Genomic DNA, 144,179 nt, shown 5'->3' on the forward strand with positions numbered 1-144,179 from the left:
GGGCGCAGTTTACGCTAACTAGAAGGCTTATTTATCTCAACATTTCACTTTCCACATTGCAATGAAGCGTTTTGTAATATGCGAACTCATGAATTCACATATTACCCGAGAAATATAGTCTTTTATTTTTAAAGCAGCTAAAATGCAGACATTGCTTTTACGGTGGCATTCGCGATTAAATCGCAACATGAAAACTACCGAGAGCTGAGCACGTTTCCAGCCACACGACGAGAATATGTTTTCTAAAGCTCACATATAAGTAAAAAATAATTTAAAAAAGAAACATAAAAAAGAACCAACAAAAAAATAAAACCAATTCCAAGTTTGTATGACTTTATATCGTTTGAATGCATTTTTACCATTAAAAAAAAACGCTGTTATGAACGTACTTTGTCCTTCCTGCATGTTACGCTCCTTCGAGGCGACAGCTTCGAAATTTGCAGAAATCGTAGCATTGTTTTTAACGGCACGACGCGTGGGGACGACCCCTGCGTTATTGGTGAAACTCAAGACCCTGGGAATTTTCCATAGTTCCTCAGGATTCGGGAAAGCCTAAATAGATCCGGGAATTGTTTCGCCACTTTTGCATGAACAAATCATGAACCTCACGTTGAGCTCTTTGCGCATTTTCTCTTTATCGCCATTCTGCCAGGTTAAACCCAACAGTAGCAACATCGTCGCCACTGCCACAACTACCACTCTTCAGAGTATTAGCGTTCGCCCAGCGCCGACCGTTTGAATTCAACCTAAGGCTTTTCTAGAGGCCCAGCCTTTTCATCGAGCTTGATCACCGTATTCTACAATGTAGTTGCCTTTGGAGACACCAGGAGTCGTTGCATCTTTTACCGCGGCAGCGCTGGTGCGGAGACAGAGTATTTATCGCTGATGACAGAAAAAAAAAATGAGCACAGAGGATGTCCACAAAGCAACAAGACTCGCTACGTGGCCCTGCCTGCAGAACAAGGCTTGATGGTCGTTTATTAGCAACTATTTTAGCGGCCTCTGTACGATATAATCGCATCCTAGATATAATATATATGGCGTGCTACAAGGGTGGAGAAATGACCTTTCGGACGACCGGTGAACACTGAATGCTAGTTCGACTCCGCAATTCAAAACACACACTTTGAAAAAGGCGATCCGACTGAGCGGTGTACGTGATACTGGCTTACCGATTAGCAGGAATCGCTGAGCGGTGTGAATAAAGTTTTGGTAATGCAATTTTGACGACTGTGTGGTAAGAAGCTGCAATAACAGAAAAATTCGTTTTCCAGCTGGTAACCTTGTTATTTGCATCGAGTCATCACGAAAAGGTGGCTTTTTCTGCAGAAGCCGGTCTCAAAGGCAAAGCACGCTTACGGGTACATGGCGGAATATAAGCTGCCATTCATTAGATTATTTCTGACCTCTTTATGAAAACCAGGTTTATCAGGCGAATTTAATTTTGCAAGAGCCTTATACATTGGACTCGTAAGGTCAAACTGCCAGCCTGATAACAAAGGCCCGCTGCTATATGCACAAGTACTCGGAAAATATGCAGTCAGGGGCCGTTCAATATCTATTTTCTTAGTACGAGTATATGCAGGTTACGTTGGATCCCATTTGTGCAGCAAGAAAATGTTGGCTTGCTTCAAAAGGTAAATATAAATGTAAGTGAACGGAAGCTATATTGTAAACATACGTTACATGCTTAGTCAAGGTAGTTTAGGAGAGAGCGTACTTGTTTTGCTTAAGCTCAACTTAACGGCATTTGTATTCACCTTACAGTCTAGTTTCTTTGACTAATGACATGCCCAGTCCTAATCGAATGAAATAGTATAACGACAGAAAGCAATCGTGCATGTCTATCTTTCTTTTTCTTTTTTTTTTGCAAGGGATTCTTTCTAATATGGTCGGAAGCCTTTAAGAAGTGTTTTATAAGCTACCGTCAGACTTGGATAACAAGAAGGAACCTGATGCCATGGAGGATCATGTGTTCATGACTTTAGAACACGCTCTGAAGGAGTTTACTTCCATATTAAGTTGTTATTGTGTGAGGCAGTAAGAACATTGCAGGGCCCTCTCCTTTTCTTCTGGTTTACGCTCGCACGCTTAGAACATTTTAACTCCGGAAGAGTTCCAAAAATTTGTGAAATTAGTGAAATTCATATGGGCCTGTTTAAGTAGGTAGGGCTGTTTATTTTCCCTCGATACGGAATGGCTTCGAAACATTTTACCACCAATTGGTGCCATGCGCGTGCTACATAATTCGATTTCGTTGATTCACCTATGGTGAATGCCCACCCTGCCTCACTCACCAGCATAATTATTTTTCTGCGGAGTGTTATTGTGTCTTGTTTCGTGCTAGCCGCTTTCTTTTTGGACACAATATGAAGGAGATGTTGGCACGCTAATACGGCGCCGGCTGTTTTTGCCTTATTCTTGATTTGCATTTACGCATAAGGTCTTATACGCTTACGAACAGAGTTCTTGTAGAAAAAGGTTTCCGTCGCTATGATTTAATACGCTACAATGAAACGCAAGAGGCAAACAAAACGTGCGAGCGACAACATTTATAAAGCCCGCAGTGACACTAAACATGGCTGTTTTTAATGTAGACATGCGTCATGACTAGCTATATCTCTAAGCGGTTTCCATCGAACTCAGTATGGTGTCCTACACGATCCCTGCCACACATGTAAATTGCTCCGTTCTTTGAGTTTAGTGCGCTAAAGACCTGTCGATGCGTCTTGAACATTCTCAGTTTGGTGCCCCGCGTCCGTCGTTCGCCCTGTTTACTTCTGAAATTAAATACTAATGCAGACTAGTTTGTGAAAGGCTTCGAAAATCCTCCTCGTATGACCAGACCTGTCAGCCTGGCCGCGTCTAGAGGCGTCACTCAAAGAATTCCATGACTCCTAATTATTAAATACATGGACAGGGGTGGACTCCTTTACAATCCTGAACTTCTGAGTATGCTATATTGCTACTACAGAAGTGGCTTATAATCTTTACATCAAGACTCTTTATTTGGTTTATTGAAGGCACGCACATATATATATATATATATATATATATATATATATATAAATGCAAAGTGAATGCAAAGTGAATGCATAGTGAATGCAAAGTGAACAGCAATGCATAAAAGCATTGCTATTCACTTTGCGCTAATGCATGCTTTTGATGAGGACAGTCCAGCGAGAATTGCGCTTGCGAACCGAGATTTAATTTTTAAAAGTTCTGTAGGCACTCTCGCGTCCGTCCGTAGTAGCGGAATTGTACGGCCAAATATAAACTTCTGGTCTTACAAATAGAAAGTCAAATGAGAGAGATAAAGAAGGGAGGGGGGGGGGGGGTGAACATGGTCGAATTCGATTGTCTATCAGTGTAAGCAATGGTGAAGGGAGATAAGGAAAAAAGGAGATTCAATGTGGTGCACACCCTCGGATGGATTAATGTTTGCTGTCGTATTGTTACAAGCTTTCGTGTGATCCACATATCTTCAAGAAGCACATTAGAGCATTGATGGCCCTACGCATACTGGAGTTATTCGGTCAAGGTCTCGCGATCTTCACTTCCGAGTAAGGTCCGTCGTCTAAGCGACTGAGACTTCGCAGAACATGTTGTTGAGAGTGGAAGGATGGTCAGTCACACATAATATGCTTCATAGTCTTCATAGTTATGTTACATCCGCACTCAAAGAGCAACAGGTTTCTCGATGTAGTAAAACAGCGCATCATGCGTCGATTTAACTCTTTGTATTTTTCTCGTGCATTGCTCGGATCTCCAGCCGGAATGCACCTACGCGAGGCTTCTGTTCTGTGTCAGCTGTGGTTGGGAGTTGCTTTCACGGGAGCTCATTCAGCACTAATTGGAATTGCTGATCACCCTGCATGCGATGTATGCGTCTTGCGAGGAGAACATTGACCAACGACTGGGCTACTATCCTCAATATGACGTAAAGAAAAGACATCAATGTCCAATGAATTGCAGCGTGCGGCGCCACTCAAATACTGTCCCCACCGGACTTCGGCCCAGAAGGCAGTGAAAGCACTTTTGTGCTTTCTGAAAATGACTGGCTTGGTTCCTGGTGCTGTCCACGCGCATGCGCACATTCACACATTTCCCGCCCTCTCGCTTCTTTCCATTCCCATGTTCTACTGCCTCGGCGTAGGATAGCCAACTGAACGCTTTCCTGGTTAACATTCCCACCTTTTTTCTTTCTTTCGCCTTTCTTTTTTTATTGTATGCTCGATCTAGACCAGAGTTTTGTTGCTCTGAGATGGTCATTACTTGTTGCTGCTGTCTCTTTTGTGGAGCGTCACCAGTTTTCGCCGGTGCGTTTCAAACAAGTGACCTCGGATGCTCGAGAAAAGATGCAGTCTTGCATTTAGCGTGCCAAATGGAGGTGCCTTCCTACACACCCAGGCTCCACAGGGGGCTCCACAGAACCCCGCAGAATCCGCCGTACGGAAGTCGAACGCTTCTCGTGCTGCAAATACCCGACTGGCAGCAGCCCGAACTCGCGCGGGCACTTCACTCGGAGGGCGACAGGTTTGTTATGTTTTCCTTATCTGCGGGGGCGGGACAGCGGCGAATCCTTCACTGTCAGACGGAAGGGTGAGCGTGCACTTAAAATGCGCTCCGTTCAAGCTCGCACATTCCTCGCATAGCTCGAGAAACCCGTGGTTCAACGCGTTTCAGCGGGTAGCCCGCCTTACAAAAAAAAACGCAGAATCCAAAGTGCAAGGAAAGAAGAAACTCGTTTCAACGCTTGCTTATCCTCACAAAGAAAGCATAGAAACTGAAAGCGTTAGATAAAAAGAACCCACTTAAAGCAAACTTTGATCGGAGCCAGCGTGGTAGGCGAGTGCGAGATAAGAGTGCATGCGCTGTCTATCCCTTGTCAGCAGGCGAGAGCCTGCCGCTGGTATTCGAGCCAAAATATTACGACGATATCCTGGCAGTTTATTTTTTTCACGTATATGGAATGGAACACGTGTGTTCAGCGATGCATGATCGCGACCCAAGAAGTGCTTTCGGTGTGTGCGACGTGTCTGGTAGAAGACGGCGAGCAAGCCGTTCTCGGCTCTTCTCCCAGGTTGAATTTCTTCCCGAGTCTGGTGTGCAGGCTTGGATGGCAGCTGACGCCTTTTCCGGTTCAGAGCTCCCCTCCACGGGGAAGAAAAAAAATATATCTTGGCTCTCGAGAATCCGTTAAATCTAGCGTTCCGCCAATATCCTAGGCGACAAGCACGGAGGCCTGTCCTACACGGGGACAGGCAAAAACATCGCTGTTCTAAACGCGAAGCTTCCAACTGAAGATGCTTTCCTCAAACGTTTCTTCTCTTTCTCGCTTTCTTCGTATCCGTTAGCGTTGTAGTGGTGGCTATGGCGCAGCGTTCGGGATTTGTCTTAACATGCTACGACAAAAAGAGAGGTAAGTGGTGAGGGAGTTGCAGGGCGGTTAACCAGGTTAAAGCCCAGTCTACCCTGAACTGAAGGAGGGGAAAATGGGGGCAAAAGAAGCGCAGAAGGAGAGAAAAAAAGTTCGCGGTATTCACGGGCAGCCACATGCACAAGCATTCATTGTTTAGTTCGTCACAAGTCATCACAATCTTTGTTTACATGTAGTCGAGGCAAGCGGGTCGAGTCGGAAGTCAAGCTAACCCAGCTCGACCCAACCACATTTACGTGCATTCTGCAAAGTGGGTTGGGCGAGGCACCGGATCACCCTTCTCAACAGTTTGACACTATTCGCCTCGACACTCGCTCTGTCGGACACGCTAACGTTTACGTAAACCCGATCACCTTACCTCATAATGACCTGACCCCACAAACCCGACGACAAGTCGACTCGACCCGACTTTATCAGGCCGTATACGCTGCTGCATCTCAAGAATCGCAGCAGCGTCTTTACGGCTTTGTACATCGCATACACACGATGCTACTGTCTGATGACTCGTTAGGACTCATGCACATACGAGCTTCATAAAAGAATTATCGTGTGAGGTATATGTGAGACGGACCACAAACAGCTGCTGATGAGCTATCTACACGTTATACGGGCGCACAAGTTGTGCTAACGCAGACACTATTGCCGCTAAGGATAAAAAAAGCCGTACAGATGTGCGAGCTAAATATGAGGATTATATAAAAAATAAAGGGCTATCTACAGGGGGTCACAATAGGCGATCCATAGTTTTAGTAATAAAGAAGCGCAAAGCATGTTTTTAGTTGCGAGTGGTTTGATAAGGTGGCCTCAAGACGAGTCAACAAAAACTATCGGAAACCAACGTACATCATCACTTGCTAAAATGAATGTAGGGAAGAAGTGCCAGCTGTCAATTTTTTTTTACTCGTAATCACGTCTTCACAATAAGACCCTGTCTTCGCCTTGCGGTATAACGATACTGACACTACCTTCTTTAAAGAAGGCTCGGAATTGACTTTATTGTTGTTTCTTTATTTTGCACAATATACAGACAGTGACGCTTCGACCCTTAGCCAGTAACTCGTAAAGGATCCTGTCCATTGAACGGTACTGCTTTAACATCTGACCATCCTTTCACATAATCTGCCATCTGCCCCATCCTCCGACACTTTCATCAGTACGGTACTAGTTCTATGTTCGAGTCTTGCTGCTCTTCTTGAATATAATTTTGTCAGCGAAATTTTTGGAGACAAAGTTGTATTTGGAGACTTGTGATTAATTTGGGTTTCCTGGGGTCTTGGTATCTGGGCACTTTCGTCTCTTTAAAGTAGACAATTTCAGGCCTTCTAGTGCACGTAGGACAATGGAAAAGGCGTTAAAATGAAGGTTGGCCCCAAAAAGATGAACCAAATTAGCGTAGAGCTACGTACGGATCAGTAAGAATGTGTAATTCGCGCAAGAAGGCCGAAATGAAACCCAAATGCGCTCGTTCACACTACACGCGCTTATGTTTTGAATCGGTAGTGTGGCCTAATTTAGTAAACGAAACAAATGGGCCAATCTCGAAGATAGCACTGTCTAAAAATGTGGGCCGATACCAAAGGTAGTGCAATCACATGGTACACCTAATGCGTCCAATAAGACCTCGTATTTCTCCGTCGTCAGTCGCTGTTGAATCGACTTTTTTGATTTTCTGGATCTACAGAAAATAATATTCTGCATTTGAGATGTAGAAAAAATGAAGACCCTACAAGTGTGAGACTAGGACACCTCTGCACTGCTGTGCCCGAAATTTCAGCGCAGTATAAAGAGTATCAGGACCACCAGCCTGCCTTCACAAAACAGTCCTTAGCCTAAATCTCTTCGTAGGAGCAGGTATCAGCTACTTGTGATGTTCGATGTATTATTAGCGAAGGCAGAGGGTTAATGGCAACCAGCACTTAAGAATGAAAAGCTTTGCGAATTTGCCTCCCCGTTTAAATTTTACTACCTTTATCTATTAAACAGGATATCATTCAGACAAGAGGGCAGTGGATTTAGCTCACTATGGTGTGGTAAATAGGAGAACCACTTGCAAAAAAAAAAGTGATACGTTACGTGGGAATTTGAAGACAGCTCTCAAAAAACCCCTTGGAGCATGAAACCTTCGCGCAGGTCCTTTGCTTACTCTCAGGTTAATTTAAAACCTCGATCAAGAAAAACAAACACAGCCAAGACATACGCGCCTTTTGCCTCAAACAACTCGGCACACGAGCAACGCAGTGTTGCGTGCTCATAGAGGCAGTGGACCGGCAGAATCCTGGTCTGTAAAGTTCATTTGCATACAGCTGTGCTCGCAACAAGGCACTGCTCAACGACTCGAAGTGAGCGTCTCGGGCTTACGTAAATGCCCGGGGATCCCCGGGCTGCAGCCCTAATTAAAGCCTTAAAGGAAAGCTGAAGAGTTTTTTTCAGAAACCTCCGAGTCTCCTTGCGACAACCGCAAGGGAAAAATTTGGCCAGCACGCACTAGTGGTGGAGTAAACAGCGGAGCTGGTGATTGGCCTAGCTTCTTCCAGGTTTTGCTAGGCTTGGCTAAGTTTTGCTAGGAAATGATAGGTGCTGCTAGGCACGGTATTCCGAATCGGCTCGCCGCCGACGGGCTGATTCTCGCTTGGCGGCGCGACGCGCTTCAAGATGAGCGGCTTCTTCTTCGGGAGTCCGGATCTTCTTTGGTCGTCCCATGTCAAGGCTACATGTACTCGCCACAGAGTCAACGAGAGTTCTGCCGCCGTCGCGGCCGCTCCGAGCTTTTATTCCCGGTGACGTCACGACTAAGCCCCCACCTCCACACTTGCCGGGCACAGCTAGACAAAGCCCACACAGCGCGCGAACTGTGTTGTCGCGCAGTGACGTCACGGTTCTTGGCTCCGCCTACCCGGCGGAGCCAGGAGGTTTTGGCGGGAGCCGGAGTTCTGGTGAGGTCATGTGATCCCTCGGTGGGCGCGCGGTGTCGGTGTGGCTAGGCGAAGCATGTGCGCGGTAGCTGGGAAGGGTGGCGTGAAGTGCTTGGCGAAGCGATGACATGCCTAGGCGAAGAGGAGCAGCAGCTATGCCAGGTGGTTGCTAGGTGACGCGAAGTGACGTCATGGCTAGACGGAGCAGGTGCGCGGTTGTAGCAGCTGGCGCGGCGGCGAAGGAGCATTGCCGAAGCTAGGCGAAGTGAGGCTCAGCTGTGCCAAGTGGTTGCTAGGCAACGTGCGGTGACGTCATCACTAGGCGCAGTTTGTGGTCTATGCTACGCGGCGCAACAAAGAGCCTAAACAGCGTCGCTGTTAAAATCTCGAATTAAACTTTCTTCAAGGTTTTAGTTTCATCAGAAGGGCTGTGACAAAGCGGATGAAAAAGAGATGGCTGGCCCACGCTTCAATACCCATAGATGGTCGTCAACTGCGCCGATGCAGTGAATGGTGTTGAAGATTGCGGGAGGAGCTGATAATTAGCGGCAAAGATTTTAACATTTTATTATGAAGCTTGCCAGCCTTGGCTAGTCTTTCTAGGTGCAGACAAACTGACGTATATTTCTCTGGGAGAGATAAATAGAGAGCTTATGATGTTTAGAATGAGGGACGTTAGCTAGAAGTAGTTTTAGTTGGTAACTTTGAACCGGGGGAACGCGTCAGGGTATAGAAAGAGAATGAGAGAGTAAAGTAGAGAGATAGAGACAGATAGAGAGAAAGAGGGAACCACAAACGAAGTGAATCGCGTGCACATTCAAGCGTTAGCAGGCAACACTCTTGAAGCATATTATGTAGGCGTATAAAGCTTATGGAACTTGAGGAGCGAAGATGTAGCTTTTTGCGCGGAGTTACATTGGGAGCAATGTCCTAGAACAGTCCGTTATGACGGTGGGCGACTGCAAGTTCCATCAAGCAGTGCGTTAGCGACACAAGACTGTCATTCTGTGACAGCATATTGAAGTGGTGCCCATGGTTTCAGCTCCAGCGTGGAGATGGATCGTTTTTTTGTCTTCTTTTCAATGGTGATGGATGGTGCTTGTTGATCTCCTGTAAGTCATTACCTCAAATCTCTTCGACATTGACTAGCATTCGAAACGTAAAGCAAGAACAAGAGAGCTTTTGTGATCGCAGGTCGTCCCGTCCTAGGTGTAAAGAGACATAAAAAATACTAATAATAAAGCACGGATGAGTAGCAGCAGTAAGTCAAACATTTACAACAGTTGAGAACAACATTCCCAATGAGTCCGCCCTGAAACCGCAAGTCTGCAGCTGTGATGGAGTCCTTAAAGCAATTGTCTGTCTTCAGAAATCACTCTATATACATCTACACAATGAACGTTCTATGCGGTATGACGGAGCGGAGAACGGCATTGAGCGAGGCTACACGTTTTCTTCTATATATAAAGGATGACGGGGCGCCCTACTTGCGGGTGAGGAACAGTCAGGAGACAACCTAAATAAAGCCAGTAAAGATGCTGGATGCGATGTCATTCAACAAAGGGATCTGCCGCCGAGGAACGAAGTGACTGCAACAAAGAACATTTTAGCTACTTTACTGGGGAATGTGAGATGAGGTGTTTTCAGTTCGTTCTTGGTTAAGGTGTCTAGCCATAGTTTAAGAAGCCCCGCACAAAACTCGCTAGAATAATAAACAATTGCGTTGCTAGCGATAACGAAAGCAACGATAGTGCCATAAAAAAGATTGCATTCAATTAGCCATATTCCCCTAACAAACAAAAAAAGACATGAGAAAAATTCGACGCTGAGAAAGAATGTTTCCGCTATAAATGCTATAAACATTCACATCATGCGAGCAATGTTTTGATTAAGTATGTGCGGTGGTCCTGTTATATCTGCAAGTAATCAGCAATCTAAAGCTTGTACAATGTGTAATGTACTTCTGTGGAATCTAAGATGCAGTGTCTCCCGTTTTTTCGGCGCTCTCATACTATGCCCCGCGCGACGCTCACGCTGTAACCTTAGTCGAGCTTCCTTTCAAGTGACTATTGGTCAGAGTGAATACAGAGTGGTTAACATTCCAGCTCTTGTGCAAGCTTCTTGGAACACCCTAAATCTCTCGAGTTCTCATCTCCCCATACTTGACCACTTTCACATGTTCGACCTCTTTGGCTAGCGGTCACTTTTTACGAAAGCTTAATCACTCCCCAATAGAATGGCCCGAGTGGTGCGGCTATGAAGGGATAATCGACCACGTCTCGCGTTTTTGCCCTCGTTATGATATCGAGTGCAAACTTCCCACTGTGCTTAACGGTCTGGGTTGTATACACGGGTAGCGATGCAGGCTTATTGGTGATTCGTGATGATGATGATGATGATTTATTGGCATCCCCTTTGAAACGGGGCGGCGACAAATAGTCACCTAGCCTGCTTGATTTAATCAGGTATACTATACATGTTCTTTATCTTGCATTTTTGTATACCTATCATTATTTTTCTTTTTCAAAAATTTACCTTGTACCGCTGCCTATGATTTTAAGAGATCAGGTCGCATCCATCTTTTCCCTACTTTTTTTCCACCAGTACTCTAATCGTCTCTTGCTGATCTCTACGGCTGATCTGTTTATGTTTCCTTCCACTTTAAACCCAAGCGCTTCTGGGAGTTGCACGTTACCTACGGTTCTCGCTGGGTGGATCCCGTCGCATTCCATTAGGATGTGCTGAGTGGTCTCTGGATCTTTACTGCAGCATACACATGTCTCATCTAATTCCGAATATTTGTTCCGATATGTTTTCGTCCTTAGGCAACCGGCTCGAGCCTCAAATAGCAAGGCACTGCCCTTTGTGTTATCGTACAGAGTTTCCCTTCTAATTTCTTTCTTCTCATTCTTGTAAATCTCCATTGTCCTTTTCGTTTCCATTCTTTGCATCCAATTCACGGTCTCTATTTCTCTCACTTTCTTTCTGATGACCCCTGGTTGTCTATTTACAGTTTCGATTATCCTGTACTTGGTTGCCAACTTCCTTGACCTCTTCCTCCATTCTGTGTCCACGCTTTTCATGTAGAGATACTTGTGCACTTTAGCTGCCCATTTATTTTCATCCATGTTCCTGAGCCTTTCTTCAAAACTAATTTTGCTTTGTGCTTCTCTGACTTCAAAAGAGGCCCAACCCATGTCTCCATGCACTGCCTCATTTGTCGTATTACCGTGTGCTCCCAAAGCCAACCGGCCTACTGATCTTTGGTTAACTTCCAAACCCGCCAATATATCCGATTTTAAGCATATAATGGCATTTGCGAATGTTAGCGCTGGCACCATAACTCCTTTCCAGATTCCACGCACCACCTCATACTTATTGTGGCCCCACAGTGCTCTGTGTTTCATTATTGCTGCATTCCGCTTCCCCTTTATTTTCAGATTATCTTGGTGGTTGATTGAGTAATTCTTTCCTTCGTTTATGTGTACGCCGAGGTACTTATATTGCTTCACTATGGGTATTACTTGCTGTTGAATTGACACCACGAAGTTACTCGTGTGCTCATTAAAGATCATAATCCCTGATTTCTCTGTGCTAAACTTAAGGCCTAGATTTGTCGCTGCGTTCCCACAGATATTCGCAAGTATCTGTAAATCTTTTTTATTGTCCGCTAGTAGCACAATGTCGTCTGCGTACATCAGTCCAGGGATCTTCTGTTGCACCATTTGTCCATTACGCATGTAGGATAAATCAAAACCTAATTCGCTGTTTTCCAGTCGTCTTTCTATGCCCTTGACGTAAAGCGTGAACAACAATGGTGACAGAGGGCATCCTTGCTTCAATCCTTGGTGAATTCCCACCATTTCATTTCCTTTTCGGCCTTCCCATGCCACTTGTACTTGGTTGTCTCGATATATCTCCCTCAGCAGCTCCACGAAATCGTCATCTATGCCTTCGTATTGAAGAATATCCCACAACAATTCCCTGTCTACGTTGTCATAAGCTCCTTTAATATCTAGAAATGCTATCCATAAAGGTCTTTTCTGAGCTACTGAAATCTCTATGCACTGAGTTAGTACAAACATATTGTCTTCTAAGCGTCTGCCTGGCCTGAACCCATTCTGTAGTTCCCCCAATACACCGTTTTCCTCCACCCACTTCGACAGTTCTAATTTTATGGCTTGCATTGCCATTCTATATATCACCGACGTTACTGTAACTGGCCTGTACGAGCTCGTCTTATCCTTATCTCCTTTGCCTTTGTAGATAAGATTCATCTTGCTTTCACGCCATCCAACGGGAATATTCTTTGTTCTAATCACTTGCTCTATGGCATTAGTCAGCAGTGCCTTGCTTTTTGGACCGAGGTTTTTGATTAGCTGTATTGGGATTTCATCGGGTCCTGCTGCCGTGTTGTTAGGGACATTTTCTGCTGCCTTTTTCCAATAAAAGCTTTCTATGCTGAATTTTGATCTCTCAGGCCTCTCTGTTGTTGCTGGATCTGTTGTCTGAACTACGCTTTTTCTCGTACCGAAGTTATGCCTGATAACGTCTGTGATGTACCGCAGCGCATCATCGCCTTCATAGATGTTACCGTCTTCATCCCTTATAGCCGTTTGCGAGTTTCTAGTTGGAGCTCCGAGTGCCTTTTCATGGTTCCAGAATCTTTTTGGGGCGCCTTTGTCTCTTTTGTGAATGTTATGCACCCAACGTTCACTTGCGCATTTAATTTTCTCTTGCACGAGCTCACTCGCAACCCTTTTCTTTTCTCGGTACGTATTCCATCTAAGGAGCACCTCTTCTTCTTGTAATCCCAACTTTTTGGCTTCTCGATGAACCCTAGATGCCTCTTTACGCTCTTCTATAGCTTGTTTAATTTCCTTGTTCCACCACTTACGTGGTTTCCTCTTTCCAATCCAACAATTGTATTGCCGTGTCCGCCTTATTTCATGCTGCATAACCTCCACCAGTTCCTTATATTCCCAGACTGCTGTAGGAAAAGCCTCAATTTTCTTCTCTATGTTGTTTGCGATCTCTGTTATTTGCTCGTCATTCATTTTTAAAAACTCTGAGGCTATTGGTTCATGTTCTGCGCTGGTATCTCTCCCAAACTTTAATGCTAAACGTCTATGATCGCTTCCCAGGCTATTTTTTCCATTTTCGTCTATTATCATTTGGTCCAGTTGTTCGTAGACCATTTCTGAGACTAAGGCGTAGTCGATACATGACTGCCTGTTTCCGCATTGCCACGTTACCTGTCCATGACACTTATTCTCCCTGTTAACTACTATAAGGTTCTGTTCATCACACAAATCCAGCACTAGAGAGCCGTTGTAATCAGTATATCCGTCTAAATCGTCCATGTGCGCGTTCATATCTCCCACTAATATCACCTGGCCCGAGTTACTGAACTCATTAATATCGCTTCTAATGCAATCGACCAATTCCTTATTTTTTTCCCTGCTATCACTACCTGTCCACAGGTAAGCTACTCCCAGCCACGTCTTTTTACCTTGCCATGTACCACTAATCCATAAATGCTCTTTACATGTCTCGTTTACCCTTCGCCACTTCAGACCTCGCCTAATTAGTACGCCTACGCCTCCGCCTTTCCTTGACCCGGTCATTCTGTTGCACCCTTCCCATACAAAGTTGTCAATAACAGGCGGCTGCTCCAAATCTCGTAGATGCGTTTCGGTCAAGGCGTACACACTAATCGCTTCATCATTCAGTTGCGTTTGAATTTCCAGCCATTTTTCCTGCTTACGACCACCCTGCATGTTAATGTAGCAAATTTTACCTTCTCTATTCTTATCCTTTCTGCGTCTTTTCCTGACTCCTGGTCGCCTAATTCTGCCATTTACTGGTGTTTCGCTATGTTCAATACTTAATCCTGCTTCCTGATTGCCTGGGGCCCGCCTAAAAAAGCTACAGCTCGTGCCGCGAATCGATTTCCGACCGGTGTTGCTACACTTTCACTAAAATGTATCCCGTCACGCACAAAAGCGCCTTCGCGGCCTGCTCGGTGCACTTCACGGTTGATGTCAATGACCGTAAAATTCATTGCTTTAGCTAGAGTCCAAATTTCCCTGTTTACTGCAAGAACTGCCCTTTCAATTTTATAACCCTGCCTTTCAACCTCTGGCACCGTGCACACCGCGATTTGTACTTCTTTTGAAACATTCCGCAGGTCGGTGACCCCTTTGGCTATTTGCTTTGTGATTCCTGCTCCTCGTCCGTTCAGTACGTCAATCACTCCGCCCATTATCACCACTAGGTGTCTCTCCTCCATTGTGTCCCACATGCGTTCCTTGGCCTTCGCGATCACCTCTCTAATCGGCTTTCCCGGAAGCGCGCTAACCTGGACTCGTTCGTCTGCCCCTACCCTCTCTGCTATCGCCGGTTCTACTTTACGCATGTTGCAATCCCCAACAAAGACAACTCGACGCTTTCCTTCCCCCTCACCGCCGAAAGCTGCCCCCGAAGTCACAATGCCCTCCCCTCCTTTCTTATTCTTGCCCTTGGCTTTGTTTTCTTCCCCGGCCGCGTCAGTGGTATCCCCTTCGTGATTATCACTGACGTTTCCGCCACTGCTTCCCGGCGTGGCGGGTTCGGCTGTCTCTGCACTCGCATCGGAGCCAGCTCCGTTCGCGGTGCTCGCCTCGATGCGTTCATCATTGCTTTGCAGAATGGTGGCGCTCAGCTGGATTTCTGCGTTAGCTAGCTTTTCTTCTGCCTCCTTCCTCTGCTTCTGCTCGATTTGAAGTTCCTTTTCTAGCTTTCCAACCCGCTTAGCTAACTTATCCTTGTCTTGCTCTAGGCGGTCTAGCCGCGACCCTAGCACACACATCCTACAGATAAAATCTGCACCATTCGCTTCGCGTGCTGATTTAAACCGCGTTTCTTCCAGCGCGTAGGAACGCTCGCACTCAGAACAACGCACGCGTGGGTTCCCCCTAGTACCAACCATCATCTCGTACTAACAAGGCGTAGATGTGGAAAAGAAAAAAAAATTTCTTTACCTACTTTTATCTAAGCGAGAAAACCAAGAAAGTGAGAAAGCATTAAAATAATTTATAAAGATTGTTTGGCTAAGCTAACCCTCCTAAAAAAACCAAAAAGTGAAATATAGAATAACAAAACTTATCTTCTTGGCACGCTGCTCCTGCTGCGCTGAAATGGCACCTCGACTCGACACGTCCGCTCCCGTCGGCTTCACTCGTCGGCTTCACTCGTGAGAGTTGTTGCTAATAGCGCCGTGTGCTGTCTTTTCACTTGTGCCTTCTTGTGCCCGTGTTACGTTTCGCGCTGCATCAGAAGTGTTCCTCATGGGTTCTAGACCATTGTCAGAGGCGAAATATCTAGACCCGTGGCGTAGTACGACGCAGACTCCGAAACGAACGTTCAACATTGTGTGTGTTACCCATGTCTGACCATGTTGCAGGTGACGCCCTCCAGGTACGTATTGTGTCACAAGTGTAGCGCATAGCTACGGCAATTGAACGTCGCGCTTGGGAGATCGCCAAATGCGAAATAATACGTAAACTGAGGAAAAGACACGGCCACTATCCTGAGCGCCTCCTAGTGCGCCGAATGTGAAACACATAGACCAAGAAAGGTTTAGGCACGACACGATAGCCGCGACATGAATGCTGCCTGCATCTGTCCTCCACCCACGCGCTTCTTCCCTCTCAAACTGATCAAACTCTTCATGCATAAAATAGAAGTAAATATGATTATGTTAAAGCGAAAAAAGAAAACTTCAGGCCGAAGAATCTGCTGCTTTTGCTGTGAGTGCATTGAAAAAAGCGGTTTTTAGTTTTTACAGTTTTCAGTTCGCTACCCACTTCTATAATTTTTTTTTGAAGAGCCACAGAAAAGAACGTTTGATCTCCCTAAGTATGAGAGCCTGCAATATCGCTGCGGTAGTAGTAATTAAGATTATACACACTCTTTGAAGTCACCCGCCTTGATGTGATCCTACTTTTGAGTTAGAACAACATAATTTTTCAACTCTTCATTTTGTGGCACCAGACGGCCTACAAAGTAAGTGCTTGACAAACCGAATTGTAGATGTATTTGTTTGCAGTGCTTCGCTACTGAGTTTGCGCTGAAGTGCAGCCGTTGTTTCCTAGATCTTTGTGGCCCAGGAAGTGCTGTCCAGTTTAATTGCAACACTAGTACTAACTGCCACTGGAATGAAGATGGTGTCTTCCGCCTGTACCAATTTATTAGACGCTGTCTCGCTCGAAGAAACAACAACAACAACAACAACAACAACAACAACAACAACAACAACAACAACAACAACAACAACAACAACAACAACAACACAACAACAACAACAACAACAACAACAACAACAACAACAACAACAACAACAACAACAACAACAACAACACAACAACAACAACAACAACAACAACAACAACAACAACAACAACAACAACAACAACAACAACAACAACAACAACAACAACAACAACAACAACAACAACAACAACAACAACAACAACAACAACAACAACAACAGCGATGGCGACGACGACAAGAACTACAACAGGCTGTAACTTTTAGGGATCGATGTGGGCACTGCGTTTTTAAGAATGCCAGAATAAGAGTCTTTTTCAACCTGCGCCCCTATTCTCATTTATCGAGGGGAAATGCTATTTCGCGTCTGAAAAAAGAAAAGACAAAAAAAAAAAAGACCGGCTAACGGCTACTGTTGTTTCATATAAGGCACAAAGCAGAAGGTTCTCTTCCTCCTCAATATTTCTTTTTATGGATTCAGTGAAGCGGTTACCGGAGAAAGCGGTCTGAGAATGTCACGGTGTATGCGAAATAAAATACTGTGCCCTTGTTCCATGACCAGAGATAGCAGCAAGAAATCACGTGCCTACAATTGCACGAGGCGAGCGCTCTCTCCTGCTTTACCGCTTGTCGCTTTTCTCCCAAAAGAATGATAGGAACTGAACAAAAGTGAACGCCAGAATGAAGCACGAAGCAAGTACTCCTCCTACCCTTATTTTATTCCTTACTGGCTATGACTTCGATCTGGAATTTGATTTCATCTCCTACTTGACAAAGCGTCCGCTTCCACCGTAACTGGCCTTCTCTATAAGAACAAGAAAAGTACACATGTCCTTGATGGAACCAACGGGGAAAAAAGTATGATACTATCGCAGACCTCGATGCTCCGACATTTGTCACGGACTAACGTATAATATCAGAGAGAGGGCCTCAGAATCTTCGAAGTACCTTGTGGAGGTGAGTAAAGAGAGAGAGAGAAAAAAAAGCAATAAAAATAAAAAAATAACGAAGACGGCACTGGGGAAGATGAAGCAGTCAAAAATCGATAGATGACGGCAGAACAAGCAACAGACAGTGGAACCCACGCCGGGAACCCTATAAAGAATCTCTTCGTGCCATCGGGAAGAACCCTTCTTTGAATTCCACGCGAGGAGACAATGTGCTTTGTTGTGTCTTTCGTAGCTCGGGCAGTGAAAAGACATATGCCTCGTATAGCAAGAACGGTGATGCTCGTGGGCTGGCTCGTTCGCGCTTGCGCACCGAGTTTTGTGCGGTGCTATGCCACTACGAATGTATAGGAAAGGGGTACGAGATCTGTCCGCGATTGCCGATCCTACATAGGCTGCACTTGTAAGGCACCAGAACACGATGTGCGGTATTTGATTACGTTGCTCTGGAGTGCATGCAGACGCGTTCACACGTTCTTGCTGCTGTGAAAGCAGGACTACTGCGATCGACACACGACAGCGACAGTAAGCGGTAGCTGAAATGACGGTGCTCGCGTCTGGCGCCGTGGGAACTTGATAAAAGAACAGTCGGATATTTGGGAGATCAAGGTGCTTTCCACTTTAAAGAAAAAAAAAAGATCTTGGTGTTCGGTAACCAAGAATCTGATGTGAGCTAACAGATCGCTCCGACTGACAGCTGCGCTATATATAGAGTTAGACAAAACATGTCTGCTGCATATACTGTAGAGCATATTCAGCAGATGTTTCTGGGTTTGAGTAAAGTATGACGCAGCTAATATTACCACATCGCGGAGTACATTGGTGGAGTTCATTCATAAGTGCGCAACTGCTATATATTGTCAATTATATATATATATATATATATATATATATATATATAAAGTGAGAGAAAGAGAGAGAGACACAGGGGCACAGAAACAAAATCGATCGAAGCCGTGGTCACAATTAGGAACAAAAATAAAGGAGATAGTAATGTAGCCATATCTTCCGCTGCTTGCAAAATCAATGTTCTCTGGGTACATATTGACCAATGATGTGGTACGTGTATCACATTAAAACGTACACGTATTTAGGAATTCCCAGTGATAGATTTTTTTTCAGTGTTGGTGTAGCCACCAACAAAGAGGTCAAATTGCAGCTGCACCCTTGTACATCTTCCTATGATTGATTCATGTGCCAAATGAGCTAAGACTATAGTTTCACGCTGCGTGTTCCCTTTCCTCATTAGTGGTGTCAAACTTAACAAAAGCAATAAACTAGCTGATTACTGTAACTGTCACGTTAAACCATGTCATCACCATTACTAAGTTCATTCACTTTTTTTCACCACCGAACATTACTGCTTTCCAGGGGGCACCTCCCGTTTCATTTCCACCTCATCAGACATTCCCCACTTCGCCAAACCTCGCGAGTGTCGTTAAAACTTCGCGCCGTGCGGTGAACCAAAACAAGCGCAGTTTGTTTGGGGCTGGCGGGTTCGTAACGTGCCCCCGTTGCTAAAAAGCGTTGTCAGGACGAGCGCCGCTGACGAAGTGCCGAGAGACGCCGCCCTCTTTACGACAACGCTCCCCGGGCGCGATCAATGTCACCAAACAGCGCGCGGACGGGTGGGCGTTGCGGTTGTCGTGACGGCGGACACCTTTTAATCAGGGCCAAGTGCCCGCGACGCGCCGGGTGGTCTAAAGCAACGCTTTCGCCACCGTCCAACACAGGAACCCAAAGCACTGCAGGAACGACTGACAGAGAGCAGCAGGATGCTGTCGCAAGCGAGCTGCCTGCCAGCGAGGAAGGGCCGTGCTGCTTGCAAACGCGCATCGTGAAAGCTTCGCTCTTCCCTTTTGTCCACAGCGGTTTCCCCATTTGGCTCCCTTCTGTCCCATCCTTCCCCCCTTCGCTATTTCGTTTTTTTTCTGTTTTAATCTCCGCAGGATGCCAGCACCGATACGTTCCGGCGTCGTTATTGCAGGCCGCCTGCAGCGAACGACCGTGCTGTCACTCTCGCCATATTGCAATCAGTCTCCCGCATATCCCCTCTCTTCCTTCGCCCGTGCGCCCTCTTTCTCCCACACGCTGCGACATAGTAACCGAGCGCCTGTGCGTTTGTGCCCTGACCTGGCGTGCTATTCGGTAAAGTGAGATGCGCCGCGTTGTCAGATATACTATTGCTTGTTTTTCACGTTCTTCGTTAGACCTTCGTAAGATGAGCTTTATGTAATAATTTTGCAGGAAATAAAGAGTGAAAGAAGCTAGCGAATCGGAAACAGGCTTTGCGGGACCATGCGCTAGTGACACAAGGTGGTGTTAAATTACCAGACGCCGCCGCACTTAAGGTATGCTTTAGGTAAGAAAAGTTTATATGCATAGAATGCAGGCGAAATGACCTGCTCGTATTGATGCGCAAGTTCCTGAAAAATCTAGTTTCAAAGGCACTGAAGTCACACGCAGCCTTTTCTGCTGAGTTAATGATTCGAGCATATATTAGACAATTCCATTTCATGCCGGAGCCTGGAAAGTATGCTTTAAGATTTTCAGCGCTTTCAAACATGTAGCTTTATGGTGTTTCTTGCTGCTACATAATCTTCAACTCCTTACTGTACAGTTGTACTGACGTTTTGATAGGGAGTAGGTTGTCGTCTGGTGACTGAAGTGGTATGATGCTGCAGCTGCTTGGTGGTTCTTACGTACTAACGCCACATTTTATCCAATGTGGGTGGTTTTGCCTAACGTGAGGTGAGCTACCTAGAATCCATAGAATATGAATGTCAAACCGGCACAATTCTACAGAACCTGAACAACACCAAAGTTAACCACTGGCTGCGATCGTCACCCCCCCCCCCCCCCAAAAAAAAAAAAAAAAAAAAGAAACGAAAAAAAAAGAAAGACCCCTAGCCCATCACAGGCAGCAAGTATCAAGGCCGCTATAGTCAATGTGCTTCAGCTGGCCTCCTTACGCGGTAAATACTTTGCTATCACTTAGTTGTATAGCCAGCGACATTTAATGCACTTTCCGCTGCTCCTTTGTGGCTATGGCCGTCTTTTGTTGGGCTTGATGTCGCGGGTTCAGTTTCTGGCCATGACGGCCCTATTCCAACTGAGGCGGAATGCGAAAACCTTTTTGTACTGCGTTTTGGATCTACCTTAAGCAGAACCTAGGTTGTCAAAATTAGTCCGCAGCTACAGCCTCCCTCCTAGCGCACCATGAAGTGGAGGGAAAGCAAACCCCATAAACCATGCAGCGTTCGCATGGCAACCTCGACCTAATTAATAGCAAAAACCAAAGAGTTCGGAGTCGCATGTAGTATCCACCGCATGTAGTATATGGTGAAGTGTAGTCAGAAACGATGAGCACAAGAAAAAAAGAAATCGTAAGGAAGGGTCCCTATTTCTCTTCCTCATCAAAAGTCGTCTACGATGAAGTTTATGTCGGCGTGCACGAGTCAACAATAAGAATGGCCGCCAATGTCTCCCGTGGCCCTTAAACGTAAGACATAATTTAAATATTTCGCATTTCTTGTGTTGCGCAACGAGAAAATGCTCCGGCATTTATAAACACGACATATGTTCACAGGAAGATGAAGACTTGAAGTGATCAACAGCTGTGGAACAAAGGACGCCTCAGGATGAAGCCAACCTTTCGATAAGGAACCTTCCTGACGTAGACGAGTCCTCTTGTCGAAAGGCCGGCTTCAGAGACATCCCTGGTTCGACCTTGTCCATCACTTGTAGGCATCTCTTGTTGATCATATCTAGTATATTTAGCCATCCATACAATCAGACCAAGCTTGAATAAACGGCCGCAGGCATGCTTCACTAACACAAGTCTCAACTTCAGCAGAATTTCGCCAAGTGTTTAGGGCACGTAAAAATTCAAGTTATCTAAAATGACCCTTAAATAAACATATTAAGGGGGACATGATATTTGTGAGACATGTGATGTCTCAGACTAAGACATGCCTCATACACGTCGGGCGGCGTTACATAGTTACCAAAGTAGCGCAGATGGGTCGCAAAAATTATATGGTGCTACATTGCAGACGACGCTGTGTCATTGTTTGTATGGCTGTCATTTGAGCTGGTAGAAAAGATAGGGACATTTAGAGGATGGCCACCATCATTTGCTGTTTGAACGAAGGCAGAAGGTGCATAAAGGAAAAGAAACCCATCTGTACTTTCATCCCTCTTAAACATAAGTGCACGGCTCCTTAGATCGCACCCGTTTTACTCAAAACAAAGCAACAACAACGGCTGTAGACTGAGCGTGTATGTCCTATGCGTGATCGCGCATGTCTCTTGCCAAGGGAACACCATCGAGTAAAGAACCAGCGCTTTACATTGCTGTATGCTTTCTTTAACTGCTTCGATGCTCGTGACCATCTTTTGTTGCCTTCTGCACTCGGTGGGCAAACCACGTTGAGCACACCGCCAGGTGCCGTACGCAGTAGGACTCACAGCGGGACTAGAAAAGCTCACTGAAGCCGTTCCACTTCAGAAACTGCAGTAGAGCACTAATAGATCACTTTATCTCTTTTTTCGCCCTTATATTTCCCGTTTCCTTTACAGCCAGTGTAAGGCAGCTAACTGGAGGCTCGTCTGGCTGACATGCTTATCTTTCTCTCCTTGCTTTCTCTCTGCCAGACTGCAGAGAGAATTCGGATAGTTATTACTCGCGACACGGTGTCTGAAATCGCGGATGTGCTCCCAATCGCGAAAGCCGAGCTGCGCGTGACTTCTGTTTCATTGCCTGAAGCGTATAGCGGCGAACACGACGAAATTGACCAACGGGTGCCGACCTAGTGGGATATGCTGCTGCTGACCTCTTTTCGTTTTCAGCCGTGTTGGCAGCACGCTCCAGTGAGTTGGCCTCGCGGGCGTGACACGCAAAGAAAAGGGGTCATGTTCTTGCGGGGGATCATTAGCGAAAATTTGAAAACAGGCAGCAATTTAGCGCCGTGGCTACAAAACAGAAGCGCGTTTCATTCAGGGCAAGTGTCGATTACTTGCTGTATATATTAGCTCCGCGAAGCTACATTACTTGCCAAGCACGAAGTTCCAAAAAAATTAGGACCAGCAATATCAACGTTGCCTCTAGTTGGGTATCTTGACGCTAAACAACGTAATATGAACTACACTAATATCTGTCTTTTTCTTGCGTCCATAAAATTTTGTGGTGTTTGCCCATCCTGTGGAGAGTATAGTAGAACCTGGCCAAATTATCCCTTCTTTGGTGGGAACGCAGAGCAGCTGGGACGAAGGCAAGGAAACTCAGCTGTAAGCCAGCGTTTTACAGGTGCTTTGTGCTCCGCTGTCTCCGCACCAGTCGCGCTGTAGGTAGGGGGTCATCTGTGTCGTAAATCGTGACAATGCGTGAAGCGTAACAAACGTGACACTTTGCGTAAAAAGTCAAGTTGGCGCCCTTATTTTCACATCGTCATGACCGAGGGCCCAAAAATGAAAGTTCTGGTGCAGACGCATTCATGAAAAGAGTCACGCAGCGAAGACCAAGGACGGCAGAAAAAAGGGAAGCTCAGACTAGCGGCGAGCGTTCTTGCCAGTTTGTGCGTTCCCCTGATGGCACGCAGCTGCCGTTCTCAGTATGCAGAACGGCCACGGAATGTCATGTGGATGGCGACTTCTTTCACATGGGAATGACCCCCACCCTCATCATTCCTCTCTCATTTGAGAGAAATGAGCCGATCGCTCATGCGGCCCTTCGTTGAACCAGGCCGCTCTGTCAGCCACGTTCTCTTTCTTGCCCATAAAAAATTTCCCACACTGGATGTATTTGGGACCTGCACAACATATTGCTTGTAATTTCAAGCTTGGCGAAATATAATCGCTTCCCAGCGCTTGTAATTCCTGCTGACAGGCACGCCCCCCCCCCCCCCCCCCCCCGCAACTCCTCTAATTAAAGTTTCGGGTGTCATATCTAGCCTAACGTTAAAACATGGTTATGTCGATGTTTTGAAGCAAAATAGGCAAGCCTGGTACACTTTAGCTTCAACGGACAGAAAACACGCTGGTATGTTGTTTTTATGCAAATTATGTGCTACGGTGACACATACATTCGCGAAATGGCGCCATCACCGCAGGTGCCGGGAGGAGGACCACATTAAGCTTCATTTTTGAGAAAGCTCCGGCACGTATCACGCAGCCGTCGTATCTGTATCACCGTGACGGGCATTACGCCGACTTACCTTGTCATGACCGCGCCCTACAGTGGACCGGCAACGCGACTATCCCGCTGATGACGCTCTCACCCTTAGTTTTTATGCCGTTCGTTGGCACCCTGCACGTTGCTCTGTCGCAAGTTTCCTGTTCTTTCTTTATTTTTTCTCCGGGCTTATGGGCCACAGGGCCCAGGAAGGAAGGGGCAAGACGCGCGGCTCTCGCAGTCCCATTTACCGCTCATGCGCCCCCTTCAAACATCGCGAAATGTCAGGGGTTCGCAGAGAGCACTGCGTCAACTAGCCTAGCGGGACGGCTCGTTCTAGTCCGAGATGCGCGCAGTTTTTGCGCGTCCAGTCGAAAAACATACAACGAGACCTTGAACGAAGTAAGCGCAGGCATACTTCGCCCCTCGTTGGAACAGGCTAGTCGAGCGGCCGTTAGGGAGCAGCGGGAGTGTTAGAGGAGCGTGCCGTCGTTACCTCGAGTCCCAGTGCCTCTGCAGTCCGGCACGGCCCATTTGCAGTCGCCCGCGCGTCCCCATCTGCAGCGTTTCGTGCGGCAGACTTCGCGCTCGGCCACGCATCGCTGCCTCCAAGCGAGCGCCGGGAACGTGTGGCCTGACGACGTGCCCGAAACTGCGTGTGGGCCTTCCGGTGGCGATTTTTTTCAACCTCGCGGCGTTGTTCTCCGTAACGGCTTCCAGCAAACTGGAAGCGATTGTGTCGCTGACTACGCGTTTCTTGGTTGCCCCCGCTTTAGTGATATCGCGGTGCATTATGCGCGCACGCATCACATATATAGGACTTCTGCCCACCGGCAGAAGTGTAAACATGATGTGGTGTTTACTGCAATAACCACGAACGCAGTATACCGCACTCAGGTTTGAAAGAAACATGAAGGCAGCCTCAGTGACGTATAAAGCCAGTGATAAGATATTAAAGAAAATCTTCAGTACACCTGCCGACATCCTCTCGGCAATAATGTTCCCCGTTTCTTAAGTTCGTACTCTTTTTTTTCTGTCTCTCATAACTAGTTGTCATTTGTTCCTGCGTACGGATACGGAGACTGTCTGTTAGGTTGTGCATATTATTGCCTGGGATGATGAGGATTCCTCTCTCCCCCTACACATCCTAGTGAAATGGGCACCCCCAGGCGCCGGCGCCAAGAAGAAAACATGGCGACAGTTTACGGCACTCATCGACCACACGGTGGAATTCTTGTGGTAATAGGCATTTTTAAGCTTCGGTGTTACGCGTCAACAATCAAAGCGCCAAATCGGAGTGATCTAAACACCTACGACAGTGTGCCTTCCTTCCAGACTTCGTCGAAATAACTCTTGCTTTGGGAGCAACGTCCACTTGCCTTCATCCCTTCTTCTGCAAGACACGTCATTTAGCTGTGGTGTGATTGGGCCGCTCAATAATGCTGTACAGTAAAGAATAGCCACAGAAGATGCGAAACAATATAAATAGTACATGCAGCGCGGGCGAAGGAGTAATAAAATAATCCATGTTACTCTTACGGACTCGAGATAGCTCGGAATATTGAGTGCACCATTAGGCCAGAAATAATAACCTGTGCGGTACACCATGCACGTATGCAGTAACTTGTCAGGTTTATGTGGGACTGTTTATGACTCACTACGCACTACCAGCGAGCCAGGACAGCTCGGCCGTGTTGGGTTGCATTTCCCCATATACGATGCCGAACTTCTGAAGCTATTATATAGTGCGAAATGACAGTACCAGCGATGTAAATGACAACAAAATCTGTTCGCTAGTTCTTCCCTAACGTAAGTCGGAGCTAACGTAGTTTAATAGCAATACCAACGTGGGAGCGTACAGTGATTAGCTGGGCAGAAGTCATTACAGGAAAAAAAAAACATAGTGGTATTCTCGTTGAGTTTCTCGTTTGGATAGTCATAAAGAGAAGGTATCTTGAAATGGCGCGTGTCATCTGGTGAGTTCGGCGAAAGAAAATTTCCGGTCGCTCTCATGTTTACGCATCTGAGATTACAGGCTGAGCTCCTGTACGAAGCAAAAAAAAAAAAAAAAAAGAGCGAGATATTACGCTTTCAAAGTAAAGTGATGTCTGTGTGTATATGTGAGAGCGGAGCGGGTGCCGTGGAATTTCCCCCACATTTTCTGCCTGCTGTGTCTCTGAATGACTGCCGACGACTGCGGAAATTATGCCGCGGGTAGTTTGTCCTATCTTGGAAATGGGCTACTTCCGCACGAAGAAGTTCAGGAAGTAGCGGTAGGTATTAGTACTTTCCACGCGTGCCTATGTTTTACAAATGCCTACTTGGTTGTCATTACCCCGAATGTCTTTCAGCTAATACACGAGCATATGTTCGGTCTTTCACAACTTTCACGACTTTTGGGTTGGTGCGCAGTCAGAGTGGTTGTGCAATGACCCGATTTTTATGGCAGACCATTTTGTATAGATCAACAAAGCCTAATTTGGGTGATGACGCGAACACCGAAAAAAATAATCGGCATTCTGCAACTATATATAGTTGTCTGGCCTCTCTGATAAACGCAGGGAGTTGCCGAAAGTCTAAAATCTAAAACCGTTTAGTTATAAACTCTTAAATGCTGCCGATATATGTGTGCTGATTTTTATTAATCCTCTTTATTAAAAAAAAAAAACGATAGAGTGTTCACTCGGACAACATACCAGAAATAGACTTAGAGATTGTTTTTGCCGAAATTTCAGCAACAGGTCAGATTGTACCCAAACGAATAAAATGTTTCCTACTTCCGAGTAAATATACTTAGTAAAATGTTTCAATGTATATCTTTGCTACACATAAGGGGTGGCAGGGATGGACCATAGTTACCGTGACGGCAATAGAGCATTTCTAGCTTAGCTTGTTATTAATTTTTCTTTAGACGTTGCCGCAATGGAATGCGGTCGACGTGTTCTTGTCGGCATCGAAGGCAGTGCGATGAAAATAGGCGTGTCACAGCAACGAACAATGTGCTACAGCAACAAATCGGCGCGCCCATATATCTATTGTCACGTGGTAGTGACGGTCGAGAACACAGGAGCAATACTGTTAATGGCTAAACTAACTCTTTATTGGGCGAACCTGTGTCCAGAAACAACAGGCTACACTCAAAGCAGTGAACACAGTCGGCGATCGTCGAAAATCTGATCCGCCGGTCAAGCGCGCCTGCTTTTATAGATGAGTCAGCGAAGGATACAGAGTAATCGCTGGGGCCCGCGTGTCTTCCAGAAAGTACTGCAGGTACATAATTCGAGTCGCGCATATGATCGGATTACAGAAGCTTCGGTGACAATAGACAACGGATAGAACCAATGATAACATTCCAGTAAGTTCCAATCATGCAGGCGAGTCTAGCACTTAGCGATAACTTTAAGTACTTAGTGGGTGAAATGTAGTCCCCGAGAGAAAGATAGGTACACGTGTCAATGTATACCCTATACGTGTGACACTGTCATGGACTACAATGTGTCACGAATACAGTAGCCAAATAAAACAATGTGTGGAAATAACGATCGGCACCTTTGCAAGCCACGCTGCCAGCACCTGGCTCGGAGCCATTTGGCCTATATTTAGGAGTCCTTGCTCTCACTTGGCAAGCCGAATAGGTACTGCACTCCTGCCGGAACAACCGATACTTTATGACAATAACAGTTTATATATCTGTCTCTCGCAATTGGCCCTTCATCCCGTCTTCTTAATTGATGCTCGAAGAAGACACTGCCCATCACGTTGTCCCGCTGCCTATATCGTTGTACGCTACACGACGGCGGTATTTGCAATGGTAGTACCAAGGCTCAGCAAGATGAGCGAACTGGGTCCGAGCCAGGCCGCGATGGTGACATGACATACTAAGGTATCAATGTTCCATGCAAATGTCTTGATAACAACATATGTCCTGTGCTTTCAAACTAATACCCTGCATCAGGGCTCATTAGTGACAGCATGCTGCAGTAATGACTTTTTACTGCGGTATTTTCTACTGTTGTAGACGTGGTATTGTGCGAGTATTTAAATTGCAAAGTGACGGCTCTGGTAGAGCTGTTGGAAATGGTGGAACCGTCCATGTAAATGTGTATGCGGCCAAAATAATATTCGTTGATGACAACTTGAAATCATTTAGTTTCACAAGTTATGGACAGCAGCTCAATTACCAGTTGACTTCATAGCGACATTTGTCGCAACGCAATGTCATAAGTCTACAAATATGGTGAAGCCCGCAACCGGGGCAAGCTTTTTCGCATCAAAATTAGTTCGAAAGCATCTAAGCCGTTTTTCATTCTTTCATTGCTTCTCTTAACTTACTCGGAACCCCAGCAACAGCGGATGGGTTTGGTTCATATCCGGACCAAAAATACGAGGCGCCATATCTCTCGCCTAACAATTTTTTTTCAATCGCGAGAGCAAAAGAAGAACACCGCTTTGGTATCACGTGTTTGCGACACCTAGTGCTGGAACAATTCGAGTCGTCCGAGTAACAACAGCAAAAAAGAAAAAAAAAAAAAAAGAAAAAACCATAATGGAATGAGTCGTGTGCGTGCTCCGTCTGCGGCGAAATATGAGCGACTGCCATTGGCCACGAGGCACGTCAGAGTCTGCTTCCGGTGCCGGAAAGCAATTGCCATTTCGCATGGCGGATAGCCCTCATCTCGGCACGGAAGTGCAGCACGCTACCCTCTACTTTAGCAAAAGGCTGCAGCGCTGCACAAGCTCTAAAGGCCGGGGCGATCAGCTTGTGGAAGGTTGAGTTCACGAAACTGTACGAGTTCGCGACTGGCGACAACCCTTTCACGGCTCGTCATGACAACTGACGCTGATAGAGCAATGTTTCACCCACTGATAACCCCATACGGAACGCGATGGTAGTTAGGGAATCCCGGTTCCTGACTAGTGCAGTGCGGAGTCTATCTGCCACTGCATTGCGCCTATTTTCAGTTGGAGTTGCATGCCGGTGTTTTGTCGGCTGCCGCTTGCGCTGCAGCTGTAGAATTACCGTCTGGTCAATTCGTAAGGGAGTTTTTATACACGTGCCCATGAGTGCATGTATGTATGTATGTATGTATGTATATATGTATATATGTATATGTATATATGTATATATGTATGTATGTATGTATGTATGTATGTATGTATGTATGTATGTATGTATGTATGTATGTATGTATGTATGTATGTATGTATGTATGTATGTATGTATGTATGTATGTATGTATGTATGTATGTATGTATGTATGTATGTATGTATGTATGTATGTATGTATGTATGTATGTATGTATGTATGTATGTATGTATGTATGTATGTATGTATGTATGTATGTATGTATGTATGTATGTATGTATGTATGTATGTATGTATGTATGTATGTATGTATGTATGTATGTATGTATGTATGTATGTATGTATGTATGTATGTATGTATGTATGTATGTATGTATGTATGTATGTATGTATGTATGTATGTATGTATGTATGTATGTATGTATGTATGTATGTATGTATGTATGTATGTATGTATGTATGTATGTATGTATGTATGTATGTATGTATGTATGTATGTATGTATGTTATGTATGTATGTATGTATGTATGTATGTATGTATGTATGTATGTATGTATGTATGTATGTATGTATGTATGTATGTATGTATGTATGTATGTATGTATGTTGTTATTCCCTCCTCCTGAAAGAGTAGGCAGGCGTTGTGCCCCTCTCGGTGGCAGTTGTCAGCTTGCTCCCTCCCTATTTCCTTCGTGTCCTTGTGTTACATGTGTAGAAACCAAATAATAATAATAATAATAATAATAATAATAATAATAATAATAATAATAATAATAATAATATAATAATAATAATAATAATAATAATGTATGTATATTTGCATGCATGCATGTAAGTTGGTGCGTGATTTTGCATACACGTGTGTGTGAGAGAGAGAGAAATGAAGAGGGAAAGGTAGGGAGGTTAACCAAGGACGTGCCCTGTTGGCTACCCTACACTTGGGGAGGGGGAAAGGGGAAGAATAGATAAGGAGAGAAAAAAGAATGGAGGCAGTCATTCGCAGAGACAGTCAAAGAAGAATCTCCGCTGTCACAAGCGTTCGTACAATTCAGTACTCTTCACGAACTGCAGAAGGGCTTTTGTGGTCTTTTGCATGCAAGAATGCATAGGCCATGGCCCAAGAATCTTTTCTTCCGAGAGCGTTCTGTTATCTAACAGGTTGAGTTTAGCTTGGAGAATACGTCGTTGAGTGTGAAAAAATGGACAGTGACACAGAAGGTGCTCGAGAGTCTCGTCGCACCCGCACAAATTGCACACCGCACTATTGGTCATCCCTATTAGGAACGAATAGGCGTTGGTAAATGCGACACCCAACCACATGCGACACAGTAAAGTTGTTTCACGACGGGCGAGTCCAGGTGGTAGGCGAAGTCGCAAGTTAGGGTCAAGAGAGTGCAAACGTGAATTGCTAAAACCCGGTGAATTCCATCGCAGAAGTGTGATGTGGCGAGCAACGATTGAAGTTGCCGCGCAGCATCCGTTCTTGAGAGTGGCATAGAAACCAGCTGATGTTTGTGATGAGCTGAGCGTGCTGCTTCATTTGGGCTGTCGTTACCGACAATTCCGCAATGCCTCGGTAACCATTGAAATACAATATCGTGTCCTTCTTCGAGCGCGTGATGATGAGCGTGCCTAATTTCGTGCACTAGCTGCTCGTGTAACGCTTGTCGTAGGGAAAACTGCAGAGTTTGTAGAGCTGCTTTCGAATAATTGAAAATGGCCTAACGAATTGGCTGCTGCTGGAGAACGTAATTGAGTGCACCTTGAAGAGCCGCAAGTTCTGCTGTTTTAGACGTGGTATTGTGCGAGTATTTAAATTGCAAAGTGACGGCGTCCGATGGAACAAGTACTGCTCCGATAGAGCTGTTGGAAATGGTGGAACCGTCCGTGTAAACGTGTATGCGGTCAAAATAATACTCGTTGATGACAAGCAGAGACAATTGATTCAGGGCTAGTGTTGAGAAGTCTGCCTTTTTGCTAATCCCAGGAACTGAGATGCACACGTGAATTTGCCGGAGACACCAGAATGTCGATGTTGGGCGTTTCGCAGGCTTGAAGCCAGATTATTGAGGCATGATGTCTTGTCACAATACTACAGAATGTAGCCTGTGGTCTTCGCACGGGCAAATCACTAAATGATGGGATGGTAGCCGTGAAATGTGTCGAATATGCGCTCTTAGCGTCTCACCGACGATATGAGTGGTGATCGGGTGCTCCTGTGCAATGACAATTGTTGCAGCTTTCGATGAACATCTCGGGAGGCCAAGACATGTCCGAAGTGCTTGGGCTTGTATGCTCTATAGTGCAAGGATATTAGTCTTGCATGTGTTAGGACAAGACAGGAAGACTGTATCGCAGGAATCCGAGAAATAGTTCCGTGTATAGCTGTAACATGTAGCGCACGGATGGTCCCCACAATTTTCCAGCTACGAATTTAAACATACACGTGAGTGTGCAGTGCATGAATGCCGAAGCGTGCATATTGAGCCTCTTACTGACGTCATGCGGTTTATCAGGAGTTCTTTGGGGTTGGATGCACGGCAAATAGAGGCATGCAAAACATGAGGGATCTGAGAAACTTTAGCAAAAAAGAAGAGGTCTACCTGAAAGAGGCGGCGGGAACGGCGACCGGCAATGCAGAAGTTACGTTCACTTTCCTGGGCAACTCAACTGCACTGCAACAAGTAAAAAAAAAGAAAGAGATGTGGGCGTATACGGCCGTCAGTAGTCATCCAGCACGTACGTGGTCGTGAAGGTTCATGGGTGACGCGACCACGTTGCAGCTTACATTTGGTTTGCTGAACAGTGGAGAGGAACTTAAGACAGTGGAAAATCGCCGAAAAAAGGCAAGAATACACAAGGAACGTGAAATCAAGGAATTTGCCGTAAGAACTAAAGATTGGCGCAAAGGCGAAGTCGAGCCGTGAGAGTTCTACCACAAATAGATCGGTTGTGAGAGAAAGAAAAAAGAACAAAAAAGTTTCGGAAGATGAAGTCCACTTTGAATGTTGAATTTCATCTCCATACTTACGTACCCTCGCAGGCGCATTTGATCGATGCCAAATACTTGCGTGAGTCGTAGAAGTGAGGGTTCATGAAAAATAGAAAGAAGTTTGAAAGTCCAGGAGAAGCAAGAAACAACGAATGATATTAAAATGCAAAGCGGCTGTCAATGGCAAACGGTGGATCAATGTAAAATAAGGTACTTTACAAAGGCATTTCGCGCTGGCGTGATGTTCAGAGAGCGTGGTTGGATGGCTATGGGCTGCCCTCGGAATAACTAAGTCTGTAGCAAAAAGTCAGCGGGGTAATGTGGCTAGTTTAGCCTTAGCTAGCTTTTAATGACACCGAAGAAGTCCAGCGCGAAGGTTTATAAACATCATTAGTGATGGGTGCCAGCCGACGTTTGCAAAGTTGTGTGCTATATTTAGAACATCGTCGCGATCAGTAATTTTGCATGGAGGAGCAACATCTTTGGTTTGGTCTTTGTAGCCGGGAATATATAACCGCGTCTCCATGAAGTTTATGTTCCGCCTGGACGGGAAACTCTTAGACTGTAAGTTGCGTTAATTTCACTTCATGTCTTGTGACTCATAATCATATGGTGGTTTTGGCATGTGAAACTCCAGAATATAATTTATTGAATTTTCATTAAGGATTCAACAATTTATCGTCGGCGAGAAGCACATCGCAAAGTGTTTGACAGCGATTATACATCAATCAATCAATCAATCAATCAATCAATCAATCAATCAATCAATCAATCAATCATGCTGAGAGGGATGGTATGAACGATTCAATGATTGCTCTGGTAAAATGACATGTTCGATCATGATCGAGAAACACGGTAGCTAAAACCGAAGCTTGAGTAGTTACATCAGGTTTGATTCTCAAAGTGGTGGTCATCTCGTGCTATTTGCTGCGCCACAGGCGAGTGGAAATAACTGCATGGACGGGGGTCTCGTTATTCAGTGCGCCAGATAAATAGCAGAGCAATGTAATGTTCTTAGCGTCGAAGCGTAGCAGTAAACGTGATGGAAATTATACATTCCTTATGACGCGCGGGCGTCAACATTATTAGGCGCCTCCCGGTGCACCTCTGCGTTCCAGTTTTGTCGTACTACCGCGACAATGTTTTCACAAGTCTGCCAAACTTTGTGTCCACGAAGTGCGCACATTACAAAAAAAAAAAAATACGTGTGCGCGCTCGTTGTCTTACACCGGATAAACATGCACAGTTCGAGGAAGTTGTCCCGTGAGACGACAAGGAAATACTCCCACAAGGGTAGGACAGACGCATAAAAAACGTAACAGCTACGCCTAGGCGGGTGCGCTGTTTCTGCATGGGCGACTGAGTGAAGGTATTTGCCACAGAAACTTGTGGAAGCGTGTTTACGTTTCTTATCCGCCGCGGTGAAAGCAGATGGCACCATGTTCGGCTTCCACAGTCGAATGCTCTGCGAAAAACTTGTCGTTTGAAAAAAAAAAAAAAAAGAAACGGTGCGGGAATGACGTACTAAGCCTAAGAAAAGTTTCTCATTCCGAAAGCCCATTTGAGGGGAGTCTGTTCTATTGAAAATTGGGAGCGTTGAGACGAAAGGACCAAGCACAAAAAAGAAAAGACAAACAAACACGGAGCTTACTTGCCAACGTTGCTGCTGCAGCCACCAACTGAAATGTATCAAACCTCTTCACTGAAATAAAGGCGCAGTGACGTCGGAAGAATGCGATGAAATATCGCAGGAATAAATACGGGTGAATTCGCCTTGCGTTAAGTCAACCCCTTTAATCATGGTGCACACATATGGGTACGCGACTTGTTTTTGACAATTCTGGCCACTAGTGATAAGAAGAAAAAAAAAACACAAACATTAAGTTGCGGGTCAATGGATCCACTGTGACTTCAGTTCTCTCCAAACTGCAGAGTATTGCTGCACATGACTTCTTTACTGAATGCACTACTCTGCTTAAAAGGGTGTTCAACATGCGCGTTGCATCAGAATGGTGAAGGAATAGGTTTTCATTCCGTGGAATGCCTGCAGTGAATAATTATCTTGTGCGTGTGGCTTGGGCCACGCAATCAAATACTTCTATGAAAAGAAAAAGGTGGCGCAAATGATTGAACACTAAGTTGAAAGTTCGTTACTATGTAATAAAGACTAAATGGAAAATCAACGCAAGATTGTCACACAACCTTTAGTTTTTTCGAATGGTGTGCGCAATAACTTGAGATAAAATTATGTAGCTTTGACATAATTATTGACAGCTCATTATCATTTGTCACTGAAAGGATTATTTGCGTCGTTCAAGAAGCAGAGTGGAGGGACGACAACGATCACGCCACATGCAGGTGCCATGCCAATCTCGGCACCGACCGCAGTTTAGCGTCTTTCCATGGAACGCGCAATTCCCAAGGGCGGTCAGCCCAAGAGTCCTTCTCTTGATCGACGTTTCAGCATCGACAGCATGCGTGCTCACGTCGGCATCTGCAGCGCGCGTTAATGCATTGCTTTGCCGAGCTCCTTGCATGCTTCGTTGTGCAATACAATGCACGCTGTCTTTCGCAACTCAAGGGTGTCTTATCCAAGCCCTTCTGTGGCTTTCGACGGAAGAATGTCTGATCTTGCACAACTGAGAGTTGTCTTGCTGACGCCCCATAGAGGGTTGTCAAGGAATGTTCCTTCAGGAATTGCGAGAAGGGCAGAGTATTCATTAGAATGAAAGGAGTTCGCGATGTGATGACATACAACCAGCATTTAGGGTTGCATTCGTAATCGAACTTAGTGTTTCTAAATTAAAATTGTGGTGGTCGCGAAGCATGCCATGCTATGCGGATGGTATGGCTGGCCTCACCGGGCATGGATTCTCATCTTTAGACCAATATGCTTCGGCATTAAATGTGTATAGGCAAATGAAGCAATAAGATAAGAAGATTCGCTTCGTGGTTCCTTTAAAAAAACTGAGAGAAATGCAACAAGGATTATTACTACCAAAATGGGGTTACAAAAGCCACAATGAGAACAACGAATGGTTACAGCGCACGAAAAGAAGACGCGCAGACTGATCAGTAAGAGGACCTCGAACGCTACTGCCCGGGAGCAAGCATGATATTAGCTGTCGCTAAGCGGCGTGACAACGAAATGCTGGTCTCGACATCGCAAGAACTTGCGGCGATCGACCCCTGCTGAAGTACGATGCGATCAATAAGAGCAAGAAGCCAGTGGAGGACCCTTAGCGCTTTTCTTGTGCTGTCTGCAGCGCTTGCGGTGAGAAGCCGCGGTTCCTTTGCTTACCAAGAAAGAAGAGAGAGACGAACGGAAAACACGTGTGAGCTGGTCGATGCTTGGAACACCGACAGCGGAAAATGCCAATGACGCAGTAAGAAGAAAAAAAAAACAACGAGGGAATGACTTGTTGAAAAAATCCAAGCCAGCACGCGGCATACATAAATCCCGTAAGTAAAGGTTATTCGGAATAGTATTGATCTGTCCGAAACACGCATCCTCGCAGGTGACAGCACCGCCTGTATTTCGAATATGTAAAAACAACAAAACAACAAAAATTATTTTAGCTAACAATTTCAAGGCAAGAAAGCAAGCAGAAATGGGAAACAGGTGCTAAGATTGTAATCTTGCATCACTTTACTGTAAGAGCCGATTTATACAGGAAGGACAGCTTTCTGGAAAATAAAGATACGCAGGATGAAAATTTTGAACACCATGTCTGAAACTTTTAGATATTTTTGAAGTATTGCTAAACTTGGCTTCCTTTTATTACCGTTGTGAAACATCATGCAACTTCACAAACAAAGCTCACTCGAAATCAGCAAACCGGTGTAGTATGTAAAGGGGGCTGATTGGCAAAAGAACCCTTTGTGCGGTAGTGCACGCTTTACAGGGGAAAGACTAGTGTGCTCGCGCGCGTTGTATTCAGTAATCCAATAAAATCAAAACAGTGCTGAATTTCAGGAGTGAGGCTGGTTTTTGTAGCCTTAAGGATAACAAGACCGAAAAATTTAGGAATAGTAGTAAACTGGGCAAGCCATTAATCATTCATTTTAGAAAAGGCTCTTGAAGTTGACGATGAGTGAGAGAACGAAGACGTGTACGTCACAGGTTCGTGGTCGGTATTCTTTACCCGATCGCTCGTTTCACTCACCTTTTCAAGAGTAATTATGAAAGGAAGATATAAATAAGTGAACAAAACAAATGCAAACACATATTAGAGTTATGAGGCTGTTAGCATTAGTACACTACTTTTCTGATGAAATTGTCCTAGCACGATACACTAGCCTGTTCGCAGTGCTAGTGAATTGGCTTTCACTGGCGGTAAGCAAAATGCTAACATTTTCAATCCAACATGCCGAGAGTACTTTTAAACAGCTTTTAAACTATAGACACAGCAACTACCCGTTTTAACTCAGATAAAATTGGCTCGTCTTATCTTGAGGTTGTATAACCCGGACTACAACTGCTATAACATGAGTGATGGATCGAAAACAAGGGCGATGAGTTTTTATTTGTGAACGAGCTCAACAGAACTCTTTTGTCATGCCATTGTCACCCGAGAGCAAACTCAGGGGCTGCTTTCCGACAGTGAAGCTCGCTGAAAAACCGCAATGCTTCTTGTTCACTCTTCGAAGTCATACTTACCCACCCTCATCTTGACGTTGGGGTACTAGTGTCGGACAAAATAAAATGGAAACTCAGTGACTGTGACACCAGCCAAGCAAAAGAATAAGGAGGCGCCCACTGTGCCTCACAGATAACGCCCTTAGACGACGGAGAGGAAGTGTGCGCGCAAACCACGGGTAAAGCGTTCCGTCCACCAAACGTGCCAGTTTCCCGGACAAAGTGCAAGAGCACGAGGCAAAGTCTTAACGAGGAAACAGTGATTTCTTATATCCGTCGCCACGTTTTTCTGACGGCTAGCCGGCATCCACATGCCGACGCAGCATATGTGTGCGTGCGTGAGTGCGTACGTGGGTTCGGAGGAAGGGGCGAGGGGGGGGGAGGGTTACAGGAAGGTGGAAGAGGTGTCTGCGAAGCCGGCGCAGGCAAGGTGAAAGAATGGGCATTTATTTATCGCAGCAGAGCAAGCGATGCTGCTCAATAACACACTACCACCTCACCCACCTCCTTCTGCTCTTCCTCCTTCTTTTTGTTATTCACTTCCTCATCCTCAGCTCTCGCGCTATCGCGCGCCCTTTCCTGGCCGCCATTTGTCTTACTCTGCGCCGCCGGCAGAAAGGGAGGCCTGTTGCCCCCGCTGGGGCCCGAAAATGATCGGGGCCAAATGCCAGCGAAAACGCGTGCCGTTCTCGATTCAGCTGTAATCGTCACCCACAGCAAGCATTGATCGAATGAACTTCCACTCTTCTACTCGCCTCACAGAGCTTCCCTTCTCGTTCCTACCGATAACGACTGCGAAAGCTCATGGAGATATGAACGAGTGCGAACTGAATGAACGTGAAAGGTCAGCCTAATAAACTTTGGCTGAGCGCTGAGCTGTGACGCGTACTCTGATGACGGTTGCATATGAGAGGTTTTTCTCAAAGCCTGTTCTGGTCGACGTAATTGGATACGGTAATAAATTCTACAGCTACGTGACAGTCTGAGAGGGCATGCGGCGTAGCCAAAGCAATGAGTGATGTCGTGGGTTGTGAAATGTAAAGCCAGAAATTACAGGTTCTGGGTTGGTAGAAAAAGCTGTGAAAAGATTTAGGAGTTTTTGATTTCAAGGATCACTGGCATGGTTCTGAAGAAAATTAACATTTAGGAAAGTAATCTAGGACTGCTCAGATATCACAACTAAGTTGACTTCTAAGTACGTGTAATTAAATGACATGATCATCATAATTTTAGTCGCCGATTAAAACGCTCTTGATATTTAACCACATTAGAATGCGCTCACGCGCTGTTGTCATAATCGCTTGTAAGAAGAAATATTGCCTGCGCATAAAGTGGTTGCTTGTGTAATGCAAATAACAAAACTATTTTTTTTTCGTTGATAAGCGTAAATTACACTAGACAGGGAAGTTTTCTCTTCTTGTTTTAGTTCACTTTAGTTCACTTTCCTTCCGGCCATAGTGGAGTCTGTGATGGCTCATTGGCTTGCCTCGGGAGATGCGGATCGCCCACAGCTTTTTTTTTGCAATATTTATAAATTTTCTGCTATGCCTCCAATTCTTCAAACCATGAAACACACGGGTAGACATGAAGCATCGCTAGCTGCAGACATGAAGCACGATGGTCTAACATGTTAATTGGAACATTCATTGTCAAGTACGCGTCACCATATACGTGCACACACGACGTAACATACAGTGTCATTGTACTCTCTCTTATTTTCAACAACGACAATTGTGTTTTTCAAGAGTTTTCATGAAGTATGAATGCTTCATAATCCTATTTTTTGTTTGTTATATTCATTTGTTGAATGTCTATTCTAACATGGTGATTTCGGCCGTTGGAGAATCGTCTAATTTTCAAGTGACTTCTTTCCCGCTCAAAGCAATTTAATGGGATTGGCTGAATTACGTTAGTCTGAAGCTGTTCCCGGTTTGAACGGTTCATACTTACAATTTAGCATGTTTGAAAATACCAGTTTTAATTTGCTGTGTGGTATGACCGCAACTTTTCAATTTTGTGCAAATATGATTCCTTGAATTTTGTGACATTTATTGTTGCTCCGCTTGCGTCCCAATCAGCCTTTACACTATACCGCGAATTCAGTCCTTTCGTCAGAAATATGTATTTTATAAAGACACACACTTTTATGTTGTTTTTTTGTACGCCTTACACCCTCTATCGCCCTCTCCCCCCCCCCCCCCCCCCCACACAAGCACACACACACGCACATATTATTATTGTTAGTGCGTGGCAACTATGCAAATACACGCACGTAAATAAACAGAATCCTAGTTTTAATCTTTCGTACAAGCCATACTATTCTGTCGGTATTGTCACTCTGATCTGTGCGTTTAAGCCTGTGATCAGTTGAAAAACAAATGTGATTTCCGCCAATTGGGGTGTATTCAAAGAACCAATTGCCATGCGTCATATCGTACTTGTTGCTGCTTATTTTGTTTTCCGCGCTGTTATTCTTTGCTACCATCTATTTTTTCCCCTTATTTTCTACCACGTATACGACAAACAATTGGCGCAGAAACGTGACATATCTTCTAGGAATAAAGAAACACATGCTCGTTTCAAACATATCGAACGCCAGGAAACGTAAGCGTAAGCATGCATAAAAGATTACTCGGGACCGTATGCGAGCTGGAAAAAGCTCGTAAGCATAAAATCCACTCCAAGGATTTGTACTCTATTCGCAAATGAACCGGACAACTTTTCGGAGGTTTGGTGACCATATTGCAAGGGACGCATTCTTAGACTGTGTGCGCGCCGTAATATATTAGTGATAATGTTTGTGACACAATCATCTGTGGTAGTAAAGATGTTCGGTTACATATTCGGATGAGCTCAGTTCATTCGCGGCTACCTAAAACACTCCAAGCCTTTGAGATAGAGCCTTGCTAATTATTTTTTTTTCTGTTTACGAAACGGCTCCTACCCGCATTGCGCAAAAGTGATCGTTGCCCTGCCGGTCGAATTACGCAGCGCTTTGGCCAATCGCCCTTCCTGCTCGCTTCCTTCAGGAAATACAAGACCTAAAAAAAAAAGGATAAGTTGAGTGAGCAAAGCACTAAGTGAGTACATCATTTGGCCAGCGGCTTCTTTGAGTAAACGAGGCCAAAGTTGCGATGCGGGGGTCATTAGCGCCATGAAACAAGCAGCATTTATAAACATATAGCAAATGAAATTACCTTCTGAGATGGTACCAGCGAGGTAGAGTCGCAGCACCGTCTTTCTAAACGACGCATATCGCAGGAGTAGATAGCTCTTGTACTTATTCGACTATGGGCGCTACTTTCTTTACGGAAAATTTGCTGTGGAGTAGACTATAATAGCGTCTAAAAAATCGTTCACCTATACGAACTGATGAGCGAGGTCATCTCTACTTACCACAGCACGTTCCGGTTGCTGCTGCCTACGTAGGGTATTTAGGCTAATTTTCGTCTTCAAATGAAACGGTGGCCGGCGACCTCTTACTCTACCCATGACCCGCTTGACCCATGAAATGTAAGCCCAGAGAAGATTGGAGATAAACAAAATGATAAGCTGAGAAGTTAATGCTGAATGATGTGGCTTAAATGTAAGATAAAATGTAAAAGAATAGGGAACACAACGTCGCCAAGGCACGCACGGTCCGCAAGCACGGCCCGCGCTTGTAATTGAAGAGACGTTGAAGTTTTGCAGACATTTCATACAGGCCAGCTGCTTGAAGGAAGCGCACCGTTCTCCGTGGTTGCCTGTGAAGCTTCGATTATGATGCACGTCTTCATTTCACTAAATTCCGGTTTGCAGTGGAACGCTCCGCTTCTACAGAGTTGCAAACACTGCACTGCGTGTTTTGGAAATGCTTACGGAAATAAAGATATGGGGCCTCCAAATCTACTCCCTCTTACCTCTTATGTAAGAAAAAAAAACATGAAAGAGGTAGCAGCCATTTGAAAATCTTTTTGGTGCTCCTCCTGGAGACAGTTGCAGACTGGCTCATTTGCCAACCCTTACAAGTATTCACTAATATATCCGGGCTGCTTCTCACCTAAATGCAAGAACTGCGACGCCTATAAAGCGGACTTGACACATATAATGAGCGACTGCCCCGGGCTGAAACCTAGGGCGGAACTCGAGCTTAATAACACTTCAGACTGGGAGGTAGCGGTGTCCAGCTCGGATCCCGCGGTCCAGCTGCGGACCGTCAACTGGGCTTTGGAGGTCGCCGAAAGTCAAGGGCTTACGGCCACCTCACGCCGCCTAGCAGAAGAAACCCAGTAATTTAAATAACTCTGCATCTGACGAAAATAAAGTTTTCCCTCCTCCTCCTCCTGGTGCTCCTCTCTCTCTCTCTCTCTCTCTCTCTATATATATATATATATATATATATATATATATATATATATTTGCGAATGTATGCCACCAATGTTAGCTTGTGCATTTAACTTTTTGCTTAAGCTAGTTCACTCAGCAACCTGTTCTTTCCCCGGTACTTGTTCCACCTCTAAGATCTCTCGTTATATTAAGAGATTAAACTTTACCCAGATCAGCACGCGAGCGTTGGTAGCCCGCTCTATATTGGGTGGTCCTCTCAGTCAATGAGTCCAGCCTCTTTAACTGCCCTTCCCTCTACGTCGACAAGTTCGAGCTGGTCCATCCAGCCGGAGCTGGGCAGTGCTGCTTCCCATCGCCATGTGGTCAGACGTGTTATGGTTTTGAGCTGTTGTGTGCTCGAACATGCCATACCACGTGGTAGAGTCTTGCGCATTCATCGACGTGTTGATATTTATAAGAATAGAGCGCACAGTACATGGAATGGTGCAAGCTCAAAGGTTGATATGTTTGTTTATAGTTTCCGCCATACTACGGCTTCCTCTCGCGTGAGAGCGTTGAGATCTCAAGAGGCCTGCTTGCGTTCTTGTATAGCTAGCTTTATTTCCATGTTCCACCACTAATCTGATTTTATCTTTTCACTTCAACTACTTTTAGCCGTGTTTGTCTTATCGCCTGCTGCTTGACGTCTACCAGTTCCTTGTAATCCCAGACTGCTGTAGGAAAGGCCTCCCTTTTAGGCTCTGCCTTTTGCGATCTCTGCTATTTACTTTTAATTCATTTTTAAGTATTCTGCTGCTGTTGCTTTCTGTATGGCGTCGGAATTTCTCGTAAAGTTAAGATTTTACCTTTATTATCACTACCCAGGCTATCTAAAGTTTCTTTAACTATCGAAATTTGGTCTAGTCGTTCGTACACCGTTTCTGAGAGTAAGGCATTGTCGATACATGGCTGCGTATTTCCGTATTGCCACGTTACCTGTCCATGACATGTATTATTTCTGTTAACTAAGTATTACAAGGTGCTGTTTCTTGCACAGATACATCACTAAAGAACCGTTGTAATTAGTATATCCGTCTAGATACTTCATACACGCATTCATATTATCTACTACAACCAGTTGTCTACTAGCTTGAGCCAGTAAGAATGTACTCGTGGTCGTGATGCCATCGTCGTCGTTGCATTGTCGTCATTCCAAACTTCGTCGTCTGACTGTTGTCACGCAATCGTTGTCACGCTCTCGTGGGACCATCAGCATCATTTCGGAAACGTCATCCCAACGTAATTATCTGTCGTCCCTCAATCATAACTGCGACGCCGTTATCATGCAAACTTCGTCATTGCGTCATCGTCATACATTTGTCGTCATGCATTCGTTGTCATACCGTCGCCGTGATGCCGTCATGGTAGTTCCATCGTCGTTATAGCTTACGCACCCGGTTCTCACTATGCCGTCGTCGTCATCGTGACATCTCACGCAATCATCGTCATATAGTCGTCGTTATACAGTCGTCCTTTTAACAGCGGAGCTGTTTAAGCCGACCATCAGTCCGTGGTGCGTGTACAAAAACCTTGCTGAACGATCAAGTCACCGCGCGTTGCCTAGCAACCACCTCACGGAGTGGCGTGTGCTTTGTGTCTTCTCCGTGCCGTGCACATGTTGCCTTGACATGGGACATTAAGGAGGGGGAAGGAGAGCATGTGCGTGGCGCGCGCTATATGGTCGGGGGAGAGAAAGAGAAAATGAGAGCGAGAGAGAGAGAGAGAGACAGAGAGAGAGAGAAATTGTAGCAGCACCAACGAGGCAACGCGCAGAGCTGCTGCTGACGCCGTCCGCATTTTCGCGTTTCTCCGCGTTCGCGCCGAACGCGCGTTGTGTTCGTGACTGCAGCAGGCGCATCTGGCGGTGGCTCGGCAGGTTTCGACCAGCCACGCCCCGACAAGTGTGGTGGCGCAGCTTTGCCTGGACGTTCCCGGCGAGATAAAGCTCGAAGTCGCCGTGATGGCGGCAGAACTCTCGTTGACTCTGTGGCGACTACATGTAGCCTTGACATGGGACGACCGAAGAAGATCCGGACACCCGAAGAAGAAGCCGCTCATCTCGAAGCGCGTCGCGCGGCCAAGCGAGAGTCTGCGCGTAGACGACGAGCCGATTCGAAATACCGTGCCTATAGCAGCACTTAGCATTTTCTAGCAAAACATAGCCAAGCCTAGTAAAACCTCAAAGAAGCTAGGTCGATCACCAGCTCCGCTGATTACTCCAGCCATACACCACTAGTGCAAGCTGCCCGGCTTTTTTCCCCAAATAAACATTAGTTGCGAGTGCAGAGTTTGTGTCATCTTCTTCTTCTTTATGTTGTGTCCTTGTGCGCCGCACACCTCATTATTCAGCATGATTATCGTTATACCATCGTCATCATTTGAGAATCGTCATTGAGCCGTCATCGTACACTCGTCACCATGCATTCGTTGTCATAACGTCGTCGTGATGCCGTTGCGGTCGTTTTATCGTCGACATTTCAGCTGCGTCATCTGATTCTGGTAATACCGTGATTATCTGTTCGTCATTTTATCATCGTTCCATAGTCGTCGAGCGTCGGTATAATTGTTATCACACTAAAAGTAAATTGAGCAGTGCTATTTCAAAAACGATTTTATTAAGTGCTTTCTGGTACTGCGCCTGCCGTACTTCTTCCGCTTGAATGTAATTTGTCTTACGCTGAGGCACCATGCACCGAAAACCCCACCGCAGTCTAATTACCTTATTTAACAATAAGTCGCAAGCCGAAGCGAACGCGTTGCCTTTACGCGTTCGCATCAGAAAGAAACTCGGTGAAAAATAAGGCGCCGCGAACGCGCCCTTACTCCGGGAAAAGATTCGGGCATGCCGCTCATCTAAGTCCGATCAAAATGTGCCTGTAGCGCGGTATAACATCCGTATCTGCGCCGGCCGCGCCGGAAGACCACTCAGGCTGTCATCCATCTTCATCCATCAGAGGCGCTATCGCCGGGCAGCACCGACTGAAGACGAGCCGAGACGAGACGAGACGAGATGAAACCCCGCTTGTACGCGGCGCACTACTGCGCCGGCAAAGAACAGCCGCTTCTTATACAAAAACGCTTCGCCGCACCCATATGCCACACACATACGGCAAATGCTACTACTACTCCGAGATTGCCCTCGAAAAAACGACTGGCAGCGCGTTTCCTAGCGAACGGTGTCGTTAGTTCTTACGTCCCTAGCGGTTGTTGCTATTTAGTTTTGAGTCACAGTGCCACAAGATCATCTGTGAGTGCCGCTGGGGTGCTTCCGTGCGCTCGGATCTGGAATCTTATGGAAGCGCCGAACGCCTTCCGACAGTTGACGTCCTTTCTCTAGCTCTCTCTCTCTCTTCTTTCTCTCCATTTTTTAGGAGGCGGCGGAGAAATAAGTGTTGTGATTCAGGCGGCCCCTGTCTCCTGCTGTAATGCTGGATGGGAAAGGAGGACCAGCCATCAAACGGCGAAGGATATTGCTTTCACTTCTGTGATATGCATCCACTACTTGTACCGCCGATGGCCCTACTATTTATTTATTCATTTAAACACCCTAAAAAGCCCAAGTGGGACATATAGTAAGGAGGGGGATGTATGAAATGGATAGATAGCAATCATGAGGTAAAGTACGCAATGTAAATAACGTAAATAACGTAAGCGTAGTGTCATCCTTTCACGTAAGCAGCCAAAGGGGTCGCCTGCCAGTGGTAGTACGATATGAAACGACTGTCGCATTTCTTTCAAGTTGTTTTCGTTGTGATCGCTGTGCTTGCATCTAAAGAAAGGAAGAAAGAAAAGAAAGAAAAGAAAGGAAAGAAAGAAGGGAAGAAAGAAAGAAAGGAACAAACAAACAAACAAACAAACAAACAAACAAACAAACAAACAGAAATGCTTGTTAACTTCACTGACGTCGCCACTGAACTAAATTTTACGGTGTAATGGTTGGATCGAATGGATTGCCCTGAAATTTTTAAGATATCAAAAGCATGTTTTGTTTTTTGTTGCTAGCACGAAGCTGCGGCGATGATGAACGATGACTGAAGCAGCTTCTGGAGAATGGCAAGAATAGAAAGGCTGTTCATGTAGTTCAGGGATTCTACCACAAACCGCAATTATATTTACTTTCTCTTACTTCCCGTCTTCCCAGAAACGAAGCCGCTTGTATTTTTTTGAGACGATATGGATTGTGCGAGAGCCTTCATCGGCGTGGCGCTAGCCGCAAGTGTTTGCTGTCTGCAATGGGGGTTTCGTTTACCTATAATGAAGGGCTGCATGTTGTCCAGGATATTAATAGAATGCTTTAGCTCGGGCGCTCCCATTTAAATACATGGGAAAGGAGAAATCGTTTTTATCGGCAACCACTGCACCAAATTTGATGAGGTTTATTGCATATAAAAGAAAAACATACCAGTGACTGTCTGCGAATTTTCAATTTAGGTGGTGCATTGTATAATAAAAATTGCCAAAATTTGCACATTTTCAGAAAACGAATACTATCAAGTTGACAACACTGTAACTCACCAATATCACAATTCTTATATTGACATCTAAATCTGACAGTACATCTAAATCGGAAAAAAAATTGATATATCATACGTGGCTCTGAAATAAACGACTAATGTGTGAGTAGAACGTTTGAAAAGCAATGCAACAAATTCACGTAAAATATAAATTGAGATATAACATTTGTCCTCTTTGGATGCAGTAACGGATGCAGTTTACATAGCTGTGATATCTGTTCTTGGTGGAGAGCAACGAATTTGCAAGCTTCATGCTTCTATATATATAGTATCTTCTGAATAACGTGTTTAAAAGAATTCAGGCTTTAAATCAACATGCAGGTTCCAACAGTCACTAGGATTTAACTGTCTCTCTCAAATACAACATCCGAAAAGCATTTCTGCGCTTTGTATGTATATGAATTGGCGGCAGTAGCTAAGCGGTCGTGTTTGTTAGCCACTGACTGAAAGGTCTTGGATTTGATTGCCGGATTTGAAGACCACAATGCCATCATTGCACTCAGGCTGAGAGACGGACAGACACATTGACGAAAGAAACAAACCAAGCAAAAAAAATAATAATAAACGCTAAATGCTATATTTTGATGGCAGTACGGCTGGACAGAGAGAGAGAAAAAAATGAATAGGCACAGTGGTTAATCAGGTTGCACCTGGTTTACTACCCTACACTGGGAATGGGAAAGCGGAACGAAAAGGGAAAAAGGAAAGTGGGACGCAAATGAATAGCGAGTGATGCGAGAACACACACAACAGCGTTGACCGCATACTAAGAGGCAGTCGTACCATTGCGACGTCTTCAGAAAGGGAAGCCGTACTCTTGCGACCCTCGGCGTGCATGACGGTTGAGTCCATGACCCCACTTTAACGTTAAGGGCCCCGTGTCGCAGAAAATCCGGCATCGGCGTCAATCTCGGCGTCGGCGTCCACGGCCAAGACAATCATCCAGACCCACCCCAATGACGCAGGACCTCTGCGTGGCGCAGAGGCGCTGGTGAACTAATTGAATTTCTCAAACTAAAATGCGTCAGAAAATCGTAAAGTACGACTTAACCACAATCTGCAGGTATGATAACGTCGGAGTGTAAATTGAATATACGAGAAAACATAATTCTGTTACGCGTAAACTCAAACACAAACCCCTTTACCAGCATTTCTACCATTCATACAGCGGCGCGTCCCGGTCGGGGTTCCTTGCAAAAATACCATCCAGATGGCACTCGCCTCCCCTGAAGCCGCGCGCCGAGGCGAAGGTGAAGAAAAAAGAAAGCTGCAGTTGCCGGGAAGCCTGAGAAACAGTCAGGGATATTTGAATGCTATCGCGTTCCACTCTTAAAGGCACCTCCGTCAAATTTTTTCTCTCTTTGAACGCAACTTTACTGTGTCACTTGTGGTTGACCGTCGCTATAATGAAAGCCTACTGTTTCCGTATCGGCATGATGCACAGTCCCTCGTGCCGGGTTTGCGATTCCCACGAGACCATACAAAACATCCTTATATGCTGCGCCTCTTTTAACAATGAAATACAGAGATTGCGTGTCGCTTTGCGGCTGGACAGCTAGGCAGCTTTGTTATAGTTTTTGAAAGTACTGACAGCTACTTTCTTCCCTCTCTCTCTCCTTTCTTTTCATCCCTTTAAACCCCTTCCCCCGTGTAGGGTAGCAAACCGGACGTGCGTCTGGTTAACCTCCCTGCCTTTCCTTTCTTCTTTTTCCTCCTCCTCCTCCTTGATGTGACGCTGTAAGCACTATTATTCAGTTCATTATAGGCAATCGTGTCTTCAGCAGATGGCTCACCAAACCGCCACACATGCGAAGCAGTATGCGGGCAAGCGGGCTCGCGGAGATTGCGAAAACATTCGTGCACCTTGATTTCTGTGCTCGTAGATGTAAATCAAAATTTGTGGGAGCCCCTTTCGTCGCATCGCGACCGGTGGGCGGTATTGCAGATACGATGTTCGCCTTATTGGTCACTCTTACTGTATAGATATATACACTACCACATTGTCATGCATAAGTTAAACATGACAATGTGGTGCCATTGTTACGAATATATAAATGCGAAAGCATTATATGCCCTATTACGCGAAAATGTTCTACATCGAAGCTGTTAGCCTCTAGTTGGTCGGGATTTCTCGTCGGCTCGTGGTGATCCAAAAACAGTACTGCCACCTTGCGGCCGCGGCCATTCAGACAGACCTCAAACGGCAGCTGGAAAGGGGCTTTGTCTTTGAGTTTCTGCGTAACAGAATTATGTTTTCTCGTACATTCGAATTACAGCCCGAAGCTATCATGTCTGTAGATTGTGTGTAAGTCGTACTTCACAAATTTTCGAAAAATTCAATTATTTAGATAAGGCACTTGCACTTTGCTGGGGGCCTAGAAGAATGAGGATGCATGCTGCACGTTCGCACACGTGCGTGCGCGCCTGAGGTACGTGCACACAACTTATCCGTCCTTGATGCGTGAGCGCTCTGCCCGTTGCACCTGCCTCATAGTTATCATCTGATCAGCAGTTTATGATTGTCTAACGTCGCTTGAGGCGGTGGTGGTGCTTGTATAACGTCGTCTAACATCAGTTGGGGTGGTAGTACTTGCCTAACGTCGGTTGTGCTTGTCCAACGTCGGCAACAGCTTCGCTGTACATCTACTTTCACAAGGTGGAATGGAGGCGGATTTTTTTTCTGCTGGTCATCTTGAAGCACTTATCAAATAGCTCCATTACTTGTGACTTGTTCATCCTCTCCCGACTTTTCTTCGTAGTAACCAAGGACCTCTCGCGTGAGAATAACCTTTGTTCCCTCTTGGAAGGCAAAAAATAACATTTCTCAATTTTCTTGTTTCGAAGATTCTTCATTGATGGGTATTTGAGCGGCCCATTGGAAGTTGTGAAAAAAACTAACTCACTTTGCGTGTTTTAGTCTTCGTGGAAACCCGCGACAATGGAATCAATTAAAAGGAACATGTGCTTGTGTGTTTCTGCAGTACGGGTTCATCCACTGCGCCTTGGAGGATCTCGTGACCAAAAAGTTTGGAGCGGACACATGGAAATTGATTCTGTGAGTTTCTTTTTCAACAACCCTGTACGTGTCCACCACTGAAGTCTTATTAGGAGTTGTTAGCAAGTCTACTGGTTTTGCTAACCATTTGGTATTGCGGGTATCTTGCTGTGTGTGACTGATACAAGATCGGTCTACCTTTTAGGTTAAGCTCATTCCTTTCATTTGAAGGACGAAGAAAGGAAAAGAGATGTCATTTGTTTTAAGCCAGTATTCTGAGACCTCTTAATTACCTTCAGCAAAAAGAAAGAAAGAAACAGAAAGCGATAAAAGTATCTGAATGTGCTGGTTTTTAAAATGATTGGCAACTAGGCTCGTGCTGCGTATTTACAGCCTGACACACTTACTTTTGCACGCACCCTCCCACGGAAGCTCTCAAAAATTTACGAAGTGGCTAGGTAAAACGTTCTATAAGTTACACAGATTTAAACCTATTCATATGTCCAAGCAAAATTATGGAGCAGTGGTGCTTTTCGAGGAAATAGAATGATCCTTTGTTCCGAGAAACGGAGAACTTTGTAGCAGTAGCCATGCAGAACCTGTTTGTGGCTTATTTTCGGTCCTGAGTTACTCTCGTCTTGTGCGTATTGCACCATGCTCACGTTGTTATCGCAGCTGGACTTTGTGCCACGCTGTCTATACACCTAAAGTGCTTATTATGTACATTTCATGTGTCTTCGTGTCCTTGTATTATTCGAGTCATTGCATTAACATTACACCCGTAGAAACGTGGAATGCTGGTTTTCGTCCATGATTACAGTGTGTGTGTGTGGATTTGGCGGCCTAAAACTACAGCGTTCAACGCCGCCGTGAGACACACCGGAAACGCGTTTCATGCTGTTGCAAATTTTGTAGCATGCGCCGCTGCGGTCCTCATTCTTTGGCTCGAGTTCTAGGCGGACTGACTACTGTGACCTCCAAAGCAGTATTTATGGTTTATTACCTTCGACGGTTGACTATTATGCAGGCAATTCTGCGTGCACTGTTGGGGAAGGCATGGTGGCCCACTTAGAGGCTGCATTTGGAGGCTATTCAAATTAGGAATAACGGCCCGAATATCGGCACTGAATATTCATCACAGACTTTCATGCTTTGAGCAACGACACGTACTTGGCCCATGGACTTACACTGCATGTGCGTGTAGTGCAACGAAGGCAATCTTAAACTTATTTAAAGAGACTGGTCTAAATGAGGCACTTTAGGTTGTTCAGTGAGGGTATATCTGTGACGGGCACTGTGCGCATCATTCCATTTTTTTATCATACTCATCAGGGGTAGCGTGCTTACTGTTCCAACATGAAAACTTCTCCAGGATTCATTTACTAGCACTCTCTCTCTGTCCATGCAGGGAGAAGTCAGGAATCACGATGCACGGCGCCTCATTTCTGATGCACAAGGTGTACACAGACGAAATGACTCTGAAACTCGTGGCAGCAGCCTGCGAGGTGCTCGGTGAGTATTGATTGCTTCCCTTAGTGGTGATAATAATCCAGAAAACATTTGTACTTTCAATTGCGTGACCCGTATATTGGTGGAAGATCTTTTCGGGCGCGTACATACGATAGTGTACACCAGCAGCAGGCGCGCACGTGTTCAACAATTGACGTAGGAGTCCTTGGGGGAGATGGACATGTGCTGCGAATAGAAGACGACCGTGAGGGGGCCAAGTTCAAGGTGGTACTGTACATTACGGAGCTCAGTAACGAATAAACCCGTTTGCGAAGAAAAATGCTAGTTGTTCGTTCGCTAAATCAGCCCAAGAGGCCGTCGCGAGGAAAAGGGCGACATGCTTGGTGACGTCAAGTAGCCTGGAGACATGGCAAGTTGGTATCCCATTATGACAACCAGAAATAAACACTTCGTCTTGAAGTGATATCTCTTTAGGCAAAGCGGCATTAACTGGATGTGTAGCCGTGGCTTTAATTCACTAGATTATTTTCGAGAAACTAGACTGCATGCAATCGCTTCCCTTTAGATAACCTGTTTATCGAACGTAGGGTCGACGCTTTCTAAGGTCTTCCTATTTATTATTTTCTTATTGTTGCATTGATAATGTCCCGCTATGACGGGGTTGAGTGCTCTAATTACGCATTAGATAATTTAGAAAGAGGCGGCCTTGGACGCAAACAAGGATATCCTTTGTAACCTGCAGGTCTGGATCTAGACACGTGCCTGGAAGCATTCGGAGAGCACTTCTTGTACTTTTGTCAGCAGCACGGCTACGACCACATCCTGCGGGTCCTAGGCTCCAACATGGCCGACTTCCTGACCAACCTGGACAACCTGCACGATCACCTGGCATCCACCTATCCGGGCATGCGGGCACCCTCTTTTCGCGTGACGCCCGGTCCCAGTGGTCAAATACTGCTACACTACTACAGTGACCGAAAAGGTAGGCGTCAACTTCCTTCATTGCTTGAGTGTCAACCTCCGCATGGAATGTGTCATGATTATCTCTGCAATTCGCACACTAATCTTTTCCCGAGACTCGCAATTAGGCTCTCTCTCCGTTCTGGCTATGTCCTTGTTTCACTAACGAGGATGGTCTTTTATTCAATTAATGGATGCAGCGACTGAAACACAATGCGAAGAAAGCCCATAAGGACAAGATGGATCTGATGTAAAAACTGGAGCGTTTATAGCAGCCCAGGAGAACGTTTGGAAAAGACATGAAGCTCTAGCACTTCAGCCGACTTATACCACGAAAGTTCGGGTTATGTGCGTCACTAGAATATTGGAAAGTGTAGTAGCAGAAAATATCGGTATAATAAGCTTTAGATATTGAACCCCTTACCTAAAGCAGTGAAAAAACAGCCTTTCAGCATGCCGCATCTGGAGTAGCATATCTTGTTGTTGTTGTTGCCTCAAAACATGGCTCGTATATTGCTAGGCTAGCATCTCCAGCTCTCATTAAAGTTTTTTTCTTCTGTCAGGATGCCACATGTCGGCTAGGATCTGTAGTGCGCTGTATAAGTAAAGCGAACCTTCCTAGGCAAACTCTCCCGGACTTTCCTATTCGTGATTGTTTCTGGCTGTGGTCTTGCCGAACAGCTCACGCATAGGAGAGCACTCATACAACAAATCGGCTTATAGGTAGCCCCACCTGTACGGATCCTAAAGATGTGCAGGTGCCCAGATCTGTTCTATACCGAATTATGCAATGATACAACAAAAGGTACCTAAAACATCAATGTAATTAATAGAGGCCTTCAAGCGCTAAATTCATTTATTAAGGCAAAGCTTCTTATATATGCCCTTTTCCCGGGGTTTGGTGCATCGGCTTGGTCGTCTTCTTACCGACTAACGTGACCTGATCCTGGAGAAGGTGCAATAGTAAGCTGGACCGATCCCATAAATGACATGAGGAGAGGTGGGCTGATCCCGGAGACGATGTAATCTGTGCTCGCGCAGGCCACGTGGGTTGCATGGTGAGGGTTCTCGCGTCTTGCTCATTGGTCAAGCAGGTACTTAATTCCTGCGCTGTGCAAAACCTGCTTGACGAAAGCTTCGCTTCACATAGATCCCAAAATATACGTTGTATCTGTACAATTATTTTCGTCGCGAGCATTCACTGTGAAAAGCAGCCAGTAAATTAGTGACAAAAGAGGAGTGGTCAATAGAGTTCGTCGTACTTAAGATAGCCAAGCTCTACATCTGTAAGAAAATCGATTGCGCGCTGTTATTTATGTCCACTCTACATGCAGGCCTGCACCCAATTGTGCTCGGCATCGTGAAAGTGGTGGGAAGGGAGTTCTTCAATACTGAGGTCCGCGCCAACATCTCCGTCGTGTCCGAGTTCGGAGACAGGGCCCACGTGACTATGGAGGTGACAGAGCAGAACAAAGAAGGAAAGAGCTGCCTGCTGCCAAGGTATGGGGGTGCTTTGCCAGTACTCATCACACATGAGGGCGCACTTTTACTCATAGGCGTACCTATCGGCCCGGCTCAAAGCCATGGACGCTGCGCTGCTGAGCACGGGGTGGCGGGATTTATTTTTGGCCGTGGCGGCCGAATCGCCACAGGGGTGGATGAGCGAAAACACTCCTGTAGGCCTTCGGTATGACCGTGCACTGATATTACAGTAACACAGAAACTAACAGAGGCTTCAGCACTATTTATGCATTTAAACAAAGCTTCGTGCAAGTAAGTTCCAACAAGGTGTGTTGTATCTGGCGATATATTTTTTTTAACTATACGCGTATCGGTTGCCTTATTATTTACGTGGCCGACCTTAATGGGTCACTAGTATTGGTGTAACCTCGAGAATAACCAGAGTTTTGCCATTGTTTATTGGACATTTAATCTCGATGGTTCCCTGCATATCGAGACTTCTACACGTTACAGGAAAAAAGTGGCTGATTCCAATTATATTTACTTCATTAAAAATTGTAATTGATTACAGTTACCTGTTACTGCTCCACGAAAGTAATTCAGGAATTATTCAGTAGTAACCAACTGCTTATACGTTACTTGCCTCTGTACATTTATTAACATTGCATAGATACAGTAAACACAACGAGATGGCCTTGAGCTTTAGCGCATATTCTGATGCCTGTAGTAAATTGTTTATCGGCACTAATATCGGCTTTTTGATAAAATTCGTTAGAGATCGTCTCACGTTTTTGTTCTGGAGACATTCAGCAGTGACACTGAAAACATTTCTCACACTTTTGTTCCAAGTATTTAATTACATGTAATTCGTTACGTACAAGTCTGGACATACCGCAGACGACGGTGGAGTGGGTGTTGGTATTCGCGGCATACTTGTTCTTGACAAGTTCACATTTCTAGCGTGAATGGTGGCGTGCAAATGTTTCGCAGGCATTCGACAGGAGCGTAAAGAACGAGCAGCGTCGACCGGGCGCAATGAGCTCCTGATATTGCGCAAATATAGGCGACGGCTCGGTGACTGAGTCTCGACTCACACCTGTCATTACGCCCGTCCACAGCTGGACAGCCCGTGCTCCTAGCAAATCGTCATTTTAAATTCAAGCTGCCACATCGATTGCCTGACGGTCTGAGTCTGGCGCCTGCAAAATAATGCGACCCGAACATCGCGTGCCTAGGCGTGGACGTCGCGATGTGTTTTGTTTCATTAATCGGGAGAACGTTGCTATGGTGTCAACCTCAACCATTTCGATCTAGAGTAGGAAACTGCTTGGTACTGGGGCTGTCTCTGAGCGCAGAACGAAAATATGAAAATGCTCGTGGTACCAGGAAGCACATCCCGTGCGGACACGCAGGCTAGAACAGGTCAAGCGATAGAAGGTATGTTTACACCAGTTTAGCGGCTTGTCGAATGCATAAATAGGATGGACAAGATTTACTGGGGTTAATTAGCCCTCAACGACGCTGGTCCGAAAAGGATGACTCTTCATAAATGATTTATTATCCGGTTCCTATTACCTTGTTTGTAAGGGCATCGCAGCGGGTATCCCCGTTTTGTTGCTGCGTCCTCAAAACAATCCTTAGCTTTTATATACAAATGGTGTTCAGCAGAGTTTCTTACGAGCCTTTCTTTTGTCTTGCTTGTTCCTCATTTCATGGCACTTACCTCCTTGGAGGTGCGTGCGTGCGTGCGTGTGCGTGTGCGTGTGCGTGTGTGTGTGTGTGTGTGTGTGTGTGTGTGTGTGTGTGTGTGGCGAGGAGGTGGGGTGTGTGAGGGAGGGATGTATCTATTGCCTGCTCATGTGATTCTGTGGTCACAAAAACGTTCTTACTCTAGAATTATTTCGTAAGTGCCCATGCTATCCTAATCGGAATGATGGACATACTGTTAGCGAAAGCAGCCAGCCAATGGCAAACAATACTTATGAACCAAAAGCTGGGTGGATTCAGCCCGTGAAGCGCTTGCAAGTTTACAATGTGTTTTGCTTGCGTAACTTGGTCTGACTTATGTTCTATACAATTAGAGGTCATGCTGAGAGGTCAGCCCGCTCCTAGGGTTTTCTTCGTAGCAAACGTGAGGAAGTGTGATCAGATTGGTCTTTCTTTCGCGCATTCGGATTTCCAAAGATTCCTTGAATAGAATTAAGTGTGTAACTTCGGCGCGCAGACAATTCTTACTTAAAGCTGCTACAGAGCGCTTAAGACGGGACAGTACCAAAATGGGCCGGTACAACAAGCAGAGCTTTTCATTTAGTACACTTCTCCCTTTCGCTACAGTCCCGTCTTCAGCCCGCTACGGCAGGTTTCCCCTTATGAGTTAAAGTGCGCACCTTCATTTTTGGCCGAAGTGGTCCCGGTGCGCACCTCGCACATTCTGCTTATTACCCTCCTTGCCCCTAAGCTTTAATCCAGCACCTTACTTGACCCCTTTCCTTGTCATTTTTCGCGGCAGCAACGCATCTGAGACGCTCAGCAACTGTCCCGAAGACCTGCCTATGGGCGTCCGGACGATGTGCGCGGCATTCCCGTTCCACGTGCTGTTCGGCCGCGACTTCGGCATCATGCAAGCTGGCAACGGCTTGCTGCGGCTAGCCGGTCACCGTTGGAAGGAGAGTCGGGCTCAGGGAGGACACCGTCTCAAGTTCGACGACATCTTCGAAATCACGCGGCCCGTCATTGATTGCACCTTCGAGTCCATACGCAGCTATTGTAATCAGGTCAGTCTTATATTGCTCTTGTTAGGAAGCTGTTGCAAAATGCTATGTTGATTGATTGATTGAGTCATCGATTGATTGACTGATTGATTGATTGTCTGAATGAGTGACTGTTCATTGGCTGTGCTTGTCGTCCCAGACCTATAGCTGGCATGTGAGCAGTGAAATCGTTGATGGCAGGGTAAAAAGTTGCACTGAATGAAAGTGTGTATTGGCGTGCAAAAGAGTCGCTGGAGTCGTACAAGCCTGGTACGTAGGTGTGGCGAAAAAGAACTCGCCTAAGTCACGCGCTAGCACTATCACGTGGCTTCCTTTTCGCAACGTTTTTTTTTCTTCTTTTTTGCCACCGAATGCAGCTAGCTAGGGCCATTTTGCCTACGTGTGCACCAGCACTGGTGATAAATCACCAGCGGAACGGACTTTCTCGCTACCTGATTCCTGCCTTAGACACCTCTACTTCTTCGGGGTAATGGATTTAGTATGCAAATATGAGCACGATATTGCTGTGTTCGTTTCACTTTTATGACCGCAGGTGTTTGGGAATCGCGTGAGAAGGCAAATCGAGCGTGAAATGAGCCACGGCGAATGTTTTGGCGTGCGGAATTATAGAACAGGTAAACACTGTTTCGACGGCAACAGACTGTGAATGTTCTGCAACAACAAACGTTTGGTAGCCGAAGTTATATATATGGTCGCCACGCGACGGCAAGCCTGAATAGGCGATTATATGCTGAAGGGTGGCGCGGTGCAGTCAAAATCCTGAGAGCGTTTGCCGCCCACGTCATAGGCGTAGATGGAAATGGCGAATGAAGTTCTTTGTGCCATGTAGATTTCTACGAATCGAAAAGCTCGTGGTGTCCTCTGACGCGTGCTTCGATATAAATTCTTAAGTAGAATACGCTTCTACGCGTCGACTAGCAGAAAGAGCACAAGCAGAAAGAAAGATGCGTACGGCGTGTTTAGAAAACAGCCTCGACAAAAAGCCCCATTTCTGCACGAAATTGGAGCTCAATGCAGTCTTCGTATTTGCAGTTTCTTTTTTCTTTTTCATTCAACTTGCTATCGCACAGAAACAGACTACTTTCAGGTGCCTTCAGCTACACACCACTCTGTGACCTTTGCGTTAAGAAATATACAATAAATGTATGACGCCTTTTCTAATGCACGCTTACATTGGAGAGAGAAGTTACGTAGTTTAAAGAGAAATATGATTTGGAATCGACCGCGCAAAACATTTCTGGGGGTTTTATTTGAACTGAACAAGAGACAGTTGTTGGAGGGGAGTGGCAAGGATGGAAAGGCAGGGTGGGTAACTCAAGTTGGCGACCCTACAAACGGAGAAGATGATCGGGGAGCGACAAAAAGAGAAAGAAGAGACAAACATGTTCTCAAGAAATTTGTTCTCAGCCATATAATAGACTAAGTGATACTTATATGAAACAGCTAGAAAACCAGAAATCTTCACATAACCTACTTCAGAAACAAAACAAAATTCTTCTTTGTACAAAGCCGATGTTACGAAAGGTTGGGGCCTAACAAAATGAAAACGTTATGATTATCACAACGTCCGCATTGATATTTCGCAGCTTGGATTTATGTAGCAATTTACCTTATAGAACCAGTAAATACTACCTCGTACGAGCCTGGTACGTAGGCGTGGCGAAAAAGAACTCGCCTAAGTCACTTGCTAGCGCTATCACGTTCGTCAATTCTTAGTAAATCCTTTCGCAACGTGAAGCTTTAATGTCGAGCTTGTTTTTTTTTGTATTTTTTTTTGCTAAGGCGAAGTGTTCGTCTGAGATATACATACGGTATCTGACATATTCAGTGGTCTGGTGAATATAACATGTTCAGAACAACGTCGCTCAAAAAAGCACACGCGCCCAACTTAAAAAACGCTAAAAGAAAATTAAGTTTTTTTTTTCGTAACTGAATGGAAGGCTCGTACTTAAAAAAATGAGATGGACATTACTAAGCTGCTGGTGCCTTAACATATTTTTAACGAAGATTTTATGTCTATTCGAGGGGAAGAAAAGAACGCTGGGCGCCGTATAATCCCAGCGTGTAGTCCTCCTGTTGCTACGAGATTCGCTTTTCAAGCACAATTTAATAAAACCAAAATTAGCGCCAAAATACACGTTAAATGTTGCACAGATGCTGCCGAAGCAGGGTCCGTGTTCTTTTTTTTTAATTTGAGCATATATACATTAAAAAACGTGTGGTTTTATGAATACGAACAAAAAGACACATTCCCCCCCCCCCCTCCTGCAACCTTGGGTGCAAAAAAGTTGCCGCAAGAAGTTTACCGGCGTTGCAATCGCACTGCCGCAAAGGTTGTTTCCCAGCTTTCGTTCCTTCCACCGCCTCAACATCGCACGCTTCCGTCACGGCGTGTTAGCGCTCGGGTGTTATGCCCTTCGGTTCCGCCCCGCCAGCGCCGTGTCTCATTCCTCGGACCGTTCTTGTCCGCCCCTATCACTACCACTGTACCGCTCCTCCGCCTCGTGCTTATACGGTGCGGTCGCCTTTCCCGTCGCCTTGTCTGCGCTCCTTGTTATTTTAGCCCCAACAGCGGTCGTCCTCGAACCATCGGCCGACGCCAATGGGCTATCTCTTCGCTCTCGTTTCCGTGTCACCGCCCTTGTTCCTCGCGCTAGATAGCGTTGCCGGGCGTCTTTCTTCTTTCTTTTTTTCCTTCTGTATGGCCAGTTTTCCGTTCTTCTCTTGCCTGTCTCCATACCGAGTGGCATTTCGAAAGGTAAAGAAAAGCGAGACACGAAACAAAAACGCAAGCGTGTCCGAAGATCGTTGCGCCTTCCCCATTTCCCCCTCTCCCTCCGTCCTCAACCCAAGCCTTTCTCTGTCACTGTCTTGCGTTGCCTTTCCCAGGTTACTGCTTCTTACTTCCACCGCTGTTTGCTTTTCCCGCTCTTTGCTTGCTGGTTTCTCGCTCGTTCTCTCGCCGCTATGCCTTCCAAACACTCAATGGTCACGGAGGCACAGACGTTGGCCCCAAGCCTTTGTCGTCGTCGAGCGGTTACCGTCGCGACGGCAGATACACGTCTGCACGGAAGCGGTCTCGTGCCGTGCGTTGCGAACGAATCGGCTTGGATGCGCACATATTAATGTTTTTATTTTTTTTCGCCCGGTGTTTCGAGCTTCTTTACAGCGATCGATTTCTGACCCTCGGGTTCATGACTATATGGTGGAGTCGAGCGAAAAGTAAAGTAGACGCAGACCGGCGAACTTTCCTTCGGAGTAAAATGGCCTCGGGCGTCGAACGGCGCCGGTAGATCTTGTGGCCATTTTCACCGCGCCAAGAGAAGGCGTTTGTGTGAAGCACTTGGGGACGAAATTATGGCGCGAGAGAGTGCGCTCGTGCTACTGGACAGCATGACTGCGCTTGGAGGGTAAACGTAGTTGAAGATCTAGAACATACACAGATGCCTCAAAGTTATTCTTTATTTCTTGAGCGAGAACTGCCTCATGTGAGAATGTTTTGTGTTCCGAAGGGAAGCTAACCTCCTCATTCGACTGTACTGTACCATGCTAGCCCGTCATTATGTTGGCCATTATCAGCCTATTTATGTTGACTGATGGAGCGAGGAAATTTCAGCGTAACTTATTTTTGTCTAACAAACGTGCATATTTAAATGGCACCACACGCGTTACTTGCTTTCTGGCGCTATGCGGTTGCTTTAGCAGGAGACCGGCGATGCTTTTTTTTTTTTTGCAAATTGAGACAAAAAGCATTTTCACCCGTTTCGGTGCTTCCGTCTCTCTTTCGTAGACTGACATCTAGAGGGGCCAACGAAGGCACCAGACACGACCAAAGTGCATCAGCCCAATTCACTTTCAAACTACTGCACTTCCTTTTGTATATGCACATCTTGCAATCCTTACCTCATCATTGACATGAATAAACTAATTCTAAACTGAGCGTATGAAAAGAAGAAATACACAGGTAACCAACGCAGCGCCCTTATTGCCTTTTGGAAAGCTACCCTCTAGATCAGCTAGTCCTCCCGGGATGCTCAGGCGATTCCAGCGTCCCGATTTTTCGACAACTGCTTCAAAAAATGTTCGAACCAAAGGTCGGTGCTCGACAGTGCGGAGTACCACACTTTATTCATTTATTATTATTATTATTATTAAATTTTTTTTTTCACTGATGCACTCTTACTCAGGTTGTACGATGCATACGCCAAGGAAAGATTGCATGGCTACCGCATCTTGAGAAAGACAGTGTCAGACACACATGCAGGACGAATAGAAAAGGCGCACGGATAACGAGCTGTATAGTAGCTGATTTATTGCATACCCGCAAGAAAAGATTAAAAAAGAAAAGAAAAAGAGTCACCGTATGAAAATTAATGCACTGCGTACTCTTCTCCAGTGTCGCAACCATTTTATTGCTAGCTGTTGTTAACTGTTGATGGTGTAAACAGAGGTGGCGGCGGATTCTGGGAGAAGGTTACGACAAGGTAAGCAGCAAGGCGAGGAGACTAACAGATAAGGCGCGCATAGTGTTACCCATACGTGAGAAGACAAGAGCTTTGGAATGCGATGTTTATATCTCGTCATTCCTTTCAATATTTCTTTCATTGGCGAAATAAAGTAATTTCAGCCCTACTTTTTTTTTTCTCCATCTCACATTTTTAATCCGCCCTATCTCAGGTGTTTGTTGTGCAGACCAAAGAAGGCGTGCTTAGGCCTCGTGGGTCCAACAAATCGGAGGTCGATGGCGGGGACAGCTCGAGCCCTCCGGTTCTCCGACTCAAGGGTCAGATGGTGTCGGTCGAAGAGACGCAGAGCATCTTGTTTCTGTGTTCGCCGCGCGTCAAGGACATCGACGACATGCGGCGCATCGGGCTGTTCTTCAGCGACCTGGCCATACACGACCCGGCCAGGGAGCTGTTCCTGCGCTCGCACCACCACCGCGGAGAGCGGGAGCTCATCGAGAAGCTGGACGAGGCCACCAACAGGCTGAAAATGCTCCAGTCCAAGCTGGACGAAGACAAGAAACGAACGGAGGAACTGCTCCACTCCATACTGCCTTCTAAGGTGAGCTGTTTATGTTTGCTTGGCGCTGCTGCGCACTTAGTGGATGAAGATTACATGACAGGGGTAACAGAAGCGGGTTTGCTGAATCTCCACGAAAAATGATCCTGTTGGAATTTGCTTGCTCACTACCATAAAACGCTGACAGACAATGCGCTCTGAGGGCTAAGGCTTCTGCCTAATTTCTTGATATTCATACGTAGCAACGATGAACACCTCGCAAAGCGCAATAACCTAGTTTATGCTCGTACATATTTTCTCACTTTCACCCAATTTTGTCGCATTGTTTTCGTGGACTTCATTGTTTTATTCTTGCGAAGGGATTTCGATATTTACACGCATTTTTACAGCATACTTATTATTTTCGCATCTTGTTTCCTGACCTGCTTTTCACATAACTGTCGCATTTTTCTCACGAGTTAATGTTACTTCGCATAAGCTCGTTTGCTAGGCCAGTGTAGAAGGTGCCCATTCTCTTAAGCCCGTACTTATCTCTATGTTGGCGTTATAAATACATCCTAATTTAGCTATTTTTATCTGCGAAGTGAAGGTTGAATGTTTCAGGCGTCAGATGTTCAAGAATGCGATTTTAAATGTAGGCGTACCCCGACTACGCCTGTACTCCATTTTTTATTCCCTCGAGACCGCTTTGCTGAATCACAATGACATTCCACGAAGTGAGATACCTTCCTTATAGTTTTGGTTAATCGGAACGCTTGTCTTTACAGCAGAAAGAAAAATTGAGAACTGAAAAGTAGAGCAACGTAATGCGCTTCGTTCAATTCTTTGCGTCCTCAATCTCGGCATTTCCAGAATTCAGTTCTGCATTCCGACGACCCTCCGTGGCAATCCCGCCTCGTCTATTTTTGCCGAATAGAAAGCAAGCAGAAACGAGACCTACGCGCACAAGCAGGGGAAATAAAAATGAGAAAAAAAAACGAAAGAAAGAAAAGGTCATCCAAGAGAAGCTCCAAGTAACTTGATTCCTGATTGTGATACGCTCACAAGGTGCCTCACCATTCTGTTTCCAAGTAAGAAAAAAAAAAAGTTGCGAGTGCCGCGTTTGAAGCCAATTGAGCATGCACGCTGGCGCGTCCGTGTCTTTTTCCGCTTCACTTTTTTTCCCCCTAGTTTCGCTTCAGTTTTTTTCTGCCACGACAGTCTAAGAAGAAGATATCAAATGAAGAGGGAGATGGGTGTCTCAATTTTTAATGACGGCTGCGGATTCGGTGCGAAATTTCGTATGCGTTAGGGAAAGGTGGGGGGTTACTTCGAATGTTCTTTCGACCCAGTAGCGGATGGATGAAGCGGGGAAACGCAAAGCGGCTTTCTGCACTTCCGCCTTTGGCTGCTGCCGCCATTTCTCAGGCGTCGCAATATATATAGACGGAGCCGCTCCGAATAACGTTGCGAGAACCTTCTTTTGTGAATAGTATGCTTTCGCTACACTCGCTCTCCATTTCCTTTCCTTTTCGTGAGGACATTAGGTCACGTGCTTCTTTTACGCAGATGCCGATTTTGCGCTGAACTGTGCCGCCGACACTCTGTGCACGTGACAAATATTTTTCATAAGTTAACCTCCGATATGTTTGCTGAATACAGAGGCGAGAACGAGGGCCCAGATCTGTGATAGCCGACACTGCAGGGAAAAGTTTTGAATGCTTCCGCAGTAGGGCTTCAGTTCTAGCTTATGCTGATTCAGGCGGAATGCACAAGCGCTCGCGTACCGTGGTTTGGGAGCACGTTCAAGCACCCCAGGTTGCAAACTTAATCCGGAGCTCTCCAGTATGCCGCGCCTTATAATAATATCGTGGTTTTGACGCGTAAAACCCACAAAATCATGTTTATTTTCCGACAGCTTATCAGAACTACGTGGAAATCTACACAGACAAGTCTGGCGTGCGTAGATGCTGACAGCTGTGTGGCTGCATTATGCAGGCGTTCTCTTGGTTTGCATGATCTGGACTTATGAGTCACTTAGTTTCGTCTGCAACTGTTGAAAGAGCTGCAATCACCGCTGCTCTGCTAAAACTTAGGTCCTATTTTTCGCGGTATGTCGTGGTACTGACAAACCCCAAGTCGGCGCTACAATGACTATGTTATAGCCTATCTCGTAACATACTTACAAAGCACTCTCAGGTGCTGCGTAAAACCCTCAAGAAGGAGGGTATCAATGTGACAGTGGGTTCCATCTCACGTTGGAACTGAAGGTAATGGGAAAGCTGGTGGTGTCGCGCCAAGTGCTGAATTATGTCCGGAATGTGAGAGCACGGAAGAACCTTCAGCGCGCAATCCGCAAAAATTTTCGGACATTCCACAATTTTTCACACCAAACTCGTGTTGGGAAAGGACTTACTCGCTAAAGAGCTACGCTGCTGTATCGAGTTATAATCGGCTCCACCTACACACATACAAGGTCATTTTATACTGAAAGATCTACTTCCCCACTATACCTGGCGACAACTTTCTGTGGCAGCACAGCCAAGGCCACGTGCTTCGGCTCCGTAGCATTGGCCATGCTGCCACAGAAAGTTGTCGCCAGGTATACGTGACCTAATGTGGGGAAATTGATGAAGTGGAACACTTCGTCTGGTTGTGCTCATCATTTTAAGAGGAGATAAAGCCTTTACTTCATGGTCTGCAAAAGCGGGGGTTTTCCACACGTGCGATTTCAACACGTAGTGTATCCCTGAAGTAACCGCAGTACTACGGAAGTGAGTTTTCCGCATGTTCATCGCCTTCCTCCGAGACATAAATTTGAGCCTACGTTTGGTGAAACACCCATGAGGCTAATAGTGTAAGAAATTCTCGGGCAGAACAAATGCCAGCCACGAACGCCAGGCTGACCCCGCCCTGTTGCTACGCCACCACCCAAATACACGAGCCTTCCTGCGTTTCGTCCCGTAGAAATGCGGCTGCCGCGACCGAGCGTCGAACCCGTAACCTCGTGATTTAAGAGCAGCACGCCGTAGCCACGTGTCTATCGTGGCGGGTTCCTTCCCTAATTAATGTAAATCTCCCAGAAATGCGTTTTTCTGATACTTTTCCTCTAACGCGCACAGGAACGGGAGGCGAGATAGCGACAGGACCGTAGGCGGATGGTTGCCCGCATTCGTGAGTTGGCGTCAAATGCATAATGCATTAACAAAAGTGAGCGGCGAAGCCATCGCCATCAGCTCGAACCGCCTAGCGTCGATATAGCCGACCGCGCAAGAAATATCGCGCTCGACATGGCGACGTGTCCGGCCCGTGGGGGAACCTAATTGGAAAAATTCCGGGCCGATGTCCGCGCGACATTCCAATTATTCGCAGCCTCTATGAATTGTGCAGTGGCGGGCTCCCAGTCTACTCAGAATTTTCAATGATTTAAAGAGCTCCGAGTCGGATTTGCGTAGTTCTTTCAGGCTCATTGTCTTTCCCTCATTTCTTTGGTACTTTTATGTGCGGACGCTCTTGAGGAGCATGATGACAGAGTGAGAACACTTACATTCGCTCTTTCGATAGCGATCGCGAAGAAAAAGAAACAAGAGAGAATTACAGAAAAAGAAAGCGTGCTTGTAGCACTTTTTTGCGGAAAGAATGAAATAACGTTTTAAAATAATTATGTTTGTGCCCAGGCGATTCATATTACTCACTGTTACTCTAGTCCCGAGAAGCCGATAAACGTCGTTTAGACAATAAATAGCAGTTTTCTTTTAATTAGATTTAGAAAATAATCTATTTTTATGTTTTTCCTTGAGAGAGGGGTGTTTGTGCATTTAACAGAACTACTGATATAAAGAAGGGCCCACTGTGATAACACGCACGCACGCACGCACGCACGCACGCACGCACGCACGCACGCACGCACGCACGCACGCACGCACGCACGCACGCACGCACGCACGCACGCACGCACGCACGCACGAGCTTGTTAAAGCAACCAGGTAAGTATTTTGTTCAATGGTATAGTATGTAGTAGTATGTATTTTGTTCAAGAAAGGGCGGACTTAAAACACATGGTTTGGGCTTGTCCTGGGACACCCACACAGAATAAAACGCACAAGACCAGAGAGCAGTGGGAGACCGCGCTGCTCAGCTCTGCACCAGACGACCAGATTAAGGCAATCCAGCAGGACGAAGATGCCGCCAGAGCCAAAGGGCTCGAGGCCGTCATCTAGGTAGAGAGGCCTAGGCCTCAGAAATCTGCTGTACAAAAATAAAGTTTATTCCTCCTCCTCCTCCTCCTCCTCCTCAGTAGTATGTATGGACAAGCTGCATGCTTACGAACGCCAAAACGGACACGCGACTACATTGAAACTACTTTTGTTCTTCCCTGTTCACTCCTTAGAACAGAAGTATTCTTGCAGAACCTATCTCACGATTAATGTCGACAATAATGCGATTAGCATTGAAGGAGTGTAGCGACCCACCGTATTTCTGCCGCCGAAACGCGTCATGTACGAGGGGGGTATGCAGCCGGGCTCCTAGCTCTCTCGTGCATACATCTGCACAGGCTGCGCCATATATAGTTGCGCCGCCTCGAAGTCCGCGGTTTTTGGCATTGGAGAGGTAGCGCATGACCTGTAACTCAAGTTTGCGTCACAGGTTCATTGTAGAGTAACAAATACCCAGCGGCACATACTCAGTGACACAAGTTGCTCCAACGTACATGCAAGTATGGTTGCGAACACGGTTGCCTACCAGCAACATGGTTGCCTACGAGAATACCAGCACGTAATGGTGTCAAGGGCCATATTGAACGATCTGCACAAGAAAATGCGAATTTTCGGTAAGCGCAAAACCTGTTTTTCAACAATTTTCATCGAAAAACACACGTCCCGTAAATGCATATACAATGCATATACAATGCATGTATGTGTGTATGCGTGTATGTGTGTATGCGTGTATGTATGTGTGTATGCGTGTATGTATGTGTGTATGCGTGCGTGCATGAATGTATGTATGTATGTATGCGTGCGTGCATGAATGTATGTATGTATGTATGCGTGCGTGCATGAATGTATGTATGTATGCGTGCTGGTGCATGCATTGTGCATTCAATGTATCATGTAGCATGTATGCATGTAGGCATGTTGCATGTATGCATGTTGTCTGCATGCCGTGGATGCATGCATGTGTATGCATGTATTCATGGTATGCATGCATGTATGTAATGTATGCATGCATGCATGTATGCAGTATGCATGCATGCTGCTGCATGTATGCATGCATGCATGCATGTATGCATGCATGGAATCATGCATGTAGATATTATGTTGTATGTATGTATGTATTTATGTATGTAGTATGTATGTATGTTATTTATGCATGTATTATATAGTATGTATTATGTCTATGTGTAGGTATGTATGTATGTATGTATGTATGTAATGTATGTATGTATGTATGTATGTATGTATGAGGTATGTATTTATGTATGTATGTAGTATTAGTATGTATGTATGTATGTTAAATGAGTATTATGTTGGTTGTTATGTATGTATCATGCATGCAGCATGCATGCATTATGTATGTATGTATGTATAAGGGGTGTAAATGGCGCACGCCTGTCCATTAACCGTGGTCCGGTACAAGCTCGGAAAGCATTTATTACGATTGCAACGAACAATTGAAGCAGGCCAGCTATAGGTATAGTTTACATCACTGGGGAATTCCTCAAATAGAAGGCGCTAGGTAAAGAGGGGCTGCCGACTTACCAGCAGGGGACACGGGCGGCCGCGGTGACTGCCTCGGCAAAACCTGGTTGACTAAACCATGTGCGGGAAAACGGGAGCGGTGCAGGAGCCGGGCAATGTCGGAGGGATCTCACGCGACACCGCCCGGTGGCGCTGATAACGCTTGCGATTTCCATGCGATTCCCAAACCGCGTGAGGAAGGTTTCCCGCTCTCCCCATACCTGCTTAGCGCAGCGGCCCGACGTTGGCCGCGCCGGAGTTCCGCCTTCGGGACATGAATTTCCACAGTATGCATGTACTAACAGGTATGAGAGAGAAATGCCCGTACAGTAGCAAGAGGCTGAAAGTAAACGCTTGTAACTTCATTCACACTAGGACAACTACCGATTTCTTTTAACGGCCCTGAGTACACTTGCACTAGCTTTACGGGCAAGCGAGCAGCAAACAATTGCAGTGAAGAAGAAATGCAGGCTTCTTTCGTTAAAAAAAGAGATAGAGAGAAAAAAAAAGAAAAGAAAAGAACGCCGTGGACAGAAGACACAAGTTCATTTAATGAGAGCCGCTCTGGACACTTGAGCTTCGCATAGAGAATCCGAACTGAGGGTCTCGTGGGCAGAGGTAACGTGACGCAATCTGCTTTTCGGAAGTACAACACTTGGAAAATGCATGGAAAAGACGGGGCACGGAATGCGGGGCTTCTACACAACCAGTAATTCTACTCACAAGCAGCCGAAGCATACGCACTATACGTCTGCGGTCAAGACCCGCGTCCTTTTCGTGACGTTTTCTCCGGGTAATTTATCCGGCAGGGAAGACTCCAAGGAGATACGTGGGTTGCAGACGTGCTTTCTGCGAAGCGTTCGCCGCGGCAAGCCAGCTGCGAACGGCCCCCAAAGGAATGCTTCGATCCGGCTAGCACGTATTTCTCATCTAGGATCAATCGCAGTTGGCATGCGGGTCCCAGAAGCAGACACAAGTGCCCAGCCTCTTTCCTGCCTGCTCACTTTCGAGATGTGTAGCGTTGCTGGACTCACCGTCTGCTAGCGCACGGCCGCTGGATAAAAAAAAAAAGTCACCTTTCTTTTTTATCCAGGGGCTGTGGCTACCGCAAGAACTCCGGCGATGTGGCGCAGCAGCGTAAACGAGAGACGCTATCTAATACCGAGTGTCCCAGCTAACGTTAGCCAAGCTGCTTAAAAATAAAGAATAAGAACACAAGGTGCAAGAGAGAGAGAGAGAGAGAGAGAGAGAGAGAGAGAGAGAGAGAGAAAGAAATAACGTTTATTAGTCCCAAAGGAACTAATTAAAGCCCCAGTCCGGGCCTCCTGCAAGATACAATTATAGGTCGTCAGATGCCTGACGACCGAACACCGGATGTCTTATAATAGCGTTTTGCCCTTTCTCTTTTTAACTGTTGTTGTTGAGCAGCTTGGCTGGCGTTAGCTGGGATACCCTATATATGCTGACAATATTAGCCAAACACGTTCTTGTTGTGTCTTCAAAACATGGCATGTACCTCCAATGAGATAGGCTAAGAATCGGGTGTAGCTGCACGTTCAGTTAAAAGCTAATAATAGAGCAGTTATTGATAAGATATTCCTGCGAATAAAAGAGTTTGTGTATTTGGATTGTGTGTGAGACCAGATAAATTGACGGTGGAATTGAAAAAAAAAGAAGCAGGATTGCATTGCAAATTTAGAATGATAGTAATTTCAGATAATTACAATAGGAATAGTGAGTAAAGTAGCCAAACAGAATACTATCTTCTTAGATTCTTTTTTCTTTAAATGTGAATATTTGTTTGTATGGAGCGCGTTTCAAAGACAGCACTGCTCCCCAGAATATGGTGGATTGCGTGAAGAGAGGGAGAAAACTTGCATGATTATTGGCATTGTTAAGGTAACTAAATGAATATTTTTAATATTCAACTTCTGTTTATTCGCTTTAGTAGACCGGTTAAAATTGGGAAATTGAAGCCGAGGAGCTCCAATTTCCGAAATATCTCTCTCCAAAGTCTGCTGCAAAATATATTCGCGTTGCAGCTTGGTTTTCCAGAATTGCTACAGGAGGCTTTTGAATAAGCTAATTGGAACGACATTACACCTTGACAGTTGTGCTAGTCCTAAAGAGAGAGAGAGGAGAAAGGATGCAAAGAAGGCAGGTTAACGGAGCTACCTCTCAGATTAACGAGAGGTAGCTCCGGTTGGCTACCCTGCACGGGGTGAGGGAGTAGGTGGATGACAAGAGAAGGTTTCTGCGAAGCATACGTGACTTCACTGGCGCTCGGCTTCGATTTCCCAACTGCAACATGCGTCATAAAGAGAATAAAAATAGTTAAATAGTCAACCTTTCCAAATCAGTCCCCAGGACATTGCGATTCCTCGCGATTTAATCTCCGACTCTACAGGTGGTGCACCTGAACCGGATGAATTGAGCTAAATGCTCGATGTGAATTTTAGAGAATCAGTTCGAACTAAAAGGGGGAAAAATATCGCAGGCTGGTTCCAAGTCTGCAAGGGGAATGTCAAAGTGTTAGCTGAGGCGCAGGCTAGGCATTCTCACTCCCCATCTCGAGTTCACCGAATTGCTTTCCGGTTAATATCGCCCCCTCCCCCCTCCCCCTCTCTCTCTATGCTTGGGGGTCTGAAGACGCGACAAAAGCTCCGCAATACTGGGGGAGCGTACAGTGGGTTTCGCCGCCCGGTGATGCACCGACGGCATCTGGTGGTGTTATACCGGGGAAGAGCTTTCCGTCACGTCCCCCAACACTTCCTTCTCATTGGTGGAAACGCACGCACGGGGCGTTCCAATGGAAAGACTTTCTGGTGCCTCGCTCGCCTCTCGCAGCGGACGGCACCAGCGGCGCGAAACTAAGCAATGAACTATGAAAAGCTAGGGCTTTAAAAAAAAGCGACAAGGTTTAAGACGATATTATGTGTGGTTACTATTTAGACACTCCTAGAAGATAGTTGGTTCATTGTCGTTATGTCTTTCAGTATAACCAGTGCTGATTCAAAGCAACTGAATAGAGCGCACAGGCCAAAGCCGGCTCTGGGCGACGTGAAATATTTTATGGTGATCGCAATTATACGTGAACTCCAGATTTTTGCCGTCGTTGTCGCCGTGAGGTTGGGTATATATTTAGGTATACGTATCCTATACGCCTTGCCATACTATATGCTATGCGGTATATGCGGGTTATATTGACACATCACTCTATCTCTAAAGTTGCTCATACCATGGTCTTACATTCTTGACGAATTTATTCCTCAGAACTTTGAGAATGGCAACCCAAAAGAAATGTCATGAAACAAAACACCGACAGTGCATTCCTTTTACCTTAAGTCTTCTCATACTTGAGTATTAAAAGTGCAAACAATAACAAAGCGCAAACCCGAAAATTATGCAATTTTATTGGCGCGGCTGTGCACTGCCTCCGGGATCGGCCCACGAAAGTGGTTTGAAACATGCCCGATACGGGAAAGTGGTGGTAAAGTCGCTAAGAAAGACCTTGTCTGTAATTAATAAACCTAAATGAAATAGTCCTATGGCAAGCTTCAAACAGTGAACCCCTAGCACAACAGCTCGTTTTTACTTGGTCAGCTTACGTTTACTTCAATTCATATTGTCGCTGCTAGCTGCTACGGGGCTTACACTTCGTGTAATATTCTAACATGCTGGTATCGCATTCATTTTTTCGCCCTTATAGCGAAACTGTGATATTTTCCCTCTTTAGCACCGTGTTTGCCTCTTTCGCGTCCTCGCAGAAATCTTTAATACGATCCTTCGCATTCTACGTTTTCTCGCTCGTCCACAGGCTACTGCATAATGCTAATTGGCCTTATCGTTGTTTTTACAAGCTTCCATTTTGTAACTACGCTGTTGCTGGGTTTTCTGCAGCCTTCGTTTTCCGCGTCTCGTGTATGGCTCTCTAATTTTTCGGTTGTGTGCGATCCACGTAATCTATTTTTCAACTTGACTGTTAGAACTTCAGGCCGGATTCACAAATCTTTTCGTTCCGTAAGTGCTCTTTGCTAATCATATATTTCTGACATTACGATTGGCAGGCATAAGATCTTACAAACAATTTGAGCAAGAACGTTTTTATGAATACAAGCCCTGATAACTACAATTATCTGAATGGTTTGAACTAATGTGGTGAATGGCTTTGATTGCATTCATGCGGAAATTAACTCACACTTGGGCAAGCGTTGGATGAAGTCTTTCTCCTTTCTTGTCAAAATTAACACTTTATGATGTATAAAATCTCGACCGGCCCCTTCATTTCCGTGTACGCTCGTGCACATTTTTCCCCCTTCTTCTTCCTTCCTTCTTTTTCTATTCATTCTCTTGCTGCGCGGCGCACTCTCAGTGTCAATATTGGGCGTTCTGCATTGGGTGATTGACCGCAGTCAAGTGACAAAATTGATTTCGTTGCAGGCAGTGCGTGTCCCGTTGATGCATTTGTGCGTCTGACATTGACTGTGATTGGAAGTGGGGCTCCCTGGGGAGGAAGGGCACGCAGGATTCTGTTTGAAGTTGCAACCATTTTCGCGTAGTGCAACCGTTTCACACTTAGAGATGATTGCCATCGCACTTGCCGTGGTGCTGTAGTGGGCTTGTTGCGCTGCTAAGCTAGAGGGCGCGGGATCAAATGCCCGACGCGGCGGCCGCATTTTGATGTGAGCGAAATGCAGTGGGTGCACGTTAAAGAGACCCAGGCGGCCAGAATTATTCCGGATTGAGTCCCCCACTATACGGCGTGCTTCATAATCATATCGTGGTTTTGGCACGTAAGAGCCCAGAATTCAGCTTTTTAAACGATTGCCACCGCGTGGTCTCCGTACCGCGCTTGTCTGTTTGCAATGCCCTAACCTGGTGCGGGGCCTTTTCAAGAATGCCAGGAGATCGAAAATAATTCGTAGCCCCACACTCCGACGTCTCTGTGTGTTGCTTACAGACGTTAAACCCAATCTATTTTACTTTTCAATTTCCTATATCGAAGAACGTCGACAGCTCAATTCAGAAATTATTTTTTTCATTCCCCTTTTCTTCGTGTTTAGAAACCACTTCTGCCAAGTGCAGAACAAAGGCGCAGATGCCGGATGCTATTAGGTACACCCAGACGCATGTTCCGACATATGCATGCGCGTTCCATAATAACCCGAGCTTCTGAGCGGTAAGAAACGCTGCTCATACCAATATTTTCTAAGCTAGAGTTCAGATTTGAGGAGCCTCTCTCGTTACGCGTTTGTTTACGATCATACTTTTTATTCTCTGACTTGATGACGGAAACGATCTCAGAAAAATATTTTCGGCTCGCCGCTTAGCTTACAGTATTAGGGATCGTAAACTGAAATGGGGAAGCTTTCATTTCTGCGCTGTCCTCTGTGTACTAATGAACCTTGCTGTGTTTGTACTTTGCTTTTGTCTCTGGAGCACCCCAATTTGCGGGTGAAAAGCACTCGAGCACGTTGCCGGTTGCGCTAATGAAGGGGAACAGCCCTTGACAATGCAGGAAGCAGCACGTCGGTCCGCGAACCGAAATCGCCATCTAGTTCACCGCCAGCTGTGCCTTAATTAAAGGTAATTAGAAGGCGCGGGTCGCGCATCTTTATCAGTTTCAGAAGGATGTAACATTGGCTAGTTAATAAAATGGTGAAGCAACATGTGGAGATTCTTCCAAAACACAAGCTTCTTTTCGCCAGGGTTCGATACAGAAAACAAAACAGGGACGGCTCTACATGCTGCTCCGGCGACATTTTTAGGAAAGCCACGAATAATGATTTGCTAGTTTGATCGATCGATTTACTTTTTTTGCCCTGAATCTATTGCTTACGTAAACAACAGAAGGGGAGGCGACGATGATCGGAAGAAATTTGAACCTCCTATGCTCCTGCAATGCCGAATTTTTCTCATCAGACCAAAGCTTAACTAATTCGAATAATGTTTGTTAAATTGAAGAGAGAGAGAGAGAGAGAGAGAGAGAGGAAACACTTCTTTGTTGCAATGGAGCTTTGTTCGCATTATTGTTCCAGCTTTCCCTTCTGAGTTTTTACCATCACGGGGGTACATTCAAGCGAGAACGCTAAATTCGGTAGAATAACATAGAAGTAGATGGAAAATGTTTACAGGTTTGTAAATATGCGCCGGAAATAGATGTAACTGCCAGGGACACAGCTTACAAATGTGTAAACTGTATATCTTGGATTGTTTAAGGTACAAAAATAGGCTGTATTAGTTTGGAGCTGATGCCAAAATACTAAACCGTCCGAGAAAGGTACGAAACGATCGTGCTCACAAATTAGTAGCCCATTCAAAGCGGTGTATAATACATCAATATTGTACGATTTAGATCTCTTCATAGTTATAATTAACATAATTTTTATGTATTTTTATTCCCAATTTGCTTAATAATAAAATTGACACTTCATTTTTAATTTCTCGATATTCTGCAAATTCTACAAAATAAATTGATGCACTTAACATTACATAAACTGTTTTCAGGAGTTCGGTATGTTGGAACTTCTTCAGTTGCAATAAATTCGATCAAAATGTGCTCGATGGATGCCGGCCAAACCGATTACGCAATAGCCATGAAGTTAGGTAGGAGCTACCGAAGTCGGTAGCTCCTACCAAAGCCACCGAAGTAAATATATATATATATATATATATATATATATATATATATATATATATAAATGTAAGGAGAGTAAAGGTAGGGAGGACTATCAGACGAGCGTCCGGCTTGCTACCCTACACAGGGGTTAAGGGAAAGGGGAACAGAGATTGGAAAAGAAAGAGAGAATGAGCGTTGCCGAGGGGCAACGCAGGTCTACCATCGGTTGATGAGGCCGGTGTTATCCACACACTGCAGGTAGAATTTTCTCTTAACACTACTGGGTGATAACCATTAAACAAAAGCGGGGCAAGCGAGAGGCGAGAAAGACAATAGGCAAGTAAAGGAAGAGAGGTTAACCAGCATAATTGTCTAATTGTGACGCTGCACTGGGGCGACGGGGACATAAATGACTGGGGACGCCCATTACGCAAATGTGCCTGAGACTTCATTTGGATGCACATCCTGTAGGCATATCAGTGCGCAGTTCACACACATGATATATATATATATATATATATATATATATATATATATATATATATATATATATATATATATAAACGGGCTCCACTGTGAGAGAATGCCGCTGTCACAGTAAATGAGTTCATGAGCCGAATTAATCGCTTAAGTGTGTTGTTTTTTCATGTTGCATAAATAAAAAAAGAATATGGCGCTAGCAGCAGGCATGTGTGTCCCGCAGTCCTCAGTCAGTATTCTGCAGAAATTTGGAGTGCTGCTTATTATTTATGACAGGAAGCACTGCATACAAATTGGATGCGACCAAGTCTAGGGATACGAGCTCAGCCGGAGTATGCTGGCCTGTAGCGGTAGTAGTGTTTTCTGTACGCGTCTACAACACACTTAATCTTTGCGCTCACCTATATAACTATTCCTCCCACTCACGCCATTTTTCCCTGCACCACACAGACCTAGTCCGCCTGGCAAAACCTCAGTTTATGAAAGCAGAAAAGCGCGTTTCAATTAATTAGGCGTAGATCACGGTCGAATGAGCCTTCTGAGACATTGTTGGCATTGTTTCCCTGATGAACGTTAAGTGCAGATTATAAAATGGAGTCGCCGTTTTCGTTAATAACCAACATGCGACTTCTCCTAAGCGCAACGTTTTCAGCCGTTCATAACGTGCTTCCGACGCTAATTAATGCGAAATGCGTGAAAGGTAACTGAAGAACACCTCCGGTAAGCTTGCAAATGGTTTATCGGATAATATCTGTGGCTTTGGTGGGAAGGAAGACAAACTTTTATGGTTGGACTATCTCGGTTGTGTTATCTCGAAGCCACACCCAACCAGATATTATAGCAATGCGGAAACTCAAGCTTGATGGATTAAACACGCTGAATTTTCGATGGCATTTAAGCGCACTTACTTTGCTTGCGTGGGCAACATTGATACGTGGAGTATATCTAATGTGGAATTAACGTACTTTGTTACCTGCGTTCGTGTACGACTTCAAGCGAGTTGTTGAAATACACTTATGGGATGAGGAACAGCTGACGCTTGATTAAAACAGCGCGATACACCATAGTTTGGTTTATAAATTTTGGTTATACTCACACACGCCTGACATACACGCAGGTGTAGAAGATGCTCGCACAGAAATGAAATTTACATCTCCTAATGAAGGCTGCACTTGTCATTTGTTATTATTACGAACCTAATGATCGACATCATTTCTATCGGGTGATGTCTGCAGAGGTAGAGTGCTTGGAAAATATTTTCTTTCCTGATCAATTTAGGGCACTGACATTTACGCTTCTCTTAAGCAGTAGCTCTGTTGAAGAGATGTGATGGCTTGAAGTTCTTTACTGCGGTTGATAACTGCTTCTGAAGTTGCAAGAAAGAAGCAAAAAGTGCAAGCAATGAAGGAGAATAAGAAAGAAACTAAATTTTTATTTTCCAGATAAGTGGTATGGAACAGCTGAAGGCTTGCTGTTTTCAACCTATCTAGTTGGACCCCATTTAAATACCTGCCTGCTTAGAACCCTGAAATTTACCTCTTCAACACTTTGCTGTAAATCATTTCTTCAGTACTACACGAATATGGTAAGATGTAGCTCCAAGATATCACATACTTGATTTTAGAATCGCCGTATTCAATAACCGTATTTGGGGGTCTCTAGAGAGAGAGAGAGAGAAAGCAAGGAAAGTCAAAGCAAGGAGGCCAATCGAACGAGCGTCGGGTTTCCTACCCTACACTGGGCCTAAGGAAAAGAGGAAATAGAAAGATAAAAAATCACCGGATATCCACGAAGTGAATGATGATGAGTGGGCGAAGCACCGGGGGATCATTCGGGTAACCGTGAATCCCCCGTACACGTGAGAGCGCGGGAAGCGGCGGAGAAACGCCGGAAGCGTTCTCTACCTCAGGTTGGTGGCGCCGATGCTCGGTTGAAGCGCGACGCCTGCAAGCGGACCCAGAGGCTGTGAGAGCGCGGGAAGCAGCGGTAAAACGCCGGAAGCGTTCTCTACCTGAGGTTGGTGGCGCCGATGCTCGTTTCAAGCACGAGCGTCGCGAGCCCTCAGCTCCGGGTCCGCTTGCCGGCGTTGCTGTTTTGCTGCAGCAGCTTCCCGAGCCCTCAGCTCCGAATCCGCTTGCAGGCGTTGCCGTTTTGCTGCAGCTTACCGCGCTCTAGACTCCGTGTCCGCTTGTTGTCTGCGTCGCCGTGCTGCAGCAGCTTTGCGAGCCCTCGACTCCGCTTGCAGTTGAGCCGCCACTCTCGCCTTTTCATCCATAGCGGGCGCACCGTTATCAGAAGCGACCGTTATCATCCATGGTTGAAGAGAGAAAGAGAGCGCGCGTCGGGAACGAACGCCCTTGTGCACCGCGGCGCCCCTAGCGTTCTCCATGCAAACAAGAGCTACGGACAACGGACGACGAGGGAGGGACATTGCTCGGCCGTAAGGTGCTTCGCCACTAAAATAGGGAACAAGTGAGCACTGTGGTCACGCGGGAGGATGCACAGGAGGACTATATAAAGGTCGCTACTACCGGGCGCGCTTCAAGAACTGCATTAGTGCGCGAATAGGTTTTTGCGCAAGTGACGGATGCGGCCCGCGTCACAGTATTTTTAACTCGGAAATTGGTGGAATATGGGTCAGACCTTACCACCTTGCCACCCTGCATGTTCTTGATTACAGAGTTTCCGAAGGACCATAATATGCTGTGATATGCTAAATCGTGGACCCGGACTTGGGTCTCTTTTTAAATAAAGTTGTTCTCTCTCTCTCGTCATTCGCGTTGTCGCAGCCGATGAGAAAGAACAGGTTCGCAGAATGCTAACACTACACCTGGGTAATATTATTCCACATCTGATTCTCTGTGCTGAATGGTATTTATTCACGCTGTTTATTCTGAAGGATTGCGATAACTAAAAAAAAGAAATAAATAAATAAAACAAGAAGCAAAAAACAAAAAGTGATTACCAGAACCCTGCTTACTTTTTACCGTCCGTGACAACGCATTCTTCGCCGATAATTAGCACCGCGCGCCCAGTTAAGTTTTATTAGTTGTTCTCTCAGCTTGTGTGCTTCCGCCACTGTTGCATACGGTGCCTTTGTAGAACTTTGCTGATTTCCTGGAGCGTGTTTCCGGGAATCCGACATGTTCTCTGTTGATTAAAATGCCTTTCGCAAGTTTATTATTTTTTTGCGCATAATATGCCTGAACAAGCAATCTAACTCCATGGCTGTCCGAATGGTTGCATTTGTGAAGGGAAGTTTATTCGGTGAACGTATTCACTAATGTTGGCAACTTCCTGCGGTGATAAAAATTGCTCCAACGACGGCAAATTGTTTGTAGATTGCGCTAGGCTATTAAGCGCCCGTCCTTCTGCAAACGCCATCGTATACGCGTAAAGAAGCCTTTGCCGGGCGCTTTCACAGTTGTTACGTCTACCTGTGCGTAATAGGGGGATTTAATGCTTAAGTTAGCCTCTGTTGTTAGAGAGTTAATCAACCAATAAATAAATAAATAAATAAATAAATAAATAAATAAATAAATAAATAAATAAATAAATAAATAAATAAATAAATAAATAAATAAATAAATAAATAAATAAATAAAAGTTATTCCAAAGTAGAGAGCGGTATTGGATGCCAAGGCATAAAGGTAGTTCAAGCAGCTTAACTAAGTATTAGCAACCGTGATGAGGTAGCACAGTTACAACACATCGTCATCAACATAGACATACAAAGGAGTGTAGAACAAAGACATAGTTTAAAAGATATCAAACAGTGGGAGGAGGAAGAAAGACAAAGACAGAAGGCAAGGAGGTTAACCAGAATAACGTTCGGTTGGCTGCCCTATACCGGAGGAATGGGAAAGGGGAACACACAGATGACAGGGAGAGAGAGGAGGGAAGGAAAGAAGAAAATTAGTGGTGAATTCGCGGGAATACATTACAAAGTATTGTGGTGATTCACAGTACTGAATGTATTTAATGATTACAATAATGTAGACATGAATGACTAATATATATATTTAGAAGAAACTCAAATCACACAGGACAAATACCAGGAATTGAAGCAGAAAAAAAGGAATTGGTCAGGAGAATCGGGCATGAATGAAGTGTTGTCTTGATTAACGTGTAAGTACCGGTGTCGGTATACTGACTTATCTAAAGCGCGAATTGTATATATATATATATATATATATATATATATATATATATATATATATATATATATTGTTTTTCTGTATTTGCTGAGATTCGATAGAGAAATTTGCGCTTTTGCACGTGCTATGGACAGTCCCGTGGACCATCCCGGGCACGCCAAGTACTTGGTGGTTTAAAATTCGTAGACCTGAGTTTTAGAAGCACGTCTTCGTTTGACAGAGTGTAGAACAACCAGGCCAACTTTACACCTTTAAGTTTGCTGCTATGGACCTCCATTCATGAGCTAGAATTCGGCACGCTCGGTTTTACGTTTCGACCACTTGGGCGGCGGCAGCTTTTTATACGCTGACTATATGCCAGCTTCTGGATGCCCAGCCTGACCCGCGGCGCTTCTTATTGCAATTTCCTCCTGCAAGATGCCACCCGTTTTCTCCTTCAGGTTGCCATGCGTCTCTGCCAGAACCTTCCCGTGGAAGCGGAGAAGTTCGAGACGGTCTCGTGCTTGTTCTCCGACATCGTGGGCTTCACCAACATGTGCGGAAGCTGCGCGCCCATGGACATCGTGCGTCTGCTCAACAAGCTGTACCTGCAGTTCGACAACCTCTCCAATGTGCATGGAGTCTACAAGGTGATTACGCCCGTCCCTCAAAAGACTGCAAGCAGTTCTGATCACGAAATCACAAACGGTCTTCCAACTTGACGTCCATGTCCAGTACGCCTTTCATTAGGCCACTGTTAGGCGCCGCAAAGCACGTTTTGGTTACCTTCTTATTTTACTTTGTTCCGCAGAAATTTGTAGTACGCATGATAGCCGACTTTCAAATCAGGAGGTTGGCTTGTTACGCCGCCGTTTAATTGGCAGCATGGCTGAAATAAAAAGTACGCTGCCATTACGAAGAACTCGCAGGTCCCCAGGCATTCGGTTCCACTGAAAGACGCGGCATGGCCTTGTGAAGTTTCAGCCCCATAATTCTTCACTGATTACTTTTCACAAGATTTCTTTATTAAAAACCAAACTCTAAGTGTTGTTTCGTCCTCGAAAATACTGGCTGTTGCAGCTTGTAATTAAAGGAAATACCCTTTTAGTTGTCAGCCTACTCACAGGTAATTTGGCCCTCTAATACACTTACCATTTTCCCGAGCAGTGCTGATGCTTGTTACAGTTGGGGCTTTTTTGGATCTGCAGAATTTTGGAGTCACCGTAAAAAAAAAAAAAAAAAAAAAAAGAAAAAAAAAAAGAACGTGGCACTGGTGCGCTATTAATCATGCCTCATATATTTCGAAACTTTTCCTATATATTGGTGGTTTGAGGAGATTTTAGCTTGTTTTATGCACGTATATGTAATAAGGGGGGGTTCTGACCCATAATCAGTCATCACGCCGTGTTAGTGGCAGCTTTGTACTCAACGGTCCATTTCGTTCACATAGGTGGAGACCATCGGGGACGCGTACGTGGTTGTGGCCGGTGTGCCAGACTTCGTGGAGGACCACGCAGATCGGCTGGTTGCGATGGGACTCGACATGATTACCGCCACGAAGAGCGTGCTCAACCCCGTCAGCGGAGAGCCAATTCAGGTAACGTACCGTGACTGAATACCTCTGATGATGCGCCTTAAAATAGTGTTATTTTGATTTTCCGCAGAAAAGAAGCGTTTTCTTCAACTCCTTAGTGGGCGTTCTTTTCTCTAGCTGCCAAAATTCATAACAGAGCTGATCTTGTCTATTAAGTTCGTGGAGAATACCGGCTTTATGACTATGTACAGGGCTGTGCAAGTGTTAGAAATGCAGTACGATGGTGCCAATCTATATCCAAGTAAAAGCGTTTCGTACGGCTGAGATCTATGCGTAGGAGCACCAAGATGACCAAAGATCAGCTAGAGCGCAGGCAAATTATGGAAGCAGGTTCAATATCGAGTTAATCAATTTTGAATAATTATTAACCCTGTAGTTGCTTTCATTGCTACTTCTCCCTAGGATTTGTTTATTTTTGTCCTACAAGTGTATATAACCGCTGTGCATTTAGGATCTCGTACTCTAAAGAATGGCGCTGTGCTAGCCATTACAAACTGGGAAAAGCAGAAGTTTTATTCGAAACCCTTAAGAAATGAGCTCTTCAGGGATAATCGTCCGGATAGCTAAATGACGTTTTGCGTCTCCTTCATTCAATGCATTAAGTAGTATGGTAACCATATTTCGTGCAATGCAAGATAAGAAAAGGGCATAAAGGATTTGTGCATTTTACCACGGTCCTTAACACATGATTATCATCTGAGTAGCATAAACTAATTCTCAATCGCCACGTGCTACGTGAAGGACATTTTCTTCGTTGAACAACAATATCCGTAACTAATAAATAAACCAAATGAGTCTGGAGAGCGACCAAACAACTTTTAACGAAAACAAACGAGAGGACCTTCGACTGCAATAAGTTGAATTCTCCTGCCGCATAATTACCAGAACCTCATGCGGTATCACAGGATGGCAACCAACTTATTTAATAAGGTACACCACGATGCGCTTTTATTTGTTTGTTTCTTTTTTAGATGCGCATTGGCGTGCACACGGGCTACGCAACGGCAGGCGTGGTCGGCAAGACGATGCCTCGGTACTGCCTTTTCGGCAACACTGTCACTCTGGCGAACAAGACTGAAAGCCTGTCGAAGCCGTCTAGGGTCAACGTCACTGAGGTGGCCAGAAGGTACGAGCACGCACTATTGCCTCTTTTCATTCTCGAGTTTGAGTGCTTGGACACTGCGAAGTTGACCGACGCTCGCACCAAAGCATTGTAACGCTTATCTAAGCAGTATTGTCATTAACTCAGTATCGTCATGGGAGCCAATTTGGTGTTGGGGTAGGCAAAATATTATGAACGGAGTCCGGGACGGCGATTAGAGCCCGGCAGTGCCATTTGGCCTGATAACGCCACATCTTCGTTTTATCGTGAAATAGTTGGAAGAAGTGATTTATAGGCGAGCGGCGATGAGCAGTGGTTCAACGCTACGAGTTCCTGAGAGACATGGTCGTCGACCTTGCGAAGGCATGCGGCGTTTACCGACTTGCAAGCGTCAGAGTGCGGTGTCACCCAGCTCCAGTCATAGCGCCGCGTTGATCGACGAGTACTTGGAACGCTTACTTCCTCGTCTGGATAGCGTGCCCAATTGTTTCTGCATGAAAATAACAGTACTACCCCCCCCCCCCCCAACCCCTACCCTTCCCCTCTGTAATGAAAAGAGGGAGGTATAATTTATGTTCCACTAGGCAATGGAGATCGCCTCAGTCGGCACGATGTATTTATAAGAGAAATCTGGAAGAGTTGGGCAAAATTCGAACCCTTACAGGCCGAGATGTAGCGATTTCGATAGGTTTATATCCTGTAGCTATAAATAAAGTTGGGGGAGGGGGTGCGCATAACAACTTGATAAGAGCCGTTGTACATCCGTTTTGTTCGACCGCTGGTTTGTCTCGCAGACTGTAATTGCATACTTGTAAGAAGCAGAAGTTCCGCAATTTTTAAGCAAGATGGTGATTTGTGTAAAGTGTTTGTGTTTGGACGAATGTTATAGCGTATCAAACAGTAAAAGCGCCTGTGTTTGTCATTCCATGTTAGCTTGCGTTGATATACAATGCATACACTATAGCGGAATTTCAAAAAAGCTGGCTGAGTAACTTAAAGCTGACATTTGGTTTGACGTTAGAATATGTCAATATCGGTTTACGGGAGACGCGAGTTCTTAGCACTGACGACCCTCAGTGCGATCTTGTGATGCCACAGAAACGTAGCCGTGCACTTAAAGAGGCCCCACCGCAATAAGTTGTCTCCTTTAAGCGGATTCAACCCTGGTCTTGTGTGGCTTACTAGAGGGTAATCGCGTTTGTTCGGCGGGGAAGCCTTTCTTAACATCGTCGAGTCTACGACATGCGCCTGCAAGAACCTGAACGCTCAGACTTGGATATCGACACAGGGACGGCAGATTATTTAAAAAAGAATGTGAGTATTCATGACTACTTGTAGTTAAGCGATTTAGTTATATATGTATACCTAGAAAAACGCATTGTTGCCCGTATCAGTAGCTGATAATTATTGCTGAAGATAAGCGTAGTTAGAACTAACTGGTTTTCTGCGTTCAATTTGTAGCGCGTGCCTGTTTGCTGCTAACATATCCAGAATTTAGGAGAAATTTGCTTCGTGTCGTATACGTTATCCAGAATTAGAGCCTTGTTCATAAAAAAAAGGCAACTATGTACTGCAATTTATGTAGCTATAGTATACACTGGAAGTTCCATTCTTATGGCCTACATTTATATTCACTGGCTTGCTTATAGAGCTTTGGGATGAATTGTTGAAAGTCTCGGTAATACAATAAAATTCCTCTGTCAGAAAGGACGACAGGCAGAAAAGAAAGCAGAACAGTAGGACGTGCATGAGAACACCTAAGAGCTGACCAGGTAACAACAGACCACATGGAAGCAATATAACACAAGAACAGAGTAGCGAGATAGCCCACTTCTGCAGCTCTCGAGATTCAACTCAGGTGGAGAATTAACATATACAACAGAACCACCAATCGTCTGCAGTGCCGCGTGAAATTACCTGGCGCATCCGGGTTTGTTTTTAAATTGCCCTCTACGAAATCGCGTGGGTTGGTGCCTTTGTGCCCGGAAGGCTGCAAAGGTAGCTCGCCGGGTTCACAGAAGGCATTGAAAATGTCCTTACAGACGCTAGGCTAAAAAAAAAGAAAAGCAAAAGTCATTGAGACGAGAAGAGTCCTGAATTCATGCCTGAGAAGTCGTATTGAGTCTTGTTTCGCGTGGTATTGTTTTTTTAGGAGTTTTGCAACCCGCCCTATTGTACTGCGAACATCAGGTATGGAAAAAGGAAAGAAAAATCTTTTAGAACACCATGACCCGTGTCGGCAAAGTAGCATCTGCGCATGCGCAGTTGCCTTGAGGCAAACGCACGTCGCCCCTGGGGCATGCGTTCCAGAGTAACGGATTGCAAATGCTGGTGTGTTAAAATGTTTCACTTGTATAAAAAAGAATTAAACGCTACCAGAGATGTAACCACTGATGCGGCATGCACGTGATGTATAATAAAATATGCATCTTGGCATTGTTGCTCACTAAGCGTAATTGATTCTTTATAAAAACCATGTACTTATCTAAAAAGGTGGATATATCTTTACATGTTGCACATTTGTTTTGCTACATCGCAACTGTATGTCCTAACAGTTGAGTGTCTCATATGTTGTACGTATGCCGATAGGAGACTTACTGCTGCCATGGGAGTGCCTTCTGGCCCATTCAAGCTGTATGTCGCAGCCTTTCGCCAGGAGGACCCACAACAAAGCTTATTGGAATTAAAAACATTTTTGAAGTTTGTGTATTTAGCCGGGCGCAGGATCATTTCCTTTTGTAGTAAACTGAAACGAACATAGCTTATCGTGCGAGAAATGCACGCTAGGCAATTTTTTTAACTTGTTAAACATGTATTAACATGTTACGGAAAGATGCCGGCACCTCCCATTTAAAGCAATAATAATTCTACTAAGGCGATAATATTAGTACGGATATAACAAAGAATGAAAATTTCATATTCTACTAGATGTTAATAATTGTCTTACAAGATTACTTTTATGAACATATTGATCAATGTTGTTATTTTGATACACTGCCTCATTAAGCCAAGAAAACTGGCATTGGAATATTCTTGCCTGCTTTCTCTCTACTGGTGCTTTACTGTTCGCCTTCCAAAATTTGTACCAGTGTTTGCCGCAGAAATCTTAGCAACAGTACTAGCTTGCTAAATTATATCCATCTACCGAGTAAGCACTGATCGTCGTCACTAATTCTCTGCCCTTGTCTTCCTCCCTCACTCTTCTGGCGACTCGCAGAATTTGCGAGCGTTTTAATGATTAGTGCCTCCCGATTCAGCTTTTGTCTTATTGTCTTGGGCACCTGAGCGTAAGGGACTGTTTCTTAACGGAACAGCAGATAGAGCATATGCATGTTCTATGAGGAAAGAAGCAGCCGGTGCCACTTAAAGCAGCTAAAGGAGTCAACATCTTATAAATACTATGCTTTAAAAAATGCTTACGGGGTGATCCGGTTATTCCAATTCCTGTAAGACGCGAACGCAAAATGACGGCGGAGAAACAAAAACAAGCTTGCTGAAAGTAAAGAGAAAAAGCCATGAACCAGAATAAAATAAAATTGTGGGGTTAAACGTTCAGAAGCGGACGCAGTGGGCTATGGGGGATGCGTAGTGGAATGCTCCGGAATATTTTTGACCATATTATAGGTTCAGCACCGTGCACTGAGAATGTGGTAGACGAGCATTAGTCGCGTTACGCCCGCATAGGGAAGGCGGTCGCCGCGATTGGGAATCGAACCCCCGACCTCGTGCTCAGCAGCGCAATTTCATAGCCATGAAGCCACAGCAGTGGGTAACCAGAGAATCAACCATGAGCGCCCATATAATCAACTCTCAGCAAACACACTCCTCTCTTTCTTTACGCTTTTCGGTGGGTTAAAGTAAGAGCTTGCTGCCCTACCCCCGAGCATACGGTTATACACAATCGTTACGTTAAACGATGCCTGTACTAATACATAAGCTATATTCAAGGAGGATTTTGATGCTCTGTTCGCTTCTATTAAAGTATTTTTGTCGGGAAACTGCCCTAGAATAGAAGTGTTTCAGTTACGGTATTATTGGCATGAAAGTCTTTTTTTTGTATTTTACATTTGTCTATGCAATGTAAAACAATGTTCTTGTATGCATATTGACTGTGTTAAGCATTCTAAGTATCTGTTATCTCTGAACGATGTTCATTCTGCGCGACAGCTGTACTGCCATGTAATAGGGAGCCGGGACCTCTGTCAAGTCGTTGCTACTACTTTTAGTCCTATCCACTCCTTTTTGAATGAATGAATGAATGAATGAATGAATGAATGAATGAATGAATGAATGAATGAATGAATGAATGAATGGAGTGAGGTGTGGCTCGCCTTTACGCCGAGATTGTTCAAGGTTCTAAGTGGTGATCCGATTGCTCCAGTTCGGTCAATTTTGCCGTCGGGATGGAGGACTAAATCAAGTCGGCGATGCCTGACCTGATAAGGGAAGATACGTGTAAAGCTTTTTTCGCGAAAGAGTAACTCCCGAATTGGCTGCCTTTACCGAAGAGCAGAAGAAGAGCTTGCTATCGCGTTAAGCTGATCGGGCAACCTCTAGCTGAGGAAGACAGGGCTTGGCTCGTTTGGCATTTGGATGGACGTCTGGAGGGACAGCTTGGCATCTGAACGGACAGCTCTAAGAGGCACTGCTTTGCTTTCGGAAAGCGTCGCGTTCCTGTGACAACTGTGTCTGTCGCCGCGCGCTTACTCGCGAGGCATTTCCGCTTTTATTCTTTCAGTTCCGAGTGTAAGGGCGCCCAAGCACGACGCACGTTTTATTTTTCGTTTTTTTTTTAAACTTTATTTAAGGGCTCAATGTTGACAGAATTCTTGCGCGCCGGTCAGAGCACAAAACGCACAAAGAAGAAAGCAGGCGATGACGGTGAGTGCAGGGAACTGCACCGCTCATCCTATAGATCGGCTTGCTACGATACTTTCATTTAGTTTTCCCGGAATTTCTTCTGTTGCTTAGATAAGGTCGGTTCTTTGTGCTTCTATGTGCCCGAATGTGCGCATTCAGATACTTGACCCTTCTATTGAAACGAATGCTGAGATTGGCAGGAAACAGCGTTCTTATCTTGTTTGCCGTCATGTAAGAAAACGCACCGGACGAAGCCAGCCATGCACCTCAAGGATACTTTCGCAAGCGCCTCTGGAGTATAGGGAGACAAAAATAGAAATGTGATGTTTAAAGGCAACGCAAAACGATAGTTCCCTTGTGTGTGTGTGCCACAGTTCACGCTTTGCATTTTTGTACATTGCTATTTATTGCTAAGCCTTATGCGGAAACATCTTTGCAGCAAATGAAGAAGTCTAGCTGCTGCGCACAATTATAGTAACCCCGGTGATGGGTCTTTCGACTCTCTTGCTTTCTTGGTTTTTTTTCTTTCTTTCTTCAAGAAACAGGGGGCCGCATATCGAATACAATTACAACTTTAGTTTTTTCAACTGGCTTAAAGATCTAAATGTTCCATATTCAATGGTCTGTGTCAGTTTTCGTGATTTTGGTTAGAGCATGCACTGTGCGCCTCTTTCTTCTGAGAACGACGAAATCTTCAGAATTTTCGTTCTTACATTAGAGGAGGAGTACTTTCTGTGTATTAATAGTCTGTTGCATTGCAACAAATACAAATCATGCTCTAAAATGTAAGGATTGTGTTATAACAACTAAAAAAAGCAGTGGCCTGCAGGGATGGCGACGGCTATGACGTTTCTTCTGGGACATGGCTATTCAACTTGAATCCGTTATATATCTAGCACCATAGCACACCCCAAAAAAAGTTACGCGGATCCAACTTGTATGATGGAATGTAAATGAAGTGAGACAATCGTGAAGCAGTTAAATAAACAGTACACAAATAAATGTGCTGCGTACATTTGTCTTCATTTTCATTTTGTGCAAAGATTAGCTTGTGTTCTGGTTGTGAAGCTCGCGACAATATTATTTCACCTACTATATTTCAATTTGTTGTGCGATCCTCAGCAAAGTATATCAGATAAGAAAGCTGTCTTCCTGCGCGCATGTACTATTTTTATGCTGGAATATGCCTTAAAAGTGGGACGATGAAGATGTGTAGCTTGTTTCCAAAGTAAAAGAAAAAAAAAAGCTTCCATTATTCTGCATGAGGGGTTCATACGATTTGTAAAATACAGATAGATGCAGCATTTATCGAGTAGCATTTTTTGTTCTCGCGCTGTCACCGTGTCACATCGCTGAGATTTGGTCATCCCCTTTGCCCGCAGCCACCTAACGAAAAAAGATTACGTTTTCGAGGACAACCTCGACGTGGGCGATTTTCCTCTCCGCTGCTACCTGGTCGACATGTCGTCCCGGCCGAACGCCGAAGCCCAGCCGACTGCAGCGGGAGAACAGCCGGCGGACGACAGCATGCTGCTGTCTCCATCCTCGTCGCCCGTTCGCCGCTCCTCAGCCGTCACATCGCCATCTTTCGACGTCGATGAGGTAGGGGACGACACGCACGAAGTAGTGCACTATACGAAGAGGAAAATAGTCTATATGCTTTACTTTATTTACTCCAGTCGCGCTATTTCCTGCGTTTCTTTTTTGATTATTGAGTTTTTGAAAGAGTAGGCAGGCGTTGTGCCCCTCTCGGTGGCAGTTGTCAGCTTGCTCCCTGCCTATTTCCTTCGTGTGGTTGTGTTATATCTCTACAAACCAAATAATATTAATAATAATTTACGTGCCAAAACCACGATCTCATTATTAAGCATGCCGTAGTGGGGGACTCCGGAATAATTTCGACCACGTGGGGTTCTTTAACACCCACCTAAATCTGAGTACACGGGTGTTTTCGAATCCCCGCCGTGGCCGGGATTCGTGCCGCGACTTCGTGCGGAGCAGCCAAACACCATAACCACTGAGCTACCACGGCGAGTTATTTCCTGCGTTGTAGCGGAGTAAAGGTGGTTAAGAGCAGGGAAACACGAGGACACGAGAAGGAATATTATATCCACAGGCCGACTTTTTGCCAATGTGCCTTCTTTTGCCCTCGTGTTCATCACCTTTATTCAAGATGTACCAACAAGCCCACTTCGCCAGCCTTGTAAGTGAGTAGCAATGCTGTAGCGAAGAAGAGGACGAACACTGTATCTGGATTATCCGCTATGCTTGTGTGTAACCCGTTTCAATCCCCTGTGACCTTACTGCGCGGAGAATCACTCGGTCGTGTTCAGCCCCTTGACCTGCTTCACATTCTCGATACTTCCGACGACACGGCCTGTTATGATCTCGACGCTCTCACTCCTTCCTAGCTGTGCGCATAATCATCATCGACTGTGCTCGGGCCGAAATGGCGCTTTTCCCCCTTTCCGATACCCCGCACCTCCACCAAATATAGTATGACGATTTATTAGACGACAATGACGTCCCACACAATCGAGGTAGTCCACGAACGCTGATCGAGCGCACAGCGACAGACGCAAGAGCGCTTCTTCGTCCTCTTGTTCACTACACTGCGTGCAGTGTCTTGTTATGATCTGTTACAAATGCCCTCCACCGTACATATATAAAAAATACACTCAATATAAAGATATCGGTAAGAATGTAACTTCACCGCATATCAAGATGCTGTGGTTGAGAGCGTTCTGATCAACTCGTTGGGTAACTGAAGAATCCTATAGGTTTGGAGATTAGGAGGAAAAGGTGCATATACGCCATTGATGTATAGGGGGTACATATCAGCGCCACGTCTAAACAAGGACTTAGTAGGAGGAAGTAGGGAAAGAACCGAGCGAACGCTAATGACATGGCTTCATAGCATTGATGCTGCACATTTCCTTCAGGTAAACATTTCTCAGAATTGTAGGTGGTGTTAGAAATTATATATATTCGAAATAAATAAATAAATAAGTATGTGGTTTTAGAGTTACAATAAATATACAGCACATTATCTCTTCTTTGGGCATTGTTAAAAAAACCCACTGTTCTTTTTTCTTCATTTTATTGCAGATTGGCCTTTTCATCAAGAGCCGGCTAAACTGCACCGATGCCAATGTCGACGGGACAGGCGCTCAGCAGCGGAAAAAGAATGACGATGAATCTTTGCTAGCGGCCCTGCACGAAGCCACCTACAGTCAAGTTCATCAAGACACGACTGACAGCGGTAACGTCACTGCTGCAGAAAGCCTCCAAACTCCACCGGTGCCACCAGCTGCTTCGACAACGGGGCTCACTGAAGACGCCGCGGCTCGTCACAGTGCGCTTAGCAGCACGGAGCGCAGGGGCTCCTCTTCTCTCGGAATCGAAACGGACGCGAGTAAGCCGCCATCCGGCAGTAAATCTTCGTTCTTCGGTTTCACGTGGAGCCTACCGCAAGGCAGCAAGCAGAAAAAGACCGACACCCATTCCTCTCGGTCAGCGTCACCGCAGGCCATCCGAGAGAACCGCGGCGATTGTGCCGGCAAAGCTTACGCCATGGAAAGCGTCGGTTCCGACGCTGGCCGACAGCACTGCCCGTTTTTTCGCTTCCGCTCAAAGGGGGCCGGACGTCAAGAGGAACTGGCAGATAGTGGCAGGTGTTCTCAGACGGCCGAGGGCGAGGTAGCACCGACCGACCGCACGGAAGGAAGGGTCAGCGGTGGGCAGCAAGATAGGGCACCGAACAGCCCTTCAACCTCACACCGGGGAGCCGACGTCCGTAGGAAAGAGAAGTTCTGGTCACGGGTCGTCTTCCCTTCCTGAGGCCAACAGCCGGTCAGCAGCGGGTAGTGTTCTTCGTCTTCCTCCGGATTAAGAAGAGAGCTGCGAGGCATGTAGGCGTGAAAGAACTGTTTCCCGTACGCGTGCGCAACATGTCCAGTGGAGCAGCGACCACCTGTACCTCCTGTGTTCTCCCCATCTCAAACGCCTTGATGACGTTCACTCTATGGTGCCGGTGTTCAGTGAGCAGGGTGCCTCGAGGAGGGCTGGCTGCTTTTCCCTTGCCGGCGGCCACGGACAGCGAGACCTTGGAGCGGAAGCGCTGGACGCTTCCTTCAGTCACACGCAGGTGATAGTTCACTCGCTAGCGAAACTATGAAAATAAATCTGGGTTATGATTTTTGCAGATTTTGGCTGTAATTGCAGTGCGAAGTCAAGGATCAAGCATTATTGACAGCGGAGCTGTTTAAGCTTTTCGTTTCCCCGCGTAGCGTTCGAAAAAACTCGCCTAGCGATGACGTTACTGCGCACAGCCGTGCCTCGCTTGACCTTGCGATAGTCAATCGATAGCCAATCAATAGCTAATCGATAATCGATCAATAATCAATAAATTCCGGACAAAAATGCTGGGGATGGTTGAGCTTACTAAGGTGTGCTTTCACGAATAGAACCAAATAAGACGCCTTATGTGGGCGAAAAGCCGTATAAATATAGCGCAATTTTCCACGCGGAGACCGCTAAACACTGACTGTCTACAATGGCGCCCAGTCAGCTGCGCGCCACTAAATTTGCATTATTCGAGCTACTGCACCAACATTTTAAACTTACGTCCCGACGTTAGTGTATTTCAGGGTACAGGCAGAGTGACAAACCACATCATCATTTAATGTACGCGCCATGAAGATAAACGTAATGTATTCAATCGTGCAAACAATGACAGTCACTTTGTTTCTTATTAGAGCTGCTAGAGTGAACTGAATCCTAATAACTGACGCCCGTTGCTTTGCTCCACAGAACCTGACCCAATATTTCATGGTGACCATGCGGAGGACCGGGAAAAGCTACAGCGCTTCACCCTGTCTGCGAGTGCAGCGTTCCGCTTGTCGATACAGGCTCCGCTTTAGCGGTGAAGTGCCAGCAAGTGTTGTGCCTCTCCCCAACGCCACGGACCACTTAAAGCTTTTTACTAATAAATGACTCTATAAATCAGTCCGGAACTGACCTATCCACCTAACTCGAACATTACGCCGAGGGACGCTGAAGCAGGAAGCCTCACCGACGACATTTCAGCAGCCTGGTGGATGTTTTGCAAGGGTTCCCCGAAACGTAACGCCACTGCATTTGTGTACTGGTATCTATAAATACATGTTTCCGTTGTCAATATGTCTTTAAGATATACCGTGTGAGAAAATGTATCGTCATGTAGTCATGGCCACGATGCCGTGACAACTACAGCAAGTGCCTGCTTGTCGTCGCCGCGTTGGTCATACTAGCTAACACAATTATGAGTTGTCCCCAAGGATTCGTTTGAATGACAGCTTGCTTTTCTTTCTTACCTTGAAACGAAATGAACACCATAATTCGCGGTGTGGCGTGCCACCATGTGCATTCCTTCATTGTCATTCCTACTAATGGCGCTACTTCCAATTGCCGGTGAAATAGGGATTCCGAATTGACGCTCGTAACAGCCGACGCACTGCTGTCGAACTTCCCCAGTACGTAACTTACAGCTGACAGCAACGATTAAGCAACAATTATTGAAGACTAATAGAGCGAGAATGCGGAGAGGGAGAGTGCGAGGTCAAAGATGAACCAATATTTTAGGACTTATGGAAAGCGGATTAAGTTAATGTTGGCAGCAACAAACGTATTTCGACCAACCTTCACGAAAATTACGGAATGCTCGACCATGGCAGCAAAGCTGCATTTTCTTTCCTTTCCTTGGGCAACCCTTGCTATTCCCTCATATTACCGCGACAGCTGTCAAAAAAAGTTTGGTACTGGGTTTGCGCCCACCCATCTTTTCCGTTACGCTTTGGAACTTCACATTCTTGGGTCGAGCTTTGTGCACCACTCGTGGTGTGAGAGTGGTGACGTCTGTGCATGCATTCGAGACATCACAGCAGCGGAAAACTGTTATTAAGATTTTGAAGGTTGAAGGAATTCTTCCGCCTGCGGAGAAAATGTCAGAGGTCGTGATGAGAAAGCTGAGTCATCTCTGCATTATAAAAGTAAGATATCACTACAATAAGAAATAATAATGAAACCTTCTCATATATTGCATATTCGGCTTCATGCAGGGTATGACTACTGATGTATCTGGTTACGTGATGTAAGCTTGCACGTTCTTGTAAAAGGTGCGAGTGTTGTTCATGCATTCACTTACGTCTGGCCTGTCCAGCCCATGGTTGCATACAACGCATCGTTTTATATAAAAAGAAGGTGTTTGCGGCGCACAAAGTAAATCTTGCGAAATATTTGTTATTGATACGAAGGGGGCAGAAAAATATCTTTTATGTACAGTGTCTTGTGCGAAAATATACACTGCATTACGTAGCTTTGCGCGAGTGCTCTAGAATGGAGTGGAATTTTTTTGCGGATATTTTCCGAGCAATACTCGTGCAATGCGAATTTGGTGAGTTAGTAAACGTGATCTAAGTGTGATCATTTTGCAAACGTTTTTTTTTTCTTTTTTGTTACCTGGCAGTGTTGTTGATTGTAATAGTGCGAGTGAAAGAATGGACAACTATCATGAGAGTTTCCCTGAAGAATTGATCGATCTTTCGATTTCCGTTCAGACGATTGCAAAATACAACCAAAGTGGTACAGAGCGTCGATGACACACTCCAAAGCGAACGTAGACGATTACCTTTCGCAAACACCGCTAACCAATGGGTCATTGAGAAAATTGCGATTGTATTTGCGGTCTGCTGGCTCATACATTTTTCAATAGCGTCATATTAGGAGAAACTGTCTTTTGCTCTGTTTTCTTTTTTTCTCGAAAGACGTCGGACGCGTCGGGCATTTGTGGGGAGAGCAAGTGCAGAAGGACGCAAAGTTAATGTGCGACGCGTGAAACACAATTGCCTACCTGCAACTACGAGAAATGCTGCAGATTTTCGTTGGGGTTCGGAGGGCCCAGCGAGTGACGTCTGAGCGAAAATCCGATGAACATAAAAAAGCAGAAAAGAATAAACAGATAAAAACACAACTCAACAATGACAAGAACTAGATAGTGTGCATGTGGTTGTCCTCGTTGTTTATGAATTGATCGAGTGAGAAGAAATAGTTCGCCTCAGAGTAGGCTGAAAAACCCGCACGAAGCATTTTTTGATAGTTTTTTGAAGCTTCACCTTGCTTTTAGGTCGATGTCTATTTCTACGTTCATATAACGGGAAGTATGACCTTTTCTAACGGAAGTTCCCGAACAAGTCATTTGGCGCTATTGTGTATTTAAGTGAAGAACCACCGTTGGTCACTTAAATTTACTTCTAATGAACTGTACGCTGAAAAATAAGTTAGTCGTTGGTGCGTTTATTAGGCAATTTGCGGAGGTTTCTCTTTGTCTTCATTGACTAAGAATAGACGAAGCTCACGCTGCGCCTCATCCTTGATCATTGAAGCTTGTGCCGGTACTATTGCGCGCTCCGTGACACCCATACTCTAAGCGAAGGAAATGTTCCTTAACATTTTGTAATATTACCAGTATCCGAACTGCTCAACGTATTTCATCATCAGCCTATATTGATGTCCACTGCAGGACGAAGGCCTCACCCTGTGATCTCCAATTACCCCTGTCTTGCGCTAGCTGATTCCAACTTGTGCCTGCAAATATCAACTTATTTATCCACCATTTATTTCGTGAATTGAGGTGCACACGAAGATAATCACAAGGCCGCTCGGACAAAGTGAGTTCGGTCTATCAAAAGACAGACCCAACGCTCTGTGAGGTGTTCTGTCCTGGTTCCTCCTTGTTATCACAAATGTGTGCTTTTGCCATAATACCGTTCGTAGAGTCAAGGTTGTTGAACATAGAATATACTTTTCTGCCATTGTGCGGCACACATATTGCGACATTCACTCTGAAGCAATTGGGAGAGAGAGGGAGGGAGTAATTATTTTGCCGTCTATTCCAGTGCATTTTGAGTCTGGGACGGCTCTGATATGAGATAATAGGGGCACCTGAAAATATCGCCCTGGCCATACACAGCGCACATTCTCCCCTCTTCGTCTTCTCGGACTCCCGTACAACCGTTAGGTGTTTTTCGGCGGCGCGCGTATCAAAACGGGCGAATAGAATTGCGATCAACAAGCACAATAATTTCGGTCAAATCGGCACGGAAGCATATTTCCACATTTCATGGTTCCCGGCCCACCTGGGAGACTCGATCCAACCGCACGGCTGCAACCTCAACGAACGGGCTCACCGGTTGGCGCGTGATTTCACGACCCGCGCAGCCGTGAATGGCCCTCCTTATAACGAGGCTTGCATCGAGGAAGACCCATTGTGCACCTTTCACGAAATCGTCTCACACTACCGCTTGGAAAGGAGGTGGTTCTCTTGTCCTCACCCAAAACTAAATAAACCACAAGCTAGCACGCTCAGAATGTTACAAACCCGCACGTACCCCACTCCGCGGTCCCTTAGCAGGATAGACCCACACTTCCCACAGTCGTGCCCCAAATGCGGAGCCGATTTATGCTCTTTCGATCATATGCTCTGGCTGTGCCCAGCCATAGAAAACTCTATACTTTCCACAAAGGAACAGTGGGAGGAGTTCCAACTCCAGGCAGTCCAGAGGGCCCACGACATGGCAACGAGATTTCGCCTCCCGGTGCCATCGTGGGCGGAGCCACCGACTTGACCTGAGGGAGCCTTCGGCTCCCCCTGGCCAGTTTCTCAGGACCAATAAAAGTTCTTGTCACCATCACCTGAAAATATCAAAAATCTAAGACCTGTATTCATGTGGCCGTCCGTATGTTCATCCATTTCCGCCACGTCCACCACCACCGTCAATCGTGTCGTCTTCGTTAAGCCACCTCATCGTCCTCAGCTCACAATAGGTGGTGTCCGAAACCCGACGTCTGTGACATATTTCCGGCTCACGCTATCGCTTCCGGCCTTCCCAACCACCAAAAGTGCAGCCTTCAAGATTCGCATCTGTTTATCCCGATAATGCCACCAGCGAAGCGTGTATTGGACACCACGTATAGGGCAGGGCACTTTAGCGCGTGGTGAAGAAAGGCAAAGCTTGTGCGCACCAACGCCGCAACTGGGTTCCCAACTCGCACCCCTCATGCACAACTCATGTGCAGTTTGGATCAACAAGGTGGCAGTTTGGGGCCTGTTAGTACCGAATTTTGATTGTACACGTCAGCGCAGCAAACAGAAAAGAACAAAGAAGCACATGCGCCGATATGTGTGCACTGCTGTCCATTTTATGCGCTGACATCCAATCAAAATGCAGGTCGGAGCCACACGCGCTAGGCACATGAGCTTGGGATAAATTGTGGGGTTTGTGAGAGCGGTCGTGGCTGTGTCTGAAATTTTACACCAGTGACGCCAGGCAATACTGTATCGAACGAGGACAACTTCTTGTACGTTGCAGTTAAGTTTTTCTTGAGAATATGATGGTGCCTGTCGTGAGAAAGTGCCGCTGTCGCAGTATATGGGCTCAGTGCTGAAGGAGCCGTTGAAATATGCCGATATTCTTTTTTCTTAGAAACGCGTGTTGATGCCTTTTCCATTTGACTTGTTCATGGCGGAACATGCTACCATAGGCGGTTCTACATTATAAGCGGACGAGATTACTTTGTAAGGTGAGAACCGGAGACGACGATAATTGAAAATATGCGCTGGACAAGAAGCTAGAAATGTCCGACACAGTTTATTAAAAACGGGTTCCGGTGACACGCCAGAGGGCTTCTGAGGGTGAAGGCTGGTGCTACACTGCCGAATAAAAGAAATATTCTTTGCTCTTATCGTTTGCTTGAGGGAATGGTAATGGTATCAGTCAAGGCGCAACGCCGGCCACTTTGTAATATGCGAGAATGTTTGCAGATTATTTTTCACTAGTCTGAAATTTTACACCAGTGTTCGCCTTTTTTCTATTGCGCGCGCGCACACACACACACACACACACACACACACACACACGCGCACACGCACACGCGCACACGCGCACACAGCACACAAACACACACACGTATATATATATATATATATATATATATATATATATATATATATATAATATATATATATATATATATGTTTAAGGGAGTATATTTAGTAGGCCGTATTCAGGGGAAGCAGTGATCACAGATACGAAGAGCCACATTTGCTAATGTTCCTGCCTTGGCACTGCCTTCGTCAGAGTATCTGACATAGTCCGAGACTTTGAAGAAGGGCGTGCCCTTCTTCTACTTAGCATTTGTTTCTTCGATTTTTCTGGGACGTAAGCAGGCGAGCATTTGCGCTCTTTAGTTCGCGCTAAAGTTCAGCGTGCTTCAACCGGATTCGCACAAGCTGCACATTAGTGAGGCTTTGCTTTAATTTCGACCTCATTCAGTTAAGGTGGAAAAACTCGCTATCAGGCTCTGATTTGCCAATATTACACTTAGTGGACACAATATAAACTATAGACACCTCGTCCGAGATCTTGGCGACTGAGTTTCGATTACATTTTCCAACTTTTGCTTGATTCCTGTCTTTTACTGGGCTCCCTCTCCTGGCACAGGAAAGTTACCGTTCACGCTGTAATGCTTTTGGCTTGCAAATATTAGAGAGTCGATCTCGTTCAAAAAAAAAAAAAAGGAAAAGTGAATTCGGCTGAATTCTTGTGTTTGCTGTGATTAAATTATGGGGTTTTACGTGCCAAAACCACGATCTGATTATGAGGCACGCCGTAGTGGGAGACTCCGGAATTAGTTGGACCACCTGGGGTTCTTTAACGTGCACCTAAATCCAAGTAAACGGGTGTTTTCAAATTTCGCTTGCATCAAAATGTGGCCGCCGTGGCCAGGATTTCTTCAAGCGACCTCGTGCTTAGCAGCCCAACACCATAGTCACTAAGCAACCATGGAGGGGTCCCCCCTCTTTTTTTTAAGTGATGAGCGCTTCAAAAAGGATGCAGAAAACACAGGCAGTTTACGAATGCGGACAGAGAAACCACGGGCGCTATCGTGACGCATCTATCGTTTCAACGCAGAACATGCGCTAAGCAACAGGACTTCGGCACGTGAATGAATGCGAAGGGTTGGCGACAAAATCGAAGGCAGCGCGATCGGTTCGTGTAATCGACGAAGGGCTTAGCACGTCGCGTACGTGACTCAGTTTTTGTAGATATCCCTGCAGACGACGGGCTGCAGGCATGCGTCGCTCTTTGGAGGGTGGTGCACGAGCGGAGAGAAAGCGAGTGACACGGAAAAGCTTTCGACTCCTTCAGGGTACTGCGTTGCTGACGGTAGTTTGGCCAAACCTGGGTACGCCGGCTCATGGTGAAAGGCTCTGCAAAGCCTGCCTCCAAGGACACCACCCTCTCTCTGTCTATCTCTCTCTCTCTCTCTCTCTCATGGTTTCACCGTTCTGGTCTCGGAGGCAAAGGACATCACAGGCTTGGGACTTTCGGTTCTATAGCGGAAACCTAATTGCGAGAACTTAATTCAGCCTATTCCTTGCATTAGCTATCCATCTAATATGAGTGATCCGCGTAAGAAAACACATTCTATAAGAACAGATAAGAATTTTGAGTGGGAACCTAACGTTCCGAGAAACAAAAAAGTCACAGGCACGCGCAGCACACGCAGCTCAGTCGCAGCGTAAGCTAGAGAAGCGGACTCCATAGGAGTTTAATTTTCTGCAAACTGTCCGCCCGGCGTAATACATCAGGCTCTGCACAGCGGTCTGCCTGAGCCCGGCATTGCCTGGTTGCAGTCGCGCGCATAGCTTTACGATTCGCTTCTTCAGCAGAGGTTCGTAGCTAGCGAGGAGGCGCCATAACGCGTACCGAAGAGTAACACAGGCATCCAGACTACAGTGGCGCACATGTCACATCCCTCGACACGTGGCACGATGCGATGCTGTTGATGCTGTTGATTGTTTATTGGCATTCCCCGTCGAAACGGGGTGATGACAAACAGTCACCTAGCCTACTTGAGTTAACCAGCTCGAGCTACATGCAGCATGCAACTACTGCATGTCGGGATACCTGGTGAAATATAGCGCAACTGCAATGCAGTGTTCGCATGCATCGACGCTACGCGGCGCACATGTAACATCGCGTGACAAATGGCCCGATACGATGTTAAATGATGATGTTGATGACTTAATGGCATTCCCTTGACACGGAATAGTGACTGTCACCTAGCTTGCTTTGTTTTATCAGGTGTTAGAGAGCCTTGGCCAGCTCCGACCTCGAAGATCAGCAACGGCTGATTGCGAGGGCCCAGGACGTGGCCCGAGCTCAAGGCATTCTGGAATGAGGACGCCTCTCCAAAGCTGCACTTGCACGTTAAAGATGTTTATTCTCTCTCTCTCATCAGGTGTGCGATACATGTTTTTCATTCCTGCATTTTTGCATACATCTCATTAATTCTCTTTTTCTTCCTCAAACCTTCCCTATCTATACCTATGCAAACGGCACATGGCGTGCCACCTGGTGTATTATTATGCATATGCAATGCACATTGTGCACGTATCGACGCTACGCAGCGCGCATGTCTCATCAGGTGTTTCCTCGCGCGCTAGGGCTAGTTTATAGGGCATTTTCCACTGGATGCTAGCAAGCGCTGGCATGGCTCAGTGGTACAGTAGCTGACTCTCCCGCAGTAGGGCCCGGGTTCGATCCCGGTGGGAGCTGGGTATTTTCTTTTTCTCATTCCCGGCGATAGCTGCTACGAATACCGGACATCACCGGCGGCGGTGGACACCATCGCCTACCGAAACGGCTGTTAGAATGAGCCCATAACAGCGTACGCGGTAAAAAATACTTTGCGGACAGGGACTAAGTTCCAGAAATTTGAGGCTGAGATGTAAACTGCAATAAAACGTGTTCTTGCATATTTTTCCAGTAGAGCCTCTTTGTGCCACGTGATCCACTAAAATTGCCTTATGAAATTTTCTCGCAATCAAACCGCGATATTTTTTTTACAATACCACAGTGTTCAACAATCTATTTGATCGGAAATACACTTCAAATAAGTTTGATAAGGAGATATTTGACGAAATGGTGTGAAAGAAAGAGAGAAAGCGATCTTTACGGTCATCATCACTAGAGGCCGCATCTTTAGGCATTAAGAAAGCGCGTTTTAGGCGCCAAAAGTAGGCGGGCAAAACAACGTTTTAGGCCTCCAACGTCGTAAATATAGGCACAATAAATTTTTACATAAATGCATATAATTTCAAACGAAGACGTGCGCGACCTGTATCTATGACAGGAAAACAAGAAATGTTATTGTTTATGATGGCACAAATGCGCCAACAGTTGAACATAGCCGTGCAAATGCCCCATAATACTGCTGGACTAATGCCGATCAATTGGCTTAATTCAGCAAGCACACTGCTGATATTCATGTTCGATGGCCACTGTACTCGAGCGTCTCATATAGTGAAACAGGCATGAAAAAGAATACTTGAAAGCTAGGACTACTGGTTAAAAAAGCGCTAGTTTATGTCTGCCTTACGCAATTAAATTAAGATACACCAAAAACAGACAAAGAATAAATGCAAGAGAGACTACGATTCATCAAGAAATTAACATGTTCTCACATTAGGACTTTTAGGTACAACTCTGGCACTTTTCTCATATACAATGACATTATCCGAATTGTACAGGCAACACGTCCCAACACTGCCAAATACACTTGCGCCCATTTGAAGTGCACATGTTTGAAGAAATGTGTTCGGAGAGCACGCGGAACGTAGTCTAAGAATGCACTGTGAAGATTGTGGAAACAATAGCAAACTACCACCATCTCCAGATCTTTAGATTCAAAATTGTCCCTCTTGTCACTTGGCATCTTGTACGCTGAGAAGGAACGCTCGATGGCGGTGAACACCTTACAAAGTAAATTGCAAACAAAACAAAAGCCGCCTGGAGATCACATTTTTATTTCTTCGTTTGCTTCTTCACTCTCCTTTCCCCTGACGGCCCTCCGCGGTTTCGCATTCGCCAACCGCTCGCGCCATGTCAGCGCGGCGGCGTATACTGGCCGGCGCGTCCCTATTTCGCTGCTGCTAGCAGTTGTTTTCCGGGGGTTGGTTGAACTAGAGGACTAGGTTGAACCCCATAGAGTTCCGAACAATGTTGCCCGGTAACATGAATAATGATCTCTAACTGCACTCGAAAGCGAAACTTGAGGCTAAATCGTGTTCATATAGGCACCGATATTTAAAATAGGCATTTATAGGCGTTTATAGGCATTTAGGCACAAACGCCAAAATAGGCATTTATAGCCACTATAAGAACACTATAGAGGCCCTCCTTAACCTCTAATTTATGCTCATATATCAAAATGGGGTGATAGAAGTGCAAGGAACAAAAAAGGTATTCGCCGAAAATCCGGTCTCTAATCATCACCGTAGGAACAGAAAAAGAGGAATGGCTCGGAGGAGACGAAGGTACAGCTCTACGCTCGGCAGGAGGAGGAGGGGGGAGGGAGTAGATAACAAAGCATCAACATGTTTTTGGGTTACTACATAAAGTTAAGCGGCCTGCCGGGGATGCAAAATACCGCGTCAAGCCAACTTGCAGTGTGTGCTCTTTCAGCAACGGCGACCGAGCGTAATGGTTGCCCCTACAATGTAAATGCGCCGGCTAATAGAATTACTTGCAGCCTCATTAGTTAATCGGGCGATGCGCCTTTAAACGGATTAAAAGCTCACGTGTGGTAGGCCACTACTTTTTCGCTTTAACCCCTGAAAAAGGGAGAGAGTGAAAGAGAAAGGCATTGAGCATGAAGCAAAGACATATTCTTCCAGGTAATTAAATCGCGGCGTTCTCCGCTACATTTTGTAGGTTATTTAGGTATTTCGACTAAAGGAAGAACGAAAAATATCGGGAACTACTGTTTGCTCCGCTAGATTAGCCGGAATTTTTCCCGGTGATCACCGTTTAATGTTATGTTAATACACGCGTATTTGGCACAATGAACGGAGAAACTTATTCAAGCCAAATTGCTATGTTTTTTTTACGTGGTACTTCTGCAATTCATCTGCATACCGGTGCTGTGACGGGAACGTTGAGCCCCTTCTTTTCCGACAGCTCTCTCCCATTCACTTGCCTCGTCGAGCGAGTCACATCTACTAAAAGGTGTCTGACCACGCCCTTTCAGGCATTTATTATATAGAGGTCACGGTCTATCTATACTTATGTGTACCAAATGATGGCGTGCACCCATCAGTTCGTCGCTATAGTTATAGTCACTGTGTTTCTACGGTAAAAAAATTAGCAGAAAGGCAGACATTAATTTGGGACAGATTGCACTCAAAGTGATCTTACCATGAGAAAATGTAAGAATGTGCCCGTTGATAATGCATGCTCTGAGTAGAACAACGAGACATTAAAGAAGCAACAGAAATTGCGAGGCTAAGTAAGACGTGTGTTAGCGCACCTTCGGCATGTGCTGTCAACGTAGGAGCTAGGAGCTAATTTTCTTGTTTTATTTTGCTTTGGTCATGCGATGAAATGGATTCGTCAGGGGGGCAATACATAAAGATCATGCTAGGATGTGGATTTTCTCATGTTTTGCATGGTTCGATATAATTAATTTTCATTTACTGTCAGCCTTAATTCGTGAGATAGCTTGTTCGCCACATGTGTGCACGCTGGGCAACTTGTATATATTTGCACAGCTTGGTGATGAAATTCTGTTGGTAGTCAGGACTTGGAATCTCTTGCATTAATCGTTGTAGTTCTGTTCTACTCGCGCTGTTCTACTGAACTCCAATTCTCAGCCTGAAATTTAGTGGCCGCAATAGATTTCACTCTGCCTCCCCTGCCGATGCTTGTCGTGCTTAATGTAAAGCTATACATAAATATGGAAGGCCGCCGATCTGAACTGTTACTGAGGACATATTTTATAGTACGTTCAGTTCACACACCGTTATTTATAGATGCGTGATGAAGCAGAGATGCAACAGCAAAGATCGCCAATGTTTATAGGCCTATGATGTGAGCTCTCGAAACTTCAAAGCATCTGACAATTAAAGTGAGGCGTTGCTCAAAACAATGAGCTCAAAAATAGATAGAAACAAGCAGTCACTGAAGTCCTCACAGTGGTACAAAAACCATAGATGACAATCACTGCTTGAGGGGAAGCGCGCGGTTATCCCTTCCCTGTTGTATCGACGGACACGACAGGCTGACAGGACAAGCGCCTGCGAATTTCTCTTGAAAGGCCAGCAGATGCCACTGATACCAGGAAACTTTATCTTATGATCTGATCATCCAGGAGCGAAGAGATCTGATTTGCGATGGAGTCACTCTTTCTAGGCGTTAACAGCTTATTGACCAGGCAGCACGTGAATATGTAGCAGATTATGTCATGTGTCCTAGCTAATGTTAGCCAAGCACGTTTTTTTTTAAAGGAGAAAAAAGTCACTGGGAAAGATGCAATTATAAGACTTACGATGTTCGGTCGTCAGAGGTCTGACAACCGAACGCTGTATGTCTTAAGATAATCTTGCAACGTTATTTTTGAATCTTTTTTTTGTTGTTTGAACGGTTTGGCTAACGTTAGCTGGCAAACCCTCCCTAAAGCTTTTACGCCAAATCCACTGATAAGCACTCGCGAAGCGTGACACGGCAAATTTGAGCATTGTAGAGATCCCGCATTGCATTATGTAATAAACCCACCCTGCCGGAGGATAGAACAACCTTCCAGAACGGGACATTCGCATTTGCGGTATTTATCTGACACATTTAAGGCTGCGGAGAGGCGGCACAGTTAAAGCTTCCGGCAACAGCTCAACCGGCTGAGCGTTGCAGAAACCTGTAACTTGATCAGTATACGTTAAGGACGAAATTTGTGTTGTGAAATGTTGTGGGCACACCAACAGGCACAACACTAGAAGGCACCACATTGAAAGGCACACCACCAGATTGAAAGGCACGCTAACAGGCACAACATCAGCGCAAAGGAAAACGCTGCAGCTACATGCGTCGGCCACTTCCAGGGCCAGATCCTGCTCTGTATTCCCTGTTCAGCGCTCTCCGAGGAATTGACGAAACAGGTATTTGCCAAGATAAGTTACGAGCTGTTGCAAGCAACAAGTGTCAACTTCACATTGCTGGCATCTGTGATGATGCAACTTGCTACCCGCCGTGGTGGCTCAGTCAGCTAAGGCGTAGTGCTGCTGAGCACGAGATCGCGGGATCCCGGCCGCGGCAGGCCGCATTTCTATGGTGGCGAAATGCAAAAACGCACGTGTGCTTGCATTGTAGTGCACGTTAAAGAACCCCAGGTGGTCAAAATTAATCCGGAGCCGTCCACTACGGAGTGCCTCATAATCAGAACTGGTTTTGGCACGTAAAACCCCAGAAAGAAGAAGAAGAAGAAGCACAAAGAAGAACGCTGCTGGAAGTGACCCACATGCGTCGGTCACTTCCAGGGCCAGATCCTGCTCTCTGTGCCCTGTTCAGTGCTCTCCGAGGAACTGACGAAACAGGTATTGGCTAAGATAAGTTACGTGCTGTTGCGAGCAACATGTGTCAACTTCACAGAGCTGACATCTGTGATGATGCAACTTGCTGTGCAGATGCTTGCTGTGAACCTGCCCCCAAAGGTTTCACATATTCTATTCCCTCTTTCCCCTCCCCCAGAGTAGGGTAGCCAACCATACGTATTTCTGATTAACCCCCCCCCCCCCCCCCCATCCCTGCCTTCTCTCTTTTTCTCCTCTTCCTCCTCATTCGCCTTGTAATGAACCATAGTAAAACTTACATGCATTCACAATAGCACTGCTCACAAAAGGACTTCTGCAAAAGAACTAGACACTGCGTACATCGTATGTTTCTTTAAGTTGGTTGGTTGTGTAATGTGTTTGCTGCAGGCGGGGTTAAGTGGCTGTCTTGACCGGCAATTGCTTCGCCCGAGCTGTGCGAAAGGAGGCACGGAACATCCCGCTCACACATATACGTGATAGTTATCTAATGGACACGTGGTAGAGAGTTCGTGCCTTTAAGCCACTGTTTTAGTGATGCTGTAAAAGAGATCATAGATCAACACATACTCGTCAAATTTGCCATGGTAACTATCTGACTCCGTACTCACAAAACTTCTCTTACGTGAAATGCAGTGCACGATTGGCAACATCCGCAGTGATTGTCTCGTGACCGCGTTCATATTCTCGCTATCACTCTGATAGCAATCGTCAGTGGCGGACTTCCGAAAGCTTGCCATTCGGGAAGATCTTTTCGGTAAAGGAAGTTATCTGGACACGGCTCTACCAACTCTTGTATTGGAAACAAGGCTTACATTTCAGGGTAACTGTTTATTATACGTGGCGGCGTTTTCATGCCTGAATTGAAAGTGACTGAAGAGACACGAATAGGAGGGGTTATGCGTAATTATTACACGGTGATCTCAAGCTATAATAAAATAAAGAATGAATAAAAACTTTTATTTGGAAAAGTAATGGTTCTGTGGCTTGGATATGGTACGAAGTCATGACAACTGAAGTGGATATAAACGCAGTTCATGCATGTTCGTTCACTTATAGCAGAGCTTCCATGTACCATTCTTCTCACCACTGATATGGCTATTTCCACCTACAATGAAATAGCTAAACGTTCGCTCCATCCCATGTGCACAGTAGCAGGCTATACTGCACGCGGTGTCAGTGTACACGAATAAAAAACATATAAATAAATCAGGAACGAGCAGATTCAATGAAGCTAGCACGGGTGGCTAGAAAGCTTCGCAAGAATAGCGTGTGCAATTATTTGAAGGAGCTACTGTTTTTCCCCAGTTTTTTTAGTGCCTTTATGAGAAAAGAATTAGCGCTTGAATGCATAGCAGAGGACCAGGAAAGAAGCCTTGGTGAAAGCGCAGTCGGTATAAAAACGAATATGCGACCAAAGCAACAAAAATAATTAATTGGTTTCACAATTACGACGTTTTTAAAAGGGTACAGCCGAAAGAAAGAGCGAAATAAGCTTGAGAAGAACATTTTGAGGGACAAGTTGGTTCATGATTACGGTATAAAATCACTGCACACATGTGAAGGAAGGAACAACAGCCACCAAAAAGTTGTTTGCAGCTCTTTTTCTTCGCATTGATGCAATAATTCCGTGCCGTGAGAGCAAAATATGCGTTAGTAACGAAATAGTGACGTCAGAAGTGGCCAGGCTTTTCTCGCGTGGTTTCAATACATTGTAATTTACAATCGTAATTAGGAAGTGAGAAAAGAAAAGCAGCGAGTAGTGAAGAGAGTGTGAAAAAAAGAATTAGCCTCATAACTTTCTATTCTCGCGTATGTCTAGAGAAATTAAATCTATACATATAAGAAAATTAAGTGTCCTGCAATGTTTCTGCTTAAAGCTGCTTTGTTCATGAAAGCCCCAAAGAGAAACAGGCTCCACGATGCAGGTTACCGTGGCGTTTCCTAAATTAAACCACTACCACTGAGAAATTTAGACAGGAACATCAACAGGGACAATTGTACGACGCTTTAGAACGTTCACCGCTGGCACCCAAACAATGAGCCTCACTGGGAGATGGACAGGAGCTTTCATTTAACGAGAAAAGATTCTGGCACTTTAATGCAACCCCGTGAAGAGCCATTCACAGCGGCGCCCATGAAAGTTTAAGTGACGAGTCAGAATTAAGTTTCCTTACATACATTAGCACTTTCCGTCATTCTAAACAATCTTGTGAAGCGTTCAAAGAAACAAAAATGATCTCAACAGATGTTCCGGGAGTGTGACTTAACGGGTTACACTCATCTTCTTTTAAATTGGAAGTATTATGTTTGGCAAATGAAAAGGGCAGGCAACGCAAAATATCACTCATGGAAAAAAAATTGGGAATGCAGACTCTATTGAGAAGTTAGAAATTTTCGCATAACTGATGGATTGATGTGTTACTCCAAGTGTGGGGCGCGTGAAAGAAGCACGAACAAAAACCTCTCTCACTGATAGCATATATAGCGTCAACGTTTTCTAGGTTATAGCTGAGAAACTCAATTACTGAACAACATTTTATATTACTAACAAGTTTAAAGATTGGATTTTCTGAAACGAATAATAGTAGGAAACGCAATATCTAGTTACTAAAAAGTTCTTGCCATAATCAGTAGGGAGTGTTAATTTATGTCATCGTAAAAGACAAGACAAGGATTCACCGTACTTCTCACTTGAGAAAGAGAGAGATAGAGAGAGAAAACGAATACTGACAGGCAAGGAGGTTAACCAGGACTGAGCCCGGTTGGCTACCCTACACTGGAGGAAGGGAAAAGGGGGAGAAATATTAAGAGAAGAATAGGAAGTCCGCTGTGGATATTGCCGACGTAGCAACAGATCTCTGCTCGATCACTGACGATCACTCAGCCCGCATCCAAAGAGGGTCACTAAATCAGGTAGTTTTCAAAAACCGCAGCAGTGCTTTTGTGGCCTTTTGTAACTGCGATATTTGAGGCCATGGTCCCTAGATCTTGTTTAAGGTGAATGGTTTTTTTATCCAGCCGATTTAGAGCTGTGCACAGGTCATGACTATAGTTTTCAAATGATGGGCAGTAGCGCAGTAGGTGTTCTATGGCCACCTCGACACCGCAGACACTCGGCGCAATCAGCCATTCCAATCAAACACGTGTATGCATTAGTGAATGCAACACCCAAGCGTAATCGACACAGCATTGTTTCCTCACTTCGCGAAAGTCCAGGTAACAGCCGCAGTTGCATAGAAGGGTCGAGAGAATGCAACCGATGCTGGGTGAATTCAGCTGTAAGCCACTTCTCCAATGTCATACGGTGCGCTAGCTTGCTTAGGTGTCGGGCTGCGTCAGTCTTCGGTAAAGGCACAGAAGGAAGGTTTGCTCCTTCGTGTGCTTTCCTAGCAGCTTCGTCGGTGAGGTCGTTGCCGGAGATACCACTAAGCTGGTACACTCGCCTACCGGGTCAACTACCGGGTACTCCATGGGGTTCTGTATAACGGTGTAGCTATACGTTATTCATAGTCATTATCTTATCTCCACGCGAAATAAACACAATAACATTGGATGATATTTCTCGTGGCTCATCCGCTTACCTTTCGTTTCGTAACTCAGTAATGTAGCACTTACGTATCCTTGCGGCAAGAGATAATCAATGAGAAGGGAAGGGCACTCGCTCCAAGATAACGCTTATCACCACAAACCCAGTTTATCTAACTGTGTAGTTTGCAAAAATGTCCGAACACGTGTGTTTACAACACTAGGGAGATTAAGCTTTGCGGTATACGTGACACGTTACCCTGATACGCTATAGGTTAGGCCTACTGTGGCTGCGCGTCTTATATGTGCTGCTGGCCATTGCGCCGGTTACAGTGATTGCGCAACATTACCGCGCCCAGACCCGCCCTATCACTCGCTTCGATCCGAAATCTCTCTTGTTACTTGCGTTCCGCCGCAACAGCAACAAATAACTGGTAAAATCAGTAATAGCTTAGTTAAAAAAATAATTATTTAACACTAATTTTCCTTAGCCTCTTGAAGAATAATGCCCGTAGCCATAGCTTAGTAGGTAGACGGCGCTTGGCTAGCTGCGGATGGTGCGTGCTTCGATCCCCACCACCGGACACCCAGTGGTTTGTATGATGGGTAAAAGTAGCCCGTCGGCCACTCGTGGGAATTTTCAGACGGAGACCTCTTCGGAAAGAATTTCGCAAAAACTGAAAACACCATAACTACCGATACCGAAGAGGCTACGTTCAATTTTTGTTTAATTTTTTAATTTTCCCAAATATTCCACCATTTAGTAACCTGCTCCGCGATACACTCCTCGCTTAGTTATGAATCTTTTCCGAATGTTGTTTGCTTCTGACGCCGTCAATGCACGACATCAAACCGGAAATATTGCAGCACTTTCAAAAAGTAAAAGCACGGCGACTCTTCCCGAATCAAAGCTTGCGCAACATTGTTGCACGTTTGCAGACTCATCCTTCACTGTCGTTTCCATTGCGATCACTCACGTGCTCTCGATGTAGCATGCGAGCGTGTCTAATATAATACAGACAGAGTGGTTCGATTTTGAAAGAGCAGCACTTCCAGTTCGGCGAGATTTGCGCTCACGGAATTCTTATGATGGAATGCTTTGGTAGCTTCAAAAGTTTATCTGTAGGGATCCCAATCTGGACAGGTTATGGCAACGTAACAATCTCTAAGATTGTTCAATCGCATCTCGCACACATTAGAATGCTAACGCATGGGACAATGAAGCAGCGAAATGGGACGTAACATGTTTTGTGTGGGCTTAATTTTTTTATCGGTTAAGCATGATCTGCGCATGACTGCTCATTGCCAGATATCATTGCAAGAGGCTATCCTAGTACGCTCGCATATTGAGAATATGCACCTAAACAAATGAGAGAATGGCGACATTTGTGAAATAATATATTTAAAACTTTAATGCCGAGATGCAGTTCACATCAAGCAAAATTGGGATAACGTCTTCACCTTTATTTTTGCCCATAACGTATGTGCTTGTAAATAAATGCAACGTCTTTAGCTAAATCCTCATCATTATATTATCTAAATAACTACTGATTGGTTTGTTGAACTATGTGCAGCTGAAACTTCACTCCTGCATATAAAAAACGCAGCTATTGGCTTTGCGTTTTCCCTATTTAAATAAGCATTTTGAGGCATGATACTCTGCGTAGCATATATGGTATACATTGTGCATTACAGAGTTAACGACAAGTGTCCCGAAAAAAAAAATGCAAGCCCACAATTACAGCTCGCCGACAGACAGTTGGTCTGTCGATGACTGACAAAGCTTAAGTAGTCCCAACCATGCTTAGCTATAGACTTAGCCACGCTCAGCTTCGCTACTTCACAGGGGTATGTGCCATTGCGTTTGAACCCTTTCGGCACTACCGCCAGGATCGGCCCACATTTTTTGTGGACGACTAATGAAACAACGGCCGGCTTAAACAGCTCCGCTGTTAAAAAAATCAAGGCCCTGACAGCATGTCTACTACACGGGTGGGTTGCAGCGCTCTCAATCGTGTTTCCAAAGAACGAGCACGCATGTCCGTGAAAAGCAGACTAGCATGTCTGCATCCATGTTCAGCGCCAAACTATCACTTATAATAAATCTTACTCTGTGCTTATAATTTAAGGCCATGGCTTACCTCGACCTGTGTAATGAATGGGTTGATGTAGTAGGCCGGACCCACATTTCCTAGACAGGGGTGGGGCTACTGATTTTTTTATCCTTTTCTCGGGGGCATTTCACCCGCTAACAACTTAAGGTTATCGCTCAGCTCAAGACGCACTTGCATGATTTGCGACTTACTAGAATGTTACCGCTGGTTCTGGCTATATCCGTTGAGTTTGTTCTCGCCGAATATTGTGTAATCAGATTGTGTGCGTGACACGAACTGTGTAGTTCTTTTTGGAAGGCACGTGGGCAGCAGCGATTACTCTGGAACTTTCGACAAGGCATGTATAAATGCTGACGCAATTCACCCGCATCAAATTTCACCGATCGCCGACTGTGCTCGCCACTATCGTTGTGGTTTAAATGTCACTTGCTTTGTGGGCACAGGTTCACCCAATAGAGTGTTCGTTTCGGGATTCAGTTTTGGCTACCAGTGCTTCACCGTCACTACAACGTGACAATACGGAATCTTGTCTACAACTTTTCAAATAAGACTAGTACCGTAACACGAATACTTGAAAGCTTGCATTGTAAAATGTAACTAAATAGCTAATTGCCCTTCAGAAAATTTCTGAGTAACTGAAAACTACTTCTTACAATAGGCAGTTGGACCTATTCGTAAGATTTATACCACCCAATCTTTAAAGTGTGGTTCAAGTTACATGAAATACCCGGTATATCTGATTGTGCATTCTTAGAGAAAAAAAGCATGCATAAACCATTAACGACGATTATCAGTGCAAGCGAGTAGCTTTTCGGCGAGGTATTCGATAACATCGAAAGGAAAACTTACAGAGACTCGAGTCATTGACAGGAATATGGCCCTTGAAGGCATAGAGTTGCAGAAATGATATTTAGCTAGAGTTTGCTCTTTTATTGCGTGATTCCGCAGAGGACGAAGCCGTTAACCAGCACATATCTCGCGATGGTATGGGAGATTACGCTCATAAACCGATATATCATATGTGTGTTGTCTCTAGCGGCGCGAGCACCGGCGTAAAAGGCGGCTGCCATCCTCCTCTTCAACCACCGGACACCTCTCCCGAAGCCGCCGCCACGGGTAGAAAGGAAGGTGAGAGAACAGTGATATACTTCCCAAGCACGCTCCATCGCATCTTCTAAACCTTCAGACGGCCCAAAACTCCCTCGTGACAGCATGTGTATTTCAAAGAGCTGTAATAGTTGCAGTTCGGCGACGCAGGTGCCCCGCAACTGGGTTGCGCAAGAGCACGTGACTTTCTATTGGCGCCTTTGGTTTGGCAGTAAAAATCCCACCACCGAAAACTACCACAAAAATGGATGAAAGAACACAAAGAAAACTATTCGCTTCAATACTTACAGCGGAAGGAGGTGGCAAATTCATGGCTGGAAAAGAACAGAGCAGGTTGTCATAATCGTCTGCTTGGTTACCTGAAGCGCTTATCAATTTAGCGAGGTAATGTATAGACCTGCAAGAAGACATATTCGTAGTTCCTTTGATGTGTAGACCCCATGCCATCAGAAATTAGAAGCTTCAAATGAAATGGCTAGTAGCATTTTGGATTATGGATCACATTCTTGTGCTTGTTTAAGAAGATGAATACTTATGTTCTGCGGCTTTATAAATTAGGGTGAACAGTTCACTGAAGAGTGTCGCAAGTTCGCATTCACGACGCGCTATTTAAGACGTGTTGCCTCAAGCTACTCAAGCAAGTCAAGGCCACCGTTGTTTGTCTGTTCGCTCAAGCAGCAGGGAGGGTTATTGACCGACACATACAGAGAGCAGCGTTCCTCAATACAGAGCAATGCGCCTAACGCTCTCATGCAAAATTTACTCTCTCGTTAAACAAGAAAACGCAAACACTGGAGAGTGCCATAAAGTGCTTTCAAGAGTATAGGAGGGGACGAGTGAGAGCCTCTGTTGATGCGGCGGTCTATAAATTACTTACGTTCGCTTTTTCCACCAGCATCGATTGAACATTCCCTGGCGCCAGGCTGAAGTAGTCCCAGAAGACAGCAGCCAGTCGGCTAGAGAGGGGCGGCACTCCGGCAGTCAATATCGACACAATCTCGGTCGACAAGCGACCCTGGCTCGCACACCCTAACCGGTCGCGGTCTTTGGCGCCCTTTGAGTCGGGTACGCCATGTCCGTTCCCGATTATCGGCTTGTCCTGGTTCTCAGAAATGAGGAGGAGACTGATGTGGCATGGTCATGGTTTGCGCTAACTGTTTAGGTGCCGGTTAAACTGGGAAGTTGAACTATAATTTTCACAAGTGTTTTAGCACATCAAACAGACAGGTAAGCAAGGCAGAAATGTAATTGAAGAGCCAGAAAAGAAAACTGATGCAACATTTGTTCATGAAGTATTTCACGACGTGAAATGGGAAGATACCGCAAACATGATAAGCTTAGAGCGGGAGAGGGGTTCGCAGGAAATGCGGTGCGCATGTGTGTTTCAAACACATCACGTCTCGGGAAGCGCCCATCACAGTCCTCAAGCAAGTGTCGCGCCTCCTTCCCTCCTTGTTGTAATCTGGACACAGCTTTGTTTAGCATTTCGTGACGTGAACTAGTGAAACTGCAAAAGCAGGCAAGGCACAGGGAATGCTGGCCTGGATCACGCGGATAAACCCGCGTGCAGCTGCCAGTGTCATCCCCATACCAGAAAAGCGGACGTCTACAAAAAGTGTACTAACATTCCGCGTTGACATCGGTTGGGGCAACGGCCCAACGTAGTATGTCTTCATGTTTCAGGCTCTTGTCAAGGCTCAGCAACGGTGCGTTAGTGCGAGCCTGTGCGCACTGTATATACAATGGTGACAGGTGACAGGCGCTACGAGCAGTGCAGAACCTTCGCATCACAGCCAAAAGTGCTGCACAAAAGAAAAATGTGAATAGATGGAGGAGCCCGAAGGTAAATTTGGCAATACGAGCACCTCGCGCTGTATAGGTGAAGAAATCGATAGAAAAATGCACGACGAGCGAGAACCACAATGTTTACGCGTGGTAGCAAGCCTTCATTCCAGTTGGAGCTGTCAGAGTTCCTTTCGCTGTTCCTTATTTGCTCGCTTAAGTGCGGATTTTCAGCACATGCGAGGTATGCTTCACTGAAAATAAAAAAAAAAACGATTTTGTAGGATGCAGCCCAGCTGAATTTGTCAGTGGCAGGTTTTTCATAAGCTTAATTTGCTTTTTAATTTTAGTTGGTTTGGAAAAAATGCATAACTATGGACCTTATGCGGCGCCGGAGATAACACGCCCTCAAAGAATGCCTGCAAGAGGTTTGGTACTTTGCAATAGTGCCGGGGAAGCAGTACCGGATTTCGAAAGCATGTGATGCATGACAACACCAAGAAAAAGCAACCTCTCCACTCCGTGCTGTGTTTGGTGCCGAGTTTAGGTAGAACGAAAGCAGCACTGGTAGAGTGAAGTACCATACGTACCAGCAAGCTACACCCCACAAGAGCGATGGTTCGAGCCGAGTTTGGATAGAATATATGCAATAGTGGTACCGCAAAGTAGCTCCAGTTGAATGCCGCAGTTCTTAACTGTTCATTCCTGCCCGTTTAGCTCTTCAAATATCTGTATCGCTGATGTTCAGTACCTCGCTTTTGTGTTCTATATTACAGGAACTATATGCACGATGGTTGGCTTGCGGACTCTGTTCCAGCCTCTCTCCTATGCTGCAACATCCTTCTACTTGTAGTTTCAATGTTCACGACAGCTCCGATCAGAACTGAATTCACTTCTCGATGGGAGGATTTTCCAGAATGTGTTCTGATTAGTCTCGAGTGTTTAATTAAACTTATTAGATCCTTGCCAGCAGGACATCATTGCTTCCAATCCCTCAGGGTCTCATAGACAGTCTTGTGCGAAAGCCGCCTTAACATGTTGCTGACAAATGACCAAAGGGGGGGGGGGGGGGCATTCTCGCTTACAGGTCCTGCGAGGCCCACAATAGGTTCTTGCGCTTTACTTGTCTAATGAGGGCATTTAATCAAGCGTTCCCCACCATGGTGCTTAGTGGCTGTGGTGGTGTTGGGCTTAGTGCTAAGCACGAGGTCGCGGGATCAAATCCCGGCCACGGCGGTGGCCTTTCAAAGGGGGCGAAATGCGAAAACACCTGTGTACTTAGATGTACGAGCCTCAAGAAAAGAATACGAGAACAGCTAGAGCAGCGAATGCATGCGCAAGCTTGTATGTAAAACAGAGTGTGCTTAAAGCACTCCGTTTTATCACAAGAGCCAAAATCTATAAGCCGGATGCCCTTCCGTTTCTAAAGAATCCCCCATTAATGTTTGTGACCGCTGATATCTTTCTTCTAGCTGTCAAGAATAATCTCGAAGAAATTTCGGCAGAAGCCACCTCAGGACGACTATCGACGTCAATGCGAGTAGCACAGAAGCAATGAAGCGATACACTGTATTGTCGATGCCAAAATGCGCCATGTATGAGTCATGTACTGCAGCCGAGTTCTTTTATCGCACTTCCCTTTGGACATACTGCGCCATCTGCGCCACCGTCATGAAATCCGCGCAGGGTTTGTGTATTAGTACATTTGACGTGGGCTAAATTTTGCTGAGCAGCGGATAAATATTCAAACAGTTTTTTATGCATTCTGGTCTGACCGTTCATGACGAATCAGTGCTCAGCGGTGAACTGAAATCTACCGACAGCACATAGAGAACGAGTGGGTCTAGCACTGACCTTTTTTAACTTCATCAAACTTGTTAAAACAAGTTCATCTAAGGGGAAGGGGGAAAACCACTCTCAATAACTTAGTTGTATTCAAAACAGGCTTATCGATACGTGCCTTTTCCTCTTATCTTGCAGAAAATGCTAGTGGGAGGAGTGTGGGTGACAGTGTTAGACGGTCGCGGTCGTCAAGCACACTTCATTAGCCGCATGAGCACAGGTGTACGTGACAAATCTATAACACCAGAGGTTCTCGACTAGAAGGACAGCCGTTCACGACGCTTCACATGCATTCCAGCTCAACGGCGTTTGACACGAACCCTTTTTCAGCCAGTTGACTTTGGATTCGGCCACTACGGGAACAGTTTCAGCGGTCAGGCACGATTCGCTGTCCGTGACAACAGCTGGCCGGAATTTCGGCTGGCGCGTAGTTGGATGGAGCTGGAATGGAGAGACGGCGCTCCTCCCTGTAAGGCTTCCGGACAGCAGCTGGCCACGTCTGTGACGATGAAGCCGGGGGTCCTTGACAGCGCTCGTAGTCCGCCAGCCTCTCAAAACTTTGGAGAGTTCGAAGCTTCTCATGATACGTTCGCCCTTATGCTGTTGTAGCTTCTCTCGCGCATGCAGCGCTCCAGGCTGCATTGAAAAAATGTAAATGTGTACAGATGATGGTTTGTGAATTATCTAGCGAGCCCTCGTACTTACAGAGCAATGAAAGCAGGATTTGTTGTGCAGTTAGCGCTGACGCACATCTTTTCTTTTTTTTTTTCACTGACAAAATGCAGCAGTTGGAACACTCATACACACACATGCACTCAGACACACGTTGGCGGTTACCAATGTCGCCACATTGTCCCGACAGCCAAATGGAAGATTACATTAGGTCCTTTATCAGCAACGCAATGTTAAACATTATTCGTTTCGGATGCAAATTGATCGTAATTTTAACTGCATAAACATATCGCACGCTTTGAAATGATGCCTTGGAATCACAGAATATTATTCATTTGCAAGTTGGCTATTCTATATTATATTCAACAGTGGCACAAACAGTGGTGAGTTGGGACCCCGCGGATACACGTTAAGTGAATATATATTTATGCCAATGGAAGATTACATTATGTCCTCTATCAGCAACGCAATGTTAAACATTATTCGTTTCGGATGCAAATTGATCGTAATTTTAACTGCATAAACATATCGCACGCTTTGAAAGGATGCCTTGGAATCACAGAATATTACTCATTTTCAAGCTGGCTATTCTATAATATATTCCACATTGGCACAAACAGTGGTGAGTTGGGACCCCGCGGATACACATTAACTGAATATACATTTTGGTATTGGAGGCCATTTCGGGCAGCTTCATCCGCTTTTTCGTTTCCCAAAATACCGGAATGGCCAGGTATCCACTGCAACGTGATGCAATGCCCAGCAATCGTAGTCTTGTGGTGAAGATAGGCATTGTCAAATGCTGCAGGTTGGTTATTACATCGCTTGCGCCTGTTCCCCATACTTTCTAAGGCTGCTTTCAAATCCGTGAATATCACCCATGTCTTTGGTGGCTGCTGTCGAAGTAGATGCACAAGATTCTCCTTAATGCCATTATCACGAAAGAGCGCATAATCGAAGCGCGCGCCGCGCATCACTCAAGAAAGCAAGGAAACAAGACGGCCCCGTGGCAGCTTCGACAGAGGGAGAGAGCGCATAGGCCACAGACAGCTGACGCGATCAACGGAGTCTATAAACAAAAACAAGATACGTGAAGGCGATGCTAATGAGCGAGAGAGCGCACGCGTCGAAACACCCTCTCACCCGGCGAGCAGAGAGAGAGAGAGAGAGAGAGGGAGGACAGCAACCCGGTTTGCGCCTACGGAAGAGTCACTACCCTCCTCGACGACGATCCGACGGCCGCGATCGAAAACGCGAGAAACGTCTTGAAGATTCCCTGGCTTGGTTCATGCTACGGGATCACAACTTCGACTTAAGGTTCCAGAAGCGCCGGCGAAGGCAATAAAAGCGCCATGCGGGAATCGGAAGGGGGATCAGACCGCGCCGGTGAAGAGATGAGACGTGAAGACCGAGTGTGTGCGGAAGAAGGGGATTCTCCGGCAAGCTAGTCGACGAGTTCATCGAGCGTATGCATTTCCGGAAGAAGTTCCTTCTTCGAGATTTGCATTGAGTTACGCTGAGATCGTCCGGCTCAAGACCAGCACGGGTGAATACGATTGGACACTGTGTTCCTATTCATTCTGCACTTTACGTGTTGGACTCATTACTGCTTGTCGTTAACTATTTTTCATTGTTTTGTTAATACCCATCGGAACTGTATTGCGATGTGTCTAGCCGAAGTGTGCACGTGTGTATGTAACTGCCTTGTTTGAAGAATATATTTAGTTGTGTTTTGACAACTCTGGGCTCTGCCTCGGTCTTTGGACCACAACCGGCATTCGCTGGCGCACCAGAGGACCCCTTGATAATTGTCCTTGCTTTCGTGGGGTTATTTTCGGAAGCAGATCAGTCGGCTTCGGAATTTGGCCTGGCGTTGGCGCCTTGTTCACGGGGTGTGTGACAGCCATATAGCCTCAGCTGACGTAGATTATGTCGCTCGCTCAAGAAGAAACGAGAATCATTGCCCTGTAGAGTGCACAAGAAGCCCGCATGATGGGCGACGTTTTTTTTTTTTTGCTTTTTTGATTTTTTACCAAAGCTGATGCTTCGAACACGCAAAAATATGGCTATCAAGAAAAAGACCACCTCTGGACTCTGCCGCTTAACCAAGATACATTTCTGCGTTATAGTGATCAAGAAGGGAAATCAAAAGTTGCACGACTACTTCCTCGACACATAAAGACAATGTAGCAACGTCTTCGACTGAAAGTGGCATAAGGCGTACCAATAATCCCTACTGCGATGACTGTGGCAGCTTAGAGACAGTGGAGCGCATACTACTTGAATTCCCTGCGTACCGCGACGACAGACAATTTTTTGAACGACAAATGGAGAGGATTTGCCACGACTTGTTAACGTTACCCAGCATCTTAGGTCCAATCCCAGGCCCTTCAAAACAGCGACTGGATTTAGATTTATTGTTCAAATACCTGTCAGAAATTGGTCTAATCGTAAATCTTTAAAGATACACCATTTCATATACAAAAGCCTAAATTTACCCGCCATCTCACCTGTAAATATTAGTATCAGGTCCACTTGCGCATATCATATTTATTTTTATTCTCTTTTTTTTTCACTCTCCTCTGGAATATTTTAACCCCATTCCCCATCCCTATACAGAGTAGCATGCCAACGATTGTATACGCGCCGCCAAAACTCTGTTTTTCTAATTAAGAGCCTCTCTCCCTCTCGAATACATATTTAGGTGGAAGATTATGTCTTGTGGAGTTCAACGGGTACCATGGTAATCCAAGCTCTACTGGTCATCATCAACATCAAGACTCCACACTTCATGACATCCGAAATGGAAATAATATTTAGATGAAGGCGACTGATGCCTGTGTTTGATAATGATTGATTGATTCACATCCTGAATTATAAGGATGAGACTGCGGCCCCGTTTGATAAAGGCGCAAGGAAAAAAGAGGCGCGCACACACACACTTAATATGCGTTAGTTTACTCCAGTAAAATGCACTAACATTTGCATAAAGTTTAATTAACCATGTTTTAAAACGACTCAGTTAGTGAAGGTTTTTACAACTCTTGTTTGTTGTTGCACATATCTGCGAGGGATTCCAGATTCATCATCATCATCATCATCAGCAGCAGCATCATTATCAGCAGCAGCAGCATCATCAGCCGATATTTATGTCCACTGCAGGATATATAAAAACATTTACTGACATTAGGTACATAATAATCTGGAATCCTACGATTCCAGATTATTACGTATTTAATGTTAGCAAATTATTTTTTTTAACAAGATTCTACCATATATTGTCGATCAGACGACTGAAAGAAAAGAGAAAAAAAGGGACGAGAGAGCGAAAAAAAATAGAACGCCATAGCACCAGCATTCTAAAGAAACACAATGCTCTTGCAACCATGTTTTGGTCATCACCAACCCACACCGTGCGAACAAATCGCGGCGCTTCTATTTTCGGATGTCACCGGGTACGGTAATTTGCATTCCCCTTTGTAATTAAACCCTTTTTCCTTTCACACATTGAATGAACGTAGAGAGAGGAAACATAAAAGAGCAACTTAGCAGTGAGGAAAAAGAGAAATGAAGCACCGAACGTGTACACTGCTCAAAGAACGCCAGTCTTCAGAAAAGTTTACTCAGCTCGCATCTGTCGGCGTTCCCCGTGCGCAAGTAATTTCGTCACGAGCGCGAGCGCTACGCACGGAAGCCGCCTTCTTCACCCCGACGGCGTTGAAGCGCGGAAATTTTCAGAGCTTGTTGCCACCGACGTTAACGGCACGCACTTAAAGAAGCAAAAGCAAAGCAAAGAAAAAAAAAGGAAAGAAACTAACTCAAAGAGAAGTTGAGGAGACGCCGGCGGAAACGTGCAAGCACCTAACCTCTCCAGGGCACAACACACTTCACTCTCGCCAGGTTTAATTAAATAAGCTTCCCGCCCGTTGTGAAGACACGAACGCAGCGGTCCATTGTTTCTCGGCAGCTTATTCGTCCAAGAGGTCTTGTCGGTGTGCGTCGGAGCGACGTGTGCCCACCTGCGATGAGCCGCACGCGCACAGTGGGCTGTTGGTGATGAGGATGCTCAACTCGCGGACAACTTCGTGTGGAGCAGTAGGGTTAAAGGAAAACACTCCATCGGAGCGCACGTTCGAAAGTGTTAAAGAAATTTTATTTTCAGAATATTGCGCGCCGAATTCTCCTGCGTTAGTACACTCGAGTGAAACGTTTTTATCGGTGGGAGTTTATTTTTATTTGATATAAAAGAGAGAAAAGGACGACGAGTGTTCGTCAAAAATAAATCAATGTCATCCCTGTGGTGCTTGGGTGCGTTGCCCAGATTGAGTGTATTGTTTTACTCCTTAGCAGGTACGACAGCAACCTGCCGTAGATGGGTTTCCGTTGAGCAGGAGTCCTTAGAAAAAAATCCAGTAGTCTAACCGAACGGCTCCATAGCGTAGAAAGACAGCTGTGTCTCGGTGCAGATAGGACACATCCGTAGCAGGTGGTGTGCCATACTAACAAGGATTACTTGGTTTTATATGACAAATTTACGAGTAGTTTCTTTACGCCTCACGCGCCCACCTGGGCCGCTGTATCTTGAAAGCCAATGCAGCGGGGACCGAGTCCGCCCTCCGCAGTGTTATCGCGGCTTAGTTCACGTTGATGCGAGTGGCAGAACGACGGTCAATTCCCTCGCTGCTGCCACCACGCTTACTCACTCCAGCGTTCTGATAGCGAGTTTCCGCGGTCATTGAGTGAGGTTTATGTTCGCTTGTGCACACGTGACACCATGCTTGGTAATTTAGTTGGTACGTCTACGTTCACAAGTTTATATGGCCGATAAAACTACTATACTTACTTCCTATAGCTGTCCACTAATTTGCTATTGCAATCGATGCTTTGCCTTTCGGGCGAAACTGCGGCTTTTTTATAGCCATGTGAGCGCGGCGTGTGGCGGTTAGAGCTGCAGTGGATATATCATGGAAGCTTGGTGACTCGCTGCGTCTGCCTGAATCTGTCCTGGTAAAAATGAACCCGGCATACGAACAATTCACACCATACACGGGAACGTCGACACTTCACGATGCACTTTGGCGGCGAAAGGCGATCCATTCAATACCTTGCGAAGGCCTTTGAACTCTCGGGCCGAATACGTGTATATAATTTTTTTAGATATTTCTTGGGGTAGTTTTTATCGCAAGGTATCCATACTTTATTTCCTATATCTATATTCTACATACTTACATTCCATATATCTATATTCGCTGAGCTACGGGCTATATATAACGCTGTACTTTCTTTTCCTTGTTTCTGCAGCAACGTTTGACCACAATTTAAGGTAGGTCACCACCTTCGAGAAAAATTTTCACAGTAACGGTCCGAAAGTTACAACTGCACTTTTGGTGTGTAAAGCTTAGTTATTTTGAATGTTTACAATAAGAAAATTGCAGAAAATTAAAATTCTTTTTTTTATAAAAATCAAAATGTGCCGAAATATGCATGTTGCGCCAACAGTCATAAGTGAAATATGGTCGATGCGATTCAAATGCGACTTGGCAGGTATGTAGTGAGGACAACAGTCTGTGCATCTAAGCACCATCATCACCGTATCTCAAAGCTGAGGCGCGTTATCATAAAAAAACTAATAAAGATGATATCCGGCAGGTTTTTTTTTTACGCAATTGGCCATAATATAAAAAGTTACTGCTCGTTTTCATTAATTCTGCTTGAATGCACAGCTGTTTTGTATAACAAAACAGCACACAACATTTTACGCGAAAATATTTATTACTTGGAGAGTTATCACTGTTCGCGCAACTGCACATAGCAAAAAAACATGTTTTGAGAAAAAAGGGTTTAAAGATTTCAAATGAATGTTTATGTAATAAAAAACATCAGAAATGCCTAAAATCCACTAGACTCATAGCTTGGGCCCTCCTTGGAAGCGGCACGGTCTCCTTTTGAGCGAGCTGATACACGGATTTTTTTTTTTTCTTGCCTGTTTTGCGTCTCCACCTGAGTTGCGCGCGGCCTTCCTCACACAGCAGCAGACACTGGTCAGGAATGCCATCGTCGTGTAGTGGCCGTGTTTTTCATATTTTATAGAGTACACAGACTTTCTTCTTGAGTGGATAGCGCGAAATCCACGATGTTCAAAAAGCGCACGAAAAAGCACACACGACACAGACGCAAACGCCACGGGAACGCGCGCAAAGTAAACAGAGTGTGCTCTATCGCCCCGTATCCCTCTAGTGGAATTTTTTAATGAACTCAGAAAATGACTTGCACTTGAAAATGAACTAAAGCATACTAAGACTTCTAATCACTAAATACAAATTTATTCGTATTTGGCGTATACCTTCAGCGAAACAACAAACTAGATTTTAGCCTCATTCGAACCCCAATTTATATTGGTTACAAGTATATTTATTGCCTAGACGAATTGTTCCTTCTCTACAGGCTAACACTTCGTAAGCGTTTTAGAGTGAATTAAAATCTGCCGTTTTACATGCCAGAAACACGATCCGATTATGAGGCAGGCATAGGGGACACGAGATTAATTTTGACCCCCTGGGGTTCTTTAACGTGCATCTAAATCTAAGTACACGAGCATGTTTGCATTTTGTCCCCATTGGAATGCAGCCGCCGTGGCTGAGATCAAACCCCCGACCTCGAGCTCAGCAGCGCATCGCCATGGACCACTAAGTAACCACGACGGGTTGCATAAGAGAATCAAAACTTAGAAGTAGCTAGGCCATATAAACGTGTTATAGGTTCGCAAACTAGGCGTACATGAATGCATCCATGCAAAGCGAACTAGCGTACTGCTTCATTATTTAAAACCACTTACTCACTCTGCAAGCTCTGCAAAGCTTTGAATTTCCGCCTCCAGTCATTACGCTTACTTCACGAAACGCTCCGGTGTTTTGCAATCACGGCTGTCATTCAGAGGTATGCCACGAAGTGGCAGCGACGTCGTCTCTCACGGCTCCACCCATATTTTGCGGGGCAATCATGGCGAGTGGAGCGCTATGCAAACGAACCTCACGCGAGAGACTCGGGTGCGGCCCACGCCACGCACACAGTCTGCACGTACAGGTAAGCTGGCGGTGCCTATCAACGGCTGGTCAAATTAGAGCGCAGGCAGGAATTTTTTTACGGTTATTGTACACGAAATAGGTCGCTTGCACATTCGTTACCCGCTTTCGCGCGTTTTAAGGAGCTCGTGCACTTACCACGATGAGTGCGCTTGGAGCCATTTTTCAGAGACATACATGCGCCAAATTTATACGAAAAGAGAGGGAAGAGTGCATGGAGCATAGCAACCCACTGAAGAGTTAAATGTCCTATTGTTTATTGAATGATATCGCTAGTTATAGAAGGAGCCTCTGTATCCTGTTCATATCACTACTTCGAATGAAAATAGCTTGGCTGTACTGGGGACTGTACAGGTCAGTATAGAATTCTTCCGCTGCTGATAGTATGTCATCGAAATTGCTGATGATATTACCTTGCTTATCTTTCAGTGCATACATCTTGCCTTGTTCTATGCCAAGTTTTCTTCTTATTGATTTCATGCTGCGTCCATATGTTACTGCTTCCTCAATATTTTCCACGTTATACGCATAATTTCAAATATCCCTTACTTTCTTCTTGTTGATCAGTTTTGACAGTTCAGCGAATTCTATCTGATCTCTCGAGTTTGCCACTTTCATGTTTTGTCGCTTCTTTAATAGGTCCTTTGTTTCTTGGGAGAGCTTACCTACTGGTTGCCTTGGTGCCTTACCTCCCACTTCAACTGCTGCTTCTGAGATCAGCCTTGTTACGGTTTCATTCATCATCTCCATGTTGTGTTCATCTCTCTGTTGTAAAGCTGCATATTTGTCAGCGAGTACTGGCCTGAATTGTTCAGCTTTTAGCCATACTGCGTCTAGGTTGACCTGTTTCTTCTTGACTAATTTAACTCTTTCTCTCTTCAAATTGATAAAAATCCTAGACCTCACTAACCTACGGTTACTGCACTTTACCCTACCTAACAATTCTACATCCTGCACTATGCAGGGATCGGCAGAAAGTATGAAATCTATTTCCTTCCTTGTTTCACCATTAGACATTTTCCAGGTCCACTTCCTGCTGCTGCGCTTCCTGAAGAAGGTACTCAGGAGAACAAGTTAAGGACCGCACAAAGAGCGATGGAGCGAAAAATGTTAGGCCTAACGTTAAGAGAGAGAAAGAGAGCGGTGGGGATCAGAGAGAAAACGGGGATAGCCGATATTCTAGTAGACATTAGGAAGAAAAAATGGAGCTGGGCAGGCCATGTAATGCGTAGTTTGGATAACCGGTGGACCATTAGAGTTACAGAATGGATACCAAGAGAAGGGAAGCGCAGTCGAGGACGGCAGAATACTAGGTGGGGTAATGAAATTAGGAAATTTGCAGGCGCAAGTTGGAATCAGCTTGCGCAAGACGGGTAATTGGAGGTCGCAGGGAGCGGCCTTCGTCCTGCAGTGGACATAAATATAGGCTGATGATGATGCTTATGATGATGATATCACAATGATATAACATAATCAACCCTGCGATGTTTGCCGTCACATAACATTTTCAGCTTTGAATGTATTATCTATCTATCTATCTATCTATCTATCTATCTATCTATCTATCTATCTATCTATCTATCTATCTATCTATCTATCTATCTATCTATCTATCTATCTATCTATCTATCTATCTATCTATCTATCTATCTATCTATCTATCTATCTATCTATCTATCTATCTATCTATCTATCTATCTATCTATCTATCTATCTATCTATCTATCTATCTATCTATCTATCTATCTATCTATCTATCTATCTATCTATCTATCTATCTATCTATCTATCTATCTATCTATCTATCTTGTTACGCAGACCAAGTGACTAATGTTGTTAACCAGCGTCGGCCACTAGGAACGTGCTCGCGGTCGTGCTGCCGTCGAGGTCGTTAAATCATTGTCATACCAGCTTCACCAGCCGACTCTCGTCATGCCATCGTCGTACTATCATCATTTTACAAACGTGATCCCAGTGTCGCCATGCAGTGTTCGTCACAGCATCTTCGTCATTCCATTTACGTCATTTCCCCCGTTCGTCATTCTATCGTAATCATGCTGTCGTCATTCGATTGTGATTATGCCGCGGTTGTCATGCCATCATCGTTACTGCGTTGTAATCATATAGTCGTCGTCGTGATGCCATCGGGGTCGTTGAATTGTCGTCTTTTCAGCTCGGTCATCCGATTCTCGTCATACCACCGTGCTCACACCATCGTCGTCATAAACACGTCGTCAGTTTATTGTCCTCATGCTGCCGTCATCACGCTGGTCGTCGTTATGCTATTTTCATCATTTCAGCATCATCATCCCATTGTCGCCATGCCGTCGTCATCATACCACCTTTGACTTTCCATCGCCGTCATTGCACGTCGTCATCTTAGATTCGTCATCATACCGAATAACGATTATGGCCGACCCTGATGAGCGGGTGTCAAAGCAAAGTGGGTCGATCCCAAAGACATTGTATGTCATATGGTATAGCCGAAGCAATGCGAATCTCAGAATGATCGTTACAGATAATAAAGAACAGTATCTTCAGCAATAGGGTGCGTCACTAGATTGCCTGAAGGCTAATCGCATAACGTCGATAGTCATCATGAGATGGGCTCCACCGAAATTTTTTTTTCACGAGTGCTCAGGGTGTTTTCAGAAAATGTTATCAAAGTTTCTGTACAATAACGAAGATGCGGCAGGTAATTAGTCTCACATGGAATGTTTTTTTTTGCAACAGAGGCATACAATTTAAAATTACCCGAGGTAGTAATTAGACAAATTAGGATAATTGAGGTTTGTCCAAACGAAATAGACGCTTAATCTCGACGGAAAATTTCAAGGCCATTGTAGCTAGGTGCTTACACGTGGCCCTAGTTGGCACCCTTCTGCGTCCTTGACCCCTCGGTCTCGCTTGTGGTTGACGACACATGCGGGCTAAGTGGTTTTGGCCACTTTTCCGTTTTCTGCAAGACCACAGCTTTGACAAGTACTGAGACTGGTTCGCGCCTTCACATAATGTATACTGCTGTCATCTGTTGTGCTCACTGCGACCTCCTGGATTTCGTTAAAACAATGCTCTCCTTGTTCTCTAGCCCGGCAAATTTTGATTGTTTTGGCATATGAAAGATTCTCCACCAGGAGTTTCTGCTGCAAGCTCTTGTTTCTGATTCCTAGAATTATTCGACTGCGCAGTAGTATTTCTTCTAGTTCTCCGAATTCGCATCGGCGAGCGAGAGTTCTAAGGTCGACTATAGCCACTCGTTGAAAACCTCTCCCTGTCGCTGGTCTCGTGAGCCAAAACGAAACTTGTTGAACGTTAGACTCGTTGCCGGTTTGTAGCGGGCTTGAAACTTTTTAATAAGTTTATCGACGTCTTAGTTTTTGTCCTGATCTTCAATTTAGAAGGGATAGAACTCTCGTATTCCTTCTTCACCAATTATCACAAGGAATGTCGCTGCCTGAACTTCCTTAGGCTGATGGTTCAATCCGGTCGCCGTAGAAAACAGAGCAAAGTCACTTTTCCAAGTGGTCCAGTTATGAAAAGATTTGCCCGTAATGTTTGTTGCCTTGGCGGTGGAAGGAGCGTCGATGTCATACATTGTTGCGTCATGGGCTCTACTTGGGCCGTGCCAGACACGGGGGCGGACGTAGGTGAACGGGCCAGCGAAACGCATCACCCACCGCTTCTGACACCATATGTACGTTTGTGAGCAGCGCATGAAAAAGCGTTTATTGTCAGATAGGACCACGTTTATAAAGGGCATACGGAAAGCGCGACATGCGCAGAAGGGTGCCAACTAGGGGCACGTGTACATGATGAAGCATCTCGTTAAACCCATCACCAAAGAAATGTGTCATTTCTTTGGTGATGGGTGTAACCAAAGAAATGTGTCATTTCTTTGGTGATGGGTGTAACCAAAGAAATGTGTCATTTCTTTGGTGATGGGTGTAACCAAAGAAATGTGTCATTTCTTTGGTGATGGGTGTAACCAAAGAAATGTGTCATTTCTTTGGTGATGGGTGTAACCAAAGAAATGTGTCATTTCTTTGGTGATGGGTGTAACCAAAGAAATGTGTCATTTCTTTGGTGATGGGTGCAACTAGGTGGTTAATTTCTACGGCTTAATAAATTTCGTCCAATTTTACCCGAAAAACCTAAACTGAACTTCCGAAAAGTGCAACTGTCATGCTCTTAGCAGACGTCCATATGGGATGCGATTGTTTATGCATCCCAATCATGCGAGGATAAAGCAAGCGGGATTGCATTTTGATAAGAACGCTCGCTTCATGCTCGCCGTAGGTGAGGTGTAAAAAGTCACGTTACTCACGGGACTCTGCTAAGGACATGACTTTTTTGCTCTTCTGAAAACGATTATGAGCTTACCACATTACATGCTTCAAGTCTTGCATTGGGTACAGCGTCTGGGTGCTTTAGTTAAAAGTTAATTCATCTAAATTGCAGACTTACGTGTCTGATTGCTACCTCGGGCTGTTATAATTTGTAATCACAGAGCGGATTGACATTATTAGAAGGAAATGTCATGAATTACATCGCCAGGGAATGCAGCTTCAAATAATAAGCAGCAGCTTGTGTATATTCATGAAAAGAGAAGTTCATATTGAGAGAAGTTTAAGATCACTATTTCATGGAGGACTGAACTTATAAAATTGCAAAGGAACTCAAGAAGAAAATACGGACAAGGAAACGAGGGATGGGAGAAACGATTAATATCGTTCTAGCATTAAAAAAATGCAAGCGAATTAACGGCATACATGCCCTTGCTCTTCTGCACTAGGGTAATGTTTAATCTAAAGCAGATCCAGCTATAGTGTCGCTTATCATTCTCACAGTGTTAATAAATGTGGTGAACGCTGCAGTCGAAGGCAGGTGGAGTTACTGGTGTAATGAGATTAGGGTATATGCTGACATAAAAGAGAGCCAGCTGACTGAGGGGTAACTGGAGATCACTAGGCGAGGCCTTCTTATTGCAGTGGGCGTCACGCACGGAATACCAAAGCATGCTGCGTCAGTCCTCATACTTGGAAAGTCCTCATGCTTTTCGGACACGTACAGAGTTATTAATATACGCGAAAAACATGTATTTTTAAATGAAAAATGTAGTTAAGACCTCGCGTGAACTAAGACCACGTTCTTGATTTATCGACGATGGTATTCGTTTCGGCCGTCTGCTTCAACGTGAGCAAGAACAACGGCACAAAAAGCAAAAAATCTACAGGACTCCATCGCTCCTCCCAAGATCAAGCAGGAAGAACATGTACACCACAATGGCGAACGTCACAAGCGTCCGGCTACCCTCTTGCAACCTTTTTCTTGCTTGACTAGAGGGGAAAGAGTCAAGAAAAAGACATAGAGCGTGCACACGCTGCAGTGAATACTGCGGCATACGACATCTCTCGTTATCCCGGTCAGACACCGCCGTAACAAATTATGCTCACGCTGGCGGAGGCATCTGTAACGTCCCTGGCTCAGAGAGGCTCAAGTGCCGTAGCACGTTATTAATATTCCCTTCTGCGGGGAAAAGATTTATTGCGTACTCCATCATCGGATGCACTGGTTTCGAGTCAAGGCCCGGGTCTGCAACCCCGCCTCCTTCCTTCCTTTTGCCTTCGCAGAAGCCGCACACATGGATAAGTGCGCCGCAATTTTTGCCACATTTTTTGTTCCATCATCGTCTCATTCATGAGAAGAGACCAAAGCTTGAGCTTTGTTTGTTGCGATTCTTCGCGAATTGCTACATAAAAATGCTAGAACTAGCAAGAGGGGATGCGAAAGGCAGTGTCAACGCTGCGAAATAAAGGCAGTCTGGCGAGTGTTTAGTCTAGATAGTGACTTCTGGCAGACTAGAAAGAGTACCGGAAAAATTTAGCGAGTGACAAAAGTGGGACAAAAGTTATTGATATCGGAATCATTCCCGCATAATTTAAACACAAAAAGGGCTCATAGGAGTGCTCGCCTATCGCCAGAAGGTGCTTTATGCGATAGTGCTCCTTCGGATGCTTAGCCTTGAGTTGGCACATCTTTCTGATTTAGGATTTATTCAGCCGTCAGTCGCGCGCAATCGTCAGGCCTCAGTCGTGCGCGATATTCGTGCGCTATATAATAATGGCCGCACCGGACGACCATAATAAATCTTAGGCGCAGAGCGCCCGACACAGGGCACAACAACGTACCAACAAGCCCAAGATGGAATCATTGTAAAAAAAAAAGAAGCACTATACACCGGCTTATCTTAGTGGTCTCACTCAGGGGCAGGTCTTAATTCTCAGGGGAATCGACCGAGTCCCGGAAGCCAGGTCGTTTCACTGGCACCAAATGCGTGGCCCATGCTCAGCTCCGCGAGAGGCCGTTAGCAACGGTCCTTCGTGCGCGACGGTACCAGATGCCAAGATGACTGCACTTATAGAGAAACTTCTAGGGGGCGTTGAAAGGACAGCCCTCATTTGAACTCCCGCCGTTTCTGATTTGCAGATGTGTTATTCGGATGACCATTTCACAACAGCTCATATTGGGGTAGGAAGAGTCCTATGGCCGCGGCCGACGGCCGGCGCGTGCTTGGAGCGTTCCGTAGTTCCGTGAAGCGGCAATGGACAGACAGCGCCCTCGCAATGTGGCGCTGCTCCCTTCATCCGCAGTGTCGTACTTTCACTCCAGACGATAGCATATACGTAAAATGGGAATAGCTGTAATAAAAAAAAATGTCGCTATTCCACGCGAGTTCCGTTCATCTGTTTTCATTTCACAAGGGATGCACTCGAGCACGTTCTTAAAGCTGCATTATAGATGTCCTGGGGCTTTACAAAAGAGCGACGAACTGAATGCATACGGCTCCGGGCTAGACTAAAGAAACATTATCTCGCAGGTGCGAAATGGGATGCAGTTGACAATAACATCGACACGTGCCGAGCAAGGTGAAAAGACCGCGGCTTCAGGAATGAAGCTTCACGTGTCGGCACCAACTGGGGGTGGCTGCGCAAAAAAAAAAGAAAAAAAAAGGAAAAAGAAACTAGCATGCCTTGCATTGGGCGCCGGCAACAATAAGATAGGGAGCAGTGCTTTGGCTGCAGCTCATTTTGTTCGCGCCATAGAAAAGGTGGAATCGCTCCTGTCTTTCCAAGCGGCTTCAATATTGGCGCACATCTCTCGGCTTTGTCGCTATCCTTCGCAATCCTGGAGCATTAGTTGCGTCGCATGTTCGCTCACAATCCGATGTGTTTTGAGAGCCCTAGCTAGCGGGTCCCCCTTGTCGCATCGTGCTTTTCTCACTGATTCACAGCGAAAACACGCCATCCTTCAGGTTGTGTGTCCGCGTCTGCGCGAATACTAGCGCAGACAGCCTTAGTAAAGTTCTGGTTGTTCCAGGAACAAGTGCGTTGAAGTTACTTGTTAAACCTCTACGCTTCCTTTGTTTTCCCTCTCTCTCTCTCTCTCTCTCTCAAGTGTTTTTATATTTATACTTTGAAGGCTGCTCTCGGCAAAACGGCTAAAAAGTTTTGCAAAAAATGAAAAGCGTCACTGATAGGAAAAAAAAACGTTGTGTCTTAAACTTGTCAACAATAATATTCTTACACGCATAGCTGTCGACGGTAACGCCTCGAAGATACGGCATATGAATGCTGTCAGTTTCAGAATATAACAGTGTACAAAGAACAGTGTACAAAGTGACAAACACTTAGAACTCATTTTCAAGAAGTATTGTTTAAGAAGGAAAAAAAAAAGCTAATAATATAGAAGCAAAGTACCAGTACTTGAGTTCGTCTTCTTTTCCTCACTACACTACGCGTCACCATACCCCTTCTCCCCCATGTCATCTTTTTTGCTAACACACACATTGCGTAGAGGCAGCATAGAAGAAGTAATTAAATGCTAAATCGTTCTTGAACCAGTTAGCTATTTCTCGTTGAAGGCTCAATTCGTCTAGCCAAGCAATAGCGTCCTATATGTGAAACTGAACTATACGTCGAGGTCAGCTGTGAGACTATTTCTCGTTGAAGGCTCAATTCGTCTAGCCAAGCAATAGCGCCCTATATGTGAAACTGAACTATACGTCGAGGTCAGCTGTGAGATACTGTAAGGTGACGTTTCCCAGAAACAGCAGTCAACAGCTTCAAACCGGGTTTTGCTGTGCCGATCCATCTGTCCGACTCTGGGTCCGTCTGTCATTTTTTTTCTGTCTTTTAAATTACGCCGTCATCGTCAGGACAACTCCTCTCCCTCAACTTCCCCATCCCCATATTATGAAGAAAAACAAAACTTAGCCACAAGTATACAAACAAACAAATAGACACAAGTATACGTTTAGAAAATATAAAATTTTAAAAACATCCACTAAAATTGGATGAAGCAATTCGGCCTTTCGTTAAAAGAATTTCTTCGATATGATGTGCTAAAGTTATAGACCACTTCGAAGTGAGACGCGTCTGAACCGTCAAGCTGAACAAATCAACCGTAGCAGACGCGCTAAAGACGGTGAGACAACAAGCTGCGTTACTTATTCGTGATTGCACTCACCAGCTCGAGCGTTGCTGTGCTCCAGGCCTCTTGGCCGGGAGCACAACACGGTGCGAAGTCGAAGTTGGCGCCCACTAGCTTTTGGTACGACTCCATTGTGGCTTGGGTCCATGCTAAACAGAGGTGAACGCGTGATGCAGCAGACAGAGGCTTGTGTCGTTCGCTCTGCCTTCTTCCCAATGGGAACAATGACTCGTAAACGAGCCTTTCGCACATCTGCCCCCCGGGGCCCCTGTTTCATGTTTTATTGCGATAGCAATTATATGGACACTCAAAAGCAGATTTCTGCCGTCGGCGTTGCCGTCGCCGTCGCCGTCGCCGTGAGGTTCCGTATGACGTGAATGCAGATGAAATCGCGCGCCGAACGCTGTATGTGCGAGTGAGAGGGCGCGAGGGGCGCGCGCTTTCACGGGGAGTGAACGCACGGCGGAGAACAAACGCGCGTTCTGCGCCGTGCTCGCTTAAGGGCTGCAGAAGTAGGCGTCTCTTTCCTCCTTTACAATCACCATATATGTAGAGCAAACGCGCCTTCTTCCGACGCGCGAGAGGCCGTGGGGGAGGGCGGGGAGGGGGAGGGAAGGGAGGCGACGTTTAGCTGCGGCACCAAGTGCCTATGTATATCAGAGGATCCAGCAACAGTCACCAACGCCACACGCATTTTGAGCGAACGCGGGCAAAACGCCGACGGCGTCGACAACAGTTCTGCGTGTTGCCGGTGCTGCTGCATGCCAAAGTTTATACAGCTGATAAAGCTAATATCATTACTCCGTGTCGCCGTGAGGTTCCGTACGACGTCAATGGAGATGAAATCGTCGCCGCGCGCCGAACGCTGTATGTGCGAGTGAGAGGGCGCGAGGGGCGCGCGCTTTCACGGGGAGTGATCGCACGGCGGAGAACAAACGCGCGTTCTGCGCCATGTTCGCTTAAGGGCTGCAGAAGTAGGCGTCTCTTTCCTCCTTTACAATCACCATATATGTAGAGCAAACGCGCCTTCTTCCGACGCGCGAGAGGCCGTGGGGGAGGGCGGGGAGGGGAGGGAAGGGAGGCGACGTTTAGCTGCGGCACCAAGTGCCTATTTATATCAGAGGCTCCGGCAACAGTCACCAACGCCACACGCATTTTGAGCGAACGCGGGCAAAACGCCGACGGCGTCGACAACAGTTCTGCGTGTTGCCGGTGCTGCTGCATGCCAAAGTTTATACAGCTGATAAAGCTAATATCATTACTCCGTGTAGCTCTCTACAAATTTGCTATCGCAATTGATGCTTCGCCTTTCAGGTGAAACTGCGACAACTTTTTATTCGTTGTTTTGTTTGGACCCTAACAGAACCCTTCCCAGAGGGCACTGCGGTTATAGGTTGTTTTTCTGTAAGAGCGCGCTTGGTGCTGAGCGCGCGAAGGAAGCGAAATGGGGCTGTGGTTGGCTATTCATCGCCGCCATCCTTATCTATCTGACTGTTCGCTGCAATTTTCGTATTCGTGCACTTGTTCTCTTCTTGCTGTAACGGTTATCCTTTTAAGAAAGGCATCGCGTACAACACGACGGTTCCACCTAATGCGTTTCCACACCTCCCTCATTGCCCTCAGAATAACATCGCCCTCCACTTGAGTAAAAGGCGAGTCGCTGCGATTGCGAGAATTAGCGAACTTAATTATGGCATGGAATGCATCTATGATGACCAAGTTTGCATCCTCTTCCAAAGAAATTAGAAAAAAATAAAGAACAAAAATAAAGAAAAAAGAAGATTAAAGAAGAACGAAGCAGCGTAGTGGTTTTCCGTTTGTGGTTTTCCGTTTCTGCCCGATACGAACTTAATTGTCAGGACATCGAAAGTACCTCTTGGCATGTTTACTCTAGGGAAAATCATGTTTCCCGGTATCACTTGCTCCCAAGGCGAAACCTCGACTGCTAGAATTAAGGAGCCGTCTTTGATTCTGTTTCGCATCGTAGCAGCGCAAGGACGAATGAACTCCTTTTTTTGGTCATTTCTTCAAAACGGGCAAAACGACGAACTTATTGCTGGCGTATTTTCGGGCAAAGCGTTGACCATTGCGGCGCACCCACCTCAAGAAGCACGTTCCCACGCGATTAAAAAGGTCAAAACGCGTATGATGCGAGGTAACGAAACGATGAAAATATGACGAAAGTAGGGTTCAGGTGGTCGCCCCTTTAGTTTTATGTGGTCGTATCACACCCAGTAACAACTGCACGAAATGTTCACACACCCTACGCCACGATTACGAAGTGGCATGGGAGTGAGCTGTGTCCGAAAACAATGCAGTCAATTCGTAGGCGATTTTTTCTATCTGCGCTGTTCAGCGCCAACAAATATATTTCATACTTACACGAAGGTATTCGTTGTTCGTTTCATTTACGTGATGATGGCGCTGAGAAGAAGAAGAAATTAAAGAAGGGTTTGGTCTGACCTATAGCATCGGCGGCAATTCTACCGCCTGACTGTCTACAGCACTAATGCGAGCAGAAATCATCACATGCCATACAGAAGCCCACAGGAAGCTCGTTCATCCATTGTGTTTTTCCTAGAACACTCATATAAAGAAAAACTTTAGTCAGAATCAAGTTGTGCCCACACACAGGCGCACGCGCGGACGCACGCAGGCCCACATCCATAAATCCGCGTAAGATCACGTTTTGGGCGACTAACGAATCTTCTTTGTCCCTGTTGTAACGCCCCAGTCCCTTCAAAATTTTGGGTAAGTAAACAAAAAAGAAGAGCGAAAGAAACATTCAGTAATATGCGCGGCACGCCGTCGCTAAGCGACGTCGTTGTTACGGACCTCTATTCGACCGCCATGATAGCGCAGAGAAAGAAAGAGGCTGTTTTCGTAACAGTGTTAGAAAACGCACACCCGCATCACCTTTCTTTCGAATGGGTCTTTCACACCACCAGAATTCCTGGTGCCGTTTTTTTTTTTGCTGCTCCCGTGCCCCAGCCACTACGGAAATGGTGCGTCCCCGTAGTACCATTATGCATAATTTTCATGCGTGAGAGTGGAAAACGGGACATTTCACACGCGGATCCTTTATGTTTCAGGCCGGCTGTTAAAAGCGATGGCGCAACACAAGCCAACGCAAACGGAAACGCGTAGCAACGTTACTTTCGGGCAAGAACGCGGAGGGAATATGAACAATGGTGACTTTTTTGTTGTTTTCACTGCTTGAATTGTGTGCAAATTCACGCGAGAACTTTAAGCCCCATGCGCGTTTGTAGAAAGTTCGTCGGCGTCGCTGGGTCGCACCTTGCGGAAGCTTCTATTCGGAGCTAAAGCCCCTCCATAGTACTACCGCTGTGTGAGCTGATGGAGAGGCTTTATTCGGAACCAGTGACAATGGGATCTTAGAGAAGAATTGAAGGACGATATCTGTGCGCTTCCAAATTAAACTACCGTTTTGAAATCGTTTTGTCGAGTGGGACAATTGGGATAAAAGGCAGTAACATTTAAACGGAGAATTTAGATTAAAATATAATTTAGAGGAACAAAATGGTGCTCTTCCGCGTGATCGATTTTGTATATCGAAAAATTTGCGACAATTGAAAAGGCACCGATTCACCAACGCAGCCCTCATAGGAACCATGGCATTGTGCCCTCGTAGTGTCTTTAAACTATCCTAATGTTTACAGAGTCTGTCAACCTAACCTACAGGTTTGGAATATGGTTGATCGCCTGAATAGGGTGGTGCCATATCAAGCAGTCTATATTTCCTTTAAAAAACGATAGCTTTCTTTCTTCACGCCGTGCAATTTAAAGGATTGTACGGGTGACTCACTTGAACGCCAAATTGGAGAGCCTAACATGAGTAAGGAGGAGCAGGAGAGTAGAACAGCTGAGAAGGAAGCACAAGGGCGGGGATGAGTTGAAGCGTGTCAGATTGACGCCACGCGCAGCGTGACGTCACCAAGATCACGTGAGTCCGACGCCAAATCGGCGTGCATGTGCTTTGAGCCTCCAGATATGCCGTGTGGGGTAGTAGGATACCTGATTTAACTTTATTATCACTGTTATCTAGTTATCACTCGGTGCAAAACGCACCTACTGTATCAGTATTTATTATAGGCTGTTACTGATACTATACTGAAAGAGTATTGTCTAATATCAATGCTGTCATAAGGTTTGCAGTTGATCAAATGATGACATATACGGGGTGTCCAAACTATCATGCACAATTAAAAATATGCAAATACCACGTAGCTGGACAGAACTAAGGTAATGTTGTTTGCCATCGCTTGGAGATACTCAGATTATTTTTTGCGTTCCGCCTAATTATACAATTAGTCTTGAATAATTAACTTTTGAAATAATATAATTAGATGAAAAGTGTCAGTGAGAAAATTTTAGAGTGGCATGAAAAACTCCCGATACAGCTACATAAAAGTGTTTTTCCGAGCGCGAAAGAAGCCCGCGAGTACACGCAAAATTGCCGCCCGACTGGCTGCTCTAGGCACTTTGCGTGTATTTGCGGGCTTCTGTCACGCGTGGATAAAAACGTTTATGTAGCACGTATTGAGCAACAGAAAGCTGTATCGGGAGCTTTATCGATAGACAGATGGACACAAACCAAGAAACAAAACAGACTAAACTTGAGTAAAATAAAAGGAAGGAGAGATAAGTCAAACCTTTCGCAATTGCTTAAAATAAAAGAAAATTTCACAACATACTACAAACATACGAAAACGTTTCAAATATATAAATATCATATGCAATGTAGAGAGCTTGCGCGTGACCTGCCCTTTCTCGTCTAAGTGACATTTTGCGTGATTTGAGGGTGCGATTGGATAGAGGGGGGTGGGAAGGGGGCTCTGGTTATCTCTATTTATGGCCACGGGAGTCTGTGTCGTCAATCCCTTATGTTGTACGCTAGAAACAAGTGCGCTTGAAATGCACCCATGATGTAGGTGAAACTCCAGTTTCGAAACAGACTGATTCCTTTCGCTTGATGCCGCCTAGCGGGTCGAGTGGCGTCGATGTGAAAAGGTTTCAGTTTGTAAGCGTCTTGAAATGCAAGCATGGACGCTCTGATCCCAGCAAATTGCTACCTAGAGATGTGCGCGGGCTTTTTGGTAAGCGCCATATAAAACGAAATAAGACAGCAAAAAAAAAAAAAAAAAGAGCCCTCTTATATTTGCCTAAGTCTCAGCATGCGTTTCTCTTTTCGCTGTGCCATAGAGCATGACCTATGCGAGCAAGCCTGGCCTTTAGGTGTTCTGCGAATGTGATTCTGAATGCGTAAGCATACACTTACGCAGAGAGAAAGCGAGATTATTCTTCTTTGCAGTCCATTCCTGAAGAAGGCGAGGTGGGTTAAGAAATAGGAGAATATCCTTACTGTTGGAGTACGTGTGCTATGGCAGTAAGAGTATCCTGACATGTGAAGAACCCTAGTGTCCGGATTTTACTCAAGCGCATTGTGTTCTGGTATGAGAGTCACTTGCAAAGCGCAGGCAGTAGTTTTTCAGGATGACTCGCGGAGCCAGCCCGCACGTACAATCGATTGCCTGCACTGCTGCGATTTTTGAAAAGTACCGGATTGAGTGACCGTCTGTGACCCGAACTGAGTGACTGTCAGTGATGTGGAGCAGAAAACTGTTACCACTTCGGCGATATCCTCAGTGGACTTTCTCTTCATCTCCTAATTTTCCCTCCCCTTCTCTCTTCCCCCAGTGTAGGGTAGCCAACGGGGCTCAGTCCTGGTTAACCTCCCTGCCTTTCATTTATAATTTTTCCCCTGTCTCTGAGTCAGCTTCACTGATCCTCGCCACGTTGCCGGCGCTCTGCGTCAATAACAACGATGAGCTTTCTCCAACGCCATGACTACACAAGAAGGAGGTTCACAATCAGACCTGCACTTATCAGGCGCAATTTATTTGCATGCGTGCCTATAGGAAATGTATTCACTAGGAATTCCGTGCATTTCAGCAATTCGTAAGAGCAAGCGTTGACCGATTGTGACATCAAGCAGATTATTAACGAGGGCAAGCAATTAGAACTATAGTTATTGCGAATGAAAATATTCATGAATGGAATTTCATTTATCCAGTAGATTAAATTTCTTTGCCGGATTGCACAGATATAACTATAGGCACCTTTCACTTAAACATTCCATAGTTAAAATTAGGGCTAGAACATAGTTTTGTTGAACTTATTGATCAAACTACTTTACATGTGCCAGAGTTTTACGTGATGATGTTTGGTAGGTTTTTTCATGCTCTGGAATGCCGCATTAAACACGTAAATGTAGATATATTAATCTAATAAGCTTACCTCGGGCAATAGAAAAACTAGTTATCTCGAAATGCACCATCAACGGCTGTACATCTAACGGCTGTACTAATTGCTTTCGACGGGAAAGGGGTATGGATAATGACGCTATCAGAGAGAGAGGATCATTAGGCAGGCGCCGTCGGCGCCACGTGCGCACGGCTCGCGTGGCTACGTGCGCGTATAGCGGTCTAAGGAGAGACGGGGGTGAAACGAGCCGGCACCAGCTTCAGCCGCCCTCATCGCGCCCTGGGCGGACGCAGGAAAATACGTACTGGAATATGGACACCGCGGTAAGTTCGCGGGCGTACGACTTCGTGCGCAATGGAGTGGCCGAGTGTGGAGCGAAAATTTACTTTCTGATCCAAGATGGCGCTCCATGTGGCTGAATAGCCCGAGAGAGTGATAAACACGGTAATGAGAGTTGGAGAGGTTGTTGGCTATAGGCATACACGAGACAAGCTATGGACCCGATCGATAGGTTCACAGATGAAAAGAAGAAAAAAGAAGAAAACTCAGAGAGGACGAAAGTATTACGCAAACAAGAAGAAACGTTGGCCAGCGTAGCCCGAAGGGCGAAGTATTGAAATCAGCAGCAAGGTTTTGCGTTGCGCCGAAGCTTCTCAAACGGTGTACTAAGCCCCGTATTTAGTAATGCATCTTAACTTGAAGCCCATGCCTTGCTTGATCTAAATGGCACCTGTCGTGAACACGCCGAGAGAAACGCAACGAGCGTTTTGGAACCTAATAGGTGTGTACCACTCGGAAAGAAACAAAAGTTCTTTCCGAGTGATACATACGTGTTCGGTGCCTCAGTAGTTTATCAGCGTTTATCTTAACATTTGTATCGCATCCCTGTTGAAGGTCGCCGGGTGTTTTTTATTGTTCTTCTGATTGCTTTTCGGATGCACGCGTGAGTCTGGATCTATACAAGTTTGGCGTTCGTTTTGTTAAATCAACAGTTGTCAGTACCGCTTCGTGCGGTCTCTTTCTTCGTCCCTTGTGTTTTTATTTGCGGTAAACCTTCCCAAATCTTATAAGGGTTCAACAAACACTTGTTTAGACCTCATTAAGACTTTGTCACTTTTTTAAACCTCCTACCACCATTTCCTCTTGAGACATACCAGAAACATTGTCCACAATCGTCCACAATGTTTGAATAAAAATATGTTCAACGATGTTATAAATTTATACCAACCTGGAGATTTACAGCTTTAAATCACCCACTTTACCAGCATACCACACTAGAATCCTGAGAACGGCAAGTATTCATTTCACTTTATTGCGCCCCATTAAGGTCGACTAGCCTCATACATATGTAAATGCTATCCTAATGGAGTACTGATGAATTATCTAAGCGCTTTACGCTCTGCGCAGGTGAAGCCACAGGGTGCGGAAGGCACCACTGTAAATAAATGTGTGACAAAGGGGAAACGTTGCGAAGATTGCATCACACACTACGCGTGATACATTACATTATACAATTAGTCAAACTTGGGAATAGCAGAAATAAAACCGTTGTTATCGCGAAGCTGCTTCAGCGTTCTGGCCATTAGTTGCAGTTTTACCCTAACTATACTAGATTTGTTTCTTTTTCTGAGCTCGTTGCCGTGAAATTCTGGGCGTTGTATCTCCAAAGAAAAAAAACAAATACGTTAGCGATGAATTGCCATCAGGTACTTAGATGTCTGCTTAAACAAGTAAGACAAATATGCTCGTAGGCGTTAAGCCATAAGCTAAAGATTTCACGACCTGTCATCCTATGCAGCTGAGCAGAAAATGGCAAATAATGAATGTATGATTGTACATTTTTACCACAAGTTAGGTCATCATGACAAACGTCAAAATTTGGTGTTTGTACGCGTCGTATTTAAAGCCACTTCGAGCGAACCGCATGACGAAACGTCGTTCATTATCTAACAATGAATGAATGAATGAATGAATGAATGAATGAATGAATGAATGAATGAATGAATGAATGAATAGAGAGAGAGAATAAACTTTAATCGAAAGAGCACGCGAGCGTAGGTATCTGAATTACGGTGAGTGCTATTGAGTAAACAAAGTGATTGGCAAATTAAGAAAAGTTGCAGTTTCGATAGAATGGCGTAGCAACTGTTGCGATAGAAAATTAGTCGACAACTATAAGAAGTAGGACGCTAAGAGCGCGCAATCGACACATTTCACGGCTACCATCCCATCATTTAGCCGATGTGCCCGTGCGAAGACCACAGACTACATTCTGTAGTATTGTTACAAGACATCATGCCTCAATACCTTCTGGCTTTAAGCCTGCGAAACGCCCAACATCGGCATTGTGGTGTCTCCGGCAAATTCACGTGTGCCTCTCAGTTCCTGGGATTAGCAAAAAGGCAGACTTCTCAACACTAGCCCTGAATCAATTGTCTCTGCTTGTCATCAACGAGTACTTATTTTGATCCGCATACACATTTACACGGACGGTTCCACCATTTCCAACAGCTCTATCGGAGCAGTACTTGTTCCATCGGACGCCGTCACTTTGCAATTTAAATACTCGCACAACACTACGTCTACAACAGCAGAACATGCGGCTCTTCAAGGTGCCCTCAATTACGTTCTCCAGCAGCCGCCAAATCGTTGAGCCATTTTTAGTGATTCCAAAGCGGCCCAACAAACTCTGCAGTTTTCCCTACGACAAGCGTTACACGAGCAGCTAGTGCACGAAATTAGGCACGCTCATCATCACGCGCTCGAAGAAGGACAAGACATTGTATTTAAATGGTTGCCGAGCCATTGCGGAATTGTCGGCAACGACAGCCCAGATGAAGCAGCACGCTCGGCTCACCACAAACGTCGGATGCTGCGCGGAAACTTCAATCGTTGCTCGCCCCATCACACTTCTGCGATGGAATTCACCGGGTTTCAGCAATTTACGTTTGCACTCTCTTGACCCTAACTTGCAACTTCGCCTACCACCTGGACTCTCCCGTCGTGAAACAACTTTACTGTGTCGCATGTGGTTGGGTGTCGCATTTACCAACGCCTATTCGTTCCTAATAGGGATGACCAATAGTGCGGTGTGCAATTTGTGCGGGTGCGATGAGACTCTCGAGCACCTTCTGTGTCACTGCCCATCTTTTGACACTCAACGACGTATTCTCCAGGCTAAACTCAACCTGGTAGATAACAGAACGCTCTCGGAAGAAAAGATTCTTGGGCCATGGCCTATGCATTCTTGCATGCAAAAGACCACAAAAGCTCTTCTGCAGTTCGTGAAGAGTACTGTATAGTACGAACGCTTGTGACAGCGGAGATTCTTCTTTGACTGTCTCTGCGATTGACTGACTCCATTTTTTTTCTTTTCTCTCCTTATCTATTCTTCCCCTTTCCCCCTCCCCAAGTGTAGGGTAGCCAACAGGGTACGTCCTTGGTTAACCTCCCTACCTTTCCCTCTTCGTTTCTTTCTCTCTCACAGCGACAGCGACGTTGGCAGAAATGCGCCTGGAATGTCGATATAATTGCTATCGCAATAAAATGTAGCCGAGAAGCCTAACTGATTACAAGCATTTAATTACATGTAATTCGTTATCTACAAGTCCGCATTCAACTTTCGAAAAGTCGAGGGGTGTAGATGGTTCGGTGCTGGTCAAGGTGAAGCTGGTGGGTTGAGAGAATGCCACATGTCATTCTCGCGCATGCGCACATACTTGCAGGTGGTCCGAGGCAATGTTAGCTGAGAAGGCCGTCGTCATCGATATCACCTTTTTCTTCGCGCCGGCGCAGTACGGTCGGAGTGATGTAGTGGTGTTGGTCGTGTTTTGCAGAAGCAATTTAACCATTTTTGTTACTGTTGCTGCTTATGCTGTGTCGTGGCCCATTTATCGATAAAAGAAGACTTTCCAGGCCTGCGTGTAAACATAATTTGTGGGGGAAATAGCCAACAACCACCATTCTCGCGAAGCTCAGGGCGTTTTCTTCGTTCCGTGATGGGAACTTCTCTGCAGCTTCTCTGCCAGCGGTGTCGTGTGAAGCGAAATCGACTTTATATTAGCACTATTGAAACTGTGCCGTGCACCAGTAGCGAACAGTTGTTCCACAAGACAGCACTGCGCCGAAGTTCTGCCTGTCTCATAAATATTGTCACGTTTAATAAATAGGTGACTTCTAAAAGAGGCCGTTAATGTAAGTCCGAGTCGTCATATGAGCAGCGCAGCACCGACAAAAGACAAGGCGCTAGCTCGAGAACTAGACCGTCTGCGTCTTCTTCTGGGAGCAAGTGGCACAAGCGTGTGGCAATATAATAAACGGCGTGTACTTTTCCATAATTGTTAATCACAATAATATGTTTCATTTCCGTTTCGTCTGGCAAATTTTAGCAAGTTGCTACAAGCGCGAACTCTAGTGGTGCTAAATTTTTTTTAAAGCGATATCGTTACAGACCAAATGACCAACAACGACTTATCGCCAAAGCCCGGAAGGTGATCGCGGCCAGAGGATTCCTATAATGAGAGACCCTCCCACATAGGGGGACCCCGAGCTCAAACACCCGGGAATGTTGTCTTATAAATAGAAGTTTCATTCATTCATTCATTGGAGGCAGCGCTGTTCAGCTCCGGCTCGACGGACCAGCTCAACCTGGTCAACCGAGCGAGAAGGGCGGCTAAGGCCGCTGGACTCCTGGACTGAGGGGACCACCCACTGCAGAGCAGAGGAGCTATAGTTCAAGTAGTAAAACATCAACAGCCAGATAGTGGATGGGAAAACGGCGGCGCTGTAGCTCAATTGGTAAGAACATCGCACACGTAATGCGAACACGTGGGATCGTTCTCCACCCGCGGCCAGATGTTTTTAACAGCGGAGCTGTTGAAGTCGAGCGTTAGTCCGTAACATGCAAACCGAAAATATGGGATGGTCCTGGCGCTTGCGCAGAAAGGGTCCAAGCGCAATGGCACATACCCCTGTGAACTAGCGAAGCTGAGCCTGGCTAAGCATGGCTGGGACTGCTTAAGCCTAGTCAGTCATCGATAGCCAATTGATAGCCAATCAACAGCTAATCGATAATCGTCCAGTAATCAATAAATTCCGGAAAATGTTGGGGATGACTTGGTAGTGCTTAGCCAAGCCCAAACGCCAAGACTAGCTAGGTGCCCATCAGCTCCGCTGTCTCTTTACCTTTGCGCCTCCAGTGCAAGCTGCGCTAATTTTTTCACTTCCTGCTTGAAAACATACATAGTACTCAACACGCACTACAAAACAAGAGTTATCGTCCACCGAAGTCCAATGCTTGAATTTATATTGCACGGGCAAGAACTTGCTTGAGAGATGAAATGCGCGTGTTTCTTTGAAAAAGCGCTTGCCGAGTACATCAGAATAGTCATCTAGCCTGGCACTATGTAGGCGGTGTGTTTATAGGTGTATAGGCAATGTAGTATACACAATGTAGATACACAATCTTTGCCACTGAATCGGAAGTTTCATTAAAAAGCAAACCTTTATGACCAGGTACCCAAATCAAATGAACACATTGTACATGGGCAGGAACTAGCAAGTGCAAAGAGTTTAGCATCGGCGAATAATTAGTAGCGGGATGGGAAGAGCGTACAGTTTGTGAGTCAGTAAGAATAGCAGCTGTTCTAGTCGTTTGGTCTAATTTACCTAAAGCTTGAATTACTGCTTAAAACTCAGCCAGAAAAACAGGCACGAAATCAGGCAACCTTAAAGAAAAAGACCAGTCGAGTGCAGGACAAAATATTACAATGCCAGTCTTTTCCCCTCACTGTGATGCATCTCTCGCAATGATAATGTTTGTTCCTAGAGTGCTTAGGTGGTCTTGCAACATGCCGTTTAAGATGCCGTAAGTTAGTTGTTTCGCGTGGTTTGGAAAAATGTCATCGAGCCTGATTTCCGGGTAATTTGAATGCGTATTATTAGGAAGCACATGGCGAACTTGCACATTTGGTGGCTCAAGTAATGTTTGCACAAATACAATTTGTGGTGTTAGAAACCTGGGCCAACGAACAGGAAGAAATAATCCTGGATCGGAGATGAAAATTATTTGACGATGTCTTAATATTCTTAATATTCTTAATAAGGTCTGAATGGTAAGAAGGTTGTCGAGACCGATTACCCCTCGACACGTCAAATCGTCGTCTTCTGACTTTAGCACCACTTTTGACTGCGCCGTAACAATATAAACAACCGTGTCAGAATCCTTCGTCTCATTCATTTCTCTGGTACCCAAAGTTGCGAAGGAGCAGTTATTTCCAATACTAAGCAAAAAAGCTTACGCACCGTCTTTGTCATCACTTCCAGTTATACACCAAGTGGTAAGAAAATGAAAAGACAGTCCCGCTAATACACGTGAAATAGGGGCTGTCCTCTAATCGACTGCAAGCCCATTTTCCATGGGAGTCGTGTAAAAAAGCTTTCCACAAATGGCACAAAGATGAAGCAAAAAAAATAATAAGAAATAAATAAAAGAATAAAAAAGAAGGAAACAAACTCGATGCTTGCAGACACAACACGTCTACACGAGAGGCGGCGCAAATCTTGCGGAAAGGCAAATGGCCGGATAGCGACGAATGCGCGCACGGTTTCCTCGCAACTCGCGAGAAGCTGCTACATTGGCCATTGATTTTCAATCTCGCGCGCTGGCACGACGGGCACGACGGACGTGATGTTTTCCGAGCACGCAGCGCTGTCTCTCACACGCCTCGAGCTCGAAACCGGCACGACCGGCATGAATGGAGGTGGCACGATTGCCGAATAAATATAGAACCACTCTGGGCGGGATTGTTCCCACGCATACGTGTTCGCCGAGGTCCGATCACCGTGGAAGTGAGCTGAAGAGACATGAAAACGTGGCAGGCTAAGAACATGAAAAAATGAATTATTTTTTTCAGCTGTTATTGTCATCCAAATCGCCGGCCTTGACCACTGTGAAGAGATGGAGTGACAGACAAAAAGTATGTACAGAAACGCAAGGTGGTTAACTAAAGGTAGTTATGGTTGGTTACCCTGCAAGTGGTTCCGGAACGGGATTAAAAAAGTGTAAGGGGAGAGAGAGAGGGAGAGGAGCACAGAGGAAACCACGTACACTATGCAGAGGTAGCAGACGACGTTGTTATAGTTTAACATGTAGCCCCGTAAGTCTCTGGAACTTGAGCAGCGATATTACAGCCTTCTGGGCAGAGTTCCTTTGGGAGCATTGTTCTATAACTTGTTCTTCTGATAAAAGGGCAATTGTCCAGTTTACCCCGTTGACTAGTGTAATGTGCGGAGAAAGTGGTTGGGAAAATTAAAATAGGATGATGAGTGTACAGTCAGAAATTAACGATGAACAAGCCGCCCTCTCGTAGAAAGGGCAGAAGGGAGGTCAATATAGTCACGCGAGTTTCGTTAACCGTCTCGATCATTCACTTTCGCTTTGCAGCTTTGCTATCACGTTTCTGTTCTTGGGCAAAACCGCGCTTGCGATATCAGATATCGCATGATTGTTAATCGTCGTCATTCTTTCCATAATGACAGACAACTAGCAGTTCGTGGGCGCGCTCATAGCGGCCCGCTACTAAGTTTACGTAGTCTCCGGAATTGCACCTGGAAAATTCAAGTACGGTTGGGTTGTGGTTAACGCTTTGCAGGGACACATGGCAGGGAGGTTAACCAGATGGATGTCCGGTTTGCGACCCAGCACGGGACAGAGGGTATGAGGCATTAAAGGAAAAAAATTGGCGCATATCTGCTTCCTTCGCTGCAAATGACATCGAAAGACGATAGTCTTCTGCTGCCCCTGATACGTAACACCCTCTCTACTCCCCCTCGCACCCCTACCTTCCCCTACCTTCTCACTCCTCTCATGATGGATGCAATGAAGGTTTTGCTGAATTCAGTTCAAATTTCCCGCGTTCGTCCTGCTCTCGCGCAATCTGTTGGGACGTTTTCTTACTGTTGGCTCAAAGCCAGCTACAGAGCCGCGGCTTCAGTCGGCTTGTTTTTAACGCGTAGCGTCTCTTCGACACCATTTCTAACGCGTTGATTTTTTCATTTACTAACGTAAAAAGCAGTCCAATGTGTATTCTTAATTAAATTAACGCTACGGATCACGGTTATGTACATATATTTTGCCTCAAACAGGCCTGAGGTTTTCTTTGCGCTGTATAATGTTGACGTGTATGACCTCGTGCCACCAGTGCTAGTAGCTCGCTTGGTTATAACCGGGCGGTTGAATCGAGTGACAGACAGACAGACGGACAGACAGAGTTTTTCGCGTTTAGGTAGTCCAAGAAAGACTATCGTCGTTAAAGGAGAAGACAAAGGAGAGAGATAGTGCATTCGCACGCACGTGTAAAAGCGGCCAGACGCAAGTGGCTGTCACGCTGTCTTTGGATTCGACGACTGCCGACTGCACTGGCTGCCGTTGCCGTCGGAGAGCTTCACGGCACTATTGTTTGCCTAGTGAACTGCTTATAGTGTATTCGCAGTCTCTTCCTGTTTACCTGTGCGCGGTCACTCTGCCGTGACTATACACGCGGTGGTTACTCAGTGGCTTTGGCGTTGGGCTAATGAGCACGAGGTCGATCGCGGGATTGAATCCCGGCCACGGCGGCCGCATTTTGATGGGGGCGAAATGCGAAAACGCCCGTGTACATAGATTTAGGTGCACGTTAAAGAACCCCAGGTGATCCAAATTTCTGGAGTCCCCCACTACGGAGTGCCTCATAATTAGATCGTGGTTTTGGCACGTAAAAACCCATAATTAATTTTTTTTCTGTTGTGACTATGGTTTGCCTACGTGCCATGTTTTCACACGGTGACATCCAATATTCAAAGGTGTTGGGGTGCACCATGGGTTAAACTGTGCGCATGCGCCTTCGCGGGGCGCTGCGCCTTGCCACAAGATGTGTGAGACGTTGGCTGTGGCCAGCTATAAGTGTTATCGAATGCATCTGCCTACGAAACGTTTGTTGTTACCTGCCTTGGAGGCGTAGTGACTTCGCTGGAGCGCTGCTAACGCGATGCCGTTGGGTCAAATCTCGGCCACGGGAGTCGCATTTCGATGGGGGCGAAATGCAAAAACGCCCGTGTACCGGGCACTGGGTGCACTTTAATAAACCCCAGGTGGTCGAAATTAATGCGGAGTCCCTCACTATGGCATGCTTCATAATCATATCATCGTTTTAGCAAGTAAAACCCCAGAATTTAGCTTTTTACTTTCATCGCTGTTATAATTGGTGATATA

The 144,179-nt window shown here is 45.5% G+C and overlaps 1 protein-coding gene across 1 annotated transcript; it reads left to right on the forward strand.

Moving 5' to 3' along the window:
- Window positions 1–24,275: 24,275 nt before the first annotated feature.
- On the forward strand, window positions 24,276–89,720 carry LOC119448693 (guanylate cyclase soluble subunit beta-1). Its single transcript, XM_049665718.1, has 13 exons — window positions 24,276–24,451; window positions 48,361–48,434; window positions 49,783–49,886; window positions 50,587–50,826; window positions 52,139–52,304; window positions 54,775–55,039; window positions 59,714–60,100; window positions 77,472–77,660; window positions 78,461–78,607; window positions 79,576–79,730; window positions 85,949–86,168; window positions 87,675–88,713; window positions 89,379–89,720. Exons 3-12 carry the CDS (start codon window positions 49,802–49,804, stop codon window positions 88,404–88,406), a joined length of 2,586 nt encoding a protein of 861 aa, XP_049521675.1. The 5' UTR covers window positions 24,276–24,451; window positions 48,361–48,434; window positions 49,783–49,801; the 3' UTR covers window positions 88,407–88,713; window positions 89,379–89,720.
- Window positions 89,721–144,179: the final 54,459 nt, after the last annotated feature.

This window comes from Dermacentor silvarum, chromosome 4 (genome assembly GCF_013339745.2).
Source record: "Dermacentor silvarum isolate Dsil-2018 chromosome 4, BIME_Dsil_1.4, whole genome shotgun sequence".
Lineage (NCBI taxonomy): Eukaryota > Metazoa > Arthropoda > Arachnida > Ixodida > Ixodidae > Dermacentor > Dermacentor silvarum.

Excerpts from the sequence above, each read along its gene's own strand:
- LOC119448693 (XM_049665718.1), top strand. The coding sequence starts at position 49,802 with ATGCACGGCGCCTCATTTCTGATGCACAAGGTGTACACAGACGAAATG. Across the intron at positions 55,040-59,713 it reads TACGCAGCTATTGTAATCAG|GTGTTTGTTGTGCAGACCAA; the intron begins GTCAGTCTTATA and ends GCCCTATCTCAG. Across the intron at positions 77,661-78,460 it reads ATGTGCATGGAGTCTACAAG|GTGGAGACCATCGGGGACGC; the intron begins GTGATTACGCCC and ends TCGTTCACATAG.